This window comes from Lithobates pipiens, unplaced genomic scaffold (genome assembly GCF_037356315.1).
Source record: "Lithobates pipiens isolate NorthernLeopardFrog02 unplaced genomic scaffold, aLitPip1_a1.2 Scaffold_1, whole genome shotgun sequence".
NCBI classification, from domain to species: Eukaryota; Metazoa; Chordata; class Amphibia; order Anura; family Ranidae; genus Lithobates; species Lithobates pipiens.
Window position 1 is genome coordinate 188,297,468 of NW_027507685.1, and position 125,156 is coordinate 188,422,623.

Sequence of the window (125,156 nt, forward strand, 5' to 3'; positions counted from 1 at the left end):
CAGTAGCTCCCTGTCAGGTCATTAGGCAGAACAGGGAAATGCCTTGTTTATATAGGCATCTCCCCGTTCTGCCACTCACATCCGCGGAACCCACGGGCACGCGCTGCTGGCGCAGGATTATGAAGGGATGTACGGGCATGGGTGTCCGCAGGTAGGGGCCAGGGGAGTCAAGTGCCCCCCCCCTGAAATCAAGGTTCAGATCGGCACATTCAGCACAGTGGCATTGCTATGGGGGGTACAAGCAACCAGTGGGGTAACAACATCAAAGTGCTGTCAATCCCCCCATCAGTGTAGTGCAACTGTAGGATCTTTTCTCTGTTCAGTCCAGCAGAGAACTTGGCGGCGCTGTGTCAGGAGAAAGACAGGCTGCGGGCTGTCAGAGGTTTCCCCCACTCGTCCCCCCTCTCCTGTCAGAAAGAAGAGACGGCGGCTCTCACCAGGTTCCCCGCCCAGCTTCCTGCCCGCTCCATTCCTTCCCCACTGGCCATAACTGAGGGCCAATTAAAGGAGACTAGGAGAGGAGAGTATGTAGTCCTGAAGATTGGAGGCCCCATTTTCCACAGGAAGGAGGCTATGGCTCGATCAAGAGAGAGATTGAGAGACTGCATCTGGAAAAAAGCTGAGGGAGTGAGTGCTACAAGACAAAGAAAGAGGCGTGTGCTGGGCGAAAGCCAGAGAGAGAGCCACGCTGCCCAGTGTCACCAGAGAGAGAGCCACGCTACCCAGCATCACCAGAGAGAGAGCCACGCTACCCAGCGCCAGAGAGAAAGCCACGCTACCCAGTGCCAGAGAGAGCCACGCTACCCAGTGCCAGAGAGAGAGCCACGTTACCCAGCACCACCAGAGAGAGAAAGACTGAGTCACTGCCAGGGTACAAACATGCTACACTACTGACCAGAATTGCCCCCGGGGGAACCCAGAGTGAGCGATTGTCCAGCTGGAGGGATCACTGCTGTAATTTCGTTGGGACTGGTAAGAGGGCCTGTCGGCCATTATCCATTACTTATCCCAGGGACGGTACTATGCCTGCTGTCTCTGACCACGACAATGTGATAATGACATTGTCGAAAAGGGGCAGTGCATGGGTGACCCTAAAATGATGCCCCCCCCCCTAAAAAAAATCTACGTAGACACATGCGCACGGGTACGCCCTTTTTTACACACCCACTCACTTGGTTCCTTATCTGCATTAAATTCAGAACCTGTGTAATTCATATGAGTTTGGGTTTAAAGGGATGAGGTGGCAACCCTACTAAGTTTTAATACAATCTTTAGACCCAGGCAGGGGTCTCAAACTAGTGGCCCTCCAGCTGTTGCGGAACTATCATGCCTGATATGCCTGTCATGCCTATCATGCCTGTGCCTGAGGGAGTCACACTTGTAACTGTCAGCCTTGCAATGCCTCATGGGACTTGTAGTTGCAGCTGGAGGGCCACCATTTTGAGACCCCTGTTAGGGGTTCATTCAAACAGGTACAGAAAGGCGCACACCATGAAAAACGAGTGTAGCTCTGTGTTTGTGTACAGCTGCCCCTCATGTGCGATCGCTTACATGCATACAAAGACTGAAGTGTGCCCCTGGAGATGCAGGCAGTTTGCATCAAAGGCTACCCATCCATCCCTGAACGCAAGTGTGACACACACGGATGTCCGCATGTGTCAAATCTCTAGTGTAAAAAATCACAACGTTTTTTTGCACCTGAGGAGTGCCCAGGCGGCCATAGAAATGATTTGCCGTGCACGGGTAAACGCCAGTGCTTTTTTGTATCGGCATTTACCACACCCGCACATATGATTTATTCCCAGACCATGGACATTTTGCGTTTGGGGAATACTCCATACACACATGCAAACGCAAACTCAAAAAAGTGTATATCCCAGTCTTAAGGCTAATTTCAAACTGCTTGGTTGCAAAAACACATTTTTTGGTTGCGTATCAGGTTAGGTCCATGCTTGCGTGGCTCTGCAAGCTGCGTTTTGTATGGGCACGGCAGCCCAATTGTGTGAATAGACTGCTGTGGCTCCTGAAATCCCAGGGAAAAGGTCCCTGCACCTTTATATTTTTACAACAAAGTCCGCATGAAAACTTCAAGTGCAGTGTGGTTCCCAGTGATGCGATTTCCAGTGCATGAGGGTGCCATTAGGATTAATGGCACCCCCACGCATGTCCTAAGTGGCAGCATGTCTTTCTGTGCCCCGCAGCGGCAGTCACCCGCACAGGCGTGAACCTAACCTTACCCAGCATGCACCTGTGAAACTTGGACATGCTAAATAGTTAGTCAGGTTGAAAAAAGACACAAGTCCATCTAGTTCAACCACATGTAACAAAAAAATGCACCAAAAAACATAACGCATCTGCGTTTTTGATGCATTTTTACATGTTTTTATTCATTTCAATGGGGACATGCATTTTTCAGCGGCATGCAGGACTTTTCAAAGCGCATGCACCTACAGCACAGCGGTGTGAAGATTGGCATAACATTTTGGCTACTTTCATACTGATGCCTTTTTGCTCTCTTTTTACCGTGGTAAAAATGCAACAGAAATACAATCCCTCTTCACACCACTGCACTGCAGGTGCATGCATGTGAAAAAGTTTCTGCATGCTGCATCTTTGGTGCTGTTTCCAAAACCGCAGCAAAAATGCAGGCCCCCATTGAAATTAATAGAGAACGCATCAAAAATGCATCTGCATTGCGTTTTTGGTGCGCTTTTTGAGTCACCTGTCCAGGTTGACAAATGGGCAGAAGCCCGCAAACTTAGCGGGGGCTGATGACAGGTTAGTGCCCCCCCCCCCAGCAAATAACTTTTAATATTGCTTCTTCCGTGTGAGATCTAATGCAAACAACGGTTGATTTAACCTGATCTAATAAAGATCTAACAAACTGCATAAGATTTTTTCAAAAATTTTGATATGGGGGGGGGGGGGGGGGGGGGGGCTAGCCTGGCAGAGGTATCTCTGTGCCCATGTGAATGAGCCCTAACATATTAAAAGTAGAATTTTTTTCCCATTTTAGATTATGGGAGGGTTATAACCCTTGTCCGATTTTTTTCACCATCTGTGTCCCCTTTTTCCGATTTCCTCTCACTTCCTGTCCTATAGCTAAACAGGAAGTGGGAGTAGTTCCCTGTAAATTAAGAGAATTATTTGAGAAAATTTCTCCTCTATTACTTTTCTGGGGTCATACCTAAAACTTGGGATTTTCCTTTATTTCACTTTCAATGATAATGGTAAACTGGACAAATAGATAGTGTGAGTCTCCCTAACTGGAGAGCACACAGCAATAAAAACTGACAGGTGTTCTAAGCTCTTCACTCTATCCAAAACAAAAAAAGTTTTGCCTTTAGTTATACTTTAACCATTTCAGCTCTGGAAGGTTTACCCCCCCCCCCCCCCCCTTCATGACCAGGCCATTTCTTGCAATGCTGCACTGCAACGCTTTAACTGACAATTGCAAGGTTGCGTGATGTTGTAGCCAAACAAAATAATGACCTTTTTTCCCAAAAATAGAGTTTTCATTTGGCGGTATTGGCAAGGAAGGGATTAACATCAGGGATTATCAAAGGGTTAACTGTGTTCCCTATGAGTGATTGCTAACTGTGGGAGGAGCTGCTTTGACTGGGGGAATGTAAAGCTCTGTGTTGTTGCTTATCAGGAACACAAGATCAGCACATTCCTCTCTCACAGAACGGTGGTCTGCCTTGTTTACATAGGCAGATGGTCATTCTGCCTTTCTCACAAACGATTGGCGGGCCCCAGCGAACATCGCTTCCGCCAGACCTGCTGATTGTCTCCCACTGTGTCCAATCACAGCGAGAGTAGGTCGCTGGCAGCGCACGTGCCCCAGACCCGGAACTGTCAGATCACATACCAGGTATGTGATCCGGCGCAGAGGGGCCGCCCTGCCACTGTAGATCTACGGTGGGCGGTCGCTAAGCAGTTAAAGTATTTGTCAAGCCAAAGGGATTTTCTTGTTTTTTCTTTTTAGTTTTGGTTTCTTTAATTATTGTTCCATGATTGGTAGTCATCAGGGAAGAACAATTAAAGGTTAAGCTGACCTAACCAATCCAACTAAGCCTTCTCCAGATGTGGAACCCTCTAGTGTGCTATTGGTTTAGTGCAGGCAAATTTATTGATTCATGGTAAGTGTGAGTCGGGAATCTGGGTCAGGGTTTACTGCAGGTCAGGCTCGATGACTCACAGAGGCAGGTCTCTGGTGTGTGTCTCCCTGGTTCTGGAAGTTTAGAGAAACTTCTAGAAGTTAGTGGGTGCAGGCCAGGAGGGTTAATCTGCATACTTAGGGGAACGTGGCCAATCCCCGAGCGTACTGTTCTGGTATGGTGGCTAGGCCAGCCCTTAAATAGGGATGAGTCATGCTAGCCAGAGTTGGGTTGAAGATTGAGTGCTGAGAAGGCTGTCTGTGGCCTAGGAGGGGTTTCGTAGGTCTAGGGGTGAACCCATCTGCAGTATGGGCTCAGGTTGGCTTAGGAAGATCTATTCAGCAGAGTGGTTTGACTTGGAATCTTGCATTCTGGGACCATTGTGGAATTTGGGGTGGTTTTTCTTTTGTAATAATTTTATGATTTGTTTTATGTTGGAATTTGCTTAAAATTTTGAGTGGATATCGGTGGTAATATCACCATATTGATTAGTATTGTGAATGGTTTTATATATTTTTTTCCACATAAAATCACATCATAAGATATTGAGAAGGTTTGGGTGACACGTAAAATTAGAGGAGGCGCAATCCCCAAAACACGGTTTATATGACTTGGAATCTTGCCTGAGAGCAGTGCGAACAAGGAGGACAGAGTGAGTACATCAACACACCCAGGCAATGAACAAAAAATAATTCCTCAAAGGGTGGGATGTTAACAGACCAGCAACAGTAGGTAATGTAAAAGTACAAAGTTCCCTAGGAGTGATTACTAACTGTGGGGGATGTGTTTAGACTGGGGGAATGTAAAGATCCGTGTTCCTGCTTAGCATAGGATCAGCACATTCCCCTCTCACAGAACGGTGGTCTGCCTTGTTTACATAGAACATCAGATAAAAAGTTGGATCAATAAAAACAAATACATAGCATGTATGACTGCATTGAACAAAACCAACAATAACCCATTGATACCATTACCATTGGTAATGGGACAGAAGAAATTCCAACATGTTTCAACAAAGATAGTGGAGGTCTTCTTCAGGGTCAATAGGTTATGCAGTTACAGATTTTTCAAGGTTTTTCCTATGTGCTGAAGATTCAATGGATGGAAGTCATAACACAAGAGCAGGGAACAAAACTGCTATAAGTGTGCCAGCAAGTGAGGGGGGACATCGCTGCCAAACAGGGCTCCAATGCCAAACCCAAAAACCCCAAAAGGGACCAGGGCAAATGAGGGACTGGGGAGTCTCAGCAATGGCTCCCGGAATCTTAATCATATAGAGTGCATAGAGTCACTAGGGGTATGGTTAATGTAATGCATCAATGTGGTCAGCAGGTAGTGTCAATTGAATTGGCCAATATTTTTTCTAAATGCAAAAGGCCCCAGGGTCGAAGAGAGGAATGGAGATGAAGCGTTGGTTACAAATAGTGTGCCAATCCAAGTAGAGACATGTTACATCGGACTGCAGCGCTCCACCATAGCTTGTGATAGGTGATAGTCCCAATGGTCAAGTCGAACATTGGGTGCTCGTTTGTTCGCATATGAGGCATTCGCAGAAAATTAGAGAACTGCGGAGTGCCCCAAAATGCACTCTGAGCCCTTGTATACACGGTCGGACATTCTGACAACCAAATCCGTTGGATTTTGTCCGACGGATTTTGTCCGAAACTATTGCATACACACGTTCGGACAAAGTTGTCGGAAAATCCGATTGTACATAACGTGATGACGTTATTTCATTACGACGGGACTACGTTCAAGCTAGTAGCCAATAGCTTTGGTCTAGGAATTTGTTCTGAGCATGCGTGGCACTTTGTCCGTATGAGTAGGCTACACATGATCGGAGTATGTCCGATCAGAACATGTTGTCAGAAAATTTTATAGGCAAGTTGGAAAACTTGGTCCGTCGGATATTCCAACGGAAACAGTCCGATGGAGACCACACACAGTCTGATTATCCGACAATACGGTCTGATCGGACACATTCCATCGGAATCTCCGACTGTGTGTACAAGGGCTTACACTCACGGTTTCCAGCATGCGAGGATCTGGACCAACGCCATCCGTGCCCACATTCTCCACTAATTGTGAAAATCCGGGGTGATTAGATTCAAGTGGTGCATGCAATTTTCCAGAAACGTGCCACTCCAGACTGCGTTTTTAGGGCATGGCAGCCCACTTTTATTTAAAGGTAACGAAAAAGTTCAAACAAACAGTAATCAACCCTTGCAGGGGGTTCCATCATCCCTGTATAACCAAACGATAACCTCCTGGCTTACTTGCTGTCAGCTTCGTGCTGCTTTGGTCACAGACTACACCTGCCTGCTTCAAACGTACACACAGACTACCAATTGTCTCCAAGTCTGAGCACTGACTTCTCTTCCTGGGACGTTTATGAACCCAGCCCACAGGTGTACAATTAGTATTCCTGCCAAAATCAGGCATATACTGCTCATTTGCACCTGTGACATGGGGTGGCAGTGCAGAGTATATAAGAGTGCATTGAAGTGTTTAAGGGGAATCCTATGACAGAATTAAGAAAAGAAATGACATGGGGTCCTCCCCAAAATCCATATCAGGCCCTTAGATCTGGCATACATTTTAAGGGGAACTGCATGCCAATTTTTCTTTTAAAAACGGCACGGGGTCCTCCCCAAAATCCATACCAGGCCTTTAGTATAGATCTTAAGGCGAACTCCACACCAACATTTTTTAATAAAAAAGCGTGGGGGCCCCCCCAAAATCCATACCAGGCCCTTTGGGTCTGGCATAGATTTTAAGGGGAATTCCATGCCAAAATTCTTTAAAAAATTGGGGTGGGGTCCCCCCAAAATGAATACCAGATCCTTACCCAAGCAAGCAGCCTGACAGGCCAGGATATGGGAGGAGGAGCGAGCGCCCCCCCCCCCCCTCCTGAAAAATACCAGGCTGCTTCCTCCCCCAAAGCACCTTGTCCCCATGTTGATGGGGAAAAGGGTTTCGCCCCCACAACTACCAGGCCAGGTCTGCGTGTGGGGGGCTTATTGTAATCTGGAAGCCCCCTTTAACAAAAACCAGTCCATACCCCCCCAGTCCATACCAGGCCCAAAGGTTCACATCACACAGATGCTCCACTTGACAGACTAAGGGACCCCCCCCCCCTCAGGCACGATATTTCATTTTTATTGTTTTAAATTAAGCATTATTAAAATCACTGCTCCTGAAAAAAACTGTCCTTGCATTGATATATGTCCCCTGGGGCAGTACCCGGGTCCCCATACACTTTTTATAGCAATAACTTTCATATAAGCCTTTAAAATAAGCACTTTTGATTGATCATGTTCGTGTCCCATAGACTATGGTAGGGTTCGAATGTTCGCTCAAACTTTTTGCCTGTTTGCATGTTCTGGTGTAAACCAAACGGGGGGTGTTCGGCTCATCCCTACTTGTGATGCAGCAGAGCAGTATGCAAATGGCGTCTCCCACATAAACTTTGAACTTTTACATTACCTACTGTTTATGGTCTTTTAAAATCCCACTTTTTGGAGGAATTATTTTTTGTTCATCGTCTGTATTAGGAATGTGGGCAAGAAACAGTATATCCAGTTAGCTGGAAAAATGTATTCTAATCAACGCACCCAGGGATTTTCAAGGGGAGAGACTGCGACATGTAAAAAGCTTAGCTTAAAGTGTAACTCCATTTTTCTTGAGAAAAAATAATTCCCCTCTGGGTGATCTATGTACACTGCAAGGATTTTAACAAACTTTGTATTCTGAAGAAATCCTTGTTTGTTGCTCTGTGCCCCTGTGCAGTGTGAGTCATATGGGGAGTAATTATCAACCAGCTGCTTCAGAATCAGGGCTCTAATGAGGAGAGTTGCTGGGTCTGCATCCCTTTAAACAAGATTTCCTATTGGGAGAATCTTACCCTGTGCTGATCACATACACTCTCCCAAGAAACAAAACTCTCTAGCAATACACACCAAACTGAGCAATTTGTCCATTGGCCTCTATAATATCTGGAGATTAGTTGGAGACACTGGAAGAAGGTGAGGATCAGAGGAGACATGATCAAACAACCATTTTACACAATGCAGAGGATTAACCCGTTCTACAATGAGTATAGCAAGCATGCTTTACTGCATATACAGACTGATTTTACTGTTGTGGGTTTAGTAACACTTTAATGCCCAGCCAAACCAATGCATTTTAAGATTCTGTGCTGAGCACACACTTCACGGCATCCTCCCCGCACACTGACCTGGCTCTCACTGACAGTTCCTGTGGGACAGCCAACTACAACAATCACATGATCAGGAAACCGCCGTCTCCCACTCACTTACAGGGTCGACCTTGGCAGCAAGGCGTTCATCCACTGCAGATTTGTCATTATACAACCACAGCATTGTTATATGTGTGTTGCTTTTAAATCAGGGGTCTCCAAACTTTTCAGTATGAGAGCGACATTATGTATTTTACAAATATTTGCGGGCTGAAAACATTTCTTTCATAAATCAATAAATAATTGAAAAAATATGTTTTATTTGGATTCGAGATTATATTATTCAGATTAAAAGTGAAGGAACTTTAGTAAAACAAAGCAAAGGCTCCCCTTGCATCAGAGTCCCCATAAGAGCCCCACTAACTTCAGGGTTCCCATTTGAGTCTCTCTTTCACCAGGGTCTCCATCAGAGCCTCCTTGCATCATGGTTCCCATCAGTGTCCCTTTACATCAGAGTCCATATCAGAGTTGATGGATTTTAGCACATTGCCGCCTCTCATCAGCAGTGAAAGCAGGCAAGTCAAAGGCACTCCATAGACTTTTATGCCAGCCACAGTGGAATGTGGGAGTTTTGACTATTGTGAACTTCTATTGATCAATGCACTACAGTTTCTGGGTGAAGCAGAAACAGAGGAGGGGGAGAAGCTTTATCTTTCCAAGCTGCAGTTTGAATAGCTCAGTCTTTTGCTGTGGGAATTTGGAGTGAGCAGGTCTCCCTGTATGGACTAGCCAGTGGTCGGAGCAAAGGTTTTCCCCTCAAACAGCTGGAGACCAGAGAGAGAGAGGATCAGGGTGTGTGGAAACTGGGAACCCAATACTGGAGAAATTCTCATGCTCCACTGATGGTAGAGCTCTACGGCCAGGTAAACTGAAGATTAGAGTCACGCTGAACCAGAGGACACCTATCTTGGTAGAACTTCCGTGGAGGTTTTACTGGATTGGTGACAGGGCCATGAGGCCACAACCTGTTGCTGATATCAGAAAGTAAGCTTCTAAGGACTATAAACTTAACCAATAGCTTAACATACTGCCTACAGATTCCCATCGGACCTACACTTATGTGCACCAATGGCAAAATGGGCTCCAACGTTAACCGGCTGGAGGTCTAGGGTGTAGGCTTGTATCTGTTTGGATAAGCCGCCCTATAAAGACTCCTGGTATTGCTTGTAGAAGTAGGGGAATTGCTGCAGTAGACCTGGGCTATAATGGAGACTTTGGTGACTGGGGGAGGGTATCTGGGAGACCCTGCTGTAAGGTGGAGGTTCTCTGGGGACCCTGATGTAAGGGGAAGGCTCTCTGGGGACCCTGATGCAAGACTGAGGCTCTCTGGGGACTCTGATGTAAGGGGGTGCTCTCTAGGGACCCTGATGTAAGTAGGGGCTCTCTGGGGACCCTGATGCAAAGAGGAGGCTCTCTGAGGACTCTGATGTAAGGAGAATGCTCTCTGGGGACCCTGGTGTAAAGGAGAGGCTCTCTAGGGACCCTGATATAAGCAGGGGCTCTCTGGGGACCCTGATGCAAGGGGGAGGCTCTCTGGGGACCCTGTTGTAATGGGGGGCTCTGGGGACCCTGATGTAAGGGGGAGGCTCTCTGGGGACCCTGATGTAAGGGGGAGGCTCTCTGGGGACCCTCATGTAAGTAGGGGCTCTCTGGAGACCCTGATGCAAAGAGGAGACTCTCTGAGGACTCTGATGTAAGGAGAATGCTCTCTGGGGACCCTGATGTAAAGGGGAGGCTCTCTAGGGACCCCCTGATGTAAGGAGGGGCTCTCTGGGGACCCTGATGCAAGGGGGAGAATCTCTGGGGACCCTGATGTAATGGGGGGCTCTGGGGACCCTGATGTAGGGTGGGGGCTTACTGTTTTTGTGCGTGTTTGCTAAATTAAAGTGGGCTGGTCTGGATGAAGTCCAGGGCCAAATTTTTGTCCCAGTCCAGCCCTGCTTGTGAACCACTATAGTACTTGACATCAGCTAAAGAGTAAATGTGGACTGTAACCAGTTACAATTTTTGAATTGCACTCATATACACCTTAAGTTTTTTGAAAAAACAGAAGTGGGAGATTTCCTTTAAGGGCCAGGGAATATTTAAAGCTGAACTCCAGGTCAAATACAGAGTTAAATGAATTATTACTTAGAGGTGTTTCACTATCCAAAGGGTTTGTATTTTTGTCAATATAGTCCTGACATTTACAGAGCCCCACTAGAATGAACAGCCAGGCTGGTGACTTTTCAATGTTGCAGTTAAGCAATAAGGCTAGGGGTCACCTCCCTACCTCCAGCCAAGGATAGGACAGAGAAGGAGTAGCAGCAGTTTGCAAAATTGCTCACACTAATCTCTCTTTCTGTCTGCATATGCGCATGCAGCATGCTGATTGGCTGCTAACACTGACCATCCCTCTACCGGTCTAAGAGCTGTTGTACAAGGAATTATACGATACAGATAATAAGCCATATTCAGGTAATTACAGTAGAAAAAAAACTCTTTTTGTTATGTTTTAATGAGTTCATAACTGCATTCATTTCTGTGTCTACATCTACCATTAAAGTAGAAACCATTACATGAAAATTGTGTTTAGTAGAATGAAAAGGCCACAACATATTTAAAGAACTTCAATAATTTATTTAAATATTAGCACAATATAATTTAAATACTGTTCATTGTTCTAGAACCATTTAGAAGTATTTACTACTCGCTCTCCTTCTGCAAAAAGATAAAGAGAAAAAATGTAAGGTACAAGAAGTAATTTTAAGAAAATTAAGTGACATAACATTTAAAAAAATGCTGCTATACCTTTCCTCCAACGTCACGGCTCTTGGCCCTGAGCTTGTTGACCTGGGACTCAGCAATGTCAGCTCTCTCTTCGGCCTCTTCAAGCTCATGTTGGACCTTCCTAAAGCGGCCCAGGTGAGCATTGGCTTGTTCCTCCTGAAGAACAAAGTTAATCAATTGTCAAATTCCAAGTTGTATTAAAAATTTGGTCTAAAGTCTAACTTGCTAACTTGCTAATCAGTCTTGTCTATGAAAAAAAGGCTTCTGGAAAAGTTTTTCTAGAAAAAAATAAGTTTGCACTTACAGATTCCTCAGCCTGCCTCTTGTAGGCCTTGACCTTCAGCTGCAGTTTGTCTACCAGGTCCTGCAACCTCAGGAGGTTTTTCCTGTCTTCTTCAGTCTGCAAAATAAAATTAGTATAGAGCATTCAGAATATACCGTAAGAGTCATGTTCATAACAAAAATGGTTTAATCCAAGAAATGCCTAAAAACAAGAAGTCCTTAGGGATTTTCCATACTGAGTATGTGTACTAAGATACTGTACCTGGTAGGTGAGTTCCTTAACCCTCCTTTCATATTTGCGAACTCCTTTAATGGACTCAACTCCACGTTTCTGTTCATTGTCCAGCTCATTCTCCAGTTCACGTACCTATGGGGAACATTTTCAGAAAAAAAATTTGTTGGAATTTTTGTATTTGTTCTCTAATCTTTACCACTTTTTCATTTAAAATACTTACTCTGACTTCCAGTTTCTGGAGCTGCTTCTTGCCACCCTTCAATGCCAGCTGTTCAGCTTCATCCAGACGGTGCTGCAGGTCCTTCACAGTCTGTTCAAGGTTCTTCTTCATTCTCTCCAGGTGGGCACTGGTGTCCTGCTCCTTCTTCAGCTCTTCTGCCATCAGAGCAGCCTTAAGTAGTATAGAAAAACAGTCAGTGGGAATGTTGACTGGGGGTAATCTATGCTATGAGTTTGTAGAGAAATGAATACATACATCAGTGATGGCCTTTTTAGCTTTGTCTTCAGCATTTCTGGATTCCTGAACTGTTTCCTCCACTTCATTTGTCAGCTGTGCAATGTCACTTTCTAATTTCTTCTTGCTGTTCAGCAGGCTAGTGTTCTAGAGAAACAAATATGTGGGTCATTAGTTAGCATTTAATGAAAAAATGTAACGTTTATTGCTAAATCTAAATCTAATGATAATTAGTAGTAGATTCTACCTGTGAGTGCAGGAGCTGCAGACGTTCACTGGCATCCAGAAGTTCCTGTTCTGCCAACTTGCGAGATCTCTCTGTTTGTTCCAGAGCGGACCTAGACTCTTCAATCTCAGCTTGTTGCAGATTGTTTCTGCGTTCAATCACAGCAACCTGTTCCTTCAGGTCTTCCTGTCCTCTCAAGGCATCATCTAACTGCAGCTGGGCATCCTAGATGACAAAAAGTGTGTGATCATAATAAACCAACAATCTGACTACTTTGAATAGAATGAGACTAGAACTTTTTATATGATTATTTGCACTTTTTTGGGATACCTTCAACTGTCCTTGCACATTTCTGAGCTGTTTCTGTGCCTCAGAAGCCTGGCGGTTGGCATGGCTAAGTTGGATCTCAAGTTCATTCAAATCTCCTTCCATTTTCTTCTTCAGTCTCAGAGCATCATTTCTGCTTCTGATTTCAGAGTCCAGTGTGCTCTGCATTGTGTCAATGGCTCTCTGGCTGTTTCTCTTCAGCTGTTCAATTTCCTCATCCTTCTCTGCAATCTTCCTGTCCACCTCAGATTTGATCTGGTTCAGCTCAAGCTGGACACGGAGGATCTTGGCTTCTTCATGTTCCAATGATCCCTTTAAAAGAGGAACACAATATTTAAAATTAGACTGGACCTCAGAAAGGTCATGCCAAAATAAAGCCAATCCATGTTATATTTTGAGTTCTATACCTCAGCTTCCTCCAGAGCAGCCTGAAGATCACTCTTCTCCTGTTCAACCTGCTTCCTGGCCTTCTCCAGTTCATTGATAGATTTTCCAGTCTCACCAATCTGTTCAGTCAGATCTGAGATCTCCTCTGGTGAAGAGATGGTCAAACAAATGTTACACATCTATTCAGTGCACGTACTCTCATCAATGAAAAATTATAGAAATACAGTAAGTAAGCAACATACGTTGCAAGTTCTTGTTCTCGCGTTTCAGGGTTTCAACTTGTTCTAGAGCCTCTTCATAAGCATTCTTCATCTTGAAGATCTCAGTGCTCAGGCTACGAGCCTCTTTCTGTGCAGCCTCCAGTTCAGCCTGACCCTCCTCATACTTCTGCTTCCATTCTGCCAGGACCTGAAATCATGGACATACTGTATATAGAATATGTATCCAAATAATTGAAAGTTATTACAGTTGTATTATGCCTGCATATTTACCTTATCAAAGTTTCTCTGTTTCTTGTCAAGAGAAGCTGCTGCACTATTTGCTCTCTCCACATCGACCATGAGATCTTCAACCTCAGACTGCAACCTCTGCTTGGTCTTTTCCAGGGAGGCACACTTGGAGTTCACAGCCTCAACCTGTTCCTCAGCATCCTGCAAACGCTGAGCCAGTTTCTTCCTGTAAAGAGAATAAAGAACAATATTATGTACTGGTACAATAAGAGTCTATTAAAAACAAATCTCTTTTGTTTCTATTGTAAAATCAATAAAAAATATTGGAAATAAAAACAAATTTCCTGAGTTTCAACTTACTTGGCCTCCTCTAGCTCCTCTGTGCGCTGAATGGCATCAGTTTCGTATTTGGTCCTCCACTGGGCAACTTCACCATTAGCCTTGGACAGAGAACGTTGAAACTCAGCCTTGGCCTCCTGTTCCTCCTCATATTGCTCGCGGAGCAAGTCATTGTCATGGCGAGCAGACTGCAGGGCATGGGCAAGGGCATTCTTTGCCTGGAATATGCAGATAAGAATTATGTCAAATACATGTAATGGCATTGTAGGAAATGTACTGTTTCAATATTGTTTGTTACCTTTGACTCCTCTTCAAGCTGTCTCTTGAGTTCCTCAACCTGCTGAGTGAAGCCCTGTTTGCCTCTGGATAGCTGAGAAATTAGAGACTCTTTCTCTTCTAGCTGGCGAGACAGCTCACCTAGAATCACATGAAAGCAATATCACATAGCATTAAAAACAATGCATTTAGTAGGCACATCACAGTGCATGTAGTCAAGTATTTCTTCACTCTTCTGAATACTCTTGGCATGTCATTGGTTTTGTACATTTTATTGGCTTGTATTTGATCTATTAAACACTTCATTATATTGTTACATATATTACTTCTATTATATGAGTACAGTAATTAACCTACCAGTCTCAGTCTGCAGACGAGCTTTCTGGGTAGTGAGGTCATTAAGTAAACGTAGATGTTCATCATCCTTAGACTTGACTTCACTCAGTTGGTCCTCAAGCACGCGGTTAACTTTCTCAAGGTTGGCCTACAAGAACATTTGGTAAAATTATTGTCCCATTCCAAAATAAGGATTAAAAAGAAACATGTATTTTCAAGACATTTCTTACCTTAGACTTAGAGACGCTCTCCAGGTTGCTGGCGAGGTCATCAACCTCCATCTTTAGCTCACTCTTTTCTTTCTCCAGCTTTTGCTTAACACGCTGCAGGTTGTCAATCTGTTCTCCAAGCTCAGCAACACTGTCAGCATGCTTTTTGCGCAGAGCAGAAGCAGTGGCTTCGCTTTGAAGAGTAGCTTCTTCTAGATCGCGTCTCAGTTTCTGGAATTCAGCTTCACGCTTCTTGTTCACCTCAATCTGGGCAGATGTTGCACCTCCAGCTTCCTCAAGTCTTTCACTGATTTCTTCAAGTTCTCTAGAGAGATCAGCTCTCTGTTTCTCAATCTTGGCCCGAGCTGCCCTCTCAGCTTCAATTTCCTCCTCAAGTTCTTCAATACGAGCCTAAATAGAGCAGGTTATTATTGTTGGGATTTTAATATTCATAGTTAAATAATGAGAAATTAATATAATGATATTAGGATCATGTAATCCATCTTTTACCTGCAGTTCCTTTATCTTCTTCTGCAGTTGAGATCCAAGGGATTGTTCATCCTCAATCTTTCCCTGGAGTTGGCTGATTTCAAAGTCCTTCCTGTGAATCAAGGTTAATACAAGTTATAAATGCGGCCTTCATTTTCAGGTTTTTCTTAAAAAAAAACCTAGAGATCACTCCTTACTTTTTTATCTTTTCGTCAGATTGCTGCTTATCATTTTCAAGATCCATGACGGTTTCCTGGGACAGTTTCAGGTCACCTTCCAGCTTTCTCTTGGCCCTCTCTAGGTCAAGACGGAGTTTCTTCTCTTGTTCCAGAGAACCTTCCAGCTAGAAGTACATGCATTTATTTGAATAATTTGGCCCCTTTTTAAATACCCAACAGATTAGAAATGTTATTTTGAGATACTCACATCATCTACTTGCTGTTCCAGCTTTGTTTTTGCTTTGGTCAAGGAGCTGACTTTGTCTTCCTCGGCTTGAAGGTCATCAAGAGTTTGCTGATGAGCCTCCTGAAGAGCTTTCTTTTCCTTGGAAAGTTTGGAGACATTTTCATCAAGAGAGGCCAATTCTTCAGTAAGATTTTTAACCTATAAATAATGGAACAAAGATTAACATACATAATTATACTATATTAGAAAGTAGACTTTGCATTTGTGTATTTGAATCAGGAAGTGGACTTTACGTTTCTTGTTGCTTATACCTTATTTTCTGTTGCATGTTTTTCTTTTTCTACTTTTGCCAGAGTGAGTTCCAGGTCATCAATGTCTTTCTTTAGCTCTGAGCATTCATCTTCCAGTTTCCTTTTCTTAGCTGTCAGTTCAGCATTGCTTTCTTCCTCATCTTCAAGTCTCTCATTGAGCTCCTTGAGTTTTGATTCAAGTTGAATTTTGTTCTTGATGAGACTTTCACATCTCTCCTCAGCATCAGCCAGAGTCTCAGATTCCTTTTGAAAAAAACATTTTTTTAGGCAACTGGGAATTTTTGGATTAATAACAACTAGATATCACTATAAATGATTTTTTAAATAGTGTTTTGCTATATAATTCTACATACTGCCTGGACATGGAGCTGTAAGTCATTCTTTTCCTGCAGCAATGAGATCATTTTCTGCTCTAGTTCTTTCTTCTTGGCCTCTGACTTGGCCAGAGCTTCCTTGGTCTTTTCAAACTCCTCTTTCATATTTGCCATCTCTTTCTCAGATTCTGCACTCTTCAGGAGAGGCTTAATCTTGAAGTACAGTTTCATCCATGGCCAATGTTTGACATTCATGAATGATCTGATATTGTACTGGATGACATAGATGGCTTCCCTGTTTAAGAAATGTCACATATCAGGTAAATATGTTTATTATCAAAAATGTTGTTTTGCCTCTATAGCTATCATTACTAATATACTTTTGTGAGTAGAAAATCATTTTTACCGTCTTTCTGTCATCTTCTTGAACTCAATTCTCATCAAGAAACCTCTGCAAAGAGCCTGAGTACGAGTTATAAGTTGTGCCAACTTTTCATCTCTCATCTCTTCCAGTGTACCCAGGAGACCAGCTTTGAAGAATACCTTAAGAAAAAAAAATAGTCATTTAAAAATTAAATATTATAAACTATTAATGCCGCGTAAACGCGGTCATACTTACCAACAGGATAAGCTCCATCGGCATTTCCGACGGAAAAATTTAGAACATGTTCTTTATCTAAGTCCATCGGTAATGCTGACAGAAAAAGTCTGATGGGGCATACACACTGTCGGATTATCTGACTTATCAGACTTTTTCTGTTGGAAATTCCTACCGTGTGTACGTGGCATTAGATCTACCATTATCTGGGAGCTGCTGTCTGCCGTACCTTGGTGTGGCCAAATTTGTACTGAGTGTGGTCAACATCAATAGAGCCCAATAGTTTTTCTGCTGCCTTCTTGCTGTCAATAAACTGCCCATCTGGGATTGCACTGGCATTCAGGACCTTGTAACTTTAGAAAAAGGAAACAGTGTGGAATAGATAATGATCATTCTCGAAGTGTATAATAAACCATACATATCTAAATAACTAAAATGTTCTATTTCACTTCCAAATCTAATGGCATTGTTTACCCCTAATGATCCATTCGTTTATATTATTATTATTATTATTATTATTATTATTATTATTATTATTATACAGGATTTATATAGCGTCGACAGTTTACGCAGCGCTTTACAACATTGGGGTAGACAGTACAATGCAATACAATTCAAGACAAGGGGAATCAGAGGGCCCTGCTCGTTAGAGCTTACTAAAATGTTCTATTTCACTTCCAAATCTAATGGCATTGTTTACCCCTAATGATCCATTCGTTTATATTATTATTATTATTATTATACAGGATTTATATAGCGCTGACAGTTTACGCAGCACTTTACAACATTGGGGTAGACAGTACAATGCAATACAATTCATATTACCTATACAAGTATGTTTACAATGTGCATGAAAATTTACCGTTGCTTAAAGTCTGCATAAATAATTCTGCTGGGGAATCCCTTTCTGCAGATTCTGATACCCTCCAATACACCGTTACATCTCAGTTGGTGAATGATCAAGTGGTTATCCATGATACCTGTGAGAAATCGTGTGAAAAATGTCAGTAGTGACCACAAAAACTATAGTGCCTTCCTAATGTTTAATGTTTGCAGCATGAACAGGATAATAAAATTGTACCTGGAGTTTTGGTCTCATTGGGGATCAGACAACGCACAAAGTGAGGGTGAGTGCTTTTCAAGTTGGACATTAGCTTGTTCAAGTTTTCCTATAACACACACAATATAAATTAGGATTTTCTCCTCTGGCAGAAATTATGTAAGTGTTTATGCAGATAGAAAAGTCATACTAACTCTGAACAGGCAAGACACAGTCTGGAAAGAGGATCCCTTCTTCTTCTTTCCACCACCTTTGCCACCGGCAGCATCTGTTAATAAAACACAATGGAAGAGTCATCATAGATCGTAATCTAAATGTAATAAAAAAAATCTTAAAATAAGAAAGGAAGAGGGAAGTTACTCACCATCAGTAGCATTATAGCTAGAGTACAGGAAGGACAGCAGTTTCATTGAAGATTTCTGGTACAGCTGGATAACAGATTCATTCAATGGATCCTTATTCTTGTCAAGCCAGCCAGAGATGTTGTAATCCACAGTACCAGCATAGTGCACAAGAGAGAAGTGAGCCTCAGCCTTTCCTTTGCCAGGTTTGGGCTTCTCAAAGTTCTTGCACTTGCCAAGATGCTGCTCATACAGCTTGTTCTTGAAGGATGTGTCAGTGGCCTTGGGGAACATGCACTCCTCTTCAAGGATGGAGAAGATGCCCATAGGCTGATAATAAACAATAAATGTTACTTTAAGTCTGTAACTACAAATAATTTGAAATTTTTGGTTTCATAATATCATTTCCATATGTGAAATTACCTTCTCAATAAGTTCGATGCAGGCAGCCAAGTCCATACCAAAGTCAATGAACTCCCAGTCAATACCTTCCTTCTTGTATTCCTCTTGTTCCAGGACGAACATGTGGTGGTTGAAGAACTGCTGCAACTTCTCATTGGTGAAGTTGATACAGAGCTGTTCCAAGCTGTTGAACTTTATGTAAAATAAAGAAATGAAAACAGATCCTTTGCTTTGAAAGACATACAAACCTAAAACTGTTCAAGAACTTACATCAAAGATTTCAAATCCAGCAATATCCAGCACACCAATATAGAACTGTCTTGGCTGCTTGGTGTCGAGCTGCTGGTTGATACGAGTGACCATCCACAAGAAGAGTTTCTCAAAAACGGATTTGCAGAGGGCACCAACAGAGTTGTTGACCTAAAGAGCAGAGCAAAAATCATGTGTTATATATTACAGAAGGCATAGTTATGTTTGAGTATGGTTATTTTATTTCTTGATTTTATCATACCTGATTTACAGTTTGTCCCTTGGTGACAAACTCATTTCCGACCTTTACTCTGGGGTAGCACAAAGCCTTCAGCATATCAGCAGAGTTGAAACCCATCAGATAAGCAATCTTGTCAGCAACTGGAGATAAGACATTTAGTATGAAATTAATCCTAATGGCATATATGGAAAAAAAAAATCATAAAATAAATTGAAAAATAAAGGACAAACCCTCAGTGCCATCTGGCTCGGCCTGCTCCTCCCTCTGCTTCTGCTTGAACTTCATGTTGCCGTGATGCATGACAGCACCAGTCAACTTGTAGATGCCGACCTTTTCTTCTGGGGTGAATCCCAGGATATCAATGGCAGTCTGTTGGAAAATAGCTCTGGTTATTTAGTGCCCAGTACCACATTATGTACATCTGTGGAAATGATACAGTCTGTGTAAAACTGAAAAATATTTTCTTGTTCCAAGATTTCAACAACTTACATCTGTGGCAATGAACTCCTCTGTATCATCAATACTCTTCACAACGATTTCACCCTGGCTGATTGCGGGATAGTCGTATGGGTTGGTGGTAATAAGAAGCATCTCTAAACACAAACGAGATTAAAAAAAAATGATAAGTTCTACATTCAATAACACATGCTTATGGTTTGCAGGTCTCATTTCTCTGTCTATTATCTGAAAGGAAATATGACCGTACCTACAACCTCTGGTTTCTTGTTTGTCATGATCTGGTAGAAAATGTGGTAGCTTCTTTCAGCTGACAGCTGGAATGTTACTCTGGACTTCTCCAGCAGATCTATAAGATTGCATTGTAGTAATTGTATGAATTTATGTGAGAAACTACAAAATGAGGAGAAATTGGAGGGTTTCATTCTTACATGTTTCAATATCAGCTGAAGATAGTTTTCCAGTGGTACCAAAGTGGATTCTGATGAATTTACCCTAAACATGACAAGAGAAGATTAGAAAGGAGTTCATGCAATATGAGTTCCTAGAAATGAGTAAATAATGAACATATAGATCTCATATATACTTACAAAACGAGAGGAGTTGTCATTTCTTACAGTCTTGGCATTACCAAAGGCTTCCAGCAGTGGGTTAGCCTGGATGATTTGATCTTCCAGATTACCCTAAACATAAAGAGGTATAAAGATCCAGCAGACAACCAAAATGGGTAAAAGTGATAGAAACAAGCAAAAAGGGAAAAAAAAATCTGAAAAATGCACATCCTACCAGTGGCTACTACATGTTCTACTTTGGTGCATTGATTATACAAGTACAAGGCCCTTTAAGCCGGCCTGATCTAGCAGCTTTTTATTTAGTAAATAACATTCCAATTACATTAGCAGTTTCACAGACAGATACCAATACAGTTTGAGCCTGTATTTTCTTGAACACTGCAAAGATATATTATATATTAACTGTGAAGGACAGCAATGTAATCAGACCATAAGCTATATTTGTTGTCGTACTTGGCTTTCACAAATCTCTACGCGTTGACACTCAACACATCTCCCAAATTACATAACTTTGTTAACTCATATTTTCTATGTAATATAGTCCCTAAGAATGCAAAGATTTTTTTTAATATGTATACTATGACTTTAGTTTGTTTTCCAACAAGAGGATGTAGCATGCTATTACTTAGGATCATTCGACAATCTAACCACGTTGACCTTAAAAAAAAGCTTCCTAAACTAATAGTAACATATTTTTTTGCTGATATGCAGCTTTTATCGCCTTTTCCTTTTCACATTCTTTGTAGAAAATAATAATTTCACAATTTTTCTTTTACGTTGACTTTGGATATATGTACCGTATATTCATAATTAATCACCTCTAACTTGTCTTTTTCTCCAAATGAGTTAAGTTTAGTACTTTTAAACCTTTCATATAAGAGAGACCTGCCATGATTTTTACTAACTTACTAGTTAACACTGCCTTTGTACTCAAGATCTGGCCTTGTATTCAAGATTGGGCCTTGTACTCAAGATCTGACTTTTGTGATGTATGTGGGATAATGCCATAAATATATCATGTTTTCATCTCATCTTTATGCTGCTGCCTGACATTGAGTGCATTTGCTTAGCTAACCAACTCCTTTTCCAAGTATCTTTTAATTACATTTTATTAAAAGTTGAAATTTGAGTACAAACCTGTATAGCGCCGCTGGACTCCTTCTTCTTACCACTGTCACCAATAGCTGCAATTGTTGCAAAGTACTGGATGACACGCTTGGTGTTGACAGTCTTTCCAGCACCAGATTCGCCAGTAATCAGGACAGACTGATTTTCACGATCTACCAAATGCAAATGTGAATTTAAAACATGTATGTGGCTTCTGACCATATCAAACAAACATTCAGAATAACACAAGCACAGGTACCTGTGAGCATAAACTGATAAGCGTTATCAGAGATGGAGAAGATGTGTGGTGGGGCTTCCATACGCTTCTTGCCTCTGTAGCCAGCAACCACCATAGGGTCATACACTGGCAGCCACTTGTAGGGGTTGACAGTGACGCAGAAAAGCCCAGAGTATGTCTGTTGTATATTATAAAGTATATGATGTTAGTTTGTGAAGCAACTGTGATTTCCTAAAACGTCCCACTCCTTAAACTGAAACTCCATATTTTACCCCAAAATATAAAATCTATTGCCAGGCTGCTCTGGAGCATGCTATTTGCAGCATTTAGGACCCTTCACCTATTAGCAATTTACAAAGGAGGTTGGGTTTTAAAGCGAAGGACCGAGCGAGGTGTCTTGTTTTTTTTACATTTAGCAACCAAAATTGGACTTGCAGGCTAAAGCTGTTATTTTACTGGGTAGGTTTAACTTTATTAAGAAGTTTGGTTGCCAGTGATCAACTAATGCATAAAAGAATTCTACATTTTTTTTTTTTTATAGGATGTGTTATTAGGATTGTTGCAATAGTTCTTATCTACATTTTATTTTGACTCCTGTCATTTTATCTAGATATTGGGACTTACGTAGATCATCCAGGCTGCGTAACGCTCTTTGAGGTTATACAGTACAGAAGCTTCATTCAGGTGAGTCATCATCGCCATGTCTTCAATTTTATCGTACTTGGGAGGATTCTGGGGGTAAACTTGGCCTTCTTTGACTGTTACAGTCTGAAATGCAAAATAATATGTTTAATATATAGTTTTTAATCATGTTTAGTATTTTATTTATTCTGAAAAATATGCTAAAATAGTTACCCTGTTATCCTCAGTCTTTACAGTGATTTTTCCATCTTCCCGAGCGGTGACCAAACCCTTCACGTAAAGTTCCTTTTGATCATCTACGTAGCAGGTGTTCTTGGCATCAAACGGTTTGTTCTGGGCTGCCAGTCTTTCTTTATCACTCTTACGGAGGAACTGGGCGGCATCGCCGAAAACCGCCATTTCACCGTCACCCATGGTTGCTGGTTTCTGTATGAAAATGTCTTATTTATAATAATGCTTTAATAAGGTGATTTGTCACCTCCTTACTGCCTGTTTTATCCCTGGAAAGCTTGCACCACCGCGCCGAAATGTACGCAAATACAATTTTATTGTATCGCATTTGATGGGTATTAATGCCCACTGAACACAACGGGATCATTTTTGATGCAAAGCATTATTGTCGCAGCATGTCAATATAGCTGCCTTTGCAGCTTGGGGGGCCAATTGAGAGGTGGTAAAATTGTGCCTCATCTGCCGTTTTTGCTAGCACCACCCAAACTGCAAGTGTAAACTAAGCCATATTGTCATTGGTTAAGTAAATAGCAAGTGCTTATTAGGGCTCAGCTGTGATTATTACTCCTATACTCCTGTGAAGCTATACCTTTGCCTTAAGAAAGCCATACATTGTACAATTTTCTTACCCTCAACCATGGGTTGAGGGAAGGAACATTTTCTTGATTTGCTCATTAACGCAGTCAGTGTTCATGGAGGAATGACTCCAACTGTGCTATTGTAATCAGACAGCAGGAGGTTTCCCAGCTGGCAGAATACAATGATCACTACTGGCAGCTATAGCCACTGCCAGTGATCACATAAAAAAAAAAAAACAGACTAGTTGTACCTTGAAAAAAAACAACAAGCTGGTTGAACTTTAGTACCATCAGCTTGCCCATTGATGGAATGAAATTTGGCCAGTTCAGCAGGAACCAGAAAAATGTTGATCCGTCTATGGCCAGCCTTAGAGCAGGAACAACTAGCAAGATTTTACTGGAATTTCTAGTGCATAGCCAGCCAAAGAGAGACACAATTGAATCATATAATTTTTGTTATTATTGTCCAAACAATACAGGGAACTTAATTGCTGGACAGGATGTGAGTTAGAACACAGAGTATAATAGGATTTATTGTTGAGGTGGATACATTTTAGCACACCTCTATGGTCCACCACAGCTGGGAGGCCAGAGAGAACCACAAAACATAACATCCATTGGGGTGTTTGCTACTCCCTTCTGTTTAAACTGCAGCCTCAGTTGACCATAGAGCTGTGTGTTGTAGGGGGACATGGCAATTACAATGTTATAGCACCTGGAGAAACTCTACTGCTACTATATTACTGGCTACCCTGGTCAGAATACCCAAACAGCCATAAACAATCATAAATTCTCTCTTGATTTTTCAAAGGATGATGACAGGCACAGTACCACACACTATGCAAATTTCGTTCAGTTCATCAGGAAGCAGACGAAATTTGAACAGGGTCTGTCTAGCTTTAGATTCTCTCTTGGCTAGTATTGCTTTTATTCTCAGTTGACTTTGCCTTCCCGGTGACATTAGGGCTTTGCATTACATAGCTACATAGTCTGGTTAACTGGTTAAAAAAATACACAAGTCCATCTAGTTCAATCAATTCCATCTAGTTCAACCAGCGTTGAGTTGAACTGTTCCCTCTTAGGAGTACATTCCAAATATAAACCTATAAAGGTTCTACAAGGATGCCATTGAAAGTATCACCAACTATCAGCCAAGAGAGAATCTAAAGCTGGACACACACTGTTCAAATTTCGGCTGCTTTCTGAAGAAGCCGAAATTTGAACAGTGTGTGTCCAGCTTTAGATTCTCTCTTGGCTTTTATTGCTTTCTTTCACAGTTGAATTTGCCTTTCTGGTGACATTAGGGCTTTGCATTACATAGCTAGATAATTTGTCAGGTTGAAAAAAGACACAAGTCCATCTAGTTCAACCAATTCCATTTAGTTCAACCAGCATTGAGCTGAACTGTTCCCTTTTAGGAGTGCATTCCAAATATAAACCTAGAAAGGTTGTACTAAGATGCCATTGAAACTATCACCAAGAGAGTTTTTCAACCAGACTAACTATGTAGCTAGGTAATGCAAAGCCCTAATGTCACCAGGAAGGCAAAGTGAACTGAGAAAAAAAGCAATAACAGCCAAGAGAGAATCTAAAGCTGGAAAGAAATCTGTTCAAATTTCAGCTGCTTCTTGAAGCAGCTGAAATTTGAACACTTCTTGAAGTAGCCGAAATTTGAACAGTGTGTGTCCAGCTTTAGATTCTCTCTTGGCTGTTATTGCTTTTTTTCTCAGTTCACTTTGCCTTCCTGGTGACATTAGGGCTTTGCATTACCTAACTACATAGTTAGTCTGGTTGAAAAAAAGACACAAGTCCATCTAGTTCAACCAATTTCATCTAGTTCAACCAGCATTCCGCTGAACTGTTCCCTCTTAGGAGTACATTCCCATTATAAACCTATAAAGGTTCTACTAGGATGCCATTGAAACTATCACCAGCCCTCCAAGCAAAACCTTTGCAAAGAGGGGAAGCAGAAAGTTCAGTGCAATGTCATCGGGACAGCAAACAACGGGGATCCTCCTAGGGGAACCAACAGCATTATTTTTCAGCTAATCTAAAGCAATCTCTCTACAGTTAATCTAAAGTATCAGTTAATCTATCCAGTGTTTGACCACTTACCCGTTAGAACTTCTTAAGATGAAAAAAGTACGATGGCCCCCCTAAAAAGAGAAAAGAAAGACAATTCAATTAAGAAATATTACAATTATAAATTAATATTTACAGCATTTTCATTTGCAAGATCCTATGTTCTACAAAATAACTAATATTTCTTTACATATGTAATCTAAAGCATATTGTGAGCCTCCAAAGTGTGAGTCTCCAGTTTTCATTTACAATGAATATCTATATTATGTTGTATTACTATTACTGATTTTGATGCACAGCCCAATTTTTAAACTGTTGGCATACTTTTTTTCTAAGTGTGGGAATGAGCTACAAGATCTGAGATGGTAGAATACACAGCCTGCTTGAAGACTACTCACCCAAACTGAGAGGTAACGAGCTTAGGTCTCTGGGGACTCGGCTTATATACTGTAGGCCAGCCCCTGTGCCTACTCAGATTGCTCCACATATGGACGTGGGCTTTACGTTGCCTTAACTGAGCGCTCGGACCCATAGTTGTCTGTTCATCACAAGTAAAAATAACCAGCATATTTCAGCAGGGGACTCTTGAGTACTCCGTTGTTGAAAGCCACATTTGCAGTCTATCATTTAGGAAAGGATTGTTTTACACTGAGCTAAGGAAGCTGTGAATGAAGGAAAACTCACACCTAAAATAGAATCTCTTATCTCTTTATGTAACGTACATGTTGACTCTGCTTTTGACTGTCAACAAAAATGGCATTGAAAAAAATAAGATAGACTTTATGTAATTTATTAATGAGCCTATAGGTGTGATGATGACTGATATGAAAAACATAGGGATAAAAATAATTATTGATTTTTTTTCACATGGTAAAAGCAGAATTTGTATTTAGATAACGGCTTTTGAAACAAACCCTGTAGAGTTAAAATGTATCTACTTATCTTTTAAATTTTATTATTAAAAGTTCTGATTTTTTGAGTTAAAGAGGTTGTAAACCTCGAGGAAAAAAAAATCCAAAAAAGACATAAGGCATCGCATCTCTTAATGTAACGTACATGTTGACTCTATTTTTGACTGTCAACAAAAATGGCATTGAAAAAAAAAATAAGATAGACTTTAGACCTTTGTATTTTATTAATGATCCTATAGGTGCGATGATGACTGATATGAAAACTATAGGGATAAAAAAAATATTGTTTTTTTTCACATCGCAAAAGCAGTTTTTGTATTTAGATAACGGCTTTTGAAACAAACCCCGTAGAGTTAAAAAAAATACCTTTTTTTAAATTTGATTATTAAAAGTTCAGGTTTTAAGCGTATAATGTTAAAGAGGTTGTAAACCTTGAGGAAAAAAAAGCCCAAAAAGACATAAGGCATCACATACTAGCTCATTATTAAATACTTACCTTAGAACAAAGCCCTCCTGTGGCGCCTGCACACACCGCTGCGGCCGCTGACATCTTCCCTGGTGTTTCTTCCAGGTTCACGGGGCTCCGGCACTGTGAGTGTGCGCATGTGCACTGGAGCTGCCATTTACGACACAGGCTTTGAAGGTCCGGCATGGTAAGCTGGACCTTCAGAGCGCATGCAGGGCTGGTGCAAGGATTTTTGACACCCTAGGCGAAACCTCATTTTTCCACCCCCTTGGCTCTGAACCTGACTACACCCCCTTTTCCCTGCCCCTGTAATAAATGTAACCTACCTGACCATTTCACTGACCTACCTGATCCCTACACTGACCTACCTGACACATACAGTGACCCACCTACCTAAACACTACAATGACTACCTGACACATACAGTGACCCACCTGCCTGACCACTACATTGACCTACCTGACACATACACTGACCCACCTACCTGACACATACACTGACCCACCTACCTGACACACACAGTGACCTGTCTGACCACTACACTGACCTACCTGAGACATACAGTGACCACCTACCTGACTACTATACTGACCTACCTGACCCACTTACCTGACACATACACTGGACCACCTACCTGACACATACACTGATCTACCTGACCCATACACTGACCTAGGTACCTAACCCGTACACTGACCTACCTGACCCATACACTGACCTGCTTGACCCACCAACCTGACACATACACTGACTCCTACTTTCTTCACTACTCACGCCCCCAATCCCCCACACACAGCTAGATGTAGATTGGAGAGGATCCATCCTCCCCCTTACCTCTGCTCTTCATTGCTTGATTGATCATCACATCAGGGCTCTCCTCAGCAGTGGGCGGGCAGTATTGCTTAGGAGTCCCTGCCAGCTGCTCCATGGTGTCCCTGCCAGCGCTGCCATCCAGCTGCTCCAAGTTGTCCCTGCCAGTCTGGAGGCCAGCTAACAGACGCTGCACCTCTCTCAATGCTCCCATCTTCACCAAGCCCCACCCCTCCACTGCACTCAAACAGACACACATTGCCGCACCAGAGGGACTGGCTGGAGTAAAGGAGTCCTGGAGTGGTGCTGTGAGATATTACTGTGTGAGGAGATGTGACAGCGGGAAGCTCAGAGGTACAGCTTATTGTCAGTATGCAGCAAATGTGTTCCCAGGGACAGCCGGCCTGGTCCCGAGCTCACACATGCCTGGAGCTTCATCGGGACAGAGGCCATGGAGGCGCCCTAGGTGATAGTGCCCCCTAGGAGGCTGCCTACTTCACCTAGTGGTAGCACTGGGCCTGAGCGCATGCACTGATGACGCCATCAGCTGCATGCACTCTGACTATCTCCTAAACTGTAGGTACAATTACAAAAAAGGACTTTACTTCCTACTTAATGTGAAATTTTAATTAAAGGTAAATTACATTTAAATTTTACATTACACAAAATCACATTTTTGGAAATAGTTTATTCTATCTTTTAATGTGACAACACTGAAGAAATTACACTTTGCTACAATGTAAAGTAGTGAGTGTACAGCTTGTATAACAACAGTGTAAATATGCTGTCCCCTCAAAATAACGCAACACACAGCCATAAATGTCTAAACCACTAGCAACAAAAGTGAGTACACCTCTAAGGGCACAATGGTAAAGCGCCGCTAGTTTTAGTGTCGCTTTACCGTCATTTTAGCAGTGCTAAAAAGGGTTAAAAGCGCCCGCAAAACTCCGATGCTGAATCGCTTTGCAGGCGTTTCGGCTGCACTGCCCATTGATTTCAATGCCAGGGGCAGTTTAGGATGCCCCAAAGATGCTGCTTGCAGGACTTTTTTTCCTGTCCTGCAAGCGCACCACCCCAGTGTGAAATGACTCAGGCTCTCACACTGGAGCTGTAGGGGAGGCGTTTTTCAGGCAGTTTACAGGTGCTATTTTTAGCCCTTTAGCACCTAAAAAACACCTGAATGTGAAGTAGCCTAAGTGAAAATGTTCAAATTGAGCCCAAAGTGTCAATATTTTGTGTGGCCACCATTATTTTCCAGCACTGCCTTAACCCTCTTGGGCATAGAGTTCACCAGAGCTTCACAGGTTGCCACTGGAGTCCTCTTCCACTCCTCCATGATGATATCACAGAGCTGGTGGATGTAATGCCGCGTACACACGATCAAACAAGTGGGTGGAAAAGTCCGGCAAACTCAAGTCCGCCAAACAATCCCCCCGTGTGTAGCCTCCGGCATACTTTTTTGACCCGAAAGTACGGCGGATTTAGAATGTAGTTTTATTTTTTATTTTTATTCTTTTTATTGAGTTTGCAATAACATAAAACAACTTACAGCCTATTGGGCATACCCAGGCTGATTACTACTACAACCCCCTAAGTCAACAATAACAACAAACCCCCCCCTCCCCCCCCCAATATACCGCCACCGGCGTATACAACCAAAGATAAACCCAACGTACACTCTAGCACCACTGCTCACTGCTCAGGACAATCTTCAAATTCGCTCATGCTCTACTGCAGGCTGTAGGTCATCCCAGGATGAAGCATGCAAGCCTTCGCCCCCCCCCCCAACCAACCCCCCACTACCCCTGTAAGGAGGACCCAGGGCTAAAGACGTGTTAAAACCTTAGAACGCCACCACTAAGCCCTAATGAAATATTGTCAGTCAGCACTCGAATCAGCATTGGTGTCTTGTGACTCCGTCCAAATGTCCCATACTTTATGAAATTTAGCTCCGCATCCGCGCGAAAGATAGGTGGCCTTGTATAGTGGAAGAGCCGTGTTCACTAAACTCTTCCAAAAATTAATAGAGGGGGCCAACGGAGCCTTCCACTTAAGAACAATAGACTTACGGGCATAGTATAACAATAATCCCAGGAGTGTTCTGAGCGCTCGGCGTGGGGCCAGCGATCCGACCAGACCCAAAAGACATATTTCAACAGACAACGGTACTGCTACGGTGGTAACCGACCGAATAAAGTTAGTCACCTCCACCCAAAAAATAGCTATTTGAGGACAGCCCCAGAATACATGTATAAAATCCGCTGAGGGTGAGTTGCATCTCCAACAGGAGGCAGGGACAGATGGGTAGATTCTATGGAGACGTTGCGGAGTATAATATACCCTATGCACTATTTTAAATTGCACTAATCTATCCCTGGCTGACACTAACTGTAAAAAAGGATACTCCCAGACGTCCTCCCAGTCCTCTGTGTCCAGAGAGGAGGAATCCGCCTCCCACTTTGCTCTCAGGATTTCGAGACCGGTATGAACATTCGGGAGCAAAACCTTGTATATGGCCGACAGACGTTTAGACAGATCATCGTCCCTGAGCAGAGTCTCTAGCCTCGAAGTGTAGAACGCCACTGGGGCGTTTCCAAACTGTGTTCGAAAGGCATGGTTAAGTTGCAGGAACCTGAATAAATGTGAGTTAGGCAAAGCGTACTGTTGCTTCAGCCTGTCAAAGGTCTGTATTTTACCCTCAAAACAAAGTTGCTCGATATATTTAATACCCCTGTTGGCCCACACACTAGGATCAGGAACAGAACCAAATTCCGGTAAATTGGGATTAAACCAAAGAGGACTATGCGGAGAGATGTGCCCCGAAGGTACGGGGCGCATCGAGCTAGCTATGATCCATGCCCTCACAACCGCCTGCATTGCGGAAGTAAGAGGGAACGGGGCCTGAAGACCTCGATACATTAAATTCCTCAGTGCTTCATATGACCCCAACCACGCCGCCTCCAGTACCACCGCCGCATTGGACTCATCCGAAACCAGCCAATTGTGAGCATGGGACAGAAGGGCCGCCACATAATAGGAGTGTAGGTCCGGGCATGCCAAACCACCCTCCCCCCAAGGCCTCTGCAACACCGTCAGCCGAAACCTCGGCTGACCAACGCCCCAGAGAAACGACACCAGGAGAGAGTTGATAATGCGGAATATTTTTTTAGGAATCCAGATTGGGGCATGTCTGAGAACATAGAGGAAGGCAGGCAACAGCTTCATCTTGAATAAATTAATCCTCCCAACCAAGGTGAGAGGGAGATGAGACCACGCCTTCAGTCTAGTCCTCATCCTCTGCACCAATGGATCCAGATTAAGGGCACAAAAATCAGAGGTAGAGGAGGAGATATAAATCCCCAAGTATTTGATTGTGTCCGTCCACACTAATGGTAGGTCGGGATCTGCTGCCGCTTTAGCCCCCCTGTCTATGGGCATGATTTGAGACTTGTCCCAATTTACCTTCAATCCCGAACACTCAGTGAAGTGGGAAAGAATAAGTAGTGTCTCCCGGAGAGACTGGGCAGGGTCACTTAAAAAAAGTATGAGATCGTCTGCATATAAAGCTACCTTTTCTTGTAAGGAACCCACCCGTATCCCACGAACCCCCTCCGCCCTCCTGATGGCCGACGCAAGCGGCTCCATCGCCAGGGCAAAAAGAGCCGGTGACAACGGGCAACCCTGCCTCGTTCCCCTCCGGACAGCGAAAGGCGCCGACAAGGCACCACCCATCTTAATCTGTGCCAAGGGCTCCTTATATAAAACATGAATCCATTTACGAAATTCCTCTCCAAAACCCATAACCTCCAGCACCAGGGCCATAAACTGCCATGCCACGGAATCAAAAGCTTTTTCGATATCCAATGACACTATTACCCTCGTGGAAGACTCGGTGGTCGGCAACTGCAAATGAGTAAAAACTCTTCGCAAATTTATATCTGTGGACTTCCCTGGCATAAATCCGGTCTGGTCTATATCAATCAGGGATGGCAGGACCGTTCGTAACCTGGTGGCCAGCATTTTTGTCAAAATCTTCAGGTCAAAATTTAGCAGGGAAATCGGTCTATAAGAAGCACAGAGGGAGATGTCCTTGCCAGGCTTGGGGATAAGCACTATGTGTGCTTGATACATGGACGGAGGGAGTGTCATCTGAGCTTTACTGTCAGAGAACACTTTCAACAATTTGGGAGCGACCAGCGGGCGTACAACCTGTACCACTCGCCAGGTAGGCCATCGGGCCCAGGTGTCTTCCCGCCAGGCAATGAGCAAATTGCCTCTTCTATTTCCTCCAAAGTAAAATCCTGGTCTAGAAATGCACAATCCTCTTGCGATAGAGTGGGCAAATCCAGAGAGGAGAGAAACTCCCTCTGCTCTGCCACCGATCCCCCGGGGACCGCAGCATACAGTTTTTCATAAAAGGTTCTAAATTCAGTAAGTATTTGATCAGGTGCGGACACCAACTGACCATCAGGCCCTCGGATCTCCGAAACCACTGTCTGAAACTTAGAGTCAGTCACTAAATTCGCAAGAAGCTTACTGTTTTTGTCCCCGGATTCAAAGATTTTCCCCGCCAGGGACTTCAAATCTAAATGAGTAGCCTCAGCTAGGTGAAGGGACAAGGCCCGCCGTGAGTCAGCCAATCGAGTAAAGCGCTCCAAGGTCGGCGAGTCGGAAAACGCCTCAGCCGCCTCGGCCTCGCCCCCCTCGAGCGTCCGCAACTGGGACGACAGCTCAGAGCGGACCGCCTTAATAGCCGAAATATATTCTCCTCTGGTGTTGGCCTTAAAGGCGTCCCAAACCATCTGTGTCGAGGTTGAATCTTCGTTCAACTCCCAGTATTGTGTCAGTTTAGGAGCGACCTCCTCCCCCACCCGCAAATCCTGCACCCATTTGGGCGCCAGGCGCCAACAAACAGTACCTCTGGCGGTCGACAACTGTAGGGTAACCTCCAAAGGTGCATGATCAGAGAGACCTGCAGGCAAATACAGTGCCCCCCTCACCGATGTCAGGGCCCCAGAGTTGCCGAAGGCCATGTCTATCCTGGAACCCGATTTATGTGTAAAGGAATGGAAAGAGTAGGCCCTAGCACCCGCATGCTTCCATCTCCAGATCTCAGTATAGTTAAAAGTTTGAGCCCACTGCAGCAGCTCTGGCGAAAATACCCTATTTGGGTTGGACGAATCCAGAGATGGATCCAAGATGGAATTAAAATCCCCTGCTATATACAACCTGGAGAATTGGAGGGGAGCCAGCAGTTCACTAATCTTATACAAGACCTGCGGATGGAAGGGGGGGGGGCAGGTATACATTAACGAAGGCATAAACCACCTGGCCAATCTCTAGCAACAGGATAAGGAATCTGCCTCCTTGATCAGTGTGCAGGTGAACAACCTTATAAGCCAAAGACTTACTTAGCAAGATGGCCACACCCCTCGCATAGCTAGAATACGTAGCATGGAACGCTTGTCTCACCCAGGGCCTGCGCAGTGCTAGTATTTTATTCCCCAGAAGGTGAGTCTCCTGGAGAAAAAAGATATGGGGTCTATGACTATTCAGGTATTTAAACATCAAGGCCCTCTTAACCTTATCATTAAGACCCCGAACATTCCAAGACACCAGTCTCAAATCCATTGAAACAGCTGGTAACATATGATAACATAGCAATATCTACACAATAACCCCTTATCCCGCCAGTGAGCATGACACATGGAAGTATAGCATACAGAACAGATACGATAAACAGTGGATTCAGAGTGCACATTGGAAAAAAAAAACAAAGAAAGGGAATTAAAACAACAAAAGAGAAGAAAAAAAGAAAACCCACAACTCCCTACCAGCCAAGAGTGCCCCAATTGGGGAAAAACAAAAAACAATTGGGCACTAAAAAACATGGCCAGTTTAATACACAAAACCTAACCAAAACTTAAACCTCCAGACTTTAGACAAAAAAAGAAAGTTCCAAAGCAGCGGCCGCACTAAGCCGCTTATTCTTTGTCAGGTCAATAAGCCCTGTAATGAGGGGGAAGAACTGATAAGTCCTTAAGTGTCCCACGTCCGGGGAGCTCCGAGCTAAAAGGAGGTAGTTAACGGACCTATAACAAAAAACCAAAACAAAGCAGAGTCAGGCAGGATCAACTTGAGAGATGGCAAAGCACCGCAGCTGCCCTAGGAGAGGCGGAGGGCAGTACGCCATCCGCCAGCAGGAAGGATGAAAAAAGAAAAAAAAAAAAACCCGCCCACCCATCCAGTGGATAAGCAGTATCCCGTGAGTTCCGCAGCTGCAGTGTCAACAACCCGCCAGCAAAAAAAATAAAAACAAAAAACAAAAAGGGCCAGGAGCCCATATCAGGATAATAAAGCAGGCAAGTAGTACCCCCCATCAACGTAGGGATAGCTGTAGAAGATTAGCGTAGAGTGATCAGCCAGTCATTTGCTTCCTCCGGGGTGTCAAAGAACTTCACTGATCCGTTATAAGGCACCCGAAGGCGGCTGGGGTATAACATGCTGTATTTAATATCCTTGTCCCGTAGGCGCCTGCGGACATCATTAAAGGACCTTCTCTTGCGCTGCAAATCTGCAGAGAAGTCCGGGAACAGTAGAATTGAGGAGTTGCCATATGGTAGAGAAGGGAGCTTACGAGCTGCGGAGAGGATCCTATCCCGGTCCCTAAAATTCAAAAAGCGGACCAGGAAGGGTCGGGGATTTGCCTCTGGGATGTAACGTCCTGTAGGAACCCGATGAGCACGCTCAACAACATATGTCAGGGAGACTTCCGGGAGGCTCAACAGCTTCTTGAAAAAATCTTCAGCAAACTCCGCTGGCCGGTCAACCTCCTCTCCCTCCGGCAGACCTAAGACACGGATATTGTTGCGTCTTGCTCTATTCTCCGCATCATCAGCCTTAGCGACAAGCAGTTGCACCGTGCGTTGCAGGTCCGCTATGTTGTTGGTCTGGGTAGCCGTGAGGTCCTCAGCTGCAGAGATTCGTGATTCTGATTCAGTCAGCCTGCCCCTGATCTTGTCCAGGTCATTCCTAATAAGATTCCATTCTTCTGCAAGGCGGTCGATACGTACCAGCATAGAGGTTTTACTTTGTTCAATAGCAGCTAGTATCACCGCAGTACTGTCCTGGGAGGGAGGGGTAGGCAAAGCCGCCCCAGAGGGAGAACCGGACTCCATGGCTAATTCCGCAAGCAGCGACTGCACCCTCCCAATAAGAGAGGGATCTGGCTGAGCGGGCGGATCAGGAGCAGGACAGCTCAGTGCAGAAGAGCTCTTAGGCCGGTGTTTAGGGCCCATGAAGGGGATGTAGGCTGTAGGCGTCCTTGAGCCTCCGCTCCTCACAGTTGCAATCCTATGGTAGCAAGGCTCAGTCAGTGACACTATATGGCAGGGCCCAGGGAGCTGGATGGATGGATGCAATGCTTGTCATAGAAGGGTGATTGCCGGGGCCCTCAGACTGTGCACCAGAACCGCCCCCCCTAAAAGGGGTAGCTGTGTCCAGGAAGAGAGGAAGGGAGCCGATTCCAGACTGCAGGGGTCAGGCCGACCACAGCACTCCCCCTCCAGCCACTGGGTAAGGGCTGTAAGTGACTCCCAGGCTGCGTTAGGCCAGACTAGGCCAGGGCAATTATAATGTCTCCACAGCCCCCCCACCAGCCAGGATGGTCATGCAGGTGAGAGTCCCCCACCGGCCGACAGCCGCCTCCGCCGCTCCGCTGGCCGATCGCGGCGCTCCCCCGCCGGCCGGCCGTCCAGGAAAGTCCGGTCCGCGGCAGGCTTCACTAGGCCGCGCTAGGCCGCAGGCCCGAAAATCAACGCCGGCGTTCCGCGGAACAACGGGACAGTCCAGGGACACAAGGGGGCAGTGGATGGATGGAGAGGAGCTTCCTACCTCTCCCACAGGCCTCGGATCAGCCCCGATTGCCCCGCACAGGCCGGGAAGATGGCGTCCGGCACGAGGAGGATGAGTGGCCGAATCCTGGGCTCCACGGTCCCCCCACTCCACAATTTCCCCGCAGGATAAAGCGCAGCAGGACAGTAGTTCCTCCAGCCCAGAAATCTCTCCGTTTGGGCCGATAGATTAGCAGGATGGCACAGGATGATGAATCGGACAGCCGGAGCTCCCCAAACACACGTCCGCTCTTACTTACATTCGGACACGCCCCGTTAGAATGTAGTTTTACACTCCAATCTTCCCGCCGGACTTGCATTTCGGCGGACAATCCGGCCGTGTGTATGCCAGTCCGCCGTACTTTCAAAATGAGCGAACTTTTCCCGCCCGGAGAAAAGTCCGCTCATTTCGAGCGGGTCTCCAGGTAGGCGGGGCCCGCGAAGGACACGTCGCTGGCCCCACCGCCTGGTATGGACTTAAAGGGGAACCCCAACACCGAAAAAAATCGGCGTGGGGGTCCCACCTAGGTCCACATCAGACCCTTGTCCGAGCACGCTACCCGGCCGGCCAGGAAAGGGGGGGACGAGCGAGCGCCCCCCCCTCCTGAGCCGTACCAGGCCGCGTGCCCTCAACATGGGGGGTGCCTTGGGGAAGGGGGGGCCCCGCGGCCCCCCCACCCCAAAGCACCTTGTCCCCATGTTGATGAGGACAAGGGCCAGGTCTGTGGGCGGGGGACTTATCGGAATCCGGGAGCCCCTTTAATAAGGGGCCCCTGGATACCGGCCTCCCACCCTATGTGAATGAGTATGGGGTACAATGTACCCCTACCCATTCACCTGTAAAATAAAAGTACAAAAAAAACACAACACACAAGATAAAATAATTTATTGCACAGCTCCGGGGGTCTTCCGTCTTCGGGGGGGGGGGGGTCTTCTCGCCGGACTCCGCTATCTTCTTGTAGCTCTTTTGCTAGCGGAGGAGCCCGGCTTTCTTCCTCGCCACCGGCCTCTTCTTCCAACTTCGGGGGTCTTGTCCCCCTCTTCGGTTCTTCTGCCGGGCCACCGCACCTTCTTATAGCTCTTTTACAGGCGGTGGCCCGGTCTTCTGTCGTCGTCGCCGCCGCCGCCTTCCGCTCTTCTCTTCTTCTTCTTCTTCAGATGTTGCTTCGCCGAGTCCTCCACTCGCAATGACTGGGACCAGGCGTGCTGCGACTTATATAGGGACAAGGGGCGGGGTCTTCGGTTGATGTCACATGGGTTCATGTCACATGGTGACCCCGCCCCCTTACGATGTCACAGTCCCGGAGGATGCTGGGACTGTCGCCATGTGACATGAACCCATGTGACATGAACCCATGTGACATCAACCGAAGACCCCGCCCCTTGTCCCTATATAAGTCGATGCGCGCCTGGTCCCCGTCATTGTGAGCGGAGGACTCGGCGAGGCAACATCAGAAGAAGAAGAGAAGAAGAGAAGAACGGAAGGCGGTGGCGGCGGCGGCGACAGAAGACCGGGCCACCGCCTGTAAAAGAGCTAGAAGAAGGCGCTGTGGCCAGGCAGAAGAACCGAAGAGGGGGACAAGACCCCCGAAGTCGGAAGAAAGCCGTGCTCCTCCGCTAGCAAAAGAGCTACAAGAAGATAGCGGAGGAGTCCGGCGAGAAGACCCCCGAAGACAGAAGACCCCCGGAGCTGTGCAATAAATTACTTTATCTTGTGTGTTGTGTTTTTTTGTACTTTTATTTTACAGGTGAATGGGTAGGGGTACATTGTACCCCATACTCATTCACATAGGGTGGGGGGCCGGTATCCGGAGGCCCCCTTATTAAAGGGGGCTCCCGGATTCCGATAAGCCCCCCCGCCCGCAGACCCCGACAACCAACGGCCAGGGTTGTTGGGAAGAGGCCCTTGTCCTCATCAACATGGAGACAAGGTGCTTTGGGGTGGGGGGGCCACGTGGCCCCCCATGTTGAGGGCCTGGTACGGCTCAGGAGGGGGGGGGCGCTCGCTCGTCCCCCCCTTTCTTGGCCGGCCGGGTAGCGTGCTCGGACAAAGGTCTGATGTGGACCTGGGGGGGACCCCCACGCCGATTTTTTTCGGCGTTGGGGTTCCCCTTTAAGTCCATACCAGGCGGCGGGGCCAGCGACGTATCCTTCGCGGGCCCCGCCTACCTGGAGACGCGCTCGAAATGAGTGGACTTTCCTCCGCGTGTGTGGGCGAGTCCGTTCATTTCAAAAGTAGGGCGGATAGTACGGCGGACTTAGTATGCCATATTACTCCGCTGAAAAAGTGCCGTGTGTGGGCAAGTAGCCCGTTCGGAAAGTCCGACGGACAGTCTGGCGGGAAGTCCGCCAGACTAAGTACGTCGGTCAGACAGCTACGTGTGTACGTGGCTTTAGAGACCTTGCACTCCTCCACCTTCCATTTGAGGATGTCCCACAGAGACCTTATGACACTGACAAATCACATGACACCAGGGAGGGTAAATGCCTAATTGGGCCCAATTTGCACATTTTCACTTAGGGGTGTACTCACTTTTGTTGCCAGCAGTTTAGACATTAATGTCTGTGTGTTGAGTTATTTTGAGGGGACAGAAATTTTACACTGTTATACAAGATGTACACTCACTACTTTACCAAAGTGTCATTTCTTCAGTGCTGCCACATGAAAATATATAATAAAATATTTACAAAAATGTGAGGGGTGTACTCACTTTTGTGAGATACTGTATATATATATATATGTGTATATATATATATATATATATATATATACAGTGCCTTGAGAAAGTATTCGGCCCCCTTGAACTTTTCAACCTTTTGCCACATTTCAGGCTTCAAACATAAAGATATAACATTTTAATTTTTTTGTGAAGAATCACCAACGAGTGGGACACGATTGTGAAGTGGAACGAAATCTATTGGATATTTTAAATTTTTTTAGCAAATTAAAAACTGAAAAGTGGTGCGTGCAAAATTATTCGGCCCCTTTACTTTCAGTGCAGCAAACTCACTCCAGAAGTTCAGCGAGGATCTCTGAATGATCCAGTGTTGTCCTAAACGACTGATGGTGATAAATAGAATCCACCTGTGTGTAATAAAGTCTCTGTATAAATGCACCTGCACTGTGATAGTCTCAGGGTTCTGTTGAGAAGCATCATGAAGACCAAGGAACACACCAGGCAGGTCCGTAATACTGTTGTGGAGAAGTTTAAACCCGGATTTGGATACAAAAAGATTTCCCAAGCTTTAAACATCCCAAGGAGCACTGTTCAAGCGATCATTTTGAAATGGAAGGAATATCAGACCACTGCAAATCTACCAAGACCTAGCCTTCCCTCTAAACTTTCAGCTCAGACAAGGAGAAGACTGATCAGAGATGCAGCCAAGAGGCCCATGATCACTCTGGATGAACTGCAGAGAACTACAGCTGAGGTGGGAGAGTCTGTCCATAGGACAACAATCAGTCGTACACTGCACAAATCTGGCCTTTATGGAAGAGTGGCAAGAAGAAAGCCATTTCTCAAACATATCCATAAAAAGTCTTGTCTAAAGTTTTCCACAAGCCACCTGTGAGACACACCAAACATGTGGAAGAAGGTGCTCTGGTCAGATGAAACCAAAATCCAACTTTTTGCCCACAATGCAAAACGATATGTTTGGCGTAAAAGCAACACAGCTCATCACTCTCAACACACCATCCCCACTGTCAAACATGGTGGTGGCAGCATCATGGTTTGGGCCTGCTTTTCTTCAGCAGGGACAGGGAAGATGGTTAAAATTGAGGGGAAGATGGATGCAGCCAAATACAGGACCATTCTGGATGAAAACCTGTTGGAGTCTGCAAAAGACCTGAAACTGGGACGGAGATTTATCTTCCAACAAGACAATGATCCCAAACATACAGCAAAATCTACAAAGGAATGGTTCACAAATAAACGTATCCAGGTGTTAGAATGGCCAAGTCAAAGTCCAGACCTGAATCCAATTGAGAATCTGTGGAAAGAGCTAAAAACTGCTGCTCACAAACCAACCTCACTGAGCTCGAGCTGTTTTGCAAGGAAGAATGGACAAGAATTTAGGTCTCTCGATGTGCAAAACTGATAGAGACATACCCCAAGCGACTTGCAGCTGTAATCGCAGCAAAAGGTGGCTCTACAAAGTATTAACACAAGGGGGCCGAATAATTTTGCATGCCCCACTTTTCATTTTTTTATTAGCTAAAAAAGTTTCAAAAATCCAATAGAATTCATTCCACTTCACAATTGTGTCCCACTTGTTGGTGATTCTTCACAAAAAATAAAAATGTTATATCTTTATGTTTAAAGCCTGAAATGTGGCAAATAGTTGAAAAGTTCAAGGGGGCCGAATACTTTCGCAAGGCACTGTGTATATATATATATATATATATATATATATATATATATATATAATCTGTACACAATTCTTCTGCATTCAGGAGAGGGAGGTTGAAGCAGTTAGCAGTAGCAGCTGCTAAGCTCTGCTAAGGCCTGGTTCACATCTATGCATATGTGTGAACCAGTTCTAAAAGCTTATGTGTACATTGACGCATTGCTTTTTAGGCCTGGTTCGAACCTATGTATTTTTTGGTCCTTTTTGAAGAAACATACTACAATTCATTTACCCCTTTAACCACTTGAGTCAATTGACGGCTACAGCGCGGATCTCCTTTTCCGGGACTACGTCAATAGTCGACGTAGGCGCGGCACGCTCTGTGATTGGCGAGTCTACGAGACTCGCCTGATCACCGATCCGTGCAAGGGGTCGATCCCGACCCCTTATCACATGATCAGCTGTCAGCCAATGACAGCTGATCATGTGATATAACGGAGCCGGTAATCGGCTATTATTCCTCCTCGCGCTGTCAGCGCGAGGAGAAAAAAAAAAGCCGATCATCAGTCCCGATCATGGCCAGCAATGCTAGTGCCCACCTGCAACCCTGTCAGTGCCCACCTGCCCCTGCCAGTGCAACAATAAAAAAAAGTAAGTGCCCCCATCAGTGCCACCCAGCAGTGCCCATAGTGCTACCCAGCAGTGCCCACAGTGCCACCCAGCAGTGCCCACAGTGCCACCCAGCAGTGCCCACAATCTGCCTTAACAAAGGTGCTGCACCCGTGCCACATATCCGTGCCCATCAGTGTCATCTACCAGTGCCCAGCAGTGCCGCCCATCAGTGCCCAGCAGTGCCACCTATCAGAGCCACCTATCAGTGCCCCCTATCAGTGCCCATCAGTCCCATCTATCAGTGGTACCTATCAGTGCCCATCCGTGCCACCCATCCGTGCCACCCATCTGTGCCACCCATCCGTGCCATCTTATAAGCCCATCTTTGCCCATCAGTGCCGCCTTATCTGTGCCCATCGGTGCTGCCTTATCTGTGCCTATTTGTGCCGCCTTAACTATGCCTATCAGTGCCCACCAGTGCAGCCTATCAGTGCCCACCAATGCAGCCTATCAGTGCCCACCAATGCAGCCCATCAGTGCCCACCAGTGCAGCCTATCAGTGCCGCCTCATCAGCACACTTCAATGAAGGAGAAAAATGACCCGTTTGCAAAATTTTATAACAAACTTTTAAACATGATTTTTTTATTTTTTTTTGCATCTTGCATCTTGCATCTTTTTTTGTTTATACAAAGTACGTTAATCTGCCTGGACGTGCCTTTCTGCCACAGTATATCTGCGTGAGGCTGTCGGTAAGTGGTTAAGACCATTGGGTGGAAGTGACGTTTGACATCGCTTCGGTCATCCAATGCTATGGAGCCAAGTGGGGGGCCATCTTTCTCTCACTCAGCTCCAGGCCTCTCAGTGGAACAGATCGGATTGTCTACGCCACTACCGGCGACTCTGGCAAGCATCAGAGACCACCGGAGTGCAGCGGGAGGGGGGCCCTCTCCTGTCCCCGATAAAAGCCATCTCGCAGCGAATCTTCTGCAGAGACCACTTTTATCCCAAAGAGGAACGCCCACCATTGCTAAAAATACCAGGGTTATGGCAGCTAGCTGCCGCCATAACAACAGTATGTAGTGTCAAATTACCAGCGCACAGTTACGACGGTTTGCGGCAAGTGGTTAACATGGTAAACATGGTTTCTTATGGGACATGCTCACATCTATGCTGTGTTTTTGGGTTTTAGAGGAGCTCAAACTATCGTCGGATTACAGTGGAGAAGCCGCAATAGATTCCATAAGATATTCAGCCAGAGCAATGTTACACACAGTTATGGCCAAGCGAGCGCTGTGGCTAAAACCATGGGCAGCCGACGCAGCATCCAAACAAAACTGGTGCAAAATCCCTTTTGATAGGAAGGCTCTTTTTGGAGAGAAACTGGAAAAGGTGATTTCGAGAGTGACTGGAGGAAAATCGGGATTACTTCCCCAGGATAGAAGAGTGAGGCACTCTCGGGTTGTATCAACTAAATTTCAATTGTCCAGAAACAAGAACTTCACCAACTTCCAACAAAGTAGAGAGCCCAAGAAGTATTGGAGGAGCACTAAAGCCACGTTTCTGAAGGCAAACAAACAGAGAATTCTCTCCAATACCCAGGAGGAGACAAAAGCCTTTTCACAAGAGGCCACTCCTACCAGTAGGGGCCCGGTTGAAGGAGTTTGCGGAAGTATGGGCCAATCGTTGCAAGGACCCGTGGGTGGTATCTACAGTCCGTTTCAGCCATTTTTGGACGTTACAAGATCTTCCCCCACAAGACTCGTTCATTCTAACAAAAAGGCCAGCTTCACCTCAGAAAGCGGAAGCGCTGCAAAGGTACCTTCACATTCTACTAGTACAACAAGCAGTAATCCCGGTCCCTCCCTCTGAAAGATTCGCAGGATTCTATTTTCCTCTCTTTCTTATCCCCAAAAAAAGTGTAGAATGGAGACCAGTAGTGTATCTAAAGAGGTTAAATCACTTTATACACCTGAACTCTTTCAAGATGGAATCCTTACAGACGATCATCCAGATGGACCAACCAGGAGACTGGATGATCTTGGTAGACTAGTGTGATGGACTGGGGTTTATATGGTCACAAAACAGACACCCCAAAGCAAAGTACATATTCATTTTTTTTTTATATTTCTAAACATCTCCCTTCTATTCTATTAATAACCAGTAGATGGCAGAGAAGGTACACAAACAGAGTCTATATAAGTCCACACACCATGTGACTGGAAATTAAACTACTTCCAGCCATAAAGTCAGTGGTCATACCTCATGCTGTTTGTGTGATTCTTTGCAGGTATGTACTCTAAATTGTTCCTAATCTGTATTAACCTGTGATAGAAAGATTTCTAAACATCTTGAGCAGATGCAGAAAAAGTCTCAGCAGATTTTATGCTATAGTTTTGCTGTAATTAGAAGTTTAGAACAGCATGTGTCAGAAACAAGTGAAAAGTGCATAAGAACATGAAAATACTGCATTAGTCAGAACAAATGTCTATGATAAACACTAAACCTTTCTAAATAGGTATATTTAAACCTGATTTATTGGAAATTGCATAGATTTATAGAAGCACATGTTTTCTGTTATTTAATATAGAAAAAAAACTATTGTATGTAAAGCTTATGTATTGCATCATACAGACATGCAATGTGCACCATCTAGTGGTTAAAAAAGAGTACTACCATGAAAATATTTGTATTAAAGCAATGCATTGCCAGTATGATTATTGCACACTTAAAGTGTACCAGAGAGATAAAGATAATTATCTATAACACTGAATAACAGGGATATTTATGTTATTCAATTTAGTAATGTTCATTGTTGTAACTACGTTTTAAAATACTTTAGTTAAAATCGGTATTATATATATTGTTAATGGTTATAAACATGTGACTATAAAAATGTAAAAGATGTATTGTTATGTAAAAATTAAACTACTTCCAGCCATAAAGTCAGTGGTCATACCTCATGCTGTTTGTGTGATTCTTTGCAGTCCACGCCAAGCTGATCACCTTATCTCATCGCGTCTACAATCATCGGCTCTCTTAATTCACATTTTGAGGCCGGTAACATTTTGGGGGCTCGTGTGCCGGGATTCGTTGGGTTACCAGTGAGAGGGAAGTGTGAGACAAGCGTGAGCCTGCTACAGAGCTACAAGGAGAGTCGTGAGAGTCGTCTGCCTTGTGAGTGCAAGTCTTCAGATTGCAACAGAGATGGCGTTTCCTCGTCATGCGCTGATGTGGGATATCCAGAAACAAATTCATCTGCTTAATGAAGAACAGCTGCATAGCCTCGCTATTACGCTGGAAGATGAAAGAGACGTGGACGTTCCATCAGTGACTGGTACCAACGAAATGGAACTTGTTGAATTTATTAAAGACTACTTGAGAAGTGATCAGCTGGAAAAGTTGGAAGATCAAGGTATGTCTTACCTACTCATCATCCAAGACAAGATCAATGAACTAAAACTTAACAAGGAAAGTACACCAACTGTGGACATTGCAACCGCTGCAAAAAAAATAAGTAGTGGGATTGCAAGGACTGAACAGGTATCGGAGGTGGTGAGATTAACTGATGTTGTTGCTTTATTGCCACGTAGAGAATTTAAAATGCATGGTGGTGTAATTTCAGATCATGGTTCGGACATGAGTTACAGTAGCGTGTGCAGACAAATTGACGAGGGTCTAACAGAAAAATTCCCTGAATCTGAAATTATACGCACAGTGTTGAGAATAATCACCTGGTAATTTTAAAGATATGTTGACTGACAAAGATGATCTTACTGTGGCTGAATTGAAAAGGTTTTTGAAGTCACATATGAGAGAACAAAGTGGTAATGAGTTATTTCAGGACCTTAGCAATGCTACCCAGCAAGAAAGAGAAACAGCACAACAATTTGTTTACAGGCTAGTGGGGTTAAAACAAAAAGTTCTGTCTACATCACAACATGATAGGCAAGAGTTTAACTATGACAAAAAACTGGTGCAAGGCATATTCCTTCATACACTGTATCAGGGACTAAATGAGAAAAATTCTAATGTTAGACGAGATATCAAGCCTTACGTGTCTGATTTGACAGTAACGGATGACTTTATCATAGAGCAGGTCACCAGATCAGTTGATGAGGAAACAGAAAGGCAGAGACGCTTAAACAGTGCACCTAAACATAAACTTCTTACTGTTCATTCATCACAGACACCAGGGAATAGTGAAAAAGACACCTTGCAACAGAGAGTTGAGGGAGATGTTAAAGCAAATCACACTGCATTAATGGAACTAACAACACAGGCCTCTGCTCTCACAAAGAACCTGGAAAAGATGATGAAGCAAACTCCTCTTGTTGGAAATCAAATGACTAAGCCACTGACCAATGTTCAAGTTCCAGATACAACTCACTGCAAGCCCAGGTGTGATGATTGCATTAAACGAGAGAGTCAGAACTGCTACCATTGTTTCTACTGTGGTTGGACAGGACACAGAGCGGTTGATTGCTTGAAGAAAAGAAGGCAGTCGGGAAACGACAGACGGTCACTGGGAAAGGGACAACCAGTGACCACCTCAAATGATCTGTCCCATGCTAAGGTAAACAGGGTATTCACCCACCGGTCAACTAGAACACTCCCAAAAGAGAATGGATTCTCCAAACAACACGTAGCACAATTAATTGGAGGAAAATGCCTACTGTCATGTCAGATGAATGGTGTACCGCTTGACATGTTGATGGATACAGGAGCTCAGGTCAGCATTGTCGGGAAGGCATGGTTAGAAAAGTTTCTACCCAGCGTCTCCATTAGGCACATACAAGATTTACTTGGTGATGACAACTTATCCATTACAGCTGCAAATGGTTCTATCATTCCATTCATCGGATGGATTGAAGTCTGCCTGGAATTTGAAAGTAGTGGACATGGAAACTCAGCCATTTATGTGCCAATGCTGGTGAGTGACTGCTGTAATGACAATCCAATTCTTGGGTTTAATGTTATCGAAGAATTGATCAGAGAAAACCGTGACCGACCAAACAGCACCCAAAACCTGACTATCTTGCTGAGTGAAGCTATGAAAGTAAGACAGAGTGTAGCGAATAACATTGTCAATGCTGTCAGTCAAGCAACTGACCCAGGAGAAATATTCGATAGTCGTATGGTCAAAGTGGGGAAGAAGGGACTCCAGATTAAAGGAGGCGAGCTCTGTGAAGTCAAATGCAGAATTAGAGCGTGGCCGAAAGGAGGAATCATGCCATTTGAACCACTTCCCGAATATCCAGTCGAGGAAGGACTTGAACTATTTCCTTCAGTGGTAGATGTGCCAAATGGGTTCTCTAAACTGGTGAAGATACCTATACTGAACCGTGCTCAACATGACATCTACCTTCCACCCAGAACAGTATTGGGTACCATTTCTCCAGCAGCTGAGATTCTACCATTGTCTCCAAACAAAGACGATGGAAAGGGAATTGACCAGAAGAAAAGGGTGTTTCATGTAAACCAGTTGAATCAAGTGGACACTGGAAATCAGCTACCCACTAACAAATCTGTTAAGTGGCACCCACCTGTCAATTTGGAAGATCTCTCAGAAGAAGAACAGGAGATAGCGAGACAAATGTTATATGATGAATCAGATGTCTTTGCTCGAGATGAGGGAGACATAGGATGCATCCCTAACCTGAAACTGAGGATAAATCTGAAAGATGAAACTCCTGTCCAGAAACGCTACAATTCGATACCGAAACCCCTATACAAAGAAGTGAAAGAATATATCCAAAACCTTCTTGACCGAGGTTGGGTAACAAAATCTTCTTCCGCATACTCATCACCAGTTGTTTGTGTTCGAAAGAAGGACAGTAGCCTACGACTACAGTGGTGTGAAAAAGTGTTTGCCCCCTTCCTCATTTCCTGTTCCTTTGCATGTTTGTCACACTTAAGTGTTTCGGAACATCAAACCAATTTAAACAATAGTCAAGGACAACACAAGTAAACACAAAATGCAATTTGTAAATGAAGGTGTTTATTATTAAAGGTGAAAAAAAATCCAAACCATCATGGCCCTGTGTGAAAAAGTGATTGCCCCCCTTGTTAAAACATACTATAACTGTGGTTGTCCACACCTGAGTTCAATTTCTCTAGCCACACCCAGGCCTGATTATTGCCACACCTGTTCACAATCAAGGCATCACTTAAATAGGAGCTGCTTGACACAGTAAGGTCCACCAGAAGATCCTTAAAAGCTACACATCATGCCGAGACCCAAAGAAATTCAGGAACAATTGAGAAAGAAAGTAATTGAGATCTATCAGTCTGGAAAGGGTTATAAAGCCATTTCCAAAGCTTTGGGAATCCAGCGAACCACAGTGAGAGCCATTATCCACAAATGGCGAAGACATGGAACAGTGGTGAACCTTCCCAGGAGTGGCCGGCCGCCCAAAATTACCCCAAGAGCGCAGCGACGACTCATCCAAGAGGTCACAAAAGACCCCACAACAACGTCCAAGGAACTGCAGGCCTCACTTGCCTCAGTTAAGGTCAGCGTTCATGCCTCCACCATCAGGAAAAGACTGGGCAAAAATGGCCTGCATGGCAGAGTTCCAAGGAGAAAACCACTGCTGAGCAAAAAGAACATCAAAGCTCATCTCAATTTCTCCACAACACATCTTGATGATCCCCAAGACTTTTGGGACAACATTCTGTGGACCGATGAGACAAAAGTGGAACTCTTTGGAAGGTGTGTGTCCAAGTATATCTGGCGTAGAAGGAACACTGCATTTCATAAAAAGAACATTATACCAACAGTAAAATATGGTGGTGGTAGTGTGATGGTCTGGGGCTGTTTTGCTGCTTCAGGACCTGGAAGACTTGCCGTGATAAAAGGAACTATGAATTCTGCTGTCTACCAAGAGATCCTGAAGGAGAATGTCCGACCATCTCTTCGTGTACTCAAGCTGAAACGAACTTGGGTTCTGCAGCAGGACAATGATCCTAAACACACCAGCAAGTCCACCACTGAATGGCTGAAGAAAAACAAAATGAAGACTTTGGAGTGGCCTAGCCAAAGTCCTGACCTGAATCCTATTGAGATGTTGTGGTATGACCTTAAAAAGGCCGTTCATGCTCGAAAACCCTCTAATGTAACTGAATTAGGACAATTCTGCAAAGATGAGTGGGCCAAAATTCCTCCAGGACGCTGTAAAAGCCTCATTGCACGTTATCGCAAACGCTTGGTTGCAGTTGTTGCTGCTAAGGGTGGCCCAACCAATTATTAGGTTTAGGGGGCAATCACTTTTTCACACAGGGCCATGATGGTTTGGATTTTTTTTCACCTTTAATAATAAACACCTTCATTTACAAATTGCATTTTGTGTTTACTTGTGTTGTCCTTGACTATTGTTTAAATTGATTTGATGTTCCGAAACACTTAAGTGTGACAAACATGCAAAGGAACAGGAAATGAGGAAGGGGGCAAACACTTTTTCACACCACTGTATGTGTTGACTTTAGGGAGTTAAACCCAAAGACTATCCTAGATAGACATCCACTACCCAGAATACAAGATCTGCTGGATAGCTTAGGAGGATTTACGTGGTTCTCAATCCTGGACCAGGGTAGTGCGTATCATCAAGGCTTTGTGCATGAAAACTCCAGACATCTGACGGCTTTCAGCACCCCCTGGGGACTCCTGGAGTGGAACCGTATTCCATTTGGATTAACGAATGCCCCAGCAGCTTTTCAGAGATGCATGGAGGATGTATTAGAGGGCATCAGAGACAAATGTTGTTCTCCATACTTGGATGACGTACTTTGCTATTCCAAAACTTTTCAGGAGCATGTCAATGATATTAGGCAAGTGCTTAGTCGAATGCGTGAGCATGGTTGTCAAGAAGGTCAGCCCAGCCACCTGTCCGCTACTGAAGGTTCGGGCTGCAAAGCCCCTGTTATGAATGTCTGTCGGCGCACGCGGGTGCGCGTTAACGCAGGTGGGCGCACGCGGGTGCGCGCCAACGCAGGTGGGCGCACGCGGGTGCGCGCTAACATAGGTGGGCGCACGCGGGTGCGCAGATGTCCTGGTGGGCGCACGCGGGTGCGCAGATGTCCTGATGGGCGCACGCGGGTGCGCGTTAATGCTATTGGGCGCACGCGGGTGCGCGCTGGTGTTGCTGGGCGCTCGCGGGTCCGCGGATCCGCGGGAGCGTGCGCGTGCACGCGGGAGCGCGCGCGGGAGCGCGCCGTGACGGCCCTTGGCGCCAAAGGGGTTACTTAAGGGGACCTGTTGCCTTGCCTCCTTGCTGTCCGGTCTACAGCGTTCCTGTCGTGACCCCTCTGCTCCTGCTTACTACTTGCTCGTTCCTGTGACCCGGCTTATCCTGACGACCCCTTGTTTGCTGCCTGCCTCTGACCCCGGCTTGTCTGACGATTCTTCTGCCTGCTGATTCGGTACCTACCTGCCTGCCTGTTCCTGACCCGGCTTGTTCACCACGTTATCCAGTCTGCTGTCCCTCCACGGTGCCAGTCTTCCGGTATCCTGCCTTACCTGCTTACGGGTCTGTCGTGAGGAGCCGTACTACAGAACACCTTCCCCGCTGCTCCAGCGTGTGCGTCTTCTGCTGATCTCATCGCTTGCTGGTCGCTGTTCCTGCTGCATCTGCTCCTCTCCTGCACCCGGAGCTTTACACCTGTGTCCTGCTTGGCACTTGTGCCCCTTCCGTGCTCTAGAACCTCTGTATCCTCTACCAGGAGTTCCTGAGCCGGAGGAATACGAGTAGCCGCTCCCAGCATCCGTGGGCTCAACCACCAGGTACGTGACAGTACCGGACAGCCATGTCCGAGCCCACGTCGGGAGCCTCCCCGATGGATGAACTTTGCCGCCACCTTGCCGGTCTCACTCAGGCTGTGAAGAACCTACAAGAAGGGTACAACCGTCTGGAGGGTCAAGTTCAGGCTTTGTCGGCATCTTCACCACCTTCATCAGGTTCAGCTCCCCCTCCGTCCGTGGTAATGATGCCACCCGAACCAAGGGTCCCCACGCCTGAGAGGTTCTCAGGGGATCGAAGCAAATTCAGGGCATTCCATAATGCCTGCGGTTTATTCTTTGCCCTGCAACCCCGGACTTTCTCTCTTGAAGCCACCAAGGTGGGGTTCGTCATTTCCTTGTTACTAGGGGAACCTCAGTCTTGGGCCCACCGTCTTCTCGAGCAGAAGCATGCCTCTCTTGATAACTTGGACTCCTTCTTCCAGGCAATGTCCCAACTTTATGAGGACCCTCAGTTGACAGCTACCGCAGAAGCGGCCTTGCACTCCTTACAGCAGGGCCGAAGACCTGTAGAGGACTATGTAACTGAGTTCAGGCGGTGGAGTGCCGACACCAACTGGAACGACGCCGCCCTGCGCTTCCAATTTCGTGCAGGTCTCTCTGAAAACTTAAAGGACGAGCTGGCCCGTGTGGGCATCCCAGAGACTTTAGAAGCTCTCATTAACCTCTCCATACAGATCGACAGGAGATTAAGAGAACGGAGATCAGAACGCTCTGCCGGTCCTTCCCGTCCTGTTTGGATGCTTCCACGAGTCCCCAGTTACCCTCAGCCAGCTTCTTCTGCTCCGGTGTCTTCTTCCTCCGATTCTTCCGAACCTATGCAACTTGGTCTCCTACGGCCCTCTCTCACGCCGGAAGAACGTCTGCGTAGGAGGACTAATAATCTATGCCTGTACTGCGGGGAACCAGGACACTATGTAAGGACCTGCCCAGCCAAGCTCCGTAAGTGCCAAGCCACTACCCCTGTACCTGTATCCACCTTACCTGATTATGCTTCTCATCTGGCTGTTTCCGCTCTCTTACAGCTTCCAGGAAGGAGTATTCGGGCCACCGCAATTATTGATTCTGGAGCTTGCAGTGGCTTCATGGACTTGACCTTTGCCATCAAGAACCACGTTCCCCTGCGTCCACGGGCGAAAGGACTTTCAGTACACTTGGCCGACGGATCTGTTCTTAAGTCCGGGCCAGTTACACAGGAAACAAGACCCCTGTTGACCACCATCTTGGAGAACCATCAAGAACTTTTATGCCTGGACATTATTGATTCTCCCTTATTCCCAATCATCCTTGGCATGCCCTGGCTGAAGGCCCATAACCCTCAAGTGGACTGGTGCACCGGGAAGATTAACTTCTCCTCTCCCTATTGCAACCAGCATTGCTTGATTAAGCCTACCGATATTCCCCCTTCTTTGTTGTGCCTGGAAGCTGACAAGGAGATTCTCCAATCTGTTCCTGAGGCCTACCACGAGTTTTTGGACGTTTTCAACAAGAAAGGTGCCGAAACTCTCCCGCCACATAGACCTTACGATTGTCCGATTGAGCTCCTTCCGGGGGCCGAAATCCCTTTCGGAAGGATCTTTCCTCTAACTGAGCTGGAGTTGGGCACCTTGAAGATGTATATTGACGAGAACTTGGAAAGGGGATTCATCTGACCTTCTACCTCCCCCGCGGGAGCCGGAATCTTCTTTGTAGAGAAGAAAGACCACTCTCTGCGCCCCTGTGTTGATTATCGGGAACTGAATAAAATAACTATCAAGAATCGGTACCCTCTACCTCTGGTACCTGAACTATTCCAGAGACTAGGGACGGCGGCGGTATTTACTAAGCTGGATCTCCGCGGGGCCTATAACTTGATTCGTATCCGAAGCGGCGATGAGTGGAAGACTGCCTTTCACACCCGGTTCGGGCATTTTGAGTACCTGGTCATGCCCTTTGGACTATGCAATGCACCTGCTACATTCCAGCACTTCGTGAATGACATCTTCAGGGACTATCTTGACTTGTTTGTTATAATTTACCTTGATGACATCTTGATCTTTTCCTCTTCTCTGTCCGAGCACCGTGAGCACGTCAAGAAGGTGTTAATCAGATTACGTTGTCATAGCCTGTACGCAAAACCAGAAAAATGTGTGTTTGAACAGCAGAGTATTCAGTTTCTGGGCTTGATTATCTCTGTGGAAGGCATTCAAATGGACCCACAAAAGGTTTCCGCCATTCTGGATTGGCCTGCTCCCTCTGATAAGAAGGGCGTTCAACGTTTCGTGGGCTTCGCCAACTTTTACCGGAAATTCATCAGGGGGTTCTCTACCATCATCTCCCCCATCACGAAGCTCACGAAGCAGGGCTATCGGTTCCACTGGACACCCGAAGCCCAGGAGGCTTTTGTGGCCCTCAAGAAGCTGTTCACCTCGGCATCAATCCTGAAGCACCCTGATCCAGCTCTACCCTACATCTTAGAGGTCGATGCTTCTGAAATTGCGGTTGGGGCTGTTCTTTCACAGAGGCAAGGTTCCAAGGCCCTCCTGCATCCAGTGGCATTTTTCTCCCGCAAGCTTTCGGAAGCTGAAAGGAATTATGATGTGGGAGATCGGGAGCTGTTGGCTATCAAATCGGCACTCGAGGAATGGAGGTACCTTCTGGAAGGAGCAGCACACCCCATCCTCATTTTTACAGATCACAAGAATCTCGAGTACCTGAAGGTCGCTAAGAGGCTAAAACCACATCAGGCCAGGTGGGCACTCTTTTTTACTCGATTTTCTTTTCATATAACCTACAGACCTGGGTCGAAAAATACCAAGCCGGATGCCCTCTCGAGGATGTTTTGCGGACCTGAAGCCTCTTCTCCCCCGGATACTATCCTATCTTCCGGGAAGACCTGTTGGACCAGATTAAACGGGCCTCTCTCCATGCCTCTCCTCCTTCTGGTGTCACTCTGCAGGCAAGAGACAATCTTTTGTGGCATCTGGACAAGATCTTTGTACCCCAGGGGGTACGGGTAGCTGTTCTTAGCGCCTGCCATGACCATAAGTTGGCCGGTCATTTCGGGGTAATCAAATCACTTGAACTCCTGCAGCGGACCTTTTGGTGGCCACAACTGGCAAAGGACTGCAAGAATTATGTGGAATCCTGCACGGTCTGCTCGAGAAACAAGGGCAGCAGATCCAAGGTCTGGGGTCTGCTGAAACCTCTGCCTGTCCCTGAAAGACCATGGAGGATGATCTCCATGGATTTTATTGTTGAACTGCCTCTTTCTGAAGACCATTCTACCATCTTCGTAGTTGTGGACAGGCTCTCAAAGACGGCGCACTTCCTTCCCATGAAAGGTACCCCCTCCGCTGCTGAGACTGCTAAGATATTTGTTAGAGAAATTGTGAGGCTTCATGGGATCCCTGTGGACATTGTCTCTGATCGGGGGGTACAGTTTACTTCAAGATTCTGGAGGGCGTTATGTGGTTCCCTGGAGATCAACCTTTCCTTTTCCTCTGCTTATCATCCGCAGACTAATGGCCAGACGGAAAGAACAAATCAAACTTTGGAACAGTACTTACGTTGCTTCTCATCTTTTTCTCAAGATGATTGGGTCTCCCTCTTACCTCTCGCTGAGTTTGCCTACAATAATTCTGTCCACTCCACCACCAAGCAAACCCCTTTCTTTGCAAATTACGGATTTCACCCCCTGTTTCTAACAAATAATCTCCCGGAATGTTCGGTACCTGCCGTTCAGGAAACTTTGACCTTCTTCAGCAACAACAACAAGCTTCTTCGGGAAACAATGTCCAGAACTCAGGAATATTACAAACGGATCTTTGATAAAAAGAGGAGAGGGGAACTTAGCCTGGAGCCTGGGGATCAAGTTTGGCTGTCAACCCTGAACCTAAAGCTGGCATGTCCCTCCAGGAAACTGGGTCCAAAGTTCATTGGTCCTTTTCCGGTTAAAAGGAAGATCAACAGCGTAGCATACGAGTTGCAACTACCAGAGTCTTTCCGGGTCCATCCGGTTTTCCATGTGGCTCTTCTTAAACCCGCTGTCCCAGATCCCTTCGTTGGCAGAGACGTTGGTCCACCTAAACCTGTCCTGATCGACGGAGAAGTCGAATTCGAAGTAGAGTCGATTCTGGACTGCAGGAAGAGACGGGGACAGGTCCAGTACCTGGTGAAATGGAAGGGATACGGTCCTGAAGATAATTCTTGGGAGCCGGAAAGTAATATTCATGCTGAAAAGCTCATCCGGGCCTTCAAGAGAGCGCACCCAGCTAAGCTGGCCCAGTTAGGCATCCGGGGGCTGCCCCTTGGGGGGGGCAATGTCAAGAAGGTCAGCCCAGCCACCTGTCCGCTACTGAAGGTTCGGGCTGCAAAGCCCCTGTTATGAATGTCTGTCGGCGCACGCGGGTGCGCGTTAACGCAGGTGGGCGCACGCGGGTGCGCGCCAACGCAGGTGGGCGCACGCGGGTGCGCGCTAACATAGGTGGGCGCACGCGGGTGCGCAGATGTCCTGGTGGGCGCACGCGGGTGCGCAGATGTCCTGATGGGCGCACGCGGGTGCGCGTTAATGCTATTGGGCGCACGCGGGTGCGCGCTGGTGTTGCTGGGCACTCGCGGGTCCGCGGATCCGCGGGAGCACGCGTGGGGGCGCGCCGTGACTGCCCTTGGCGCCAAAGGGGTTACTTAAGGGGACCTGTTGCCTTGCCTCCTTGCTGTCCGGTCTACAGCGTTCCTGTCGTGACCCCTCTGCTCCTGCTTACTACTTGCTCGTTCCTGTGACCCGGCTTATCCTGACGAACCCTTGTTTGCTGCCTGCCTCTGACCCCGGCTTGTCTGACGATTCTTCTGCCTGCTGATTCGGTACCTACCTGCCTGCCTGTTCCTGACCCGGCTTGTTCACCACGTTATCCAGTCTGCTGTCCCTCCACGGTGCCAGTCTTCCGGTATCCTGCCTTACTTGCTTACGGGTCTGTCGTGAGGAGCCGTACTACAGAACACCTTCCCCGCTGCTCCAGCGTGTGCGTCTTCTGCTGATCTCATCGCTTGCTGGTCGCTGTTCCTGCTGCATCTGCTCCTCTCCTGCACCCGGAGCTTTACACCTGTGTCCTGCTTGGCACTTGTGCCCCTTCCGTGCTCTAGAACCTCTGTATCCTCTACCAGGAGTTCCTGAGCCGGAGGAATACGAGTAGCCGCTCCCAGCATCCGTGGGCTCAACCACCAGGTACGTGACAATGGTATCAAACTTAGACCGAAGAAGTGTGAACTCTTTAAACGACAGATTCGATACCTTGGACGAATGGTGTCAGAAGAAGGCATAAAAATTGACCCAAAAGATCTTGAAGCGGTATTACATTTGAAAAGGAAAGAACCAAAAACAGTGGGAGGAGTCAGATCTTTGTTAGGATTCCTGAGCTACTACAGGTCCTTCATTCAAGATTTCTCTCGACTTGCTAAACCACTGTATGAACTTTTGCAGAACACTGAGAAAGAATCTGCTACATCCATCCCCAAAAACAATCGGAGGGAATCTACAAAGAAAAACGGGAACAAAGCACAAGTGCCATCTAAAACACTGATTCAATGGACACCCAAACATCAAGCTGTAGTATCCAGACTGGTGGACATGCTAACCAATCCACCAATTCTAGCATACCCTGATTTTGACTTACCCTTCGTCTTACACACTGATGCTTCCAATGAAGGCCTAGGTGCTGTACTATACCAACGACAAGGAGAAAAACTTTGTGTTATTGGGTTTGGCTCCAGAACATTGACTCCAGCAGAGCGCAATTACCATCTTCACTCTGGTAAACTTGAGTTTTTAGCTCTCAAGTGGGCAGTCTGTGACAAATTCAGAGATTACTTGTACTACGCTCCAACATTCACCGTTTACACAGACAACAACCCATTGACATATGTATTGAGTACTGCCAGACTGAATGCTGTGGGTCATCGCTGGGTTGGTGAGTTGGCTGATTTCCACTTCGATATCAAGTACAGGCCAGGTAAACAGAATGCAGACGCAGATACACTGTCACGATTTCCGGTGGAACTCACGAAGAATCTGAGTGAGTACACAGAGCTTGTACCATCTGAGGTTGTTTCAGCTATGTGGCAAGGGAGCAAAGCTGTTGACGAAGAAGAGGCATTATGGGTGGCTTCATTGACTCTTCACTCAGAAAGTGATGTGGCCGAAGAATTGCTGAAAGGACAGACAATCTGCCCAATGACTCAGGAGAATATCAGAGCATTACAACAAGACGATACCAATATTAGAGAAGTGGTCTGGCTTAAGGAGAACGACTGGATTCCAAACCACAAAGAAAAGGAGAGTATGACCAGCAAAACAAGACGTTTGATACATGAATGGAATAAACTCAGAGTCGATGAAGGAATCCTCTACCGACACTCTGGAACCCGAAAACAGCTAGTTCTACCAGAAAAGTTAAAACCATTGGTCTTAAGAAATCTTCATGATGACATGGGTCACATTGGTACTGACAAGGTAACCCACCTAGCACGTGAACGATTTTACTGGCCATTTATGCAAAAAGACATTGATGAATATGTGCTGAAGAAGTGCAGCTGCATCAAACAAAAGCGTCCAAATATCACCGAAAGAGCACCTATGGGTTCGATTACTACCAGTTCACCTTTGGAGTTAGTATCCATTGATTATCTTCACTTGGAGAAAAGCAAAGGAGGATATGAGTATATACTTGTAATAGTTGACCATTTCACACGCTTTGCACAAGCGTATCCAACTAAGAACAAATCTGGAAAAACAGCGGCAGAAAAGATCTTTCAAGATTTCATACCACGTTTTGGCTATTCAGAGAAACTCCACCATGACCAAGGAAGAGAATTTGAAAACAACTTATTTCAGACATTGCAACGATTGGCAGGGATTTCTCATTCAAGAACTACTCCATACCATCCACAGGGTAACCCAGTGGAGAGACTGAACCGTACTTTGTTACAGATGCTTCGCACCTTAGAGGAAGAGAAAAAGTCAGATTGGAAAGAACATCTTCCACATATGGTTCATGCATACAATTGCACCAGGCATGAAGCCACAGGATACTCGCCATTCTTTCTATTGTATGGAAGATCTCCTCGTTTGCCAATTGACCTAATGCTCAACCTAAATTTGGAAAAGGAATCAGAAAGTCAACCAACATTTACTCAGAAATGGGCATCTAGAATGCAAGAAGCTTACAAAATTGCATCCGAGAATAGCAAAAAATCATCTGCTAAAGGGAAGAAGTACTATGACAAAAAGATAAAAGGAGCACCTCTTCAACCGGGTGATCGGGTCTTAGTACGAAATCTCTCTGAAAGAGGAGGACCTGGTAAACTTCGTTCATACTGGGAAAAATCAGTACACAAAGTGGTAGAAAGAATTGAAGATGGGCCTGTGTACAAAATTCAGCCTGAAAGTGGTAAAAAGACTATTCGAGTACTGCACAGAAATCTTTTACTACCAGTAAATGACCTACCAATTGAAGGACACATTCCAAGAGTACCGATGAAACAAAGACAATCAAGTAACAGAAAGGATGCCAGAATGGATGTGGACCAGGAGGAGGAATGTTCAGATGAAGAAAGATGGTATTATCCTTATATACCAGAGACTACAGAAAGTCATGATTGTGTTGTGTCTCAACCAAACTCTCAAAACGTACAGAAAATCCCATTAAGAGTTTCTGCTGAAGAGTTCTATCCTACAACTACCACACCCAATCTTGAACAAGAACAAAATGATGGAACAGTAGTTGGCGACCAAATCTGGGCTACAGACATGGTGGGACTAGACACTGCAGAATTACCCTCATTAAGTCAAGACTTACCTGTGAACCAAGATATGCAAATGGAAAATGATGTTGATGGAGAAGACTCAACTCCTGTCAGAAGATCTACCAGACAAGCTAAGCCTAAAGAGATCTTTACATATGACACACTAGGTCAGCCAAGATACATACCAAGTCAGATTCACACCATGCAAACTCCTACAATGCTAGCTACTCCCAGGTCATGCCAGGTAGTTAACGTAGCTCCTTGGTGGCAACGAGTACCTATTTGGGTTACTTAAATCACTAAATAGTGTTCAGATACCAATTGAGTTTAATGTCGGGAGCCATTAACTGAAGGAGGGGAGAGTGTGACGGACTGGGGTTTATATGGTCACAAAACAGACACCCCAAAGCAAAGTACATATTCATTTTTTTTTTATATTTCTTTTACAAAAGGTTTATTGAAAAAATTTCACATCAATGAGACAATACAAAGAAAGCATAAAGCTGCCAATAATAGTACAAAGACATGTGAAATGTTGCATAGGAACATAACAATGGTGGACTTGTGTCCGGCCTAAAATAGTCACATAGGAGCTTCTAAATTGGTCGCGACACGCAACCACACCCCATAGAGCAAAGCTAAAGGGGCATAGGGACGGACAGAGTCCAATTATGCGATGAGGCACCAATATCTGAAAACCATACAACAGTTAGAAAGAGAAAAAAAAAAAAAAACGAGCAAAAATTCTTACATCACTAACAGACGGAGTTGGGCTGTTTTCAGAAGGGGAATAAGAAGAAAACCCTACTAATGGGCATTGGTGCCAGCGAACAGCCTGAGTGCATTGCGAGACAGATATGATAAGAGAAGGAAAGAAATGAGAAAAAGAGATAGCAATAGAGAAATAAGAAAAGGAGAGAAAGGGGGCAGAAAGAAAGAAAAGGGATAAAGAGGGGGGGGGAAAGAGAAAGGGAAGAGGGGGGGCGGGGGGGGGGGTCCCTGGAGCGGGGGAGACATCTAACGATCAAAGGGAGAGGAGTACCGGATCAAATCTGGATGGGCGGGTATAAGCCACCCAGGGCTGCCAGACCCGAAGAAATTTAGCATGGGTGTCTGATGTTATCGCCGTCAGTTTTTCGTTCACCATGATATCATTCATGCAGTTTTTAACAGCCTCATAGCTAAGGACCGGAGTCTTCCAGGCCCTTGCTATTGTGAGTTTAGTTGCAGTAAAGAGATGCGCAGCTAGCTGACGCTCCGGGCGCAGGAGTCCTGTAATCGGTTTCCACAAGAGGGCCTCAAAAGGGTCTCTCCTAATATCCACATGAAAGAGTGTACGGAGTAGAGCATATACTCTGACCCATAGTCTAGTCACCCTGGGGCAGGTCCACCAGATGTGAGCCATAGTGCCCTCCAACGAGCATCCACGGAAACATAAGGGGGAGCAAGACGGGATAAACGCCGCCAGCCTCGAAGGGGTGTAATACCACCTATAGAATACCTTATACGCATTCTCCAGAAAAAGAACATTTCTGGAACATGTAGGCAGCGCCCTGGTCATGGCCTGCCAGTCCTCCGGATCAAGCTGTTTACCTAGGTCTGCCTCCCATTGAAGGTGATAGGGTCGGAGTGGCGGCTTTGTAGACGTTAAAATAGCTGCATAAATGAGGGAGATCAACCCTGGAGCGTGGGGCCGAGATCTACAAAGGCTCTCAAAAGGGGAGAGCGTGTAGGGAGCCGATTGGGGCCCAATCAATTGGTGAAGGAAGTGCCTAATTTGAAGGTAAGTATAAAATTCCCTGAGGGGAATATCATGGGATGACCGGAGGGCTGCAAAAGGGATAATTTTAGTCGGGGTGAGCAAGGAATGGACATCTACAAAACCATGATCCGTCCACCACACAAACTGACCGTGATTATCACAACCTGGGGGGAATAGGGGGCAGTGTAGAAAACGGAGTAACGGGAGATGGGGAGATTTAAATATTTCTAAACATCTCCCTTCTATTCTATTAATAACCAGTAGATGGCAGAGAAGGTACACAAACAGAGTCTATATAAGTCCACACACCATGTGACTGGAAATTAAACTACTTCCAGCCATAAAGTCAGTGGTCATACCTCATGCTGTTTGTGTGATTCTTTGCAGGTATGTACTCTAAATTGTTCCTAATCTGTATTAACCTGTGATGGAAAGATTCCTAAACATCTTGAGCAGATGCAGAAAAAGTCTCAGCAGATTTTATGCTATAGTTTTGCTGTAATTAGAAGTTTAGAACAGCATGTGTCAGAAACAAGTGAAAAGTGCATAAGAACATGAAAATACTGCATTAGTCAGAACAAATGTCTATGATAAACACTAAACCTTTCTAAATAGGTATATTTAAACCGGATTTATTGGAAATTGCATAGATTTATAGAAGCACATGTTTTCTGTTATTTAATATAGAAAAAAACCTATTGTATGTAAAGCTTATGTATTGCATCATACAGACATGCAATGTGCACCATCTAGTGGTTAAAAAAGAGTACTACCATGAAAATATTTGTATTAAAGCAATGCATTGCCAGTATGATTAGTGCACACTTAAAGTGTACCAGAGAGATAAAGATAATGATCTATAACACTGAATAACAGGGATATATATGTTATTAAATTTAGTAATGTTCATTGTTGTAACTACGTTTTAAAATACTTTAGTTAAAATCGGTATTATATATATTGTTAATGGTTATAAACATGTGACTATAAAAATGTAAAAGATGTATTGTTATGTAAAAATTAAACTACTTCCAGCCATAAAGTCAGTGGTCATACCTCATGCTGTTTGTGTGATTCTTTGCAGTCCACGCCAAGCTGATCACCTTATCTCATCGCATCTACAATCATCGGCTCTCTTAATTCACATTTTGAGGCCGGTAACACTTACAAGATGCTTATTTCCATATTCCCATTTTACCAGCTTTCCAAAGATTTTTAAGAGTGGCAGTAGGTCCAACACATCTCCAGTTTCAATGCCTTTCTTTCGGCCTATGCACATCGCCAATGATATTCTTGCTAATCACAGTTCTGGCACTTCTCAGAGACAGGGGACGAGTTTTTCACTTTTTGGACGACATCCTACTTCTAGCGTCCAGTCCAGCCCAACTGTTGGCTCACAGGGAGATTCTTCTGATCACAAATGTATCCTAAATCACAGAGTGGTACTGCAGATACCTCAAGAATAATAATATGCCATGTCCTAATGTATTGTAAAGAATAAAGAAAAAAGAGGGGGCTATGGACTTTTTCGGCACCGTAGACAGAGAAACAATATTATATATAAAATAAATTTTATTTCTGAAAAATAATTTTTTAATTATACAAATGCTTTAAAAACCATATACCACAACAATGATCATGTCAATATACAACATCTGATATAATGACCGCTACTGTAGCCTATTCAGTTCTCAAGGTAGAGACTGAGACTAAATCAGGTTGAAAGATAATTCAAATTTGAATCAATATTTCGGTAAACCAATAAAGGCACAGCACTTGCGGTATAATATGTGTAGATTCAAGAAGAAAGACTCAACATGTTTCGCGTGCAGACACGCTTCTTCTGGAGCTTGTATTATTGTGGCTAACAAAGAAATAAAGAAACAAAATAAAAAAATATAAAAATATTTACATATCTATAGAAACATACAATAATGCATCAAGATAAATGTGAACAATATATGACCATGATGTCCAAGGTATTGAAAGGCATCAGAAGCTCATTAGACAGGGAAAGAATGAGGAACACATGGTCACCATGGGGGCGTGTAGAACATGATAGGGAAAACATAATCAAATTTATAGCAGGAACTTACTCAAAAAGCTGCTTATCAATGTATATCAGTTCCTAAAATTCAAACACCAGAAGGCGCTCAATCTCCAACGGTATCCAATGGAAAAAATGCCAAATCACAAGAGGTTCACAAACTATGAATCAAACCTCAGCCAAGGGTAGTCTGAACCATAGGGATGGCCTATAAGAGAGAAATGTATTGCATAGATGCATTTACTTTTATTTGTATCAATAACCTAAATCTGATAAAATTTCTTATTTTTATTCTTATTATTCAATTATCCTTATCCAGCATGTATATAAACATGCCATAGGTGTAATATATTCTCACTTACCCCACAACATACCAAAGGTGTTTAGCAAACAACTGTCCCAGTATACACAAATATGATAATTAGTAAACAATCAGTTGATGAGGCACTCACCAAAAATACCAGCCAAACAAAATGAAAAGTAGTCCCCTTATATTAGATAAAAGGAAGATGTAGCCAATCCTTTAGCGTTGGATCCACAAGCAACAATAACAGTGTTGTAATAAGGAGGGGAGCTGATCCTACCACTAGATAATTGGTAACAAACCGACAGAACATCTAAAATTCACAATAATAAACCATAAGCCAAATAACCGTTACAATAACAAGGACAGTGTTTAAACATGTCCCTAGTAGCTTACCCGTAAAGCCTTTTGAATAGGAACATCTGAGTGTTGGGGAGAGCACCGTGTTATAGCAGCTGTGCAGCGCTCGCGCAGAGCGTGCTATTAGTATACACGCCCCGCCCGTAGTCATCCAATCGGCATGGAGCCGACGTGGCATCATCCAAGCCAGCCGTTGAGTCACTGCGCATGCACCCGGCCATCCACCTTGCTTGCGTGTAATCACACATCGCGATAAACAGCAGAGCATACGGAGTGACAGGCATCGGTCAGAGGTGCGGTAAAAAGAGCTCCCCCTACTGGACCGATGCCTGCGCCACATCTGCGACAAGAGTAGCAGTCTGTGACGCTGGGCGGCCCCATGATGCCGAGTTCCAATCCCCCCCCCCCCCCGCCGTGGAGCACCCCCAACGCAAGACAATAGCAGAGGACATCTTCTACTGAAAAACATTGTAAAATAACATATACAGTGCCTTGCGAAGGTATTCGGCCCCCTTGAACTTTTCAACCTTTTGCCACATTTCAGGCTTCAAACATAAAGATATAACATTTTAATTTTTTGTGAAGAATAACCAACAAGTGGGACACAATTGTGAAGTGGAACAAAATCTATTGGATACTTTAAACTTTTTTAGCAAATAAAAAACTGAAAAGTGGTGCGTGCAAAATTATTCGGCCCCTTTACTTTCAGTGCAGCAAACTCACTCCAGAAGTTCAGCGAGGATCTCTGAATGATCCAGTGTTGTCCTAAATGACTGATGGTGATAAATAGAATCCACCTGTGTGTAATCAAGTCTCTTTATAAATGCACCTGCTCTGTGATAGTCCCAGGGTTCTGTTGAAAGCGCAGAGAGCACCATGAAGACCAAGGAACACACCAGGCAGGTCCGTAATACTGTTGTGGAGACGTTTAAAGCCGGATTTGGATACAAAAAGATTTCCCAAGCTTTAAACATCCCAAGGAGCACTGTGCAAGCGATCATTTTGAAATGGAAGGAGTATCAGACCACTGCAAATCTACCAAGACCTGGCCGTCCCTTTAAACTTTCAGCTCAGACAAGGAGAAGACTGATCAGAGATGCAGCCAAGAGGCCCATGATCACTCTGGTTGAACTGCAGAGAACTACAGCTGAGGGGGGAGAGTCTGTCCATAAGACAACAATCAGTCGTACACTGCACAAATCTGGCCTTTATGGAAGAGTGGCAAGAAGAAAACCATTTCTCAAAGATATCCATATAAAAGTCTCATCTAAAGTTTGCCACAAGCCACCTGGGAGACACACCAAACATGTGGAAGAAGGTGCTCTGGTCAGATGAAACCAAAATCAAACTTTTTGCCCACAATGCAAAACGATATATTTGGTGTAAAAGCAACACAGCTCATCACCCTCAACACACCATCCCCACTGTCAAACATGGTGGTGGCAGCATCATGGTTTGGGCCTGCTTTTCTTCAGCAGGGACAGGGAAGATGGTTAAAATTGAGGGGAAGATGGATGCAGCCAAATACAGGACCATTCTGGATAAAAACCTGGTGGAGTCTGCAAAAGACCTGAAACTGGGACAGAGATTTATCTTCCAACAAGACAATGATCCCAAACATACAGCAAAATCTACAAAGGAATGGTTCACAAATAAACGTATCCAGGTGTTAGAATGGCCAAGTCAAGTCCAGACCTGAATCCAATCGAGAATCTGTGGAAAGAGCTGAAAACTGCTGTTCACAAACGCTCTCCATCCAACCTCACTGAGCTCGAGCTGTTTTGCAAGGAAGAATGGGCAAGAATTTCAGTCTCTCGATGTGCAAAACTGATAGAGACATACCCCAAGCGACTTGCAGCTGTAATCGCAGCAAAAGGTGGCTCTACAAAGTATTAACGCAAGGGGGCTGAATAATTTTGCACGCCCCACTTTTCATTTTTTTATTAGTTAAAAAAGTTTCAAAAATCCAATAGATTTCGTTTCACTTCACAATTGTGTCCCACTTGTTGGTGATTCTTCACAAAAAATATACATTTTATATCTTTATGTTTGAAGCCTGAAATGTGGCAAAAGGTTGAAAAGTTCAAGGGGGCCGAATACTTTTGCAAGGCACTGTACTCAAACGTAATATTGTACAATACAGTGTATATTCATTCATCCTATAGCTAGACCCTAAGAAAGAGGTAAATCTAGCCAAAAATTAGATCGACATTAATTATGCCGATTCATTATTTGTAATATTGAAATCACATTTCGAAAAAATACAATAATAATGAGAAAAAGGAGAGGAAAAAGGGGCAGCATGAAACAGGCACATGTTCAGAGCTCTGGGCTCATTGGCATCTGAGGACTTTTCAATGGGGCTTTTTGACGTAGTGGAGGAAGAAGTCACTATGTCAAAGAATAAGGATCTCAGCTTCCATTAGGTGGGGTCTCCTCTGGTGGCCGAAAGAAGACCTAATTTCAAAGCCTCGTCTCCTGCAGTGGCCTTCCTGGACCATTCTTACCACCGTTGCAAGTTCAAAAGAGTGGGGAGCACACTGCTATCACCTGGCAGTACAAGGGAGAGGAGATGTCCCCAAGGTGGGGGTGGTTTCCAATGTCTTGGAGCTATGAGCGGTTTATTTAACCCTGGTGAATCTGAACATCTACGTCAGAAGCAAGTTCTAGTGCGTCTGGACAACAGAGCAGCAGTGTCGTATATACAACGTCAGGGGGGGAATGCACAGCATCACTTTATTAAGAGAAGTAGAGCCCATTATTTTATGGGCGGAGAGGAATCTGATGGATTTAAAAGTAATTTACCTTCCGGGCCGTTTGAATCAGTAGGCGGATCATCTATCCCGTTGTTTTCAAGACAGCAATGAATGGTCACTACACCCATCGGTGTTCAGTTGGATCATGAATCTGCAGAAGCCTCCAGAAATAGATCTGTTTGCTTCCCCAACAAATGCAAAATTGCCAAGATTTCTATCCCGCCTACCTCATCCCCGCGCGGAAGTAGTAGATGCCCCCTTCGGCCAATGCAAAGTTTTTGTTCAGATTGTCGAGGGAACCAATCAGAGTGGTGACTATTCTTTTACTGGCCGAGGAGGCCGTGGTTCCCCTGGGCAATGAACCTCAGCATGTGTCCTCCGTTCAAGATTCCAGTATTCCCACAGCTCCTCTTGCAAGGGAGATTGGTACACTCAGCTACACACAAGCTGAACCTACATGTTTGGATCTTGAACAGGAAAAATTCCAGTCTTTAGGGTGTTCGGGAGGTGTGATTTCTACTCTTCTAAAACACTACAAGAATTGGACGTTTTGCAAAGTATTAACATGCTACTTGCAGGTCACAAGCCCCTTCAGAGCATCAAATAGACTATTCATACTACCTTGGGGCAGGAATAAAGGGAAAGAAGCCACATCAAGGACTAGCGCTTCTTGGATTTGTAAATTAATTCAAAAAGTGTATAGGGCAAGAGGGTTGGATCCTCCGGTGGTTAGAGCCCATTCAACGAGAGCAGTCTCTTCCTCATGGGCGGCAAGGGCAAGTGTATCATTGGAAACTATTTGCAAAGTGGCCACATGGGCGTCTCCAAATACGTTCATGCGTCATTACAGAATTGACCCAGGAGCACTCACTTCAGTAGAAGTTCGGGAGAAGTCAGCTCTCGCATTTCCTTAAATACAATTTTCTTTCGAAGCAGTACCCACCCTGGTGTTAGCTATTTATTGTATCACAGGTATGCTGCCATGGAGGCACCAGGAAAACTGAAAATTGTTTCATACTTACCATAATTTTTCTTTCCTGGTGCCTATCCATGGCAGCATACATGCCCTCCCATGGTATTCAATATAATTGGAGAATGCTAGGGGGGTATGGTTGTCATTTTTATAAGGTATTAACTATCCTGAGGGGAGGACTCTGAGGGCAGAGCTTATCACAGGTATGCTGTCATGGATAGGCACCAGGAAAGGAAAATTATGGTAAGTATGAAAAAATTTCAATTTTTTCACTGTTTTAGGTTCAATAGACTTCAATGGAGAAGCTGCGGAAAAGCATGTAGTACATTTTTGCTGCGATTTTTTTTTTTAAATCTGCCCAACAACAAATTGGTAAAAAAAAAGCATAAAAAAACGCAAAACACAAATTGCGGCACAATTGTGGTGAAGTCGCGTGTGCAAATTTTTAAAATATAACATAGCAAAAAGCACTGCAAAAACGATCAAAAGTAAATCGCATAGGTGTGATCTGGACCTTATGAAGTTGAGTTTAACCCTTTCATGACTAAGCCTATTTTTGGCATTTGGTGTTTACAAGTTAAAATCCATATTTTTTGCTAGAAAATTACTTGGAACCCCCAAAAATTATATATATTTTTTTCTAGAGAATAAAACGGCGATTGTTGCAATATTTTATGTCACACGGTATTTGCGTAGCGGTGTTTTAAATGCAACTTTTTGGAAAAAAAAAACAAAACAGAAAATTAGCCCAATTTTTTTGCATAATGTGAAAGATAATGTTACGCCTAGTAAATAGATACCAAACATGTCACACTTTATAATTGCATGCACTTGTGGATTGATGACAAAGTACGGTACCTAAAAATCTCAATAGGCGACGCTTACATTTTTTTTTTACGGTTACCCCGTTAGCGTTACAGAGGAGGTCTAGTGCTAGAATTATTGTTCTCGCTCTGACGATCGCGGTGATACCTCACATGTGTGATTTGAACACCGTTTACATACGCAGGCGCGACTTCCGTATGTGCTTTCTTTGCTTTGCGAGCTCGCGGGGACGGCGGGCGCTTTAAAAAAAAAACATTATTTTTTTATTTATTTTATTTATCTTAAAATGACTAAATTGTTTTAAAAAAAATAAAATAAAAATTTGATCACTTTTATTGCTGTCACAAGGAATGTAAACATCCCTTGTGACAGTAATAGGTGGTGACAGGTACTCTTTATGGAGGGATCGGGGGTCTAAAAGACCCCCCACCCCTCCTTTACACTTCAATGTATTCAGATCGCCGAAAGCGGCGATTATGAATACCGTATATATTTTTAAAACCGGCGCCATTGGCAGCCGACTAAACGGGAAGTGACGTCATGACGTCGCTTCCGTGTTTACTATGAGGAGACTGTAACGAAGCCGATTACGTTCCAGTTCCTCCCCAGCAGCCGGAGGCAGTGGAATGTGAATCGGTGCTCCCGATCGAGCGGGAGCACCGGTAACAGCGCTCCCGCTCCTCCGGCATAACAGCCGAGCGGCTTTTAGCCACATCGGTTGTTATGCCTGGATAGCCAATCGCCTGCGGAAAAAAACTGCAGGTGCGGGCATCATCCCGGTATACCCCCCGGAAGCCCTTCGGCGGGAAGGGGTTAAGAGCTTTGGCAAAAAAACATCAAAGCTCCTAAACTCAAGTTTAGGAGCTGCAGTGTACATGAAGCCTAAGTAAGTATAGATGTAACTTCTTTAGGCTGCATTCACACTTGGGCGTTTTGAATTGCGGACAGATCTGCCACAATTCTGCCCGCGATTTCAAAGTGCCGAGGTGTGAATGACAAATCGCAGAATGCACATTTGAGATGTCTGTAGCACTAACCCCCGAAGGAGCTGCTGGTTTGATTGGGCTTACCGTTACCTTCTTCACCTTGGCCCAGAAACTTTAGAGATTGACTAAAGGTCCACATAAAGGGATTTTTATTTGCAAAAACGTAGACAACGAACAGTCTCTTAAAATAGGATCAGAGGGTTAGGAAGAAAGTTCAGGTACTCTTAATGTCAAAGTCAATAATGAAGGACTTGCTTACTTTGACTAAATCCAGAGAATAGCCATTCACAACTGGATGTTCACTCAAGTTGGATAGTCCCTCTCTCACAAGGCCTAGCAGCCAACAAGGTGCTTAACTCAGGAACAAGTCTCTGCCACAGACGTTGTTGTAGAACATGTAGGAATAAGTCTCTGCCACAGGCGTTGTTATAGAACATGTAGGAATAAGTCTCTGCCACAGACGTTGTTGTAGAACATGTAGGAAACTAGAATTTGTAGAACATTCATGTGGTACCAGTATCTTTCAGCCAATTTGGCGATACCCACGAGATTGGATTCACTTAGGTCCCTCAGCCACACCAGGCTCTTGCTAAGAAGCCAACCCGTACGTGGCCTTCTTCTGAAGAGTCCTCCCCTGGATAGCTACGAAGTTGCTGGGCCTCTCCACGACTGGAGACGGCACCGGACCACCTTGGAATCCTTTCTTTAGTTTCCTTACCTCGGGCTAGCCAGCCCCGAGACACAAAGTCGGGTGGATGCGCACCCCAGGCCATAGCCTTCCTGGGGGCTGGTCAGGAGGACCAGGACCATGGAGTCAGAACATACTTCTGGACCGGAAACCCAGAACCAGGTGACATCCACATCTTAAGTACCCTCTCCCAGAAAGCACAGCAAGAGTGACACTCCCACTGGGTGGGCTCCGAGAGAAAGTAACCTTAAAGCACCCAACCAGACTGTGGTTCCATGCTTGCCGGAAGAGACAGTGCCCCCTATGGCCAGGCCGCACACCCTAAAGTCCAGCCAGACTGATGTCAAAATTTGGAATAATTATACCCAAACCAAACTGCAGTTCAGGTGTAACATTAACTTTCAAAACATATAGTGCGTGCTCTTCAGGAGCCGGCTCTACGTGTCATTTATTTGAATGGCAAATAAAAACGTGGTGTGGTTCTGCCGTGTTTGTTGCGTAATAAATCACGCTGAAATCGTGTTGACCCACATTGCATGAAGCTTGTGGCCCCAAAAAAGCAGTGTTTTTCACGCAAGGTGAGTTGCTGCAATTGCAGCACAATTTATCGCGTGACAATCACATCAGAAAGGCACTGAAATTTTAGGTGGTATCGAAATGAATGGCATCTTAAATGTGATTTGTCATTCTCACCTTGGCACTTTAAAAACATGGGCAGAATCGTGCCAAATCTGCCCACAATTCAAAATACAGAGGTGTGCATGCAGGCTTACAGCTCTCTGGGGACCCTTATGCAAGACTGAGGCTCTCTGGAGACCCTTATGTAAGGGGGGGGGCTCTCTGGGGACCCTGATATAAGGAGGAGGCTATCTGAGGACTCCAATGTAAGGAGGAGGCTCTCTGGGGACCCTGATGCATGACTGGGGCTCTCTGGGGACCCTGATGTAAGTGGGAAGCTCTCTGGGGACCCTGATGCAAAACTGAGGCTCTCTGGGGACTCTATTGTAAGGGGGTGGCTCTCTGGGAACCAGTGGCGGCTGGTGAAGTTTTTGGATGGGGGGGCGCCAGACCCCGCCCATCATGACCCCGCCCACCATTTTGGCCCATCCCACTTCTCATAAAACACGCCCCTTATGTAATCGGAAAAAAAAATTGACGTGGGTTCCCCCTCCGAGAGCATACCAGGCCCTTAGGTCTGGTATGGATTCCAAGGGGAACCCCCTACGCCGAAAAAACGGCGTGGGGGTCCCCCCCAGATCCACACCAGACCCTTATCCGAGCACGCTACCCGGCCGGCCAGGAAAGGGGGTGGGGACGAGCGGGCGGCCCCCCCCCCTCCTGAGCCGTACCAGGCCGCGTGCCCTCAACATGGGGGGGTGCCTTGGGGGAGGGGGGGGGCGTGCGGCCCCCCCACCCAAAAGCACCTTGTCCCCATGTTGATGAGGACAAGGGCCTCTTCCCGACAACCCTGGCCGTTGGTTGTCGGGGTCTGCGGGCGGGGGGCTTATCGGAATCCGGGAGCCCCCTTTAATAAGGGGGCCCCGGATACCGGCCCCCCACCCTATGTGAATGAGTATGAGTATGAGTATAATGTACCCCTACCCATTCACCTGTGAAAAAAAGTACAAAAAAAAAACACAACACAGGGTTAAAATATTTTATTGCACAGCTCCGGGGGTCTTCCGTCTTCGAGGGTCTTCTCGCCGGACTCCTCCGCTATCTTCTTGTAGCTCTTTTGCTAGCGGAGGAGTCCGGCTTTCTTCCTCGCCGCCGGCCTCTTCTCCCGACTTCGGGGGTCTTGTCCCCCTCTTCGGTTCTTCTGCCGGGCCACCGCGCCTTCTTATAGCTCTTTTAGAGGCGGTGGCCCGGTCTTCTGCTGCCGCCGCCGCCGCCGCCGCCCGTTCTTCTTCTTCTTCTTCTTCCTCTCCTTCTTCTCCAGGAGATGTTGCCTCGACGATCTCCCTGGCCGGAATGCCAGGGACGCGCTGCGCTGCTACTTATATAGGGACAATGGGGCGGTGTCACATGGGTTGATGTCACATGGGTTGATGTCACATGGACTGTCGCCATGTGACATCAACCCATGTGACCAACCCATGTGACATCAACCCATGTGACACCGCCCATTGTCACTATATAAGTGGCAGCACAGCGCGGCTCTGGCATTGCGGCCGGAGAGCTCGTCGAGTCAACATCTCCTGGAGGAGAAGAAGAAGAAGAACAAGAAGAAGAAGAAGAACGGAAGGCGGCAGCGGCGACAGAAGACCGGGCCACCGCCTGTAAAAGAGCTACAAGAAGGCGCGGTGGCCCGGCAGAAGAACCGAAGAGGGGGACAAGACCCCCGAAGTCAGAAGAAGAGGCCGGCGGGGAGGAAGAAAGCCGGACTCCTCCGCTAGCAAAAGAGCTACAAGAAGATAGCGGAGGAGTCCGGCGAGAAGACCCCCGAAGACGGAAGACCCCCGGAGCTGTGCAATAAAATATTTTAACCCTGTGTTGTGTTTTTTTTTTTGTACTTTTTTTCACAGGTGAATGGGTAGGGGTACATTGTACCCCATACTCATTCACATAGGGTGGGGGGCCGGTATCCGGGGGCCCCCTTATTAAAGGGGGCTCCCGGATTCCGATAAGCCCCCCGCCCGCAGACCCCGACAACCAACGGCCAGGGTTGTCGGGAAGAGGCCCTTGTCCTCATCGACATGGGGACAAGGTGCTTTGGGGTGGGGGGGCCGCACGCCCCCCCTCCCCCAAGGCACCCCCCCATGTTGAGGGCACGCGGCCTGGTACGGCTCAGGAGGGGGGGGCCGCCCGCTCGTCCCCACCCCCCTTCCTGGCCGGCCGGGTAGCGTGCTCGGATAAGGGTCTGGTGTGGATCTGGGGGGGACCCCCACGCCGTTTTTTCGGCATAGGGGGTTCCCCTTGGAATCCATACCAGACCTAAGGGCCTGGTATGCTCTCGGAGGGGGAACCCATGCCAATTTTTTTTCAGAAATTTGGCGAGGAGTTTCCCTTTCAGAGCTCATTCTCTGATTGGCCACGGCAAAAGTCGCCTGGCCTGGGGAAACCTTTCTGGCTGAAGTGTGAAAGCTTTTTTTCCATTCATTCAGCTAAATGCATGAACATTTAACAAAGTAGAAACTAAGGTCTTTATGCGGTGACTTGACTCACCTCCTGCCTGTCTTGCAGCTCCACTCGGGCTGAGGAACGGAGCTGCCGACGTCACTTCCGGGTTTCGTAAAGCAGCCGAAAGCCAGAAGTGACGTGCCTGTCTAAGAATGACAATGCTCCCGCCCGTAGAATCACAGTGATTTTACGGGCGGAAGCCAGTCGGCGTTCTGCAGTGCGCCGCAAGGCGGGTTTTTAACCCGCAAATGAAGCGCCATGGATGCAATCTTGTGATTGCATTGACGTGGCGCTTCTCATAGTGCACTGTGACCGGCGCCACAGTACACTATGTCAAATTGTTAAATGACATTTTTTTTTTTTTAAATGTCTTAAAGGGCCCGTTTTTTTTTTTTTTTTTTTTTTTTAACTTTTTTTTTTTTTTTTTTAACTTTTTTTTTTTTTACACCTGGGGGAGGGGGGGCGGCGCCCAGGCGCCCCCTATGGGCGGGCCGCCACTGCTGGGAACTCTGGTGTAAGGGAGAGGCTCTCTGGGGATCCTGTCGTAAGGAGGAGGCTCTCTGGGGACCTTGATGTAAGGGGGAGGCTCTCCGGGGACTCTGAAGTAAGGGGGGTTTCGTTGGGGACCCTGATGCAAGACTGAGGCTCACTGGGGACCCTGATGTGAGGAGGGGCTCTCTGGAGACCCCAATGTAAGAGGCTCCCTGGGGACCCTAATGTAAGGGGGAGGCTCTCTGGGGATCCTAATATAAGGAGAAGGCTCTCTGGGGACCCTGATGCAAGACTGAGGCTCTCTGGGGACTCTGGTGTAAGGTAAGGTGACCAGATTTTTAAAATTAAATCTGAGGACATTTTTTTTCTATTAGTAATGACTGCAATCAACGACTCATAGCTGTACTGTGATATTGTGGCAGACAAATTGGACACTAAGTGACACTTTTTGGGAACTGGTGACACTAATACAGTGATCAGTGCTAAAAATATGCACTGTCACTGTACTAATGACACTGGCTGGGAAGGAGATAACATCTAGGGCAATCAAAGGGTTAAATGTGTGCCTAACAAGTGTTTTCTTACTGTGGGTGAAGTGCTTTTACTAAAGGGAAGGCATAGATCCCTGTTCCATACTAATAGACCACCGTTCTGTCTATGTACATAACGATCAGTGGAAACCAGTGGATATCGAGTGCGTCGGAGTCACTGATTGGCTCCCAAACTGAAGAAATGCTCCCTCCGTTCTGACCAGTATATGATCATCAAAATGATCATCAAATATAAATAGGGGCACAGGTAATGGAAAAAATACACCACCTAAGCTAGTATGTGCGGTGAAGTGGGGGGGGGGGAGAATTTATTTTTTTAATTCTGCACTGACTGCCTTGAAATTGTCCCAGCCCCTGTTCAAATCCAAGCAGGGGGACAAAACCGGGGACAGACTTGGTCTGGGGACAGTGTCCTCAATCTGGGGACTGTCCCGGAAACTAGGGATGTCTGGTCACCCTAGTGTAAGCCCTTGTACACACGGTCGGAGATTCCGACGGAATGTTTCCTATTGGACCGTTTTGACGGATATTCTGACTGTGTGTGGTCTGCATCGGACTGTTTCCGTCTGGATATCCGACGGACCAAGTTTTCCAACTTGCAGGTAAAATAGCCTACTCCGACGGACAAAGTGCCACGCATGCTCAGATCAAATTCCTAGACCAAAGCTATTGGCTACTGGCCTAAATGTAGTCCCGTCGTAACAAAATAATGTCATCACGTTATGTACAATCGGATTTTCCAACAACTTAGTCCGACCGTGTGTATGCAACATCACTTCCGGACCTCTTCCGGAATTAATCCGTCAGAATTACTCTGACGGATTTGGTTGTCAGAATCTCCGACCGTGTGTACAAGGGCTAAGGGGGCAGCTCTCTGGGGACTCTGATGTAAGGGGGAGGCTCTCTGGGGACCCTGCTGTAAGCAGGAGGCTCTCTGGGGACCATGATGTAAAGGGGAGGCAATCTTGGGACCCTGATGCAAGACTGAACTCCCTGGGGACCCTGATGTAAGGGTGGAGGCTCTCTGGGGACCCTGATGCAAGACTGAGGCTCTCTGGGGACTCTGGTGTAAGGGGGACTCTCTGGGGACCCTGATGCAAGACTGAAGCTCTCTGGATACTCTGACGTAAGGGGGGCCCTCTGGGGACTCTGATGTAAGAGGTGGGCTCTTTGGGGACCCTGATGCAAGACTGAGGCTCTCTGGGGACCCTGATGTAAGGAGGGGCTCTCTGGGGACCCTGATGTAAGGGGGAGGCTCTCTGGGGAACCTGATGTAAGGTGGAGGCTCTCTGGGGACCCTGATGTAAGGGGGAGCTCTCTGGGGACCCTGATGCAAGACTGAGACTCTCTGGGGACTGTGATGTAAGGGGGAGGCTCTCTGAGGAATCTGATGTAAGGGGGGCTTTCTGGGGACCCTGATGTAAGGAGGGGCTCTCTGGGGACCCGGATGTAAGGGAGAGGCTCTCTGGGGACCCTGGTGTAAGCTGGAGGCTCTCTGGGGACTCTGATGTAAGGGGGGGGCTCTCTAGGGACCCTGATATAAGGAGGGGCTCTCTGGGGACTCTGAATTAAGGGGAGGCTCTCTGGGGACCCTGATGTAAGGGGGAGGCTCTCTGATGACCCCGATGTAAGAAGGAGGCTCTCTGGGGACCCTGATGTAAGGGGGAATCTCTCTGGGGACCCTGATGCAAGACTGAGGCTCTCTGGGGACTCTGATGTAAAGGGGAGGCTCTCTGGGGACCCTGATGTAAGGAGGGGCTCTCTGGGGGCCCAGATGTAAAGGGGAGGCTCTCTGGGGACCCTAATGTAAGGGAGAATCTCTCTGGGGACCTTGATGCAAGACTGAGGCTCTCTGGGGACTCTGATGTAAGGGGGAGGCTCTCTGGGGACCCTGATGTAAGGGGGAGGCTCTCTGGGGACTCTGGTGTAAGGGGGGCTTTCTGGGGACCCTGATGCAAGACTGAGGCTCTCTGGATACTCTGACGTAAGGGGGGCCCTCTGGGGACTCTGATGTAAGAGGTGGGCTCTTTGGGGACCCTGATGCAAGACTGAGGCTCTCTGGGGACCCTGATGTAAAGAGGGGCTTTCTGGGGACCTCAATGTAAGGGGGAGGCTCTCTGGGGACCCTGATGTAAGGGGGGAGCTCTCTGGGGACCCTGATGCAAGACTGAGGCTCTCTGGGGACTGTGATGTAAGGGGGAGGCTCTCTGAGGAATCTGATGTAAGGGGGGCTTTCTGGGGACCCTGATGTAAGGAGGGGCTCTCTGGGGACCCTGATGTAAGGGAGAGGCTCTCTGGGGACCCTGATGTAAGCTGGAGGCTCTCTGGGGACTCTGATGTAAGGGGGGGCTCTCTAGGGACCCTGATATAAGGAGGGGCTCTCTGGGGACTCTAAATTAAGGGGAGGCTCTCTGGGGACCCTGATGTAAGGGGGAGGCTCTCTGATGACCCTGATGTAAGAAGGAGGCTCTCTGGGGACCCTGATGTAAGGGGGAATCTCTCTGGGGACCCTGATGCAAGACTGAGGCTCTCTGGGGACTCTAATGTAAAGGGGAGGCTTTCTGGGGACCCTGATGTAAGGAGGGGCTCTCTGGGGACCCAGGTGTAAAGGGGAGGCTCTCTGGGGACCCTGATGTAAGGGAGAATCTCTCTGGGGACCTTGATGCAAGACTGAGGCTCTCTGGGGACTCTGATGTAAGGGGGAGGCTCTCTGGGGACCCTGATGTAAGGAGGGGCTCTCTGGGGACCCCGATGTAAAGGGGAGGCTGTCTGGGGACCCTGATGTAAGGGAGAGGTTCTCTGGGGACTCTGATGTAAGAGGGCGCTCTTTGGGGATCCTGATGCAAGGAGGGGATCTGTGGGGATTCTGATGTAATGAGGGGGGCTCTGGGGACCCTGATGTAAGGGGGGGGGGATTGTTTCTTTTGTGCCTGTTTGCAAAATTAAAGTGGGCTGGTCTGGATAAAGTCCAGGGCCACATTTTTGTCCCAGTCCAGCCCTGCTTGTGGACCAGTATAGTATTTGAGGTCAGCTGAAGAGTAAATGTAGACTGTAACTAGTTGCATTTTTGAATTGCACTCATATACACCTTAGGTTTTTTTTAAAAGCCAGAAGTGGGAGAATTTAATTGCTTATTAATTAGAGGTGTTTCACTATCCAAAGGGTTTGTATTTTTGTCAATCTAGTCCTGACATTTACAAAGCCCCACCAGAATGTACAGCCAGGCTGGTGAATTTTCTCTGTTGCAGTTAAGCAATAAGGCTAGGTCACCTCCCTACCGCCAGCCTAGGATAGGACAGAGAAGGAGTAGCAGCAGTTTGCAAAATTGCTCACACTAATCTCTCTTTCTGTCTGCATATGCGCATGCAGCATGCTGATTGGCTGCTAACACTGACCATCCCTCTACCGATCCTAGGGCTGTTATACGATATAGATAATAAGCCATATTCAGGTAATTACATAAAACTCTTTATTATGTTTTAATGAATTCATAACTGCATTCATTTCTGTGTTTACATCTACCATTAAAGTAGAAACCATTTAAAGTAAAAACCATGACATGAAAATTGTGTTTGATAGAATGAAAAGGCCACAACATAGTTAAAGAACTTCAATAATTTATTTAAATATTAGCACAATATAATTTAAATACTGTTCGTTTTTCAAGTATTTACTCTTCGCTCTCCTTCTGCAAAAACATAAAGAGAAAAAAATGTAAGGTACAAGAAGTAATTTTAAGAAAATTAAGCGACATAACATTTAAAAAAAATGCTGCTATACCTTTCCTCCAATGTCACGGCTCTTGGCCCTGAGCTTGTTGACCTGGGACTCAGCAATGTCAGCTCTCTCTTCGGCCTCTTCAAGCTCATGTTGGACCTTCCTGAAGCGGCCCAGGTGAGCATTGGCTTGTTCCTCCTGAAGAACAAAGTTAATTAATTGTCAAATTGCAGGTTGAATTGAAAATTTGGTCTAAAGTCTAACTTGCTTATAATCAGTCTTGTCTATGAGGAAAAGGTTTCTACAAGAAAATAAGTTTGCACTTACAGATTCCTCAGCCTGTCTCTTGTAGGCCTTGACCTTCAGCTGCAGTTTGTCTACCAGGTCCTGCAACCTCAGGAGGTTTTTCCTGTCTTCCTCTGTCTGCAAAATAAAATTAATATAGAGCATTCAGAATATAAACGTCATGTTTGTAACAAAAATGGTTTAATCCTAGAAATGCCTAAAAGTCCTTAGGGATTTTCCATACTGAGTATGTGTACTAAGATACTGTACCTGGTAGGTGAGTTCCTTAACCCTCCTTTCATATTTGCGAACTCCTTTAATGGACTCAACTCCACGTTTCTGTTCATTGTCCAGCTCATTCTCCAGTTCACGCACCTAAGGGGAACATTTTCAGAAAAAATATTGTTGGAATTTTGATATTTGCCCTTTAATCTTTACCACTTTTACATTTAAAATACTTACTCTGACTTCCAGTTTCTGGAGCTGCTTCTTGCCACCCTTCATTGCCAGCTGTTCAGCTTCATCCAGACGGTGCTGCAGGTCCTTCACAGTCTGTTCAAGGTTCTTCTTCATTCTTTCCAAATGGGCACTGGTGTCCTGCTCCTTCTTCAGCTCTTCTGCCATCAGAGCAGCCTTAAGTAGTATAGAAAAACAGTCAATGGGAATGTTGACTTGCTGTAATCTATGCTATGAGTTTGTAGAGAAATGAATACATACATCAGTGATGGCCTTTTTGGCTTTGTCTTCAGCATTTCTGGATTCCTGAATAGTTTCCTCCACTTCATTTGTCAGCTGTGCAATGTCACTTTCTAATTTCTTCTTGCTGTTCAGCAGGCTAGTGTTCTAGAAAAACAAATATGTGGGGCATTAGTTAGAATTTAATGAAATAAGGTAAGAATTATTGCTAAATCTAATGAAATTTAGTAATAGATTTTACCTGTGAGTGCAGGAGCTGCAGACGTTCACTGGCATCCAGAAGTTCCTGTTCTGCCAACTTGCGAGATCTCTCTGTTTGTTCCAGAGCGGACCTAGACTCTTCAATCTCAGCTTGTTGCAGATTGTTTCTGCGTTCAATCACAGCAACCTGTTCCTTCAGGTCTTCCTGTCCTCTCAAGGCATCATCTAACTGCAGCTGGGCATCCTAGATGACAAAAAGTGTGTGATCATAATAAACCAACAATCTGACTACTTTCAATAGAATGAGACTAGAGCTTTTTATTTTATATGATTATTTGCGCTTTTTTGGGATACCTTCAGCTGTCCTTGCACATTTCTGAGCTGTTTCTGTGCCTCTGAAGCCTGGCGGTTGGCATGGCTAAGTTGGATCTCAAGTTCGTTCAAATCTCCTTCCATCTTCTTCTTCAGTCTCAGAGCATCATTTCTGCTTCTAATTTCAGAGTCCAGTGTGCTCTGCATGGTGTCAATGGCTCTCTGGCTGTTTCTCTTCAGCTGTTCAATTTCCTCATCCTTCTCTGCAATCTTCCTGTCCACCTCAGATTTGATCTGGTTCAGCTCAAGCTGGACACGGAGGATTTTGGCTTCTTCATGTTCCAATGATCCCTTTAAAAAAGGAACACAGTATTTAAAATTAAGTTGGTAGACTGACACTCAGAAAGATCATTCCAAAATAAAGCCAATCCATGGTATCAGTGTATTTTTCTAATTGTCTACCTCAGCTTCCTCCAGAGCAGCCTGAAGATCACTCTTCTCCTGTTCAACCTGTTTCCTGGCCTTCTCCAGTTCATTGATGGATTTTCCAGTCTCACCAATCTGTTCAGTCAGATCTGAGATCTCCTCTGGTGAAAAGATGGTCAAACAAATGTTACACATCTATTCAGTGCATGTATCAGTCTCATCAATGAAAAATTATAGAAATACAGTAAGTAAGCAACATACGTTGCAAGTTCTTGTTCTCGCGTTTCAGGGTTTCCACTTGTTCTAGAGCCTCTTCATAAGCGTTCTTCATCTTGAAGATCTCAGTGCTCAGGCTGCGAGCCTCTTTCTGTGCAGCCTCCAGTTCAGCCTGACCCTCCTCATACTTCTGCTTCCATTCTGCCAGGACCTGAAATCATGGACATACTGTATATAGAATATGTATCTAAATAATTGAAAGTTATTACAGTTGTATTATGCCTGCATATTTACCTTATCAAAGTTTCTCTGTTTCTTGTCAAGAGAAGCTGCTGCACTATTTGCTCTCTCCACATCGACCATGAGGTCTTCAACCTCAGACTGCAACCTCTGCTTGGTCTTTTCCAGGGAGGCACACTTGGAGTTCACAGCTTCAACCTGTTCCTCAGCATCCTGCAAACGCTGAGCCAGTTTCTTCCTGTAAAGAGAATAAAGAACAATAGTATGTAATGGTACAATAGGAGTCTTTTAAAAACAAATCTCCTTTTTTCTATTGTATAATCAATAAAAAAATATTGAAAAAAACAAATTTCCTGAGTTTCAACTTACTTGGCCTCCTCTAGCTCCTCTGTGCGCTGAATGGCATCAGTTTCGTATTTGGTCCGCCACTGGGCAACTTCACCATTAGCCTTGGACAGAGAACGTTGAAACTCAGCCTTGGCCTCCTGTTCCTCCTCATATTGCTCACGGAGCAAGTCATTGTCATGGCGAGCAGACTGCAGGGCATGGGCAAGGGCATTCTTTGCCTGGAATATGCAGATAAGAATTATGTCAAATACATGTAATGGCATTATAGGATATTGTACTGTTTCAATATTGTTTGTTTAACTTAACATCACAATGTTACCTTTGACTCCTCTTCAAGCTGTCTCTTGAGTTCCTCAACCTGCTGAGTGAAGCCCTGTTTGCCTCTGGATAGCTGAGAAATTAGAGACTCTTTCTCTTCTAGCTGGCGAGACAGCTCACCTAGAATCATATGAAAGCAATATCACATAGCATTAAAAACAATGCATTTAGTAGGCACATCACAGTGCATGTAGTCAAGTATTTCTTCACTCTTCTGAATACTCTTGGCATGTCATTGGTTTTGTAAAACATTTTATTGGCTTGTATTTGATCTATTAAACACTTCATTATATTGTTACATATATTACTTCTATTATATGAGTACAGTAATTAACCTACCAGTCTCAGTCTGCAGACGAGCTTTCTGGGTAGTGAGGTCATTAAGTAAACGCAGATGTTCATCATCCTTAGACTTGACTTCACTGAGTTGGTCCTCAAGCACGCGGTTAACTTTCTCAAGGTTGGCCTACAAGAACATTTGGTAAAATTATTGTCCCATTCCAAAATAAGGATTAAAAAGAAACATGTATTTTCAAGAAATTTCTTACCTTAGACTTAGAGACGCTCTCCAGGTTGCTGGCGAGGTCATCAACCTCCATCTTTAGCTCACTCTTTTCTTTCTCCAGCTTCTGCTTAACACGCTGCAGGTTGTCAATCTGTTCTCCAAGCTCAGCAACACTGTCAGCATGCTTTTTGCGCAGAGCAGAAGCAGTGGCTTCACTTTGAAGAGTAGCTTCTTCTAGATCGCGTCTCAGTTTCTGGAATTCAGCTTCACGCTTCTTGTTCACCTCAATCTGGGCAGATGTTGCACCTCCAGCTTCCTCAAGTCTTTCACTGATTTCTTCAAGTTCTCTAGAAAGATCAGCTCTCTGTTTCTCAATCTTGGCCCGAGCTGCCCTCTCAGCTTCAATTTCCTCCTCAAGTTCTTCAATACGAGCCTAAATAGAGCAGGTTATTATTATTGGGATTTTAATATTCATAGTTAAATAATGAGAAATTAATATAATGATATTAGGATCATGTAATCCATCTTTTACCTGCAGTTCCTTTATCTTCTTCTGCAGTTGAGATCCAAGGGATTGTTCATCCTCAATCTTTCCCTGGAGTTGGCTGATTTCAAAGTCCTTCCTGTGAATCAAGGTTAATACAAGTTATAAATGCGGCCTTTATTTTCAGGTTTTTCTTAAAAAAAACAAAAACTAGAGATCACTCCTTACTTTTTTATCTTTTCGTCAGATTGCTGCTTATCATTTTCAAGATCCATGACGGTTTCCTGGGACAGTTTCAGGTCACCTTCCAGCTTTCTCTTGGCCCTCTCTAGGTCAAGACGGAGTTTCTTCTCTTGTTCCAGAGAACCTTCCAGCTAGAAGTACATGCATTTATTTGAATAATTTGGCCCCTTTTTAAATACCCAACAGATTAGAAATGTTATTTTGAGATACTCACATCATCTACTTGCTGCTCCAGCTTTGTTTTTGCTTTGGTCAAGGAGCTGACTTTGTCTTCCTCGGCTTGAAGGTCATCAAGAGTTTGCTGATGAGCCTCCTGAAGAGCTTTCTTTTCCTTGGTGAGTTTGGAGACATTTTCATCAAGAGAGGCCAATTCTTCAGTAAGATTTTTAACCTATAAATAATGGAACAAAGATTAACATACATAATTATACTATATTAGAAAGTAGACTTTGCATTTGTGTATTTGAATCAGGAAGTGGACTTTACGTTTCTTGTTGCTTATACCTTATTTTCTGTTGCATGTTTTTCTTTTTCTACTTTTGCCAGAGTGAGTTCCAGGTCATCAATGTCTTTCTTCAGCTCTGAGCATTCATCTTCCAGTTTCCTTTTCTTAGCTGTCAGTTCAGCATTGCTTTCTTCCTCATCTTCAAGTCTCTCATTGAGCTCCTTGAGTTTTGATTCAAGTTGAATCTTGTTCTTGATGAGACTTTCACATCTCTCCTCAGCATCAGCCAGAGTCTCAGATTCCTTTTGAAAACAATTTTCTTTTAGGCAACTGGGAATTTTTGGATTGATAACAACTAAATATCACTATAAATTATTTTTTAAACAGAATTTTGCTATATAATTCTACATACCGCCTGGACATGGAGCTGTAAGTCATTCTTTTCCTGCAGCAAGGAAATCATTTTTTGCTCTAGTTCTTTCTTCTTGGCCTCTGACTTGGCCAGAGCTTCCTTGGTCTTTTCAAACTCCTCTTTCATATTTGCCATCTCTTTCTCAGATTCTGCACTCTTCAGGAGAGGCTTAATCTTGAAGTACAGTTTCATCCATGGCCAATGTTTGACATTCATGAATGATCTGATATTGTACTGGATGACATAGATGGCTTCCCTGTTTAAGAAATGTCACATATCAGATAAATATGGCTGTTATCAAAAATGTTGTTTTGCCTCTATAGCTATCATTACTAATATACTTTTGTGAGTAGAAAATCATATTTACCGTCTTTCTGTCATCTTCTTGAACTCAATTCTCATCAAGAAACCTCTGCAAAGAGCCTGAGTACGAGTTATAAGTTGTGCCAACTTTTCATCTCTCATCTCTTCCAGTGTACCCAAGAGACCAGCTTTGAAGAAAACCTTAAAAAAATATAAAAAATAGTAATTTTAACTACTTCCCATCCAAAGTACATCATATGACTTACTGGACTTTTAGTGGGGATATCCTAATGAGGCCTGCAACTACAGGCATCATCCAGATATCTTATGTTTTGCAGCAGGTCTGCTGCTTGATCATTCTTTTAGGTGACGCAATGGGGCGCCTCCCCCCCGCCATCCTCTGGTGCTTCTACTTGCTTGCAGGTGCGATCGATGAGCCTGAGAAATAATCCACGGATGCCTGAAGTTGAGCATAGAGATTTTCAAGGGACAGATGGTCCCCGGCAATCTCTATGACCTGCAGAGGCCCGGGTGTGACGTTATGACACTACATCTGGCCCAGCAGAAGTAAACATTGCCAGGGACTTGGCTGGAAAGGCAGAGATTGTTTATTTTTTCTTTTGATCTTAGTCTTTTCTGCCTGGAGGAGAGATCCAGGGTTTATAAGACCCCACATCTCTCCATAAAGAAGACCTGTCACACACTATTCCTATTACAAGGGATGTTTACATTCATTGTAATAGGAATAAAAGTGATCAAGAATTTTTTTTTTAAGGTAAAGTGTAGGAAAAAAAAATAACAATTCTAGCCCACGACCTCTCCTGTAACTTTAAACAGGTAACCTGTAAAATATTTTAAAGCATTGCCTATGGAGATTTTTTAATACAAAAGTTTGGCGCCATTCCACGAGTGTTTGCTAATTTAAAGCATGACACAGTTATCTATTTACTTGGTGTAACATCATCTTTCACATTATCCAAAAAAATTGGGCTAACTTTACTGTTTTTTTTTCAATTGATGAAACAGTTCTTTCCCCAATAAAAGTGTTAGAAAAATTGCTGCGCAAATACCGTGGGATGTAAAAAGTCACATTGGCCACCATTTTATTCTCTAGGGTCTCTGCTAAAAAAAAATTCTAATATTTGGGGGTTCTAAGTAATTTTCTAGAAAAAAAAATGATTTTTACATGTAGGAGCAAAGTGCCAGAATTGGCCAGGATGGGAAGTGGTTACATTTAAATATTAGAAACGGTTAGAACTACCATTTTCTGGGAACTGCTGTCTGCCATACCTTGGTGTGGCCAAATTTGTACTGAGTGTGGTCAACATCAATAGAGCCCAATAGTTTTTCTGCTGCCTTCTTGCTGTCAATAAACTGCCCATCTGGGATTGCACTGGCATTCAGGACCTTGTAACTTTAGAAAAAAGAAACAGTATGGAATAGATAATGATCATTCTTGAAGTGTATAACAAACCATACATATCTAAATAACTAAAATGTTCTATTTAACTCCCAAATCTAATAGCATTGTTCACCCCTAATAATCCAATAGTTTCTATAAGCTATACAAGTATGTTTACAATGTGCATGAAAATTTACCGTTGCTTAAAGTCAGCATAAATAATTCTGCTGGGGAATCCCTTTCTGCAGATTCTGATACCCTCCAATACACCGTTACATCTCAGTTGATGAATGATCAAGTGGTTATCCATGATACCTGTGAGAAATCATATATGTCAGTAGTGACCACAAAAACGATAGTGCCTTCCTAATGTTTAGTGCTTGCAGCATGAACAGGATAATAAAATTGTACCTGGAGTTTTGGTCTCATTGGGGATCAGACAACGCACAAAGTGAGGGTGAGTGCTTTTCAAGTTGGACATTAGTTTGTTCAAGTTTTCCTATAACACACACAATATAAATTAGGATTTTTTGCTATGGCAGAAATTATGTAAGTCTTTATGCAGATAGAAAAGTCATACTAACTCTGAACAGGCAAGACACAGTCTGGAAAGAGGATCCCTTCTTCTTCTTTCCACCACCTTTGCCACCGGCAGCATCTGTTAATAAAACACAATGAAAGAGTCATCATAGATCGTAATCTAAATGTAATAAAAAAAATCTTAAAATAAGAAAGGAAGAGGGAAGTTACTCACCATCAGTAGCATTATAGCTAGAGTACAGGAAGGACAGCAGTTTCATTGAAGATTTCTGGTACAGCTGGATAACAGATTCATTCAATGGATCCTTATTCTTGTCGAGCCAGCCAGAGATGTTGTAATCCACAGTACCAGCATAGTGCACAAGAGAGAAGTGAGCCTCAGCCTTTCCTTTGCCAGGTTTGGGCTTCTCAAAGTTCTTGCACTTGCCAAGATGCTGCTCATACAGCTTGTTCTTGAAGGATGTGTCAGTGGCCTTGGGGAACATGCACTCCTCTTCAAGGATGGAGAAGATGCCCATGGGCTGGTAATAAACGATAAGTGTTATTTTATGTCTGTAACTACAAATAATTCAAAATTTTTGGTTTCATAATATTATTTCCATATGTGAAATTACCTTCTCAATAAGCTCAATGCAGGCAGCCAAGTCCATACCAAAGTCAATGAACTCCCAGTCAATACCTTCCTTCTTGTATTCCTCTTGTTCCAGGACGAACATGTGGTGGTTGAAGAACTGCTGCAACTTCTCATTGGTGAAGTTGATACAGAGCTGTTCCAAGCTGTTGAACTGTATGTAAAATAAAGAAATGAGAATAGGTCTTTTGCTTTGAAAGACATACAAACCCAAAACTGTTCAAGAACTTACATCAAAGATTTCAAATCCAGCAATATCCAGCACACCAATATAGAACTGTCTTGGCTGCTTGGTGTCGAGCTGCTGGTTAATACGAGTGACCATCCACAAGAAGAGTTTCTCAAAAACGGATTTGCAGAGGGCACCAACAGAGTTGTTGACCTAAAGAGTAGAGCAACAATCATGTGTTATTTATTACAGAAAGCATAGTTATCTTTAAGTATGTGCTTATTTTATTTCTTGATTTTACCATACCTGAGATACAGTTTGTCCCTTGGTGACAAACTCATTTCCGACCTTTACTCTGGGGTAGCACAAAGCCTTCAGCATATCAGCAGAGTTGAAACCCATCAGATAAGCAATCTTGTCAGCAACTGGAGATAAGACATTTAGTATGAAATAAATCCTAATGGCATATATGGAAAAAAAAAATCATAAAATAAATTGAAAAATAAAGGACAAACCCTCAGTGCCATCTGGCTCGGCCTGCTCCTCCCTCTGCTTCTGCTTGAACTTCATGTTGCCGTGATGCATGACAGCACCAGTCAACTTGTAGATGCCAACCTTTTCTTCTGGGGTGAATCCCAGGATGTCAATGGCAGTCTGTTAGAAAAATAGCTCTAGTTATTTAATGCCCAATAATACATTCTGTACATCTGTGGAAATTATACAATCTTTGGAAAACTGAAAAAAAAATATTTTTCCAAGATTTCAACAACTTACATCTGTGGCAATGAACTCCTCTGTATCATCAATACTCTTCACAACGATTTCACCCTGGCTGATTGCGGGATAGTCGTATGGGTTGGTGGTAATAAGAAGCATCTCTGAACGCAAACAACATTAAAAAGAAATTATAAGTTCTACATTCAATAACACATGCTTATGGTTTGCAGGTCTCGTTTCTCTGCCTATTATCTGAAAGGAAATATGACCGTACCTACAACCTCTGGTTTCTTGTTTGTCATGATCTGGTAGAAGATGTGGTAGCTTCTTTCAGCTGACAGCTGGAATGTTACTCTGGACTTCTCCAGCAGATCTATAAGATTGCATTGTAGTAATTGTATGAATTTATGTGATTAACTACAAAATGAGAAGAAATTGGAGGGTTTCATTCTTACATGTTTCAATATCAGCTGAAGACAGTTTTCCAGTGGTACCAAAGTGGATTCTGATGAATTTACCCTAAACATGACAAGAGAAGATTAGAAAGGAGTTCATGCAATATGAGTTCCTAGAGACGAGTAAATAACATATAGATCTCATATATACTTACAAAACGAGAGGAGTTGTCATTTCTTACAGTCTTGGCATTACCAAAGGCTTCCAGCAGTGGGTTAGCCTGGATGATTTGGTCTTCCAGATTACCCTAAATGTAAAGAGATACAAAGATTCAGCACACAACTAAAACAGGTAAAAGTGATAGAAACAAGCAAAAAGGGAAAAAATTCTGAAAACTGCAAGTCCTACCGGTGGCTATTACGTGTTCTACTTTGGTGCATTGATTATACAAGTACTAGGCCCTTTAAGCTGGCCTGAGCGAACAGCTTTTTATGTAGTAAATAGCATCCCAATTACCTTATCAGTTTCACGGACAGATAGCAATACAGTTTGAGCCTGTATATTTCTTGAACACCGCAAAGAACACATTAACTTTGAAGTACAGGACTGTAATCAGAGCATAGCTATATTTGTTGTAGTACTTGGCTTTCTCAAATCTCTCTGCGTTGACACTCAACACATCTCCAAAATTACATAACTTTGTTAACACATATTTACTATGTAATATAGTCCCTAAGAATGCAAAGCACCTAGAATTTGTAATATGTATACTATGATTTGTTTTCCAACAAGAGGATGTAGCATGCTATTACTTAGGATCATTCAACAACCTAACCACGTTGAACTTAAAAAACCCTAATAGTAAAATATTATTTTGCTGAGATGCAGCTTTTATTACCCTTTCCTTTTCACATTCTTTGCAGAAAATAATAATTTCACTTTTTTTTTACATTGACTTTGGATATATGTATATTCATAATTAATCACCTCTAACTTTGTGATTTTTTCCAAATAAGATTAGTTCAATTTTTTAAACCTTTCATACAAGAGAGACCTTCAATGCTTTCTACTAATTTATTAGTTTAGACTGCCTTTGTACTCTCTCTAAATCTTTAATGGCCTTATAACAGTACATTACCCCAAACTGTATTCCATACTCAAGATGTGACCTTAGTGATTTACGTGGGATAATGCTATACATATATCATGTGTTTTCATCTAACCTTTTACTGCTGTCTGGCATTGAGTGCATTTGCTTAGCTAACAAATTTTTTTTTTTTTTATTAAAAGTTGAAATTTGAGTACGAACCTGTATGGCGCCGCTGGACTCCTTCTTCTTACCACTGTCACCAATAGCTGCAATTGTTGCAAAGTACTGGATGACACGCTTGGTGTTGACAGTCTTTCCAGCACCAGATTCACCAGTAATCAGGACAGACTGATTTTCACGATCTGCCAAATACAAATGTGGATTTAAAACACGTATGTGGCTTTTGACCATATCAAACAAATATTCAGAATAAGACAAGCCCAGGTACCTGTGAGCATAAACTGATAAGCGTTATCAGAGATGGAGAAGATGTGTGGTGGGGCTTCCATACGCTTCTTGCCTCTGTAGCCAGCAACCACGATAGGGTCATACACTGGCAGCCACTTGTAGGGGTTGACAGTGACGCAGAAAAGCCCAGAGTATGTCTGTTGTATATTATAAAGTATATGATGTTAGTTTGTGAAACAACTGTGATTTCTTAAAACGTCCCACTCCTTAAACTGAAACTCCATATTTTACCCCAAAATATAAAATCTATTGCCAGGCTGCTCTGGAGCATGCTATTTGCAGCATTTAGGACCCTCCACCTATTAGCAATTTACAAAGGAGGTTGGGTTTTAAAGCTAAGTACCGAGATTTCCTGTTTTTTTTTACATTTAGCAACCAAAATTGCATTTGCAGGCTAAAGCTGTTATTTTACTGGGTAGGTTTAACTTTATTAAGAAGTTTGGTTGCCAGTGATCAACTAATGCATAAAAGAATTCTACATTTTTTTTTTTATAGGATGTGTTATTAGGATTGTTGCAATAGCTCTTATCTACATTTTATTTTGACTCCTGTCATTTTATCTAGATATTGGGACTTACGTAGATCATCCAGGCTGCGTAACGCTCTTTGAGGTTATACAGTACAGAAGCTTCATTCAGGTGAGTCATCATCGCCATGTCTTCAATTTTATCGTACTTGGGAGGATTCTGGGGGTAAACTTGGCCTTCTTTGACTGTTACAGTCTGAAAGGGAAAATAATATGTTTAATATATAGTTTTTAATCATGTTTAGTATTTTATTTATTCTGAAAAATATGCTAAAATAGTTACCCTGTTATCCTCAGTCTTTACAGTGATTTTTCCATCTTCCCGAGCGGTGACCAAACCCTTCACGTAAAGTTCCTTTTGATCATCTACGTAGCAGGTGTTCTTGGCATCAAACGGTTTGTTCTGGGCTGCCAGTCTTTCTTTATCACTCTTACGGAGGAACTGGGCGGCATCGCCGAAAACCGCCATTTCACCGTCACCCATGGTTGCTGGTTTCTGTATGAAAATGTCTTATTTATAATAATGCTTTAATAAGGTGATTTGTCACCTCCTTGCTGCCTGTTTTATCCCTGGAAAGCTTGCACCACCGCGCCGAAATGTACGCAAATACAATTTTATTGTATCGCATTTGATGGGTATTAATGCCCACTGAACACGACAACGGGATCATTTTTGATGCAAAGCATTATTGTCGCAGCATGTCAATATAGCTGCCTTTGCAGCTTGGGGGGCCAATTGAGAGGTGGTAAAATTGTGCCTCATCTGCCGTTTTTGCTGGCACCACCCAAACTGCAAGTGTAAACTAAGCCATATTGTCATTGGTTAAGTAAATCGCAAGTGCTTATTAGGGCTCAGCTGTGATTATTACTCCCATACTCCTGTGAAGCTATACCCTTGCCGTAGGCAAGCCATACATTGTACAATTTTCTTTCTTAAGGGAAAGAACATTTGCTTGATTTCCTCATCAACACAGTCAGTGTTCATGGGGGAATCCCTGCCGCTGCGCTATTGTAATCTGACAGCAGGAGGTTTCCAAGTTGTCAGAATACAATGATCACTGTTGGCAGCTATAGCCACCACCAGTAATCACACATAAAAAAAAACAACAGGCTGGTTGTACTTTAGTACTATAGATAGAATTAAATTTGGCCAGTTCAGCAGGAACCAGACAAATTTTGATCCATCTATGGCCAGTCTTAGAGCAGGAACAACTAGAAAGATTTACTAGAAATGTTAGTGCATAGCCAGCCAAAGAGAGACACAATTGAATCATTACATTTTTGTTATTATTGTCCAAACAATACAGGGAACTTAGTTGCTGGACATAATGTGTGTTAGATTGCAGAGTATAATAGAATTTATTGTTGAGGTGGATACATTTTACCCTCTATGGTCCACCACAGCCGGGAGGCCAGAAGAAACCATAAAACATAACATCCGTTGGGGTACCAATGTGTTTTTTCTACTCCCTTCTGATTAAACTGCAGCCTCAGTTGACCATAGAGCTGTGTGTTGTAGGGGGACATGTCAATTACAATGTTATAGCACCTGGAGAAACTCTATTGCCACTATATTACTGGCTAATGAGCTTACATAAAATAACTGGAATTCTAACCCATTGTTTTACTTTTAAATAGAGTGGGTCAGTTTTAAAATGGTCATGAACTATCAGACTAAATGAAAAAAAAATCAGATTTCTCAATTTACTCTATACAAAGCGAATGAAGGAATCCCCCTGACCCCGGTCAGAATACCCAAACAGCCATAAACAATTCTAAATTCTCTGCCTGACTCTTGTTTTTTCAATGGATGATGAAAGGGTCAGTACCACCCACTATGCGAATTTTGTCCAGTTCATCAGGAAGTAGCCGTGTGTGTGTTAAGCCTCATACACACGATCGGATTTTGTACAAACTTTCCCGTGGATTTTTGTACAAAGGGCATCGGCATACATGCGGCAGGACTTTTTAGCCAACTTTTCACCAAATCGCATGATTTTTCTGCTCTTTACCACCACCTTTGGTCAACTTCTGCATTGTTGTTTGATTTTTTGCATTGGTTCTGAGCATGTGTGTTTGTACTTTGTACAAAAGTCCTATGGTTTTCTGTACACACGATCGGACTTTGCTCCATCAGACTTTTGTTGCTGGAAAGTTTGTCCATTTGCACAGCCAACAAAAGTCAGATGAAAACCGAAAAAGTTTGTCTGATGGAGCATACAGACGGTCGGATGTTGCCTTAAAACAGCTAATTTGCATGTTTGTTGTCAAAAAGTCAGATCGTGTGTGTGGGCCTTAATACTGACATATAATCACACACATAGGTTTGACTTGATGGACTTTTTTCAACCTCACCTACTATGTAACTATGTGTGTCCAGCTTTAGATTCTCTCTTGGCTATTATTTTTTTTTTTTCTTAGTTGACTTTGCCTTCCTGGTGACATTAGGACTTTGCATTGCATAGGTACATAGTTAGTCTGGTCAAAAAAAAGTCCATTTAGTTCCACCAATTCCATCTAGTTCAATCAGCGTTCAGCTGAACTATTCCCTCTAATGCAGGGGTCTTCAAACTATGGCCCTCCAGTTGTTCAGAAACTGCAATTCTCATCATGCCTAGTCATGTCTGTGAATGTCAGAGTTTTACAATGCCTCATGGGATGCATAGTTCCACAACAGCTGGAGGGCTGTAGTTTGAGGATCTCTGCTTTAATGCCCTGTACACACGATTGGACTTTCCGACAACAAAACAGTGGATTTTTGTTCGAAGGATGTTGGCTCCAACTTGTCTTGCATACATACGGTCACACAAATGTTGGCAAACAATTACAAATGTAGTGCCGTACAAGACGTATGTGATATCTCTATTACAGACGCTAGTTTTACAAGACCGCCTCCAGCTCGTACTTGATGCCGAACATGCATGGACTTTTGTCCAACGGACTTGTGTACACATGATCAGACTTTCCGACAACAAACATTTGTTGGCGGAAAATTTGAGAACCTGCTAGCCAACAGGGCTACTCGACAACGAATGTCCGATGGAGCATACACACGGTCAGACTTTCTGCCAACAAGCTCACATCCAAAATTTGTTGTCCGAAAATCTGATTGTGTGTACGCGGCATTAGGAGTACATTCCAAATATAAAGCTATAAAGGTTCTACTAGGATGCCACTGAAACTATCACCAGCCCTCTAAGCAGCTAAACCTGCTAAACCTTGCAAAGAGGGGAAGCAGAAAGTTCTGCTTATGGCAATGTCATCGGGACAGCAAACAGCGGGGATCCTCCTACGGGAACCAACAGCATTCTTTGTCAGTTAATTTAAAGCAATCTATCTAAAGTTAGACTAAAGTGTCAGTTAATCTATCCAGTGTTTGACCACTTACCTGTTAACACTGCCTAAGATGAAAAAAATACAATGGCCCCCTAAAAAGAGAAAAGAAAGACAATTCAAACAAATTAATATTTACAGCATTTTCATTTGCAAGATCCTATGTTCTACAAAATAACTAATATTTATTTACATATGTAATCTAATGCATATTGTGAGCCTCCAAAGTGTGAGCCTCCAGTTTTCATTTACAATGAATATCTATATTATGTTGTATTACTATTACTGATTTTGATGCACAGCCTAATTTTTAAACTGCTGGCATACTTTGTGGGAATGAGCTACAAGATCTGAGATGGTTCTTTAGAATACACAGCCTGCTCAAAGACTACTCACCAGAACTGAGAGGTAACAAGCTTGGGTCTCTAATGAGGCTTATATACTGTAGGCCAGCCCCTGTGCCTACTCAAATTGCTCCACATATGGACGTGGGCTTTACGTTGCCTTAACTGAGAGCCTCGGACCCATAGTTGTCTGTTCATCACAAGTAAAAATAACCAGCATAATTTAGCAGGGGACTCTTGAGTACTCTGTTGTTGAAAGTCACATTTGCAGTCTATCATTTAGGAAAGGATTGTTTTACACTGAGTTAAGGAAGCTGTGAATGAAGGAAAACTCACAACTAAAATAGAATCTCTTAATGTAACGTACATGTTGACTCTACTTTTGACTGTGAACAAAAATGACATTGAAAAAAATAAGATAGACTTTATGTATTTTATTAATGATTCTGATGATAACTGATATGAAAAACATAGGGATAAAAATAATTATTGATTTTTCACATGGTAAAAGCAGAATTTGTATTTAGATAACGGCTTTTGAAACAAACCCTGTAGAGTTAAAATGTATCTTAAAATACTTATCTTTTAAATTTGATTAAGTTCAGGTTTTAAGCTTATAGCGTTAAAGAGGTTGTAAACCTTGAGGAAAAAAAAAAGCCAAAAAAGACATAAGACATCGCATACTAGCTCGTTATGAAATGCTTACCTTAGAACCAAGCCCTCCAGCAGCGCCTGCACACCGCTGAGGCGGCTGACATCTTCCACGCTGTTTCTTCCGGGTTCGCTGGCTCCGCCGCTGTGAATGTGCACGCCACATGTGCACTAGACCTGCCATTTACAGCACAGGTTCTGAAGGTCCGGCATGGTAAGCTGGACCTTCAGAGTGCGTGCGCCTATGACACCATTGGCTGCATACAATCTGAATATCTAAACTGTGCAAGTTTAGGAGATACAGTATTCACAGTACCTACAGGTAAGTCTTATTATAGGCTTACCTGTAGGTACAATTGCAAAAAAGGATCTATCTATCTATATTCTTCTGAACTTTTTTACCTACTCTGCATTCTTTGGGCAACTTCCTGGAAAGGTATAGGTAATGCCGTGTACACACCACTGGACTTTCCGGCAGACTAGGTCTGAAGGGATTAGTCCGTCGGACAATCCGATCATTTTTCAAAAAATAAATCCGACAGACCTAGAAATAGAACATGTTTCAAATCTATCTGACAGACTCAGTTCTGACGGACTAAAATCAGGAAAACCATTCGTCTGTGTGCTGATCCAATGGACCAAATACGACGCAAGGGAAGCTGTTGGCTACTGGCTATTGAACTTCTTTGTTTAGTCCCGTTTACGACATCACGTTCAAAATGAACGGACTTTCGAACGGGCTTAGTCTGTTCATGTGTGGCCACGTCCGTTCGTTCAGAAAGTCCGTTGGAACTCCGCTGAAAGTCCGTTGGGAAGACCGTTGGACCTAGTCTGCCAGAAAGTCCAGTTGTGTGTACGCGGCATAAGGCTTCATGTACACTACTTCATGTGCCTACTTTGACCGCCAACAGCGGGAAAACGCAAAATGCAGCAAAAATCCTGAACGCGATTCTTCCGCATTTAGGAGAGGGAGGTTGAAGCTCCCCTTACCATAGAAGCTCCTAAGCTCTGCTAAGGGCTGGTTCACACTTATGCAGGTTGCAGTTTGCATATTCCAGGTGCATTTTGCATTTTTTAATACACGTTTTTGATCCATTGAAGTCTTTGGAACCAAAGACCAGTAAATAGTTACTGGCCCTTTGCATAAAATGTACAGATGTGAACTACATCCATAGGAAACCATGTTAAATGGACTGTTATGTGTTTCTGCAAACCTGAAAAAGTAATTAAAAAAGTCATATGTACATATAGCCTGTGTGTACATTGACGCAACGGCTTTTAGGCCTGGTTCACACCTATGTATTTTTTGGTGCTTTTTACAGAAACGTACTACAGTTCATTTAACATGGTTACCTATGGGACATGTTAACATCTATGCTTTTTTCAGTCGCTGCATTTTTGGGAAGGGCCAGGGACTTTTTGCAGCAATATGTTGCTAAATGTTGCTAAATGTTGTACCTTCATTAACCGCTTCAGCTTTAATTTGATTTGACCTCCTTCCTGACCAGAGCATTTTTTGCGATTCGGCACTGCATCGCTTTAACTGACAATTGAGCGGTTGTGCAACTTTACACCCAAAGAAAATTGATGTCCTTTTTTCCCCTACAAATAGAGCTTTCTTTTGGTTGTATTTGATCACCTCTGCGGTTTTTATTTTTTGTGCTATAAACAAAAAAAGAGCGACAATTTTGAAAAAAAACAAAACAATATTTTTTACTTTTTGCTATAAAAAATATCATCCAAAAATAGATATTAAAAAAAAAATTCCTCAGTTTAGGCCGATATGTATTCTTCTACATATTTTTGCTAACAAAAAAATTGTAATAAGAGTATATTGATTGGTTTGCGCAAAAGTTATAGCATCTACAAAATAGGGGATAGGCATTTTTATTATAATTTTTGTTTTATTAGTAATGTCGGCGATCTGCGATTTTTATCTGAGACATTATGGCAGACACATCGGACACTATTAACACTATTTAGGGACCATTGTCATTTATACAGCGATCAGTGCTATAAAAATGCTCTAATTACTGTGTAAATTACACTGGCAGGGAAGGGGTTAAACACTAAGGGGCGATGAAGGGGTTAAGTGTGTCCTAGGTGTGATTCTAATTGTGGGGGGGTGGGCTTCCACTCACATGACAGCAATCACTGCTCCTGATGACAGGGAGCAGTGATCTCTGTCATGTCACAAGGCAGAATGGGCAAATGCCTTGTTTGCATCTCCCCATTCTGCAGGTCCGTGACACGATCGCCGGGAGACTGGTGGACATCGAGTCCGCGGGTCCCGCGGGCATGGTCATGCTGTATGCGGCGGGCGCGTGCGTGCCCACTAGCCCCGCCAATTAAAGGGGACTTACAGGTACACCCATTTGCCCACCGCTGCCATTGTGCCGACGTATATTGGTGTGCAGATGTTGGCAAGTGGTTAACTGTAACCATATTGCTACACTTAGAGGCGCCTCTCTTCTCTTTTATACTCTGAAGCTCCTGCTGGATTTTGCTTCTAATCCCCTTGTGGAGGCTTCTATTTGTGGATGGACATTTTATGGTTACATAACCTGGTCACATTGTTAGAATTTTTTTTATATGGACTATACACTGAAGGACCTATGAATAAATGGTTGAATGAAAGGTTAACTGTTAATTCTTATGGGGAAATTTGCTTTGATATACAAGTGCTTTGAATTACAGGCATAGTATCAAGTCACAATTTATTTAAAAATGTAGCTTGTCTCGAAAAACGCTCTAATGCCCTCGTACACACGGTCGGACATTCCAACCACAAAATCCGTTGGATTTTTCCCAATGGATTTTGGCCGAAACTTGTGTTGCATACACACGGTCGCACAAAGTTGTCGGAAAATTGGATAGTTCTGAACGAGGTGACGTCAAACACGTATGTCGGGACTATAAATGGGCCAGTAGCCAATAGCTTTTGTCTCTTAGTTTATTCTGAGCATACGTGGCACTTTGTCCGTCGGAATTGTCTACACACGATCGGAATTTCCGCGATCAGATTTTGTTGTCGGAAAATTTAAGATCCTGCTCTCAAACTTTGTGCGCCGAAAAATCCAATGGAGCCCACACACAGTCAGATTTTCCGACAACATGATCCGATCGCACATTTTCAGTCAGAGAATCCGACCGTGTGTACAGGGCATTAAACCAAGTTACTCTCAAACCAAGGTTTTACTGTACTTGTATTTTTGCGTGCATTTTTTAATCTGCCTTTTTCATCGAATGTTTTCTGAATTATGTGATCACAAGAAGTTGTGAGAAGAGCCTCTCATATTACAAATGTAGTATGGCCAAAAGGACATGGTCTGTTCCCTGGGGCTGACCACAATATCCATGCATTTGCAGCTCATGGAATCACATGCATAATAAGTATTTATGTGATCCAATAAACTTTTACGACACACATCGATCAATGGAAAAAAAAACACTTGAACTATTTTCCATGACAAGTCACTGCGCAACACAAGCAGTATATGTTAACCAGATCAAGTTAAAAAAAGTGGGATACCAAGTAACATACATTTTGATGCATCATAACATGTGCATTACTGCACAAAGGCGTGAAGAGAGCCTTAAAGTCTATTTTCTGGCTTGATGTGGATTGAACGATGTTCCACAAGGTCTGAGCAGTTCTGCAAAAGTAAAATTATATACAAAGGTATCCATAAGCACACACGAAAACCCATTTTTTTTGCATCCTTACACGGTGATTACATGGAGCTGTTGTACACCTCGTCAAGGTAGGGGCCCATGACACCTTGCATTCACAGTATATCCTCAGCCTTCCGAACTGAGTGACCCTGGGTATCATTCAACCCGGAAAATTTAGGACATCTAGTGGTGGAAACTTTTAACTGCAGGGGACAGCTCTGAAGTGGAGGGAGAGTATTGCAGTTAGTAAAATGACGCCAGAAAAATGGGACATGTGTTGCACTGAGAACCTTGTAAATGTCCAGCAAGAGCCCAAAAAGCAGCTGTGTGGGTGAGCACACCAGAAGAGGTGTGTACACAAGTAAAAATAAGTATTGCAGTTAGAGCTGCTTTTTATCAGCTGCTTGGGTGACCATAAAGAAACAAAAAATGCCCAGAGTTGGGCTTTAGGCTGGGTTCACACTGCTGCGGTGACGAGATCGGATGTGATTCGATCCAATCTCTGTGCGATGCGAGTTCAGCCATACAGATAGTATGGCTGAATTCGCATCGCATCCGGCCCAAACTCGCACAGCACCCTTTTTTTGGTCCGCAGCAGAATCTGATCGCATGGGTGTTCACACCATGTGATCTGATTCCTGTCCGAGTTTGCAGATCGCACTGCAATATGCGAACTGATCTGGGGGTGTCATTAACTTTTCACTGACACTCCCAGCAGTTCACATAGGGCAGCGTGAACTGCCGCTGGGAGGCATGCGATGCGGGAACTCGCAGTAGATTCGCAGCGTTCCCGCGTCGCAGCAGTGTGAACCCAGCCTTAAGCTATTCACAAGATATGTCATATTAAATCTCCTGCCCTTCTTGTATCGATCATGCCATTATGGTTGCCAGCCGTTCAGAACAAGTGTGATGCCGCGTACACATGATTAGAATTCCGGCCAGAAAAAGACCGATAAGAGCTTTTCATCGGAAAACGCGACTGTGTGTATGCCCCATCGGAATTTAGCTGTCCGAATTTCCACTCCAGCCAAAAATTTATAGCATATTCTCAATTTTCCCAATGGAAAAACTTTCTATCGGAAATTACGATCGTGTGTATGCAATTCCAACAAGCCAAAAATCACGCATGCTCAGATTCAACTACGAGACGGAAGCTATTGGCTACTGGCTATGGAACTTCCTTTTTCTAGTCCCGTCATATGTGTTGTAAGTCACTGCGTTCTAAACTATCCGAATTTGGTGTGAAAGTGTGTAGGCAAGCCAGCTTGAGGCGAATTCTGTCGAATTCTGTTGTAATTCCGTCTGGAAAACTATCAGAGCTTTTTCAGTCGAGAATTCCGATCGTGTGTATGCGTCATTAGGGTCTGGGGGAAGGTGGGTTTTAGTTCAGAGATTAAGGTTTCATTATTTTGGGATTGCAAATTTAGAATAATGGTGTAGTGGGGCAAAATTAATTCAATAAACCATTCCCCTACACATGTACAGGTGGCAAACTTAGTTCTATCGGCAGTGTGCGGAGATTAGACTGTAGGGGCAATAAAAGTAATCCGCAGCGATGTTTTGAGAAACTGGAGGATGAGAAGGAGTTCCTTAGTATCTAGTGTCTTCAATATGCATCCCTGTCTTTTCACACCAGCTACTCCGGGAGAGACTAACACATGTCACAGCTAAATGTAACATAGCCTACCCTATTAACATTCCTATGCCAACAATCAATCAAAGCAAGAACTTAAATACACCAAGTTGATGACTGCAAATGTCAGTGTATGGGATGATCATCATAGCTCTGCTTTGTTTTACAGTTTGGACTATGTAGATAATCATCCACTACGAATTTCCAGAGACTTTTAGAATAGAAAGTTTGAGTAAACTACTCATAACTTATGATCTACATCATTGTTTCCCAACCCCAGAGGAACCACTAAAATCATTTTCAGGTCTCAGTGAATTAAATTAATTGATGGTCAATGGGAAAAATGCCTTTTACATTGGTAGTCAGTTGGAAGAATGCCATCCCTAATCCCTAATGTGGTGATGAAAATGCCATCCTTACACACAGCTAAAAACTTAATTGGCATCATCCTGCTGGCTTTCATAAGTGGCATTGGTATACAGGCACAATAAAACGAGGGGGGGGGGGCAACCACAGCCCCTAACAACCTCTAAAGCAGGGGTGTCCACCCTTTTGACCTTCCTGGGCCTCATTGGAAAAAAAGAGTACCTGTCTTGCTTGGCAACGCATAAAATACACTAACAATAAGGATAACTAATGAGCAGAAAAAGTCAGGCAGATTTAGGGTTGCCACTTTTTCTTCAAGTCAATCCCAAATACTTTAGCAGTGCACAGCAATTTTTTTATACATCTATTTTGTTAATAAATAAAATTTTTAATCGTATGAGGTTAATAACAAGAGTCCCCCTTTAAATCAGAGTCCACGGAGTTCCTCTTTTACATCTGAACTTGCAGAGTCCCTTTTCACTGTAAGGGGGGACTCTGCAGACTCTGATGCAAGGGAGGACTCTGGGGACACTAACATAAGGGATGCTCTGGCAACCCGGATTTAAGGGGGAACACTGAGAACTCTGATGTATGGAGAGGACTCTGATGCAAGGGGGAACACTGTGGCCTCTGGTGTAAAGGGGAACTCTGATGTAAGGGGTGCTCTAAGAACCCTGATTTGCCTTAGTGTACTTACTCAGAGGCAGGAGAAAGAAGGGGGGAGACTTCAGTCACAGACAGGGATGGATGGTGAGCTCACTCACCCCTTGGCAGTCAGCACCTCTCATCTAGATGTATCTAAAGCTGCTGGACTTCTGGCCCCCACTTTCCTTTTCTGAGTAACAGCGCCAGGGATTGGCGTGTGGGCAGACACAGTGAGGTAGCAGTGGGAGGAAGTTGGTGCAGATCAAGCCCTATCTCCTCTCCTGCCTGTATGTGTATTGGGGGGGGTGAATTGTTAGTGCTGGCTTTGGGCAGCATGAAGGAGAGTGTAACAGAAACTCTCAACTTAGACGACTGAAGCAGGCAACCCTGCTGGGAAGCCATAGTCCAGCCTGAATAATGTGTCCGGGTTTAAGGCAGTCTGAAACCCAGACAAATTATACCAAACCCAAACTGTACGGGTGAATCCAGGACAGGTGGCAACCCTAGGAATTTAACGATCATCGATATAGATAATGTACCTATCTGAGTGATAAAACTTCATTTATTTTTATTTTTTTGCAATATTTTTTAGGTTGAATTTTTTTTATTGAATTGTTTTTTCAAATAAAGCAGTAGGAGGTACAGAAGAAAAAGAGAACACGCAAACTCCAGGCAGGTGGTGTTGTGGTTGGGATTCAAACCAGCGACCCTTTTTACTGCTAGGGGAGAGTGCTATCCACTACACCACTGTAACATTGGAATCCATGCGTCTGGCGCCCCGCATGTAGATCAGGGGGCCAGACGCATGGATTAGGGGGGCGGCGCTCCCTGCATTACTGGACATGAATAAGGCATGATTTTGAAGAGTGGGAGATTTTTCTTTGGGAAGATAAAGCACAAAACTCCATCAAATAGACACTGTGTTTACACTTTGTTGAGTGTAAACACATTTTTACAAGACCTCCCTCCGGGGGGGGGGGGGGGGGGTCTTATAAAAATGTGTTTACACTCAACAAAGTGTAAACACAGTGTCTATTTGATGGAGTTTTGTGCTTTATCTTTCCAGACACGGACAGGTTTGGCACCCCTGCTCTAGAGGAACCCAAGGGTTTGACATAACTTTGGTTGACAATGGCTGATCTATATTGTTTCATTTTGGTGACTCAAATAGTGTTAAAGGCTCATTAGCATGAACCTACAATTCAAAAGGAGGTCAGCAATAGCAGTTTTCATATGTCTTTTATATGAGATTTCCTGTAAAACCAAATGTAGCACTGACCCCCTGAAGGAGCTGCTGGTTTTATTGGGCTTACCATTACCTTCTTTACCTCGTCTCCGTCTAGGGGTTCCCGTGGTAAATGGCCCAAAGAAATGCAGAAACTGACACTAGATTTTCTTTTGGGTTATTTATTTATAAGATAAAACAGTCTCTTAATGAAGGGTAGAGGGCTTAGGAGAAAGTTCAGGTACAGCTGGACTCTCACAACCTACAGATAGACCTCTTCTCACTAGGCCTAGCAGCCGGTAGGGTGTTAAGTAAAGCGAAGTCTCTGCTACAGACTTGGACGTGAATTACTTGAGAAAAAATCTCTGCCACAGATTTGAACGTGAATTATTTGACAAATCTCAAGACAAATTTAGAGAACTATCATACGGTACCAGCCGGTCTGGCGATACTGTATGAATATGAGTCCATGAAGTTTCCATCAACTGAGAAACCAGACTTGTGCATGGCCTCCTCCTCAAGACTCCTCCCCTGGATGCTTCTCCAGTTGCTGGACCTCTCCTTAGATGAGACCACCCCTGGATCATTAGGGCCTCAATATCCAGTCAGGCCTGTCCCTACAGTTACTTTGCCTCAGGCTATCCAGACCCGAGACTTGGAAATGCATGGATCTGCACCCCAGGCCAGGAGGGCCATGGGGGCTGGTCAGGAGGACCAGGACCAAACAGACAGAAAAAATCTCCTGGACCGGAACCCCCGAAGCATGTGATCTCAGTACCTTAAATACCACTAACCAGAGTGCACAGTAGGAGAACACTCCCACTGGGCTGGTTCCGAGAAAACGCGACACTCAATACACCCAGCTAAACTGCGTTCTACCACTTGCTGGCAGTGACAGCGACACCTGAGGCCAAGGAGAACTCAGTGCAATCCAGCCAGACTGGCACTGAAACCATAATTTAGCAAAATTTGCCCTAAAACCCAACTGTGGTTTCAGGAATATTAATCTTCAAAAACATGTAGCTACACAAATATAACACCATTTACCTGTAAAGCAGTGTTTGGAAATACCGCACTTGGTTAGGTAAAGTGACTCTGTCATGAAAATAAACTTGGCCATAGCGCTGTCCCTGCAAAAAAAGAGAGTAAATACTTAGCTGTCCAGCTGCCCAGTGCCAGAAAGAAACTGTCTACTAAAGTTTGTGTAGTAACAGTTTGCTAGTTTGTTGCACTAGCTTTAATAAATTCCAAGGTAAAGTATACAGGTAAGAAAGATCAGAGAAAATGTTATATCTGCATACTTGTTTGAGTTCAGTGGCTTAAAGATTTAATTCCAGAGGCTCAGTGTGATGGCCAAATATCTATCCATGTAAGGAGGAAAGCTTCACAATGCAGCCTCCATATTTATTTTTTAGAATATACTATTGTCACACAGGGACTCTGATGAGATCTATTTGTTTGCGCTTCCAGGAAAAATGTCCCCTTTGGAAAATATGTACTGTACTTAGTTTAAATTAAGGAGAACACAACAGAATAAGTATGGCCATCCCAATGTGGGTGGTAGTATCCAAAACTCATGGGCAGGAACCAAACCAACAATGTTGGCAGGGAAATTGTTTCTTTAGATCACCAACGAGATAGCAGCCAACACCCCCTTCAACTTTAATCGCAATTTAAGGGGCTAACATTTAACATTTTGGCACACAGGTGATGTAATTGCATTAAACTGAAAGTGGTTTGGAACAGAGAATTTTTTTAAGACACACTTTGTCAGAAGCAGTACAGTGCAAAGTTACATAAACATCAGTCTCTGTAAAGATTTATTCATATTTCTTCCACACGTGTGAATATTTTAGTAGCTCGTTTACATCACACAATTTAGGGCTATTAAAGGTTACAAGGCTAAACTGTAAATGACCATGAGGGCTTGAGAATTTCCCAGAAATATATTCCCAGGGATGGATATTATTAAGGTGACCTATGCCGCTGCTGAACAGTGGAGTGTCTCAGAATATGCATCGTTGCTGTCCTATTTCTCCTACTTTGTGCTTGATAAGGTGTTATGTCATACAATCCCATGGCTTTTTTGGTGGAGCTAAACCTGACTATGATCAATACACGTTACAGCTTCAAGTCTACATGGACAGCTGTACAAATCACCACGGTCATTTGAGAGATAGTTGTTCACAGCTTCTTAGCCAAGAAACTAATTGTACCTTCTCCAGCCACCTGGTTCATTACTATCCCATTTCCAATAAGGGTCATTTGACCACTACCCTTTTCACTTTGGTTGACAGGTGGTTGACAGGTGGTTGACAGTGTGTGGCCTGGAGGCTTGGTTTAGACCAAGAAAGAAAGAAAGAAAGAAAGAAAGAAAGAAAGAAAGAAAGAAAGAAAGAAAGAAAGAAAGAAAGAAAGAAAGAAAGAAAGAAAGAATTGTGAGGAGTTGTATTACCCAAATATACCTGCGTTCAGTTTGCAGGACATTTGCCAAACAGCTCACAATTTCAAATGTAAATCCAAACCCTAGTGAACTGCCCTTGGGGACATGTGCTAATGCAACTTTTTTTAACATAATACCATTTGAAGGAGAGCAGCAACATTAAAAATGCAATTTTCTTTTAAATAACATGTTTGAAGAATGTCCTTAACATGTCTGTGAAGTGACTTACAAGTCGGATGTATACAATGTACCACAGCGCTGACTACAAAGAAAAACAAACATATTATTTAAATTGCTGTTAAATTATATTTTCTTGGCAGCTTGGTTTTTGCAAAAAATGTAATGGGGAACCCCCCAAAATACAAACCAGATCCTTTGGGGGGGGGGGGTCCTATGCTGTTTATACAAAAAAAAATGTCAGAGAAATGTAAATTACCCGCAAATGTTTTTTTCTAAAATGCCACAGCAAGAATTAAAAAAATGAACAGGCCACTTTCCCTCAATGTGTTGAGGGTTCCTTGCCAGGGAGTACCCTCCTGGCACAGCACCTTCACCCCATGCTGCAGAGGACAAAGGCCTCTTCCCCATATCCCTGGCCTGTGGATGTAGGGGTATGCAATAGGGAATCTAGAAGCACCCTTTAAAATAGGGGATTTCCAGATATCCACTCCCCCGCATAAATGTAGTACCCCTTATCTTGCACATAAAAAGTAAATAAACACACCAAACACTTTGACAAATTCCTTATTTTAAAAAAATACTGAAAAAATCCTGTGATATAAATACATTGTCAATCATGTTATCCAGAGAAGCATATTTCTCATCAAACATGATGAATAACAAAACCATAAACCTGCCAACATGTAAGCTCCCATTTATACTCCTTGCTGAATGTCATATTCTTAGCACAATGGCTTGTAAACAGGGGCTGAAATGGTGGCCGAATTCCATTTCCAACCTTAGCCCTAATGCTCCTCCCAGCAAAAAGGTACATCCATAATGTAAAAATCACCAGCTAATTTAACTAGCTCCACATTCAGAATGTTATATTAGCTTTGAGTGTGATAAAATTGGACTTTGAGGATCCCCCAGATCTTATCCCAAGGGCTGACAATCGTAGGGTCCATATACCCATGGGTAAGGAACTAAGGGATCCTCAGTGTCCTACTTTTTCACAACCAAAGCGAGTATAAGAATCTGGATATAGAACTAGTTAAAGCAAAACTCCATGAAATTTAGAAGAGAAGTATGGCCAAAGCTTATTTTGGCCATATTCCTCTTCTGGGTCACAGGAGTGCACTTACTTGTGCTCTCCTGTGACCAAGGATCAGCTGAGAGTGGGCTAAAGTCTGCTGTTGGCTGACATCACAGAGCCTCTCCAGGCTTTGGAAGGATCCCAGCAATAATGTCAGGATCCACCCAGATGTCTGACTGGCAGTTGACTCTCAGCATGCTGTTGAGGGCGTAAGCCAGCTGCTGTGGTCTGGAAGGGATCATTAATACGTTTCCCAAAGTTGGCATTTATTAAATCACCTGGTGATTTTTATCTTATGGATGTAACTGTTTGCCAAGAGGAGTAATATATATTTGTTATATTTTTTCTGTTGACAGAAACACTTTGTCACCTTGTAGCGAAATTTTTTAGGCAGATGTATGTTTGCTCTGCCAAGTGACCTTTCATTTAGCCTAATGAATGAGGTAAAGTTATGCTGAATTCAAAAAATTCTGTTTAATTTTTCTTCAGCCTGATTGGACATTCTTTGAAAAGTGATTTTCACGAGTCAATATATTGTATTACACCATTACACCATCCATATTGTGTGAAATCATTATCTATTAGGCAGGGGTTGTTAATACTTCTATAGATAGATAGATAGATAGATAGATAGATAGATAGATAGATAGATAGATAGATAGATCCATATGGATAAATGACAGATAAATAAGTATATACAGTATATCACCATCACAGTGTCTTATGTTCCTGGGATTCTAAATTAAACACCCCCACAAGGAAACTTTCTATACTGCATGGTTACCCTCCTATTGTTTGTGTAGCTGATTTTTAAGTACAGTATAGAATCTTTCACACAGGCAACAGGCTCTGAAAAGCAGTCTGCGTTGGATCATTTTTCAGACTGCGATTTAGAGCTGGTTTATAGGCATTCAGGAGATGATACTGTAGCTGCCCGAATTCCTGTTTTTTAATCCCAAGAGGTATTGTACATCAAAGTACCTGCAAAGTCGCATTTGGCATGCTGTTGTGGCATTGTCCTATTGATTTTATTGGGCACTTTCGCAGCCATAATGCCTGTTGATCTCGATATGCTGAGTTAAAGCTGCAGTGCCACAAATCAATGGAAACATGCTAGTCTGAGTTGCTCCATTCAGCAGTAAAATAAACAACAGATATGGCTGTACCTACTGTGACGTAAATGCCTGCCCATGTTAACAAGGTATTTGTGTTTTAATGTCTGTGATGAGGAATTTATGCTTTATGAATTTGCAGACAGCTGAGCAGAAAGTATCTCAAATGAGTGGGTAAAAAACGTAGGGTCCAGTGATGACATGCTTTGCATTTCCCATCTGCCCTGCATAATCTTGTCCAACCTGCCCGTGTCTCCACACAGGCCATCAAACCTCCATGCTGCGCTTGCAGCTTTGTTGACCCAGGGCGCTATAGCAATTAGCCATAGCAGAAAAGTTTCAGATGTTTTATGCTAAAATCAAAAGGAGGCATCCTTCCCATTTTGGACCCGAAAGCCCCAAATATATTAATTTGAGTCCAAACATTTTGCAATGAATTTACCAAGTCATAATCTCTTTCTTTAGGCGGATCTACTTGTCACTGTAGACATCAGAGATACTTAATTGCATGTCCCTATATCTGCAGCACATCAACACTATTTGTAATTTTCTGTAGTCATGCAACACTACAAGTTTTTAGCTTTTCCATTTGGCCTGTGCCATGAGTTTTCACTAATGTTCTGGCCTCTGTGCTAGCCTTGCTATGCTCCTAAGGCTTTACCTTTGTAGGGTACCTGGACAATCTCCTCTTGAGGAAACAGTCCAGCTCCTGACTGACAATGTGTTTCAGACAGTCCAGACCCCAAAAAAGTTTGGTTGTATCTTGCACTTTTAGAAATCAGCACTGGAAATGGAATTCAGAAACAGGAAACAGGGCTTCAATTAGTTCCCTTTGTCCATTTTCACTCCAGAACCCTACAATGCAACATTCTGTCAACATGTGAAACGTCTCCTCAGTCCCTGCATGATCTGATTTGCTTGACACTGAGGACCATGTTATCCCTGGCCTGATGGCTCAGCAATTCAGTTCCGAAATTAGAGAAATCTTTCCTCATGATCTTATGGAAGACCCTCATGACAGATGTCAGCCTGACAGGCTGGGAAGTAGTCTTAGACACCTTTTTGGTGCAAGGAACTTGGATATCGGAAGAATCTCCTGATTAGCATTATAGAGCTCTAGAACATTCGTTTTTTCTTGCAACACTGGACACCCCAACTGGAGGGTCATCCGATTAAGATTTAGTTAGATACGCCACAGTCATGGCAAACATCAACCATTGAGTAGGAACCTGAAGTCCTGCCATGGCAAGAGAAGTAGGAAACATTCTTTCTTATGCAGAACACATCCCAAGCATGGACAATTGGCAGGCAAACATTATCCAGCAGCTCCTGGACCCAGAGGAATGGTCACTACACCCGAAGGGACTTGTGTTGTAGGTGGGGAAAGCTGGATGTGGACCTTCTGGCCTCCAACAGCAAACATAACAGGTTTGTCTCCAAGTTCAGGGATCATCTGGCATCAGCATTGGATGTTCTGTTGCCCTGAGGGACCAATACAACCTAATCTATGCCTTTCTTTCTCAGAAACTGCTTCAACTACTCAGTGGAATAGAGATGGGGGGCATTTCAGTTCCCCTCATAACTCCAAAGTGGCCCAGGCAGAGGTGATACTCCAACCTGCTGAAACTTCTGGCAGACATCCAATGGTTCAGCACTTCTTCATTGACCAAATTTCCTATGCCAAGGATCGGTTCACTACTCTGCTCTACAGTCAATGGCTTTAACACAATAACTATTGAAGCCCAGGTCCTTAGAGACAGGATCTTCTCTAAATCAGCTATTCACACACTGTTAAAAGCTAGGAAGTCTACCTTTCCTAAGGACTAGCATTGCACATGGGGGGCATATTTCGTCTGGCTCAATGACAGAAAGTTTCATCCCAGGAAATACTCAGTCGAATGAATCCTGACCTAAAAAAGCATTTGGCTCTGGGTACCATTAAGAATCAGATTTCAGTGACTACAATTTTGTTTCAAAGACCTTTAGCTTCCTATGCCTTGGTCAAGACCTTTGTACAGGGTGTCTCCCATATAGCTCCTCCTGTACAAACACCTGTGATACTATGCGATTTAAACTTGGTTCTGTTAGCACTTTGAACCCATAAGGGACATTTTATTTTCTACTCTTACTCACAAGGTTTAGTTTGTTGTTGCAAACATCTTCATGAAGCATGTGTCTGTGCTGACAAATTTGTCTTGTAAAGAACATTTTTGGTCTTGCACAAGAATAAGGTGGTTTTAAGGCCTAGTGCCTTCTTTTATTCATAAGGTGGTTTCATCTTTTCACCTCATGCAGGAAATTGTTAATCCATTTCTCTGTCTAGCTATAGCTCATCAGAAGGAAATTTCTCTACCCCTCTTTTCTCCTTTCTAATCGTTGTACCCATGGATGGTCTGCGCCCTCATCATTTACCCGTCCCTCATTGCTTCGCAATATGCTCCAGCTGTTGAAATATCACTGCATCTTGCTCCCTGACAAAAAGTCCCTTTCCTCTATGGTTTCGGTCCTATCTTTCACATCTTGCAAAAAAGAATACTTGGACTTGATCAAGATCGTCCTCCTGCAGCTGGTCAGCGATCATGTGATCATGTAATTCTGTTGACTCATTTATTACCAGTTTGAGGGACTATGGCCGAATTAGCATAAGAGAAGAAGGAGGAAGGAGTGGGTTCATTAGCAACAGTTGAAGACAAATGGCTGATTGGCAACTGGAAGAAGGAGATGGCTTTCCAGCCACCCAACTGCCTTCTGCATGTCCTGTGGCTATAAAGCTTATCCACTTTGAAATAAAAAAAGACAGACATGCCTTGCCTCTAGTTTAACCCAGCCACCGATTTGTCCACATAGAACCTGCTCACTCCCTACTACCTCTGCGTGCATAACCTCTGCCTTTCACTTTGGGCTTGTCTGACTTTGACTCTGAGTCTGGCTCTTGCTGCTCATGGTTGACACGGATTATGCACTGCACATGCATGGCCAATTGCTTACTTTCTAGCAGCTAGAAGGTAGTTGTGCATGCATGGTGTGTTTTTTTTATGTATCAGCATTGGGTAGATGTGGGGGTGAAGAGTGGGCATGTAGAAGTGTGGTGTGACAACAGTAGCTGTCAGAACAGACTTGAAACTGTGGCCCACTGCTTGCCAGCCACTGATCATCAGTATACATGCAAGCTATCCTCCCCAATGCTACACTTGGGCCAGCTGCACCTTCTGTCCACCTCTTGTCCCAGCCCTTGCATTAGCAATAGGGGTTGTTAATATAAGTCGCTCTGGTGCATATTACTTTACTGATGTGATGTACTACAATCAAAGGGCAGCTTGGCCTGTGCCAGCAACAAGTGTATACTGCAAAATAGGGTATAGGAAAATACAATATACCCCACCCCAAAAGAACACTAAACCTCAACTAATGTTTTAACCTAGCAGAACATTAAAACAAAACAAAAGGAAAAACATAAAATAAAAATAAAAACTACAGTTGTTACTGACATACACAAAAGATAATCCAAAAGAGCTGTTGAGTCACTGAACTGTGAACAGGAGACCACGAATTTCAAACTCTCTGGATCCATCGCAAACCCATGGGAGAAAGTTCAGGCAAACATGAACTTCATCTCTAATTGTATAAGTTATACCAGCCAGCATACTGAAAACTCACTTTCAAAATTTTTGTACCAACTTGTTTGATTTTTAAAATCCATTCACCACGGTGTGACTTTTCATGCGATTTGACAGGCAATGGAACTGTTCAGATCGGTGCAATGCCGACTTTGTGGTGCCGTCCTGATTTCAAAAAGTAGCACTACTTTTGGCAATTTCAGGTGCGACTTGCATAGACATCTGTGCATGAAGCCGCACAGATGTCAGCCAAGTCGCACTGACATGCAGCTTTGAAATGCGATTTCAAGTGAAGTAGTACGATTTTAAAGCCACATTCAGTGTGAACCTAGCGTTAAGGAAGAAGCAAGTGAAATAACTATAGAACTTTTGTTTTTTGTAAAAATCCCCTTTTATACATTCTGGCTATTGAATGGTGCTTTATGGATATTTTTATCTTTTTTATTATAAAGAATCCATTAAGTCTGATTTTTATGTCTTCAATAATAAATTGTATTTTATTATCACTTGAACTATTTAGTCTAACCATCACTTAAAGAGGAAGTAAACCTCCCTCTAATGTTTGTACCTATAGGTAAGCCTATAATAAGCCTTACCCGAAGGTACTGTAAATACACTGTGTCTCCTAAACTTGCAACGTTTAGGAGATATTTACTGTATATTGCGCCGATGATGTCATCAGCACATGCGTTTTGAAGGAATGGCCACTCCCGCCGTTTCTCCAGAGCCGTGTGCCATGACTGGCGGCTCCCGCATGCATGAAGTCACGCAGCTCCAGACAATCACACAGCTGGAGACCACAGAGCCAGAAAGAAGATGGGGGAAGATGGATCAACGGGGGCTTTGTTTGCAGGTACGTTTCATATAATGTATTAGTACACGATGCATACTAGCAGGGCTGGACTGGGACAAAAAATTGGCCCTGGACTTCATCCAGACCAGCCCACTTTAATTTTGCAAACAAGCACAAAAACAGTTTATAAAACTATATGCAATTGTGCAAAAAAAAAAAAACATAAGTAGTATAACATAAAGAGTCCTCACTAAACTCTTTTATTATTTCCCTTATTCTCCTCTGTATTTTTCTCATCTTTCTCACATCACTGCGTGAAGTTGAGGGCAAGCCGCGCAGCCATTACTTTGTCACTGAAACCGGCCCACTGAGCCATCTGCCCACCGGGAAACTCCCTGTAGTCCCAATGGCCAGTACATGCCTGCATACTAGCACATTATGCCTTTACTTTGCAGGGTGACAAAAAAAAAAGGAGGATGTGTTTGTGCAGGATGGAACATTTGACTGCATTAATAGATTGTTCGCTACAAAAATGTTCTAAAATATGGCAGGTATGAGACGATTCCTAATATTGCTCTGAGACAACAAGCTCAATACAGTAGCCTTCATGCAAACCGTATTTTAGTTTCAATTATAGTGATAGGTGTTTAGTTTATATCGCATGGTGCAGATCCTGTTCCTTTTATTTTTCCTTTTTTTGATTTTTTTTTCCAATATCTTCGAATGTCATTTCTCTTTTTCGAATAACTGTATGAATGATATACTTACATAACTGAAATCAAAACATCAATGTTTGCCTATACCATGCCTTTGATACTTATTATTTCTATGTTTAGATGATAGTGTATATTTGAAATATTTGAAATTTTACATTTTATATTTAATTTTGGAAACTTAACAAAAATTTGATAAACAATAAAAAAAAAAAAGAGGGTATGTTTACTTCCTCTTTAAGTACTATGGAAATGTTTCCAATAATTGATTTATTAGCGAAACATGCCAACGCATTGTTGTTAAAATGCTATTTAAAAAAGTGGGGCATTTTTATATTTTCATTTTGAGAGTTATTGCCATGTGCAAATTTCTGCAACATTGGCATACAGCTGTTGCTAACAGACTTTTGTATACACATGAATGACGTGGACAGGTGTCACCAAATACAGACAAGAACAGACAAATGGGAAATCATGAACATGACTAATGTATTTATTATGCAAATAAGGACTCTATAAACTAATTAAGTTAAGAATAGTATTTTTATATATAGTTGATTACTTGAATTTTAACTAGTTAGCTCACAAATTATAACACATTTGGTCGTTTTCAACATATTTCTGTCTTCATAGGACATGAATTGTCTATTTCAGCAATTTTTTTTCTTTCTTTTTTTTTTTTACCAGGAGATAATGCTTTATTTTGATTGCTAACAGACTTTTGAAAATGTGTTGCAACCAGTAAGTCTGTTTTTTATTTTTGTGCAGTCTCCACATAGTTGTATGGCTATTCCATTAAATGAAGCTTGTTAGGACCAGTTAGTAGTAACATAGCAATTAGGCAGATGGTAGAACCAGTGGCACCTACAAATAGCCGGGGTGAGCTCCCACAGCAAATGTTTGACCTTGTTCTCTTATTTCTCAAAGAATTAGTCTTCATATATGACACGAACACTGCTGACTGCAGCTAACCATCCGTCATTTGTAAAGGAATTGCTTGTCTTGATTTCTTGTACCTGATGAGCCTGCAGATATGTAAAAATACTTTCTGTTGACATGCTTCCAACAGCAAATCATGCTCTACATCTCAAGATCGGTAATGTGGTTGGTGGCAATGGCTTTAACATAGTCACCATCCTGTACTGGCGAACCATAATGCATGTTGCCTGTTTTGCTCTTGTGCTAAGGGGGTTCCAAATGTCTGACGGATTATTCAGGCCTGCTGAAAATTCTGATTGTAGCAAGTAAAGTCTGTTACCACAATTGCCATTTTTTACTGTGAAAAGCACTCACCCATGCCATATAAAGGAAAACTGCATGTACTTGTGACTCACTGTTGTGCTTGGGGACCAGTTTAGGAGAAATGGAGGTGGAGTGATAGGTCATCATAATTTTCATTTTTATATATGTAAGGAGCTGAAAATGAAATAGACCTATCTATTACCAACAATTATAATGGCTATGCTGCCTCCAATGTAATTATTGGAACACATTGGAGGACATCAGAACAGGCCAAAAGGGACACAGAACCTGTCATGGCCGTGCACAGTTGATTGTATTAGGGTCATAAACGTATGCTTATTCTGCACATCTCCACAGTTGTAATTTGCAATTATACAAGGTTAAAATATAGTGGGTCCCTTGGGTGGGACATGACAGCACCTCTTCCTCCCATAGGTGGGGCACAAGAACCAGGAGCTACTCTAAATATGTTGCATGAGAGTGTAGAAAAACACAATGTGGGCGGGCCTGCATGCAGGGGTCCCCTTTCATGCAGAGCATGCTCATCAATGCCCAGGACCAGGTGGGAACAGCGGTCATTTGAAGAATCTAACAATAAGACAGTTCCCTGACTTCAAGATGAGCTTTTACACTTTGTGCAGTAAAATACAGAGTTCCTCTGAAAAGTGCTGTTCCATGTCATTACACACTGTAACAGATGTATGTTGCATTAGGAGTGACATGCTGAGCCTGCGCCCACTCCACCAGTCCAGCATACCTCTGTTACCTCACTCCCAGTAACAGAATGGGGTCCCACCATGGGGTCCCACCATGCACCATGCACCTAGTTCGGACCTCATGCATGCTCATTATTAACTCCTTCACTTCCCATACCTATGTGACCAGGCCCTGGATCTCCGTAACCCGGGTTCCATCCCAGTTGCTATTGAAAATTGACTGCTAGGGAGGAAACCAGACAATAATCGCCTTGCTACCTGACAACCTGTCACTTTATCAGTACCATGCCTAATGACAAGTTGCTTTGTGTCTTGAACATGTGCTTGGTTGCCATTTATTATCATTCCCACGAGAATATCTTGAAATTCTTCTTTGCTTTGTATCATCCGTACTTCAATATGTCTACTTTTTATTTCTGGTATCACATAATTTGTCTTATATTCTGTACATGTAATTTATTTTAACATAAAATAAAAAATTTTTGAACGAGAACATGTGCTTGGTTACTCTTAGCAACGGCATTTCTCTTCCTTGTCTTGCCAAGTTAATCCTTTTGTAGTAACTGAGCTTCACACCCCTTTGTGCAGTTTTAGAACAGTTAATGTACCTTTGCTGAAGAGACTTCAATATTTTAAATCCACTGCAAACAAGTACAGTCCCTAACGCTAACTACAGTTGTGTGGCTGCTTAGGCATGCCATATGGTGGTAGTCCATGCTTGTATTCTCCATGGTTTGGAAGTCATCCAGAACTCTTGGTGTCTTCAGCAAACTCCAAGCACAGCAGCCCTGGAACCACAAGTTGAGAGCGGGAATTGTCTACCAAAAAAAGGTCTGACTGGGAACAGAGCACACATAACTGCTAACTTTCTAAGGCAAACATATTACAACCTGCCTACAACTAGATTACCCCAAATAAAACTAGGCTTTAAAAGCAGAACTGAAGGTAGTGAGGGGGAAAAAGTTCAGAAGTGGATCAGGGGTGGGAGGTGGAGGAAATGGAGGGGCCAGTAAAAGGGAATTTCACCTATTCATCTTTCACAGCATCTAAAAGATTTTGTTTCCAGGGATCCCAGACATCCCTGAAGGCCTCCATCCTATTGTTCGGTACAGCCAATAGATTTTCATTATTCAAGTTTGGCCTTAACTAGTTCAAAAGATATGAAGGAAGCCTTCCAAGATCTAGCAATGGCAATTCTAGGTAGTGATGGACGAACGTTTCGCCCGGCGGTCGTTTCGCGGCGAATTTCCGACATTCGCGGTCCGCACGTTCGAACGCCTTTTTCCGTCGTTCGCCGCGGCGGACTTACGTGTTTAATGTATACAAGAACTTTAACCTTTGGTGACACGTTTATCATGTGATACAGGACAGCCAATTGAGACATGACAGCACATGGACACTTGGACATTCCCCCTAACCTATAAATACACCCGATCCGGTGGCCATTTTACATTCTTTCTTCTGTTACGATAGGGACAGGTTCCTGTGTGGAGTAGGGAGAGATAAACCACTAGCTATTTGGTACACAAAAGTTCTTTTCAGGACTGGTATAGGTGTTAGGTGTTGATAGGTTTGCTGTGCTGCTGATTCTTGCAGCAGCCTGAGTGTCTTTTGTTAGTTTAGAGAAAGGGAAAGGACGGTGTATGCTACAGGGACAGCCAGATTAGTCTTTCATCATCATCATCATCATCATCATCATTAGCTGTTACTATCAAGGTCCACAAAAGAGCTGTTCCAGTAACCACTAATCGTTCTCTTTTTTTGCCAATTTGTATAGGGACAGGAAGGAAGCAGTGTTGTCAGGCAGTGAGGGTAATTTTAAAGACTTGCTGTTATTATTAGTTCCACAAAGGTTCTTTTCAGGACTGGTATCAGTGGTACAGTAATAGGCTTGTACATGTATAATATTCTTTCTTCCAAATATAGAAAGGATATTATACTTGACTGCTGCCCTTCTGCTGCAGTCTGCTAAACATTCACAACTCACTTGTTCCACAAAAGTTCTTATAAGGACTGGTAACTTGGTATAGGGTGCTACGGTACATAGGCTTGAGTGCGGTACAGTCTGCTGTTCTGTAAGGACCGCTATCGGTCCACAATAGATAGGGTTGACGTGCACCACTGCTGACCGCTGCCCTATACTGCAGCAGTCCTTCAGCGGTATAGGGACTGACGTACAGTCTGCTAATCACTAACACACAACCTGCTTGTTCCACAAAAGTTCTTATAAGGACTGGTAACTTGGTATAGGGTGCTACGGTACATAGGCTTGAGTGCGGTACAGTCTGCTGTTCTGTAAGGACCGCTATCGGTCCACAATAGATAGGGTTGACGTGCACCACTGCTGACCGCTGCCCTATACTGCAGCAGTCCTTCAGCGGTATAGGGACTGACGTACAGTCTGCTAAACACTAATACACAACCTGCTTGGTCCACAAAAGTTCTTATAAGGACTGGTAACTTGGTATAGGGTGCTACGGTACATAGGCTTGAGTGCGGTACAGTCTGCTGTTCTGTAAGGACCGCTATCGGTCCACAATAGATAGGGTTGACGTGCACCACTGCTGACCGCTGCCCTATACTGCAGCAGTCCTTCAGCGGTATAGGGACTGACGTACAGTCTGCTAAACACTAATACACAACCTGCTTGGTCCACAAAAGTTCTTATAAGGACTGGTAACTTGGTATAGGGTGCTACGGTACATAGGCTTGAGTGCGGTACAGTCTGCTGTTCTGTAAGGACCGCTATAGGTCCACAATAGATAGGGTTGACGTGCACCACTGCTGACCGCTGCCCTATACTGCAGCAGTCCTTCAGCGGTATAGGGACTGACGTACAGTCTGCTAAACACTAATACACAACCTGCTTGGTCCACAAAAGTTCTTATAAGGACTGGTAACTTGGTATAGGGTGCTACGGTACATAGGCTTGAGTGCGGTACAGTCTGCTGTTCTGTAAGGACCGCTATAGGTCCACAATAGATAGGGTTGACGTGCACCACTGCTGACCGCTCACCTATACTGCAGCAGTCCTTCAGCGGTATAGGGACTGACGTACAGTCTGCTAATCACTAACACACAACCTGCTTGTTCCACAAAAGTTCTTATAAGGACTGGTAACTTGGTATAGGGTGCTACGGTACATAGGCTTGAGTGCGGTACAGTCTGCTGTTCTGTAAGGACCGCTATCGGTCCACAATAGATAGGGTTGACGTGCACCACTGCTGACCGCTGCCCTATACTGCAGCAGTCCTTCAGCGGTATAGGGACTGACGTACAGTCTGCTAAACACTAATACACAACCTGCTTGGTCCACAAAAGTTCTTATAAGGACTGGTAACTTGGTATAGGGTGCTACGGTACATAGGCTTGAGTGCGGTACAGTCTGCTGTTCTGTAAGGACCGCTATCGGTCCACAATAGATAGGGTTGACGTGCACCACTGCTGACTGCTGCCCTATACTGCAGCAGTCCTTCATCGGTATAGGGACTAAGAGTTTTGTCACAGGGTCATTTAAAAAATGACAGGCAGAGGAAGAGGCAGGCCCTTCCGCAGGGGTGGTAGGGGTAGGGCAGGAGCAACAGGCTTGAGCCAAAGTGGGAAGTTGCAGAAGGTGCGTTCAATTACTTTAAAGGATGCACCAGACTTGGTTGAGTGGCTCGCTCAGCCTTACTCTTCTGCACCCTCCTCATCCTCTCGATCTGCACCCTCTTCTTCACTCTCTGCTATGTGCACCCCCAAAGACACTACCACCAACAACACGACCACCACCACCACCACCACATACCTTCCGCTTGAGTCACTGGAATTATTTTCCGATCCATATCAAGAGGACATTTCTGATGCGCAGCCACTCTTGGTATTGGATCAGGAAGAGGAGGTAGCAACAAGCGCTACTCAGCAGTCTGACGACAGTACCCAGATCAGCCCAAGGAGGAGGTTGGTCCCCGGTGTTGCTGCCTACTCCGAGATCTCTACTTATAGCGGTGGGGAAGGTGACGTTGATGATGACGTGTCTAGTGATGTCACGTGGGTGCCCACAAGAGAGGAAGAGGAGGGGAGTTCAGAGGGAGATATGGACCAGCAGATAGGGAGGAGAAGCAGCAATGACTTACATTGCACAGCAGGGACAAAGCAGACTGCAAATGTATCAGGAGCGAGTCATCGACCATGTACGGTCACATCTGGCGCTCCCAGGACACCGGCACATGGCTCCGCAGTGTGGGCTTTTTTTAACGTGTCCGCTGCTGACAATAGCGTTGCCATCTGCAATCTTTGCAGTCAACGCGTTAGTCGCGGTAAGCCCAATACTCACCTAGGGACGACCGCCTTAAGAAGGCACATGAGCAGCCATCACCGAGCCCAGTGGGAGCAACGGAACACACAAAGCCACACTGCAGGCTCTCACCGTCCAGCCTCGTCTTCTACTTCTCCTTCTCCTCTCTCCTCACAATTGTCCTCCACTCCACCTTCCATCACGCCAAGCTCACATTTTTCTGCAAAAAGGCAGGCTTCCGTGGGCCTAATGTTTGAGCGTAAAAAAATGATGACGCCGGATAACCCTCTTGCCCAACGGTTGGCGGCTGGCTTGTCAGAACTCATAGCCCGCCAACTACTGCCATATAAACTGGTGGACTCGGAGGCCTTTCGCAAATTTGTGGCCATTGGAACACCACAATGGAAGGTCCCAGGAAGGAAGTATTTCTCAGAGAAGGGCATCCCAGAGCTATATGGCCATGTTCAGCGGCAAGTGAATGTATCTCTGGCACACAGTGTCGGTGCCAAGATACATCTGACCACAGACACGTGGTCTAGCAAACACGGGCAGGGAAGGTATATCAGTTTTACTGCCCACTGGGTGAACCTTCTGACGGCCGTCAAGCATGTAACCCGTGGCACCCGTGTAGATTTGGTTTTACCGCCACGGATTGCATGCAGGCCTGACTCTTCTTCTCCTCCTCCTACTCCATCCTCCTCCCTCTCCTCCTCAGCTGCCTCCTCCTTTTCCGCTGCTAGCGTCTCTTCCGCTGCACCGCCCAAGCTCCCCAGAACCTATTCCACATGCCAGGTGAGACGTTGCCATGCCGTGCTGCGTCTGTTGTGCCTGGAAGCAAAGAGCCACACTGGCCCGGCACTCCTTTCAGCTTTGCGTTCACAGGCAGATGAGTGGCTAACACCGCTCAATTTGACAGTTGGTAAAGTGGTGTGTGACAACGGTGCCAATCTGCTTAGCGCATTGAAACAGGGCAAAATCACGCACGTGCCGTGCATGGCACACGTCTTAAACTTGGTCGTGCAGCGATTCCTTGTCAAATACCCTGGGGTCCAGGACATCTTGCGGCAGGCAAGGAAAATCTCGGCCCATTTCAGAAGATCTTACACGGCCATGGCTCGCCTTGCTGACATTCAGCGGCGACACCATCTGCCGGTCAGACGTCTTATTTGCGATTGCCCGACGCGATGGAACTCAACCTTCTATATGCTTGATAGGCTGCTCCAGCAGAAACGTGCAGTTAACGTCTACCTGTATGATCTCTGCGAAAGAAACGGTTCTGGGGAGCTGGGTTTTTTTTCACCGCGCCAGTGGCTGCTCATGCGCGACACATGCAGACTTCTGCGGCCATTTGAGGAGATCACCAAACTGGTCAGTCGCAGCCATGGCGCCATCAGTGACATGGTACCTTATGCCTTCTTTCTGGAGCGTGCATTGCGTCGTGTCATTGATCAGGCTGTGGAGGAGCAGGAGCGGGAAGATGAGGAAGTCGCAATGCTGGATGAATTCCCAGGGGGGGCTACTCTATCTGAGACAAGTCAACAACAGGAGTCTGATGAGGAGTCAGAGGAGGATGGTGCCGGGGCGGATGAGCAGGAGCAAGAAGAGCATGCTTTAAACCTTTCTGGGATCCCTGTTGTGCGAGGATGGGGAGAGGAGAATGAAGAGGACGACATTATCCTGGATGATGAGCAGGAGCCAGGCCACCACACCGCTTCCACTTTAGTGCAAATGGGGGCCTTCATGCTCCAGTGTTTTAATAGGGACCCCCGTATAAAAAGCATGAGGGTCAAGGACCAGTACTGGGTGGCAACGTACTTAGACCCCCGGTACAAACACAAAATGGCGGAAATGTTACCGCCGTCGCAGAGGGCTGTCAGAATGCAGCACTTCCAGGCCTTGCTTCGAGAAATGCTGCATTCTGCTTTTGCGTGCGCTGGCAGAGGAGCAATTCCCACTCCCAGAGAAGGATTTGCGGGTACCAATCCAACAGCGCCTGCAAGAAGAGGCCGGTTTGAAGATGTGTTGGTGACTTCGGATATGAGGTCATTCTTTCAGCCGACCCATCGACAGGTGTCATCCGGATCCAGCATCAGGGAACGCCTAGACCGTCAGGTGTCCGACTACATTGGGTTAACGGCCGATGTGGACGCTCTGAGGAGTGATGAACCCCTAGACTACTGGGTGGGCAGGCTTGACCTCTGGCCAGAGCTTGCCCAATTTGCAATCGAACTGTTGGCTTGCCCCTCATCCAGTGTCCTGTCCGAAAGGACGTTCAGCGCAGCAGGGGGGATTGTGACCGATAAGCGTACTCGCCTAGCTCACGACAGTGTTAACTACCTCACATTTCTAAAAATGAATGAGGCATGGATCTCGGAGGAATTCAACACATGTGACCAGTAGACCATGTATATGTCTATAAACTATTTTTTTAATCAAGCACACAGACCTTCTTAATTCATTTGGCTCACTTCCTTGACCCAAAAAAGCACACCGTACTATATGCCCCTACCCTCCTCTTTGAAGAGGTTGAGCGGTGTCATATTTCTACTGGGGCTGCTTATGATATCCCTGTGCTGTGCTGACTTCCTCCTGGGGGTTCTTATTATGAAGGGATCACACTATCCCTGTGCTGTGCTGACTTCCTCCTGGGGGTTCTTATTATGAGGGGATCACACCATCCCTGTGCTGTGCTGACTTCCTCCTGGGGCTGCTTACGGTGCTGCTGTCAGTGCTGTATGTCACGGTGCTGCTGTCAGCGCTGTATGTCACGGTGCTGCTGTCAGCGCTGTATGTCACGGTGCTGCTGTCAGCGCTGTATGTCACGGTGCTGCTGTCAGCGCTGTATGTCACGGTGCTGCTGTCAGCGCTGTATGTCACGGTGCTGCTGTCAGCGCTGTATGTCACGGTGCTGCTGTCAGCGCTGTATGTCACGGTGCTGCTGTCAGCGCTGTATGTCACGGTGCTGCTGTCAGCGCTGTATGTCACGGTGCTGCTGTCAGCGCTGTATGTCACGGTGCTGCTGTCAGTGCTCTGTATTACGGTGCTGCTGTCAGATGCCTCTATCACGGTGCATGTGTCATTCCGGTATGTCACGCTGCTGGTGATCATCTCCTGCACCCTCTTCTTTGCCTACCCTGGTCCCTGACCTTCCCTCTCCTCCATTGCCTTCATTAGCTCCATAGTCCTGAATTGTTAGAACAATTTCCCAAATAAAATAAAAATGCTTGTAGTTATCGATCCCAAATTCACCTCATACATGTATTATGTCATTGTCCAGATGGTGGGACTACGTTTTACCCCCTAATAATTACCACGTGGCCGCAAATTCGACATGAAGGTTTGCAAAGTTCGCCTCCCATTGAAGTCAATGGGGCCCGCGGCGAACGTTCGGTTTCGCGAACGTTTGGGTCCGTTCGCATTTCGCTTTCGCGAAACGTCCCGTCGGAAGTTCGTCCATCACTAATTCTAGGTGCTATGACTATAAAAGCCATACATTTCTTGGAGCATCCAGGTAATTCCCTAACCAATATCAGTTCAATAGTGCGTGCAATGTTGTTTCTGTTTTAATATCTGGGCTTTTTCTGCAGTCCAGCATTTTGTCTGCATGTTCCTCTGCATGACATCATAAACAACTGAGCATGGCAACCCTGTCTTCTACCAGACTTACCAGAACTGAAAGGAAGCATACAGAAATATGCTCACAGGTTCTCCCAATTAATAAACTATTGTGGTCCTGGAAATATGGGACACTCACAGTGCTGATAGTTGTAATTATTTTTTGTAGAAAGGTTAAAAATATACATTTGACAGAACAGGCTCAGTTAATGGCCATCCACCTTGAGAAAGCATGTTGTACATGTAAAATAGCAGTTGGCCAGTCCAGTTCTGTCAGCTTTGTATTTTTAGCCTTTCCACAATAAACACTGAAGCGTAAGAGAAGACTGAGAAAGCCCTACATTTCCTGGATCTCAGAAGCAGGATTGTTGCAGAGTGGATCAGAAGTGTGAAAATGTCTGGATTGCAATCCAAGAGCTGTCATGTTCACCCTTCAGGGTCATAAGGCTTGTCTTGGCTACGCACACTAAAATGTGCTGGCTACCTGCCCACAGACAACCAACTGAACAAGTATCACAAAGCTTCTGCTTGTTAAATGTCTAGCCTTTGTCTATAAAGCAAGCGATCAAAAACAGAAGTCCCAGAAGAAGACAGTTCTGCACACTGGACCAGTAGCATGAACTGGTCCATCCTACTGATTCAGTAGGATGGACCAGTAGGATGGTCCACCTGTCAAAATCTGTTGTAGAGTGGGCCATCCTCCAACATCTGTTCAGACATAATACTTTGAGTGGCATGTGGCATTATCACAGTGCCACAGAATTGAGAAATGTTTGGCATAATCATTTTGTTGAGTAATGTATTAGGAACCTGTGTATAGATTGTAAATATATATGTATTTATGGGAAGCCATATTATCTCATTACATGGACAACTTCTGCATAGTAGATGCTGCTCAGTGACAATAGACTTCTCAGAAGGCTACCTATACAAATATCTAAATGGTCATAATGGGTTGGGAGAAGCCTGCCTGTTTTGATTGAGTTGTCCAGCAATGTGACCTGCTGCAATAGGCATTCATATACAGACCGATGGGAACACCAAAGAAATGCCAGAGTCCAAAATTTTTAATGATAAAATAGTTTCATAACAAAAAAAAATCCAACACATTCCAAAAAGACTGGTCACAGAAACACATTGGATTTTCTTCTTGCTATGAGCCAATTTTATCATTAAAAACATTGGACTCTTAGCCCTTGTACACACGGTCGGACATTCCGACGGAAAATGTCCGATCGGACCGTGTTGTCGGATAATCCGACTGTGTGTGGGCTCCATCGAATATCCGACAGACAAAGTTTTAGAGCTGGGCTATAAAACTTTCCGACAACATGGTCCGATTGTGTGTAGAGAATTCCGATTGGACAAAGTGCCATGCATGCTCAGATCAAATTCCTAGACCAAAGCTATTGGCTACTAGCCTGAACGTAGTCCCGTCATAACGAAATTACGTCATCACGTTCAGAACAATCGGATTTTCCGACAACTTTGTCCGACCATGTGTATGCAGCAGTTTCGGACAAAATCTGTCGGACAAAATCCAACGGATTTGGTTGTCGGAATGTCTGACCGTGTGTACAAGGGCTTAGATATTATTCATTCTCATTGTATTGCATATATCTGGATCCTCTTTCCGTTTCCAGGGGGTGTCTGCGTTTTGTGGAATGCTGCTAAACCAGACCCAGGGTCATCATGATAATTTCAGTGACCCATTAAAAATCTGTATCCAGTGCCCCGTTTTGTCTGTCTACAGACTACTGCAATATCTGGCAGGTAGACCATGTAGTACACATCTTTTCCATCCTCCTCACTGCTTAATAGAATGTGGAAAAGTTCAATATCCTCCTGTAGAAAGATACACATTTATTGCAATCTATGCATGAAATCAAGAGCTCTTCTTGTTATTATCAGGACACTGGGATATTTATTGTACCAATTGTAACAACCTGAGTTGTTATTAAGATACACTGCATGATTTTTATACTGATTTCAATATTAACTGTATTTTTAGCCATGAGGAAGGGGGTTTGTGAAAGCTCCCGAAAAATGTTTGGAAAATAAATATTACCGTATGCTTTTGGACCCATAGGATGGAGAGGTCCATTTGTCTTCCATGTGGACTTGATTTCAAAGCACCCCACCGTAGCCCTGTTATGAATGTGGAGCTGCCTTGCCATTATATCCCCCCCCATAGATTTCCTATAAAAAAAAGAGACCCAACACTGTGTTTTAGATCCAGCATCTCTCATCTAAAGGTTACTCGCATCAAGCCATTTATGTCTCAACAATGACATGACAAGACAGTGATTTTAAAGTCCAGCTCTGCCCAAACATTTTTTTTTTGTTTCAGAGTGGAAGGGTTGGAACCTTTTGATTTTGAAAGAAGGGAAGCCATCTCCAAATGGGACCAGAGGCAACAATAAGAACACTAGTTCTAGTAGAGTGATGGAAATTTAGATCTCTTGCAGGACGTTTTGCTGTCTGTTTTCACATGAGGAGAATTCTCTTTACTACCTGTCCAGGTGACAGTTGTTATAGAAGAATAGGAAGAAACCTTTTTGTTTTATTTATGGAGACAGCATTTAGGATCTGACAAGATAACCTCTTCAACAGGGATACTGACATCTATGGATTTCTCTGTAGTGGTGCCAGACCTTGGCTCGCACTAGCATAGCAGTTAAACACTATGAGAGAGCTAAAGTTGACAAGTGGCTTTGGCACTGTCATAGTCCAGCTTAGTGTACCATGCTGTTTACAGAATAGTCCGCAGGCAATAGTAAACTAGACCGAGGCAGGGGGATTAGACATCATACTCTCCTCCTATCCATTAGTTGGCTGATTTGTGGACAAGTATGTGGTTAGCCCCTCAATTGAGCTGCTTAGAAAACTGAGAGCTTGTGGTAGAAGGGGCTATGTATTGCCAAAATTGCCAATGTTTTGTCACAACTGCCTATGCAATGCCCCTATTTCAAAAATATGTTATCCAACATTTCATATTCCTGATAAGTGCCTGTTGTACCATCTACTTGTCTTAAAAAAAGTATCCTGTTCTCTTTGTATTGCTTCCTTTGTGTGAAATACTTGGTGATCATGGCAATCCCCCTGCTTGCCTATTTCAAACAGACCACACTAGGCATGAAAGCACATCCTTCCCAGCTTGGAGAGAACAGCCTACTTCTCCTCCAGTGGTCAGACTTGTACGCTAACACCCCCTGCACACTGGGAAAATCCATGTGCTAGCAATAGGAAAAAAAAATGCCGCTCCAGGTGAGTGATGGAACCAGGTAAGCTGGGGAATGGACTCCTCCCAGGGGTTCTGGCCTCGGCCGTGCAATTTGGATAAAAAAGAATGGATGGCTGCACACCTATCAGGGCTGGGCTCAGCCCTTCTTTCTCTGAGCTGGCTGTTCAGCTGTTGGATAATTGCCAGCTCCTATCTCTCCACAGTGACTCACCTGTTGATGATATCCTACTCATCCGTCCTGCCTACTTAAGCCGTCCAGCCTAGACAATGCCAATCACTCCCTATTCCCCATAAAAATATTATTATAGTATCAGGAGAGATGTACTAGGATGCAACAGGTTAGGTACCTAGAAAACAAAACAACAGCAGTCACACACACACGGACACTCATACACACATTCCTACTGTGAACGTACACTAATCTCGGCCCACCTCAGTATTCATTTTCAGAAATACTGATAATAAGTATAATAATATGATAAGTAATATTATATTAAGCCATATCCATTTCAACTATTTAATTTCCTCTTGGGGTGTTAAGATACCATTCATTGTAGATCAATCTTAATTAGGTAGTTTGAGACAACAGAACTGCAACCCAGAATGAGTAATGCCCCATACACGCAGTCGGATTTTCCGGTGGAAAATGTGCGATCAGATCATGTGTGTGGCCTCCATCGGAATTTTTCAGACGCACAAAGTTTGAGAGCAGGATCTAAAATTTTCCGACAACAAAATCCGATTGCATATATTCCGATCGCATGTAGACAATTCCAACGGACAAAGTGCCACGCATACTCAGAATAAACTAAGAGACGAAAGCATTTGGCTACTGGCCCGTTTATAGTCCTGACGTACATGTTTGACGTCACCTCATTCAGAACGATCAGATTGTCCGACAACTTTGTGCGACCGTGTGTATGCAACACAAGTTTCGGCCAAAATCCGTCGGGAAAAATCTGACGGATTTTGTGGTCGGAATGTCCGACCGTGTGTATGGGGCATTAGACACAACCAGCCACGGTTGCCATACTTTAGTAAATTTTTTGTACATGCTCTACTTTTGTATATTAGTTTGAATTTGGGGAGTTCCCCGTTAATAATACGGTAGAGGATTTGAGTCGTTGGAGAATTGACATCCGTCCAGTGCAATAGTATTTGTGCATAATACAGAACTGTGTGGAGTAGGATTCGAGCATGAGTTCTGTGTACAAAATCATTTAGTATACCTAAAAGTCCAACTTCCGGAGTCTGAGGTATAGGAAATATTAGATGGTTCTCAAAAAAAATGAACAGATCTCTCCAGTAAGAGGACAGCCCCAGGCAGCTCCAGAACATGTGAAGTAAATCTGCATCCGCTAAATTACCTCTGGAACAAACAGGAACAGTCCCCAATCCCATGTGCGACAATTTAGCTGGGGTGTAATGTAAGTGGTATATGAATTTAAATTGAGTAAATTGATCAGCAGTACTAATAATATATTGAAAACAAACCTCAGTGGTAGAACCCAGTCCTCTTCTGAGAGCTCAGGTAACAACACCAACCATTTACCATGTGAGTTCCAAAATGGGTCTGCTAGAGAACGTTGTCACCAGTTTGGTAAGTTCAGGGTAGGAGAGCAAATCTTCCTTTGGGGACTCAGTGAGCTCTATAGTCAATGCCCCAAATTGTGTACGGATAGTGTGTCGGAGTAACAGATATTTAGAAAATAATTTGTTATCTATGCCCTGTTCTATCCTTAAACTCTTGAAAGTCACAAAATGATTCCCACAGACAATATATGAGAGATGAGCGACCTTGAGACGAGCCCACCTAATTGAATCTAGGTGCCCATAGAGCTCAGGGAGGTTGAGGTTATTCCATATCCGATGTCATGAGTATGTTACCCCCTTCTTTCCACGCCAAGAAACCTACATCTATGTGGGAATAACGAGAGCACCTGGATCTCTGTGATTTATGCAACTCATCTTCCAAAAAAGGTTGATAGGAGAGCTGCCGAGGGGTTCTGAGGGTCAGCATGCAACCAGTCAAGTTGAGATGCAATGAAATAATTTCACAAATTCGGGCATGTGAGTCCACCTCTGGATTTAGATGCCTGCAGAGATCATTTCGCAATCCGAGGATGGGTATTATTCTATATGAAAGATGAGAGGATGGATTCCATAGATAAGAAGATTTTTTGGGGGAGAAAAACAGGGGCCGCTCTAAAACAATATAGATATTTATACTAGGGCTGTGAAAATTAAAGATTAATTCCTCAATTAATCGTTAATTTTTTTGATCGATCAAAATTCTTTTGACCGGTACTCACCTCTCCGCCGGAGATCCGGTGACGTCACCGCACTCCTCCCCCCTTCCCCAAGTGCCTCCGTCTGCTAACGAAGGGAAGGGGGGAGGAGTCCGGTGACGTTAAAGTTTCTGATTGAATGTAACGTGTACGGGGGAGGAGCTATGCATGACGCCACCCGCTGCTGCCCTACAGAACTAACACGATTGTCCGCTTTACATGCTGTGTTTTTATCATCTTTATGTGAGTAGTTTGTGTTTGAACACAAAAATTTAATCGTATACTTAAGCGGTGAGCACTTTGATCTTTTCTTTCTACCCATGACCTGAGATTGTGAGAGAAGTTCATGGTCCATGTTAACCCTTTTGATACCCGCATGCATGACCACCTGTTTGCACAGGGGTCCATGCCATAAGGTGAGAGTGATTCATTAGATCGGAGGTGGAGGGATTGTCACGCTACTGTGGAAAAAAAATGACTTACATCAGTGCTACAGTTTGAATTTAAAATGTTTGTGTGAACTATGAAGTTAAGTCATGGATTGTAGAAACTAACTAGTGTCGGGTGATTGTATATAGTGTATACCACATTTACCACTGACTAATGCAAAGCTGCAATGCAAGGAGATCAACTAAAAGTAGTTGGATCTGTATGTGCGTTATAATTAATCGATATTAGTCGATTAATCGATTTAAAAAAAAATGATTAATCGAACACAAAATTTTTAATCAGTAACAGCCCTAATTTATACGACTATGAGTTTTAGTGGCAGCGTTGACCATTAGACATGTGCATGACGAAAAAAATTGTTTTGTTTCATTTCGATTCGTTAATCTAGTTATTTCGTTTAGTTAAATTCATTTGATTCGTTCAATTTGTTTTCAGGATTCGTTTTCGGAAATTCATATTCAAAATTGTTGAATTTTCTCTGAAATTGCAGATTTTTTTCGATTTGAATCGATGAAATCGATACATTTTCAAATTGGTCGAAATGAAAATGTTATATTTTTTTCGATTCGAATGCAGCAAAGTGAACAAACAAAAGAAAAATCTTCATCAAATGAGTACAATGACTTTTAACCACTTCAATACCGGGCACTTAGACACCTTCCTGCCCAGGCCAATTTTCAGCTTTCAGCGCTGACGCTTTTTTTTGGTGGTATTTGATCACCTCTGCGATTTTTATTTTTTTGCACAGCAAAATAAAAATAGACCGAAAATTTTGAAAAAAAAAAAAAAGTTTTTCTTTGTTTCTGTTAAAATTTTTTGTAAATAATTACGTTTTCTCCTTCAAGACCGCAATTATATACAGTATGTCGTTTTTAATTCTTCATTATGTTTTAATTTATAAAAATGCTTGTTTTGAGATTTAGATACA

The 125,156-nt window shown here is 44.1% G+C and overlaps 1 protein-coding gene across 1 annotated transcript; it reads right to left on the reverse strand.

Annotated features, from left to right (window-relative positions):
- Window positions 1-11,016: 11,016 nt before the first annotated feature.
- On the reverse strand, window positions 11,017-90,129 carry LOC143987625 (uncharacterized). Its single transcript, XM_077486508.1, has 80 exons — window positions 89,981-90,129; window positions 86,876-87,088; window positions 86,645-86,788; window positions 86,047-86,203; window positions 85,818-85,960; window positions 84,723-84,815; window positions 84,568-84,631; window positions 84,387-84,485; window positions 84,170-84,273; window positions 83,911-84,049; window positions 83,702-83,820; window positions 83,459-83,608; window positions 83,210-83,380; window positions 82,810-83,116; window positions 82,640-82,713; window positions 82,467-82,554; window positions 82,253-82,370; window positions 81,944-82,067; window positions 80,718-80,854; window positions 80,351-80,606; window positions 79,998-80,240; window positions 79,708-79,884; window positions 79,479-79,624; window positions 79,299-79,389; window positions 78,810-79,199; window positions 78,601-78,727; window positions 78,263-78,381; window positions 77,965-78,161; window positions 77,650-77,833; window positions 77,401-77,566; window positions 77,176-77,300; window positions 76,756-77,064; window positions 76,442-76,645; window positions 76,222-76,347; window positions 75,967-76,137; window positions 75,775-75,879; window positions 75,547-75,642; window positions 75,283-75,417; window positions 75,177-75,190; window positions 29,623-29,842; window positions 25,057-25,097; window positions 24,873-24,957; window positions 22,346-22,558; window positions 22,115-22,258; window positions 21,512-21,668; window positions 21,283-21,425; window positions 20,164-20,256; window positions 20,005-20,068; window positions 19,824-19,922; window positions 19,607-19,710; window positions 19,348-19,486; window positions 19,139-19,257; window positions 18,898-19,047; window positions 18,649-18,819; window positions 18,249-18,555; window positions 18,079-18,152; window positions 17,906-17,993; window positions 17,687-17,804; window positions 17,054-17,177; window positions 16,633-16,769; window positions 16,266-16,521; window positions 15,913-16,155; window positions 15,623-15,799; window positions 15,394-15,539; window positions 15,218-15,308; window positions 14,729-15,118; window positions 14,520-14,646; window positions 14,185-14,303; window positions 13,908-14,104; window positions 13,590-13,773; window positions 13,341-13,506; window positions 13,119-13,243; window positions 12,715-13,023; window positions 12,406-12,609; window positions 12,180-12,305; window positions 11,925-12,095; window positions 11,732-11,836; window positions 11,492-11,587; window positions 11,209-11,343; window positions 11,017-11,118 (listed from the first exon to the last, which is right to left on the reverse strand). The coding sequence occupies exons 2-80, from the start codon at window positions 87,074-87,076 to the stop codon at window positions 11,104-11,106; spliced, it is 11,985 nt and encodes a 3,994-aa protein (XP_077342634.1). The 5' UTR covers window positions 87,077-87,088; window positions 89,981-90,129; the 3' UTR covers window positions 11,017-11,103.
- Window positions 90,130-125,156: the final 35,027 nt, after the last annotated feature.

Excerpts from the sequence above, each read along its gene's own strand:
- LOC143987625 (XM_077486508.1), bottom strand. The coding sequence starts at position 87,076 with ATGGGTGACGGTGAAATGGCGGTTTTCGGCGATGCCGCCCAGTTCCTC. Across the intron at positions 84,816-85,817 it reads AGTCCAGCGGCGCCATACAG|GGTAATCTGGAAGACCAAAT; the intron begins GTTCGTACTCAA and ends CTTTACATTTAG. Across the intron at positions 84,486-84,567 it reads TTCAGCTGATATTGAAACAT|ATCTGCTGGAGAAGTCCAGA; the intron begins GTAAGAATGAAA and ends GCAATCTTATAG.